At 35.2% G+C, this 135,513-nt stretch overlaps 6 protein-coding genes, 1 non-coding gene and 3 pseudogenes across 9 annotated transcripts; 6 read left to right on the forward strand and 4 right to left on the reverse strand.

Moving 5' to 3' along the window:
- Positions 1 to 6,177: 6,177 nt before the first annotated feature.
- On the forward strand, positions 6,178 to 9,876 carry LOC113762589. The gene is made up of 7 exons (XM_027306103.1): positions 6,178 to 6,332; positions 7,093 to 7,187; positions 8,202 to 8,281; positions 8,361 to 8,416; positions 8,561 to 8,673; positions 9,201 to 9,259; positions 9,438 to 9,876. Exons 1-7 carry the CDS (start codon positions 6,215 to 6,217, stop codon positions 9,727 to 9,729), a joined length of 813 nt encoding a protein of 270 aa, XP_027161904.1. The 5' UTR covers positions 6,178 to 6,214; the 3' UTR covers positions 9,730 to 9,876.
- Positions 9,877 to 10,675: 799 nt separating this feature from the next.
- LOC113761444 (amidase 1) lies at positions 10,676 to 17,308 on the forward strand. Of its 2 annotated transcripts, XM_027304431.1 has the most exons (10): positions 10,684 to 10,732; positions 10,767 to 10,951; positions 11,532 to 11,684; positions 13,661 to 13,785; positions 13,879 to 14,004; positions 14,812 to 14,994; positions 15,631 to 15,772; positions 15,864 to 16,032; positions 16,775 to 16,909; positions 17,065 to 17,308. In XM_027304431.1, the coding sequence occupies exons 2-10, from the start codon at positions 10,839 to 10,841 to the stop codon at positions 17,209 to 17,211; spliced, it is 1,293 nt and encodes a 430-aa protein (XP_027160232.1). In that variant the 5' UTR covers positions 10,684 to 10,732; positions 10,767 to 10,838; the 3' UTR covers positions 17,212 to 17,308. The 2 variants fall into 2 exon arrangements, with proteins under 2 accessions (XP_027160231.1, XP_027160232.1); XM_027304430.1 differs by having other exon boundaries at positions 10,676 to 10,951.
- Positions 17,309 to 19,902: 2,594 nt separating this feature from the next.
- Positions 19,903 to 25,123, forward strand: LOC113761750 (mevalonate kinase). The gene is made up of 5 exons (XM_027304863.1): positions 19,903 to 20,193; positions 21,562 to 21,805; positions 21,897 to 22,150; positions 22,892 to 23,305; positions 24,796 to 25,123. The coding sequence occupies exons 1-5, from the start codon at positions 20,061 to 20,063 to the stop codon at positions 24,912 to 24,914; spliced, it is 1,164 nt and encodes a 387-aa protein (XP_027160664.1). The 5' UTR covers positions 19,903 to 20,060; the 3' UTR covers positions 24,915 to 25,123.
- Positions 25,124 to 25,618: 495 nt separating this feature from the next.
- LOC113763321 lies at positions 25,619 to 27,524 on the reverse strand (annotated as a pseudogene).
- A 1,396-nt stretch (positions 27,525 to 28,920) lies between these two features.
- Positions 28,921 to 30,044, forward strand: LOC113760217 (uncharacterized GPI-anchored protein At3g06035-like). The gene is made up of 2 exons (XM_027302781.1): positions 28,921 to 29,002; positions 29,554 to 30,044. The coding sequence occupies exons 1-2, from the start codon at positions 28,921 to 28,923 to the stop codon at positions 30,042 to 30,044; spliced, it is 573 nt and encodes a 190-aa protein (XP_027158582.1).
- Positions 30,045 to 33,448: 3,404 nt separating this feature from the next.
- LOC113762345 lies at positions 33,449 to 42,119 on the forward strand. Of its 2 annotated transcripts, XM_027305745.1 has the most exons (9): positions 33,449 to 34,707; positions 35,083 to 35,427; positions 35,790 to 36,137; positions 36,384 to 36,878; positions 37,027 to 37,092; positions 39,417 to 39,581; positions 40,476 to 40,692; positions 40,866 to 41,210; positions 41,490 to 42,119. In XM_027305745.1, the coding sequence occupies exons 1-9, from the start codon at positions 33,532 to 33,534 to the stop codon at positions 41,603 to 41,605; spliced, it is 3,273 nt and encodes a 1,090-aa protein (XP_027161546.1). In that variant the 5' UTR covers positions 33,449 to 33,531; the 3' UTR covers positions 41,606 to 42,119. The 2 variants fall into 2 exon arrangements, with proteins under 2 accessions (XP_027161546.1, XP_027161547.1); XM_027305746.1 differs by lacking the exon at positions 41,490 to 42,119 and having other exon boundaries at positions 40,903 to 41,055.
- Positions 42,120 to 53,365: 11,246 nt separating this feature from the next.
- Positions 53,366 to 53,884, reverse strand: LOC113760219 (nuclear transcription factor Y subunit C-9-like). The gene has a single exon (XM_027302782.1). It carries the CDS (start codon positions 53,882 to 53,884, stop codon positions 53,366 to 53,368), a length of 519 nt encoding a protein of 172 aa, XP_027158583.1.
- A 9,707-nt stretch (positions 53,885 to 63,591) lies between these two features.
- LOC113760220 lies at positions 63,592 to 65,197 on the reverse strand (annotated as a pseudogene).
- A 15,857-nt stretch (positions 65,198 to 81,054) lies between these two features.
- LOC113760222 lies at positions 81,055 to 86,228 on the forward strand (annotated as a pseudogene).
- A 24,963-nt stretch (positions 86,229 to 111,191) lies between these two features.
- Positions 111,192 to 111,298, reverse strand: LOC113764325. The gene has a single exon (XR_003467596.1). It is a non-coding gene; the product is annotated as a small nucleolar RNA R71 (small nucleolar RNA).
- Positions 111,299 to 135,513: the final 24,215 nt, after the last annotated feature.

Consider the following 135,513-nt stretch of genomic DNA (forward strand, 5'->3'; position numbering starts at 1 on the left):
GCCGCATATATATTTAATCGTGTACCAACTAAATCAGTTACTTCTACTCCATATGAGTTTTAGACAAAGCGAAAGCTGGATCTAAGCAAATTGCGACCATGGGGGTCAGCAACATATGTTCATGATCCAAATCATATGTATGAAAAATTGGGTCCTAGAGGCAAGAAATGTATCTTTATAAGATACTCCAAACATTTAAAAGGGTATGTGTTCATCGATGAACGTGTGGATGGAAGTGTAACTGAAATAGAATCAAGAGATGCCAAATTCTTGAAAAATGAATTTCGAACTAGAGGTGAAATTGACAAGGATCTTAGTTTATATGAAATGAAAGATCCTGATAATGTCAGCACACCAAGTAATTCTAATATGAGACATAAGGAGATTCCTTATTCTCTTGAATCGAGTGGGAGTAACATTCTATTAAATGAATCAACTCCACAGGAAATTCAACTACGTAGAAGCAATCGTAAGAGCACTTCTCGTCGTCGTTTTGAGATTGAAGGAGAAGCTTTTATGATTGCACCACATGATGAAAGAGAACCTAAAACTATTGAAGAAGCTCTTTCATCGATTGATAAAGTAGAATGGAAGAAAGTTATGGAAGAAGAAATAGAATCTATGAAATTAAATTATGTTTGACATCTAGTTGATATGCCTCCAGAACGTAAGGCTATTAGGAGCAAATGGGTTTTCAAAATAAAACGCAAGGCAGATGGATCTATTGATAAATTCAAGGCACGTTTGGTAGTTAAGGGATATACCTAACAAGAGGGTATTGATCATGAAGAAACTTTTTCACTTGTTGTAAGGTTTGCCTCAATTCGCTTTATCTTAGCTATTGTTACCCATTTGGATCTTGAGTTATACCAAATAGATATTAAAACTACTTTTCTCAATGGAGAATTGGATGAAGAAATCTATATGCAACAGCCTGTAGGTTTCATTACTAAAGATCAGGAGAGCAAAGTTTGCAAACTCTTTAAATCAATATATGGTCTTAAACAGTCATCTAGACAATGGTACTTAAAATTTCATCAAACCATAACTTCTTATGGGTTTACGATGAATGATGAAGATCATTGTGTCTATATAAAGCAGCTTGAAGATAACTTTGCAATATTGTCACTATATGTGGATGATATTCTATTGGCTGTAAACAACATAAATGTTATAGTTGCTATTAAACAGTGATTATCTTCCTATTTTGAAATGAAAGATATGGGCAAGACAGCATATATTCTTGGTGTGAAAATACTTAGAGATCGTTCGAAAAAAATTCTTGCCCTCTCATAGGAGCCTTGTGTTTTGAAAATTCTCGAACGATTTCATATGCAGAATTGCAAACCTGTTGATACACTTGTAATGAAAGGTAATTCCCCTAGTAAAGAAATGTGTCCTAAGACTCCAGAAGAAATTAAAAATATGGAAAGAGTTCCATATGCTAGTGCTATAGGAAGTTTAATATATGTCATGATGTGTACTCATCCTGACATCTGCTATGCGGTTGGAATAGCAAGTCGATATCAGTCAAATCCTAAACCAACTCATTGGCAAGCAATAAAAAAGATATTGAGATATCTTAAAGGTACTTCCAATTATGTTTTGTGCTATCAAGGTGGTAATCTACATTTGGTAGGTTACACTGATGCAGATTGGAGTGAGGATCTAGATGAACGGAAGTCTACGTCAGGATACGTATTCTTGCTAAATAATGGCGCCATATCTTGGAGGTGCAAGAAACAAACATGCATAGCCTTATCTACCATGGAAACTGAGTTCGTTGTATGTGCTGCAGCTGTACAAGAGGCTATTTGGGTAAAGAGGTTTTTACAAAATTTATAGATTGGTGTCAATTCCTCTATGCCTATTGTGATCAATTGTGATAATCAAGCAGCCATTGACTATACTAGAGATCCCAAATATCATGGTAAAACGAAACATATAGAAACTAAATATCATTTTGTCAGAGATATTATCGCGTATAAGAAAATAATCTTGCAACATATATCTACGCATAAGATGGTTGCAGATCCTCTTACCAAGCCGATTCCTAGAGATGTCTTCTTGTATCATGTTAAGGCTCTGGGTTTGCGTAGATTATGACAAGATGTTGTATGATTTTTTGAACTGGTAATGTAAATATTTCATATCTATTATGAAATAGATGTGTTATTTGTTATTTACATTTGTTAGCACTGATATTGAATATGTCTCCAAGCATTGATCGACTTTCTCATATGAGTGGCCACCTCAGACGCTATGGAAGTGAGTTGAGATGAGACTAAACTACACTATTTGATTAGCTGACAACTTCATGTCGCTTATGACTGTATAACAGAAATGTCGCCTTGACCAAAGTCAAAATTCATATAGTGATATATTTGAAAAGTAAAGACATATGCTCTGTTTATAAAGAGTTACCCACCATAACATGTGATTCATACCACATGTGCTATGACGACCATAGAAGGAAAGTGAGTGAGTTTTCATTTGGAAAATCTCTGCCTCCTCACTTGTATGAGTTCCTTCAATTGTGCCATATCTGACTTTCAACAATGTTATAAGGTGATAAATAAATGTTTGCTATTCTAGCATGTTCCTTATGGTTATGATTGATTTAACCTTCCGGGCATGACTGGGAAAGCCATTTGTGTGTTACCAAGTGACATATGTGTAATAGGAAGACCGATTTGGTTACACCTTTCACATGTATTCACTGGTTGACCAATTGTATTTACTATTTGAGATGTAATACAATTGTGAATGCATTGTGAAAGATGGATATCAAGTATGACCTTTAAGAGATTGGGTCTACTATGATGGTGTGGTAAAATGAGTTTGGGGCACAACAAAATAATGTATTCTTGTACTTTCTTTCGGGTTGAAGCCGCTATGTCCTCTCTAACAGGTGCATAGATTTTTGACTCCCAAAGTACAGGTATGCTCGTAGGTCGCACGACCCACTTTCCTGTATGAAGGTTGTAGTGATTTTGGAAGTAGAGTTTGAGGAGATTTTAGATGGATTTATCCCATTATGTGCGAGTGGAAGAATGTGAGAGAAATGGGTGGGCGCCCATGATGGGTTGTCGGACCCGGTTTCTACTTGAAAGTAAAAACAAAACAAAAGGGAAGGAAAAGGGGAGAACAGGTACACCTGTTCCACCGCCCCACCGTCCCACTGTTTCAAGAAATAATAGAGACTGACAAATGTCTCTATAAGAACCGATAGAAAGAGCTAAAAGAACAGAAAGCTTTCTAGTCTTTCTTTCAGTTTTCTCCTCCTCTAAAAGAAGAACAAATACAGTCTAGGATTTGGGTGGTGGCAAGTGTGTGATTTTCACTGTGATTCACACCCGACTAAGAGCATGTGATTCAGCTGTAATATTGGCTCAGAAAAATCCACTGTGACCAAAGCTTCGGAGCGAGGTAACCCGAATTTGCTCGTTTTTTATTTTCAACAGAATCCATCTCTACATGGGCCAGGGATTTACAAATTTTAAGACGATGCTCAGCAACAATTGTCTGAAAGGCTTGTATAGAAAATAATTCAAATGGATTTGACAAAGGTGAAATGTTGATGAATGTTTGTAGGAACTTGCCAGAGGATTGGTGGTTTGAAGATGTTTCATCTCTTCGTATATATCAGTTTGTTGAAGTGGTTGCACCAATGAGAAGAAAAAAGATTGTATCTGAGTTTTTGAGATCTTGTGTAGGTCATTGGACAAGAAAGTGGCTTTCCAAAATCAAAGATGCAGATTGCACTATAAGGCAAAAATGTTCTGAAACCCAACTGCATAGAGTTACAGTTGAATATCTGATAAGGATATTAGCAGTGGAGGAAAATTCAGTGTCCTGCAATTTTCTTCTTCATCTAGTCAAGATTGGTCATATTTTGAAAATAAGCTCCGAATTATTGTGCCAACTTGAAAAAAGAGTAGCTTTAGTTTCGAAGAGCTACAAGGCAACCGATCTTCTAGGTAAGCACAGAACTACTCTTTTTGATGTCAATGTTGTGACTAAAGTTGTGGAAGTTTATTTTGCTGAAGTTTCCAGCAACTCGACATCAAATTTGACTGTCGTTAGAAGATGGGTGGATGAGTTTCTTGTGCTAGGGGCAAGAGATGTAAATCTTCTAGCAACAAGTTTCTAATTACTTATTGAAGTATTGCCAAATATGCTAGGTATGCAACTCTGCCTGATTTCTTATATTTAGGGAGAAAGGAAAAAGGAGTAGTTCTCTTGTCAAGTATGATAGGCATAAGATCCCTAGAAATGCATAGAAAGATGTCATGTCAAGTGAAATTGTTCACTTTTCACATTTCAATTAGTCTGTTCAAAATGCTTGCCCAAATTTTAGGCAAATCCAGAGGAATAGAGCAAGAATATATTCGATCCCTTATTCATTTTTTGCGAATGTTTGACTGACATGTTATTCAGGTTGAGATTTGCCTTAAACTTATATACAAGCATCTCCAAACCTGATAGAAGAAGAGAGAAGCAATATATGCAAAAGTCATTGACTACAATAAATAGTCACAAGAAGTGCGTAAACATGCCTTCAAGAACAATAGATTGCCAGTAAACATCGCGACACAACTCTTACTTCTTGAACAGGATGCTATGACAAGGTCTTTTACAGCTGCAGGATCAAATTACCAGAGAACCAAGTCGCAAGCAATAATGAAAGTGAGTAAAGCTTTAGGAAATGGATACACAAAATCTTTGCAGGAAATTGCAGTTATGAAATAGGATGTTGAGAGATTGAAATTTCAGCTAAGCAAATTGCAATTATGTAGGTCAAAGCTTCAAAAGAAAATCAAGACATGTATCATCTAGCCAAATATTGATATGGTGGAACAACTACACTTGGTTTCTAACTCGATTCTTTCAGATTGTAAAGTCTATATGTTTGATGGAGATCAGGAGCCTCAGGGCTTTTATGCATTTATCTGCTGCTACTATTTTTGCAATAATCAGATCGTACCTTTAATTCATGATGTTCATCGTAATTTGTCTTTCTCTGATTCCTGTGCTTTTGTTTAGGTTAGGAGAGTTCGTCATGGAGCAGCTGATAGGGTTGCTCAATTAGCTAGACCAATCATTGACTCTGTATTGTGGTGGATTGATCCACCAGTTGCTATATCCTCAGCCATCTTGGCTGAAAGTTTGGGTTAATGAAAAGCTTTGCTTTTATCCAAAACAAAAAAAAAATTTGTATTCTTGAGATATAATTTTGTACATCATGAATTACTTTTGCATATCCTCCAATTACTCCATCGTAATAGAGAAGAAGAAGATAACCAACAGCTAATTATTTTGATATACCAGACTCTGTTCGTGAGCTTATTTTTGCTGTCCCATTTTATCCTTCCCTGTTTCATCAATCTAATTATCCCTTTCTTCAACCTCTTTTCTAGCTAGTTGAACATAAAACTCCAAATTCAGAAGAATCTTGATGTCTTGTTCAAGTCCTACACAAATTTGTGCTAACAACTACATAGCTTCCAAGGGAATTGGAATAAATTTCTTTTATTTATCGTTAAGAAGAAAAAATTTTGTTAGTACATTTTGCTACTGATATGATGGCAAAAGGAGAATTGGTGCTGTGTTAGTACCATCACAGTTTGATCCTGCCATATTAGGCTTCATACAAAAATTCCCACATGAATTAGATTTCTTTTGTCTTTTACAATTTAAAGTTTAAAATTGGTGTCACTAAAGACTAGTCGATAATTCCAGATTCAAGACAATAGCCTTTGTCAGGGACTTATGCCCTCCCAACAGTTCAGATTGATAATTCCATATTCAAATCAATAGCCATTATCAGGAATTTTATGTCCGTCCGACAGATTAGGGTTCAAACTTGGCTGTCAAGTTTGGGAATAGGAAGGGATTAAGGGAAGGGGAAGAAAAAATATATAAAAAAAGATAATTCCATATTCAATTTTTCGTAATTTGGTCACAAAGAATTGTAGTTTCACAAAAGGAAATTCCAAATTGAGCATTGGGTAGATATTACTTGAACAAATACAAATTAGTAGTACCTTCTAGAAGCGTTATTCTTAAGCTGCCTCAAACCCCGCTTTCTCTCAACCGCTTCTCTTAAGTAAGTAGAACTGTAGAAGAGCCACCACGGCTTTAGTACAGATTGGTTTTCTTGATTGGCTATTTCTTCTTCCTCTGGGGAAAAAAGAAAAGAAATTAAAAAAAAATGGAGCACCATCAGAGCAAGAGCGATACACTTTCTCCCCATCCGAATCCAAACCCGAACCCGTGCCCCATCTGCCTCGGACCCGTCATCGATGAGTCGTATTTGGACCAATGTTTCCGTACGACTATCTCTCTTCCTGATTTACTTTTCTGTTCTTAGTAGGTTTTGAACAATAATTCCTTTCAAATAAAATCGCAAGAATTTGATTGAATTTAGTCGAGAAGTTTGAATATCGCAGTACTTGGAAACCCTAATTGGAGATGTAAATGGAGGATTTGTTTCAAAAAATTTGTGGGAAGCCCTCAAATCTATGTCAAAAGTTCATTTAAGTGCCTGAACTGTCAAATGGAGAATTTGTGGGAATATTGCAGTTCTTGAAACCCTAATTGGAGATGCAACGGAAAATTTGTTTCAAAATTTGTGGGAAGCCCTCAAATTTATATCAAAAGTTTGTTTAAGTGCTCTGAGCTATCAAATTCTTGAATCAATTTGTTTAACAAAGATATCACATTCTTGCTCCATTTCGCTTACAGTTTCCTTTATCTACTCTTCTGTATGTCCCACCAATTATTCCTCCCTAGTTTGATTGTTTAACTAGTTCTTTGGGGATTTTTTTGTTTGTCTGATGAAGGATAGAATGGATAACTAGAATCCAAAAGGTTGGATTTTTTGCTGAAATTAGGACCTTAATTTTTAAGAAATGCATTGGTTATGGAGAGATGAAATGCTGAATCATTCAAGGCATACTTAGTACTAGAATGTAAACAATATTTTAAGTCAGTGTATAAATATTTGAATCCCACAGCTACAGAAATTTGACTTGAATTACAATTTCTTGGAAAAACCATTTGGTCAGTAACTGAGCTGTTGCTTTACAGATAAATTTTGCTACAACTGCATTTTGCGTTGGACCAAAGTGGTAGCTTCAAATTACTCTGCACCACCTACTTCAGTAAAATGTCCTTTATGCAAGGTTTGGGTTTTTTGTTCTGACAGTTAGATTACTTTCGTTCGCTTGATTCCTTGGGAACTGCTCATGTTTCTGAACTCATGGTAAAGTTTGAATCTTTTGATCAAAAGGATGTGGTCTAATTAAATGACAACATCTACAAAGAGTTGCAATTATATGTGTCTCTGTTGGTTTTCCTGTCTTTTAATAAGATGGAAGGGGAGCCCGTATATGCTAGATATTGTTTGTTTATTTTCCAAAATTTCCTTTTTGCTTATGATATTAAGTGATATGAAATTTGTCACTTGGCTGATATTCACGCTAAACTTCTATCAGAAACGTAGGGAATTTGTCTAGAATTGTTTAAAAGTTGTTTAAAAAAAATGCTGAGTTGGTTTGCTTTATTTATGATTTTGGTGCAAATTGATCTTATGAAGTGAGTTTTAGGACTAATTGTTTTGCCTTCAGTAGCAAAAGTATAGGTGTTGTGGAGTGACCGCTTAACAGGATTTGTAGGACTATTTAAAGAGGCCAACCATGAGTATTAGCTTTTCCTTTATTGCAAACCAGTTAAGGTGAAGGGGATAAAATGAAAAAAAGAAAAGGTAAATCTGTTAGATTCTCTATGATTGAAACAGGGGTCATTTCTGAAGTAGTCGAATGAGTAGCAAAGGGAAAGAATGGTCATGAAATACAGGATTCCTACTTGCTTTACAAGTCCATTATCTGTGGCACCTTGCTTCTAGATTAGTCCGTGGAACCTAATTATATGTCATGGAGCCTCTACTTACAGTAAGAATTTTCCAAGAGTGCTGGTGCTTCTTTTCTGCAGAAAAGCTTTTGAAATAATCGCATATAATTCAACAACTCCAACCAAAAGATACTAGAAGAAAAAGGAAATTTGAAGGGACTAATGAATTCTTCAGTTATCCCTTAATTGGTGCATCTATTTTCCTCTTTGTTGTTTCTCTTCCTTTGGAGTAGTATTATTTTCTTTTTTTCAGTGAAGATCAACTTTCTAGTATCTCTGACATGCAGACTGAGAACTTTTCTATTATACACGGATGTGATGGAATTTCTTTCCAAAGGCATTTCATTGGTCAGGATTTTCATAAAAGGTATAATGGTTTTTCGTCAATTGTAGTTGTACAAGTCGCTGTAGGTTTTTGCTCATACTTTTGTTAATCAAATCCTCAGTGATTTCTTTACAAAAGCACACAAATACAGGCTACAGTCCTATTACTGTGAAACAGGTACCATGCTGCTTCTTTGTCATTTCATAAGCGTACTTAATTTTTTAGCCCTCTGTTGTATTTAGTAGGAACCATGTTTTCTTTCATTGCTTCGCGTGTTTCATGACCAAGTGTCCCTTTCTTTGTTTAATGCAAGATAAACAGGTACATTAATTGATATATTTAATCCAACCCGTTATTGGAAGTTGCAGAAGTATCTTCAGCCAAGTCATTGGCTCTATGACTGGATGAGAAGGGAAATTCAAGCTTTAACTCAGGTTGATTTTATCTTTCTCCCTTTTCATTTACTTGACGCATTCGCATTTGTAATCTTTAATTGCATAGAGGATCTCGATCTTTATGGGGAGCTGTTGGGCAAGACACAAGAAAAAGAATAAAAAACAAGAAAAATGTGATTGGTTTGGAAACTTTAGCTCTTGCTTGAAGTCCATGAACCACTGGGGGCCTGGGGCTGCACCTTAGCCTATCAACCTTTTTGGCAATGAAGCTCATAAAAAAACCTGTGAAACTTTCTAGATCTCTATTTCTGACACCATTTTACTTCTCTGCCAGCTCCCAGACTCTTTTGTTGATAGAAAAGTGTAAGCTTGTTAGTTGTTATCTGAATTCCATGTTTTCTGCCCAGACTGAGATGTGACAATCATTACCTTAGGAATAGAAACTACCTGCTGTACAAAATGGTCATTGTATACTTCAGTTCTGCGAAATGGAACTGACTCATCTCTTACACAAAGCTGTCTTTTAAGAGTTTACCAATATACTCCCTTTGTTATTTTGCATCCAGGAGGAGGATGTTGACATTGTTGTTCATCACATACTCGGTGTTATTGAATCCTGGAGAAGGTAATATGACTGTGTATGGTCGTGTTTATTGGAATAAATTGCAGCAATTTTAGGCAGCATGATTACAGTAGACGTTCCTCCTTTGCTTTATAGCACTATATTTTTGTCTTCGACATAGTTCAATTGATATTCCAATTATTTGGGGTAGTGAGCTCACTACAAACCCTCATGTTCACAGAAATGAGCAAACCAGTTCAAGAACATCACCCGAGGCAAAGCGAGAAAGATTTAGAATCCTAGTCTCTGAGGCAGCCAGATGCTTCCTAACAGGCAGAACAAATCAATTTGTGATTGAGTTGGAAATGTTTCTTGCCTCAGGATTGAATATTGATGCATATGATAAAGTCTATCTGAAGAATTTGGGTTGGAAAATTCCTGAAATAAGTGAGGATGAGGAAGAACCTCATGAACATGCCCCTGCAGTTCCAAACTTGTACTTGATTGATGAGGACTCTGATTATACAGAGTAGAATTTCTTCCTTGGCTTCCGATTAATTCGTTCTATTCCATCCTTCTGGTCTTGTAATATAATCTCTGACCTGTCTCTTTGTACCCAGTGGAACATCATCTATCCGGTAGTGGTAATTACCTCACTCCATCATTATGTGGATCCCTTCTCCTTCATCTTGTTTATGTTTATATTTTAGGCTCACACTTGGGTAGACCCGATCTTCAAAGATTCAATGGTCTAAATTGTGCTACACTATCTCACCAAATGGAGTGGCACAATCTGAACCATAAGTCTATGAAGATCAGGTCCACCCAAGTTTTGGCCCATATTTTGTACTTAACTGGGTGCTTAGCCTTCTTAGAAGAACAAAACCAAATCTTCTAGCTAAACAAAGCTACCCCAAATTCTCATTAAATTAACTTTGGTAGCAGTTGTTGTTATGAGTATTGTTTATACTATACAATTATTTGAAATGCAGTGTTTTTTTTTCCCTTTTTGGAAGAGAGAGAGAGATTAGTATTTTATGATTTTTTATTTTTGGTCTTGATATGTACTTTTTTCCATCAATCTAAAGTTCTGTTTGAAATCACGGTGACTTATAAAGAAATATTTCTGATATAAGTTCTTTTAACTAAAGTGCTTTTAAAGAAATATTGGACTCCTTAATTTACGAGAAATTAAATATAGAGACACCCATAGAAAATTAGTTGCCAAATGTCACTTTTAGCACCCAAAAGCGTGCAATCCCAAATGAAACTTCATTTCTAAAACTTTTTTTTTTTGTCAATTTATTTTATATCTACTTCTACTCTGTGTTAAGTAAGGAGAAGGGGTGGATCACAAGAGTCAATTGAAAAATCAGAGGGACTGGACCGCCAAAACTTCTAAGACCATGATCATACTTGTTTTTTATCCTATAGTTCCCTTTTTCTTCCTCCAGAAAAACATTAATTAGTGGCTGTAGTCGTCGGACACTGGTCGCACTATCGTTAATGTAGTGGTTAGAAATCAAATCATCAAAGGACGCTGTTGCCTCCGTTGCCTCCTTATCTCCAGGATACCGGCAGCGTTTAATTCCTGGGAAAAGAAGCACGCTATCACACTGCCAGACTAAGGAGTAAGAGGAGAATGGCAAAAGGCTCATCAGACAATGGAGCTTTCATGGACAAGTTCATCCTAAAATCAGGCTCTTCATCATCTCAACTCCCCTTGAGTGGCCTCACTTTTGCTGTCAAAGACATGTGAGTTGCCCCTTTTCTTTACTTCAATCATCATTTGTCAATATGGTCTTATCCAACATATGCTCTTATATACGAACCAAGTACTCAGTCTATCTCGTGGTGCTCAACATGTTTGTGTAGTTCCTTAGTCTTGTTTTAGATTATTGTATTTTGTTGTTTAGATAGTGCTGGCATTTGTGGGGGTCTCGCACAAGACTCAAGGGTGAATATGAAAGGAAAAACAGCGAAAAAGAATCGCAAATTATTGGAGTTTTAGCTGCCAGAAAAATAAAACTTTGCTTCTATCTCCCAATACTCCCAAGTGTTTTAGTGGTATTGAGTGAATAATTTTTAGTTCTTGATTTAAATTTGCCTTATTTTGGCCTTTTTACTGTTTTTATTGATTTACTTCATTATGAGAACACCGATAGCAGGGGTGAGTGAAGGCTTTAAAATGAGGCTTCTAGATTTTGTTTATCCTGCATATATGAAATTAGGTAGTCGTTTAGTATGTTGGGATTCCATTTAAATGTTTTCATTTCCTTTTGTTTAGGTTGTGGGATGTATAAATTGCATTGATAGGTCAAATTTTGATTGGCAGATTTGATGTTGATGGATATGTGACTGGATTTGGAAATCCTGATTGGGCACGGACTCATTCTGCTGCAACATCTACTGCACCTGCTGTTTTGGCTCTTTTAAAGGCTGGTGCCACTTGTGTTGGTAAAACTGTCATGGATGAAATGGCTTACAGGTAAGGAACTTCACGTTCTCATAATTTTGCTGTGAAGCTTCTTTTCTAATTTCTTTCAGCGGTGAAAGTTCATGTTACTTTTCTGGGCTTTCCAGTATTATTTGGCTAGATACTTGCTGGTATGCTCAACATTGTTTATTTAGTCTTCTGGAACCATTCTTGATAGCTTCTTTCATACTACTTATTATTAGCAAACTTTTCTTGTAATGGTTACATAATGATCTATCATAAAAGGGATGAGTTGTACTCCTCAGTAAAACAAAATGACTATTTTGACTGTTAAGTATCCAGCTAACTCTCTTGGCTTTTAGGATATTGACTTGGACACCAGATTCACATTCCTACATTCCTATTTGTGTCAAAAACTGTCAATTCAAGTGATGTTGGGTATACAAGTAGGGGAAATATTTTGGATGGGAAAAAAGATGGTGGTTGGCGTTCTATCAGCTGTATGTTCACTTCTTATCTCTAAGCCAACCTCTAATTTACCAGCCTTTCTGGTTAAAGTCAAAATAAATTCAAAGGGCTCTTTAGAGGAAATAGGGTTCATGCTGATAATGGGTATTTACACGAGGCTAGGTAACATCTATGGTAAGTTGACAGAACTGTATGCATTTCTTGCTATAGAATAATTTCTGTGTATGAAGTATATCAATAGCAAAGTGGAAACATTTGCAACGTCTAAAGAAATGGCAAAGTTTGGGCTTTATATGAATTTTCTCTTAAAGATTTATTAGAGAGTTTCCTCCTGGAGTCTACTTCGTCAATGGAATGATTTTGTCTTCACTTCCTTCATAAAATTATGCTCAACTCCTGCTTCAACGCCTGTTCCAATATACCCAACAATCAAGAAAGAGAAAATATCAATTTACAGTACTTAATAAGAAGAAAAAAATTATAAATTCTGTCTAGTTGCAAACCTAATGGAACAAATTTAAGTTCACAATGCACTTGGGTGTCTGAATTTTTCATTTAAAATTGTGTTGTGTTCTAGTCATTCTGATTAACCATCCATTGGTGCTGAAGTAAGACCCTCTGAAACTTGAAAGCTGTTAAAGAAGGAAGGTTTAATGATAAGTTCAATGAGTAATTGTTGCAAGCTTACAGATGGTAAAGCCTATTATGCAAATCTTTAAAAAGCTAATGCCTATCTGACCAAGTATTTGGGATCAAAGGTGACAGAAAACAAATTTAATGCTTGTTTTGCGAAAAATTGAATTGTCAATATCGTTATCCCAGCATCTCCCAGTATATCAGTTTATAGGTTGATCTCTGGAGATTCTTGAAACATCTCTCTCTTTTATGTAGGTTTACACAGTTCTCAAATTGGTACTTTCTTTATGCTGTTTGTGAACTAGACATGAAACTTGGTGTCAATTTCTCAAATCCAAGTTCAAGATTGCTGAATCCTGTCTTCAATTCTTTCACACCAGATAGACTCCTTCCATGTCAACATGATGTGTCCATATTCCCATTTTAGACTACTTCAAAATAGTTTTTAGCTTTCCATCTTCACTCACACAAATGTCAATTGAGCCCCACTAAGCTACCTTAGTGATTAATGAAGTGGCTTATGGTGTATTTGTACCTTTTCAAGCCCCTTGTTTTGAATTTGTATATATCAGATACTGTCCATCTAAAACTTCCATCTAAACTTGAGTCAATGTCAAACATGAACATTTGATGAAAATATTTCAACTCTAGGTTTCTTGCACCTCAATATATTGAAATAGATACAAGTCATCTTTGGTGACCTGTTTTTCTTTTATGAAATCTTATCCTTTCCTGGCCATATATGATTACTTTCTTTACCCTTAGTCCAAAATGCTAAAGAAGCATTCAAAAGTTAGTTCTTTTGCTAGCAACCTTAGAAATGCATTTAGGCTCATTTTCTCATTGTGCATCACACTGAAAGGTCTGGGGAATTCTCGTTAAATTTAGAAGATCCTTTAGCTGAAAGAATTGTCCTTTGGCAGCATAAATGGTGAAAATGTACATTATGGAACACCAACTAATACATGTGCTCCAGATCGGGTACCTGGAGGATCCTCTAGCGGATCTGCAGTTGCAGTTGGTGCAATGACAGTAGATTTTTCCTTAGGTGAGTTTCCAGAATTACAAGTATGCTAGTTGAATTCTCATAGCTAGTTGACTTTTTGTAAGCTAGTTGAATCAATTATTCCATCTAATACAGGTACCGACACTGGAGGAAGTGTAAGAGTTCCAGCTTCATATTGCGGAATTTTGGGTTTTCGGCCCTCCCATGGAATTGTTTCCACCAAGGGAGTAATTCCAATGGCACAGAGTTTCGATACAGTAGGTTAGCATAGAAGTACAATTTAGTATTGTGATGTACAGCATGTTAAAAGTTCTCTTTTTAAACCCAACTCGGGAAAATTAATTCTTTAATGTAATAGTGCCTAATATATTCCAGTGTGTGATGTCTTAATGGAAAAACTCATCACCTCCCAAAATGTAAGGCAAATTTGATGCACTGTTGTTCTGTGTACTATTATCAGAATCCCTTATTTCAAAGTCACTGATGATTGTAGCAAGTATGCAAGAGGAAAACTAACATGAGATTTGCTTAAATGCCACTTATGGACTGGTAATACTCTTCTAATTTGAATTCCAGTTAGAAGTCAACACCAACTAATTGAACATCTTTTGTAAGCTGTTTGCAATTAAATCTTTCAAGTCTGCTGAATCTATTTTTTCGTTTTGCTTTGAAACTGGTTAGCTGGATATCAAGAGGATTTCTTGATTGTCTTTGTTTCGCTGATTTGCAACTGTAAAATGCTATCTCTAGGTGATGCTGTAAGAACAAGAGAAAGTCCATTTGCCATGGGATAGAATGCTTACTGAATAACATTATAGGCTGTTGCAATGAGTGTAAAATCGGCTGTAAAGCCTTCTCTCTCACCCTCTCTGCTTCTGTCTGTGATGTTTCGTTGAGTATGAATGTGCTTTTTAAGTCACCCTAACTCTTCTTTCCCTTTCCCTACTCTTCCCAAAACTTTCTTTTTCTCAGATGCAGACATGTACACAGTCTCTTTGATATTCTTTTGGTCTGTGGTCATACAGATGTAAGTTCTTGACATTTGTTTTATTGAAAATGTTATTTCAGGATGGTTTGCTAGGGATCCTGTAATCTTGAAGCACGTTGGAAGAATTCTTTTAGAAGTGCATGATGCCAGCTCTGTAGCACCCAGTAGTATTGTTATTGCAGAGGATTGCTTCAAGCTCATGGATTCTCCAGGAGACCAATTAACCAGGGTTATCACACAGTCAGTGGAGAAGTCCTATGGCCGTAAGTGTGATCATGATGCTATTTGAATTCTTTTAAATTCCTACGTGAACTTAAAGACTACAAGGAAAACACATTTTACTTGTTAACCCATGAATTTGATTAGTTGTTGGGAACCGCACGCTCAAACACCACGCTTAATGTTGGAAATAGAAAATGAAAGGCAAAATAAGTTACACACCTTATTTTGTGGAGCGGTCAGATTTACATGCATCCTCATCTGAAGGGGCAGAAATATGCTAATGAAAAAGAGAGTACAAAAATCAGAAGCCTCTCAAACCTGTAAAGCTGAGTAACAATAAGCCACGATATTGACAATTTTCTCACAGCCAAAAGACTAAATCTCCTTTTTAAGAGACATTAAAAGAAATCTTAGTTTGTTTAGTTATTGGGGACAAGGATTTTCCATATAAAGTTTACTTCTTGCTGCTACTCCATCCTGAGATGGGACAACCAAGGATCCATAAACATGCTTGTCAACTACAATCTTATGTCATCTTTTGTCTCTCGTGAATCCAAGCCTATCACGTGCTACAGTCAATAAACTAGGAGAATAACAGAAGTCCGATGAATAGGACTTATGTTGAGCTAAAAAATATTTTTGTTAACAGGTGCTAGCACATCAAATGAATTTTGCAGGTCATTGCATAAAGTTTGCAAGTCTGGGAGATTATGTTGAGGAGAAAGTTCCAAATTTGAAGCATTTCTGGAGTACTGGAAACCAAGAATATAGTATAGCCTCCTTAGCAGCGCTTTCAAGTGCCATGCGGTTGCTTCAGAGGTGAAAATATACATATTCAGTCTATCTGGTAGTTCAATAAGCATGGTGTGACTTCTTATCTCCATTCCTGAACCCATTTTGGTTTAAGCAGATATGAATTCAAGAAAAATCATGGTGAATGGGTCACCACAGCCAAGCCTAATTTGGGTCCAGGTATATCAGAAAGAGTATGGGAAGCTGTTAGGACAATGGATGAACATATAGATGTCTGCCACAGTGTGAAGAGTGAACTAATTGCTGCACTTACTGCTTTCTTGGAGGTGGGGTCTCTCTCTCTCTCCCTCCCTCCCTCCCTCCTGTGTGAGGGTATTTTTGTGATCATTATAATACCTTGTCCAGACCTGTCTATGCATGTATAGAAGTTTATGTCACATACATTCAAAGGAAGAAAGGACAATGTAAGAACGTTATACTCTGGCAGCAGTAAACTTGCTGAATTTTTATAGGAACACAAAGGTTAAAGTTATCATGATCGATTACCATTGCCTATAAACCATTTTCATGGTGTGATAGGAGGCTATTACAGTGAATACACGTTTAGAATTTCACTCTTCAAGCTTTTCCCTTTCCCAGTTGTAAGCAACAGTTGATGGTGTATCAACATGTTCCTCCGTTTAAAGCTGCATGATTTATTTGATTCTTTGGAATGAAAGTTGAATGTGAGAATTTTCCTTAAAATGTTTTTATTTTTTTTTAAACACTTTCAAAGGACTATAACCTTCAGAATAGAAGGCCTTCATCCTTGTGGTCACGTACACGTACATATTTTAGGTCTTAAAATCATCTAGGTCTTTTTATAGCTTTTTATCTTCTGTAAGAGAGTAATCCTTCTTAAAAAAAAAAAAAATTGGCTATCCTTTTTCCAATTAAATTTGTTGATCATGGATTGGTGTTGGCTATCCTTTTTCCTATTAAACTTGAAATTGTAGAACAGATTTTAATAAGCTTGGTGTTTAACAGTTTCTGCCATTCTTAAGTGAATACTCTTTATACAAAATGTAGGATTTTGGCATCCTTGCACTCCCTACAGTAGCTGGACCTCCTCCAAAACTTCAACAGGAGGCAAGCTCACTAGAAATTTTTCGTGCCAAGGCTTTTAGTTTGTTATCTGTTGCAGGAGTTTCTGGATTTTGTCAGGTTCTCTCTCTCTCTCTCTCTCTCTCTCTACATAACCTTGTTGAATGCGGAGATACACCTTTTTTTTTTTGGCTTTAAGGAATGTGGAGATACTGACACATGCTTTCCCTGAAAGCTCTAATTTGGTTCTTTGCAAAAACTGCTTTCATCAACAGGTAAGTGTACCTCTAGGGATGTATGAAAATCTTCCTATTGCAGTTTCATTGTTGGCAAAGAAAGGTATGGATTGGTTATTACTAAACGTTGTGGAGACTATGTACACCACCCTTAAGGAGCAGTTTGAATTGCTGAATATTGACTAGCTGAGTTGTATTTCTCCCTAGATGCAGATTTTAAGTTTCACTATTGTTTCCCTAAACAGCTGAATACCAATTAATGGAGCCTTTTTTCCTGCTGATTCTTGCTGTCTCTTTTCACTCTTTGCCTTTACTTACTTTTTAAATTCTGTTGCATCCCATTTTCTATTTTGGCACTATCACCATGAACAAGGGGTAGAAGGAACAGTTATAATAAAGTTTAAGGACCAAGATGACCCAATTATTGAATTTGAAAAACTATACTCTTTGATGAATTGTAAACTTTAGAGCACATATTATAGATCATTTCCAACTCCATGTGCATCCCACAAAATAATTTTTAAAGTTTACACTATGATCAAAATGATTTACATTGTTAAATAAAATGATAATTTGTTAACCCCCTCAGAATGGTAAATTGGCGGCCATCCCTGCTCTTTTTACCTACCACATTTGTCTTTCTGCTTCTCATTTAGCTGATATAGCTGGGAAATGGTGGATCTGATTATCTTTGAAAAAGAGGACTTACCATTGCTAGAAATGGTGGATCTGATTGTAGTAATACGACTGTGTACTGTGTACATTCATGTTACTGATTTTCAACATATTTGTAAACATACTTAATTGTTTGCAAAAATGAGTTAATCATTTGAGTGGTCTACTGTTAAGGTACAAAAATTATTCAAATGAGCGAGTTTAGAGATTCAGGCACGTATGGAATGGAATCATATGAAATCTATTTTCTCGGATTTTTTGTAGAAGAATGCACCGTAACGATTTGACGTATATAAGGTAAAAAGATGACTAAAAAACGTGTTCACGAAAAATGTAAATTTTTTTTTTTTGGGAGAAAAAGGGCAATGTGAACAAGGTAGCCTATAACTATGTTATACACCTAATATGCACAGAATTAAACTCGTTAATTTTTCTACAAAAACATTTGTAAGATCCGAATCTTGAAGCAAATGGTTGGCGAAGGCCGCATGTAACTTTTTTTTTTTTTTTGACATGGTTTATCTTTTCTTGTTCATCCTTTTCGGGAAATCGCCTAAAGAGTCCTTCAAATATCTAGACTACATACTTTAGTCATCTGCTCTTGAAAATGATGCATTTTCAACCCTCATGCGAACAAAACCTTTTCCAAGATCCATAATAGATCAATATTTTGTTTGAAAGAAGGGATGTGGTCACCATGTAATGTTAATTTGACTAGCAAAAAAGATATCACTCCCTTGTGCATCCTAGCTAAATTCTAAAATGTGCCAAATCCCTTGGTATATATTAGTTTAAATTAATTCCTCAAGTTTTTTGGAAAAAAAAAAAAAAACTCGTGTGTATCGCAATTGGCCTTCATGTTTAATTTCTTCTCGAAATCTTTGACCCTGTGTTTCTCAATTTCCTCAACAAACTTAGTTTGTCTTTGTCGACCCATCGCAATCATCTTTAATAAGCTTACAGCCACTATTAGGTTTTAGGACTAAAACAGTGCATATCGTTTGCGTGTGGTAAAAAATTGCATTATGTTGAAAGCAAGGGCCTAAAAAATAATAAAAATGTGAGGGACTAGATCCACATATTGTAGCTTTCTTTTTCTTTTTTTTTAATGGTGGGGTTGGAGAGGTTTCACTAACGGTATGGCTGAAAAGCGAAACTTTTATGAACGCTGACTTTGACTACAGCTTGAAAAGTCTACCAACCCTATGAAATTGACATTCTCCCAACTTCTGTGGGGCGCGTGTGCAGCAAGTGACGAGTTGCAAAGCAAAAAGGCTGCTGAAGAGCAACTTTTTTCTTTTTAATTAGTGTAAGTTGGAGCAACTTGTTATTCTATGAATCATAATTCCTCAAATTATTTCTTTTTTTCGGGTAAAATTTCCAAAATTATTATTTTAGTTTACAATTTCATAGTATATTAAGGTGAACAAAAAAAAAATGAACATACTAGAAAATTTGATATGAGGATTTTTTCTTATCATATAAGATTATTCAAAGCCATCTAAAGTTTATGATGTTAATTTATATATATTCATGTCATTGTTTACGTAGAAGATTGAATGTGTTTAGTCATAGTTGTTGCTCTTTATAGGAAAACCGTTGAGCATATGTATTATCAAAAAAAAAAATTATTCATTGGTTTCAGTATTTTTTTCTGAATTTCTTTTTTTTTTTTGTGTAAGTGATAAGGTTCGAACACGGGATCTCTTACTTACGATTCTTTATTCCTAATTGGTTTTAGTATGAATGTATATTTGGTCAACATTTTTCTTTTTCAAATAACATTTTCTGGATTATGGTGTCCAAACTATATATATATATATAACAAATTATTACCTCTAGAAAAAATCAAATATTCAAGAAAATGACAAATGCAGTCAAGAGTTTTAACAAAATTTCCCAATGAGAGAGATAGCCACTTATATGTTTGATTAAAGGTTATTTAAATTTTTTACTTTTTGTATGATTCACTTCAGTGTATTTTGTAATCTGTTATATGTAAAATAATAAGTTGATTAATATACTAATGTATAAAGAATTGACAAAAAAAATTTTGATAAGAAAGCTTCCCTTTTTCAAATAATCTGTCCAAACCCGCTATCTTAAAGACGGCTCACGCGCCTGCAATCTGTGTTGACACAATAATGATATTAATTTAACCCAAAAAAAAAAAAAAACTCCGTCCTCCAAACAAAACCGGGAATCAATTTCTTGCATTGAATTTCTCCGGCATTCCCAGCCAAAATTCTCTGCTCTCAATAATGAGCATTAATTCATAATCATACATCCATATCCTACTGTATTTGAAAAACCCAACAAAATAACTAAAAAAATCCAATTGGATTTCGAAGAATAAAGAAATGGAAGCAAGAGCTAGAGCTCCAGGGAAAATCATACTGGCTGGAGAGCATGCTGTGGTCCACGGATCAACGGCCATGGCTGCCGCTATCGATCTCTACACTTATGTTTCCCTCCGCTTCCCCACCCCTTCTGGTATTCCCTTGTTTCTTTCTTGTTTTGTTTCAATGGGGGGCTTCTAATGATATTGAAATCTTGGAAGAGGTAATCTTGGTTAATGTTGCATTTGGCTTCTTGATTGGGATAATTAAGTGGTGATTAGTGCATGATATGAGGATTTGATTGGTCCTAATCTGTGTATTATGGTGTTGTATCCGTATGGAATAACATGATATTACCATGCAGTTGAGGTATAATTGCATAAGGTGTTTATAGGACAAAAAGAGCTAGCTTGTGCCAATATTTATGGATAAATTTATTGCCTAACCATGGTTTGATCAAATATTAAGGATCTTGGAGAGTTTGAGTCTCTGCTAATAATCAGGACTTGCGTTTTGTATTTTCCCCTTGACAAGTACAGTGGGTCTTTCTCTAGACAGGGTGGTCTGACACGAGCGCAATGATTCCTGTTTGACAAAAAAATTTGAAAAGATTTATTGGTTTATAGGAAAGTCCTTCAAAATCGTAATCTTGGGTTTATTCGAAAGCATTAGCAATTTTCGTACTGGGAGGAATTCATACAAAACCTTTAAGTGTTTGTTAGTCATTCCATGAGACGTCTCATGCTTCACAGTTTGAAATTGTTTGGTGGTTGTTTTAGTCAACTCTGTGTCATGCAAAATCTTACTTTGTTATTTGAGATTATTTATTGGCAATTTACTAGTGCAAGAAGACACTGCTGCGGTAAAATTTGTGCTTAGTTCTACAAATTCAATTAGCTTGCACTGAAAAGTGAATGAACTTCTGGTCCTAATTTCATTCATACTGTTTTTTTGGCAAATGTTGGAATGTTTCTGGATATTTGAATGATAAGAGGGTTACTAAGCTGGTCTCTTCTCTGGGGATATTCGAGTTTGATCCTTTAACCGTAATATTTTCGTCTGTTGAAATTTACTGATAAAGTGACTTTCACTACAGTCATTGCGTATAGATTAGAGATAGTGCTACTTGATTTAGAACAAACCAAATTCACCCCAGACATGTTTGTTCAGATGGCTAGGAAAAGCAAATATAGATCTGGATTAAGCCCTTCCATTTTTATTTTTTTTTAACTTTTATTTAGCTGAAACAGAATAATTTGCTTGGTCAACTTCGTTGATGTAGTATGTGGCTCGATTATGGGATTTAGCTTAAATTCCAGTATATTGAGGAGTCGTCCAATTCAATCCTCCAAAATCTTGTAATTTACAGCTGTAAAGGTTACCTAATATATCAACATCTGTGTGACCACTGCTGGATAAGCTGACTCTAATCATCTTCTCCTCTAATCAAGTTGTAGCATTTCTAGTTTGTTGCTTCGTGATGAAGTTATTCCTCTTTATTTTCTATGGTCTGTTTGTGTAGATAATGATGATACACTTAAACTCTACCTCAAGGATATGGACTTAGAATTTTCTTGGCTGGTTGGAAAAATCAAGGAAGCTATCCCAGAGTTGGGCAGTTTTAGTGCCTCTTCACCAACGTCATGCTCACTGGAAACTACAAAAGCAATTGCAGCCTTAGTTGATGAACAGAACATTCCAGAGGTGAAAATAGGGCTCGCTTCTGGTATTTCTGCATTTCTTTGGCTATACATCTCTATCCATGGGTATGTGGCATTTTTTCTGAGATGATAACATTTATGTTTTTTTAATTCTGAATCACCTGCAACGTCATGATTCCATTTTCTTTGGCATCAGTTGTAAACCAGCAAAGGCCACTGTCAATTCTGAGCTTCCTCTTGGATCAGGCTTGGGTTCGTCTGCTGCCTTTTGTGTTGCGCTTTCAGCTGCCCTGCTTGCCTTATCAGACTCTGCAAAGCTGGATTTTGGCCACCAAGGTTGGCAGATATTTGGTGATAGTGAGTTGGACTTGGTGAACAAATGGGCGTTTGAGGGTGAAAAAATTATCCATGGGAAGCCATCTGGGATTGATAATACAGTTAGCACATATGGTATGTCAAAATACAAAGTAAAGGCTGAACATTGACTGCTTTTGCTTCTTATTAAAAAAAAAAATCTGGAGAGACAGAGAGTGAACAGAGAGAACTTAATGATCTTTATCTCAATCGTCTTTAGTCTGAAGTAGAGGGTGCCCTTTGCCAGACAGAAAACATTACTGCTGGAAGTTTTTTTACAGTTTTAGGAGTAACAGTATTCGGAGGTTGAACTAGTAACTGGGGAATGATATGAATAGAAAGCTAGACAAACAACCTCAACAACACTAAACACAAAAACAAAAAAAAAAAATCTTATCCTGGTGATAAATGTTTGGCTGGCAAAATTGACCTTTCCTTTCCTTTCCTTAACTATAAAGAGTTAAAAATAATTCCATATCTTCTTTCAATTGGAGTAGTAATGTAAAATGGAATAATCACAATAGACTAACACATGTTGAGTCTGAACATCTTTCATGCTTTCACGGTTTAGATAACTGAGGTCCTTTAAGAGAGCAGTGGCTGATGTCAAATGAAATACAACATTGAACAATTATTAAATGATGGAAGCATATTCACTCCTTTGACAAATTCAGGAAAGTGAAATTGTTTTTACCATCTAATTTTTCATATCTGCTTTAGATTTTTTACACTTAAAATGTTGTTTTAGTCAACTGTATTCTGGCTTATTTTTGCACAATGTGGGAAGGGTCTCTCAGAATTTAGTTGTCCTTTGGACTGATAAATATTGTCAAACAGGTAACATGATCAAATTTAAGTCTGGCGAGTTGACACGCATCAAAACTAATATGCCACTAAAGATGTTGATAACTAACACAAAAGTAGGGAGAAACACAAAAGCATTGGTGGCAGGTGTTTCAGAACGGACAGCAAGGCATCCAACTGCTATGGCTGCTGTATTTAATGCTGTTGATTCCATCAGCAATGAAATGGCTACCATTATTCAATCTCCTGTTTCTGATGATCTTGCCATAACTGAGAAGGAAGAGAAATTAGAGGAATTAATGGAAATGAATCAGGGATTGCTTCAATGCATGGGTGTCAGTCATGCTTCAATAGAAACTGTGCTCCGAACAACGTTAAAGTTCAAACTGTCATCGAAGTTGACTGGAGCTGGTGGCGGCGGCTGTGTTTTGACACTGCTACCAACATGTATCCTTTGTATCTTCTATTTATAGTGCTTCCTATAACTCCTTAATTTCTTGCTTTTCGAAATTCTGTTTCCTTCTTGTGCTTGACTTAGCCGCATCTGCAGCATTCATTTATGCCTTTTTACCCTTTTTTTTTTAAATAATCCTCTTGTGCTGATTGTCCAGGAGTTAGGGTCATTTGTTGTCTATCAAAAACCAATTGGTGAATTAGAGTTCATGTATGTACAACATTATTATGAATAGTTTCCCAGTAAATTTTGGTTGTAGAATGACAAGAGAGCATATCATAACTGTTGTAGATTGCAGTTACAATACCAAAAGATCGTTTAAAGGAGAAGTCTTTTAAGCTGAAACTTCTACATTTGAATCCTTGATAAATGATTTACTATCTTAGTTGGCAGGTGTTCTGATAATTATGGTATCAAAGTGACAAATAATTAAATCTTAGTGCACTCTAATGGCACAGAGTCCTATTGGCATGGTACTGACTGGAATAAATTGACTTGAATTAGAAGTGGTAATTGTGGAGTTGGGGAGATCATTTGCTGTTAAAGCTCACATAGACTTGGGTATGAATGGAAAAGGACAGAAATTTTAAAAAGATCTAGGAGAGATGCTAAGGCATACATACCTAAGAACAAATGAATTCAAATTCAGGCCCATGAATAGAATGTGGAGTTTGATTCTTGAAGGAATTGGATCACATGGGAAACTTATGTCTTTCTGCCTATTTTACGGGGTGTAAAATTTAAGGCAAGATCACTCTGGAAGCAGAACTACTCTAAGGATGTAAAACTGTAAGAGAAAAGGTGAGACAGTGAGATAGTTTAGATGAGATGAAGATGTAGTGTCTTTCAGTTAAATATAGAGCTCACCTTAGAATGCAACTTTAAATTTAAAAAATAGGGGTTAGTAGTTTTGGGCTTGGTATGATAGCATGTGGTGTTTATTTTACATGTAGTGCACAGAAGGAACATTCGATAACTGGAAGGTATTCCTTTGATCCTAACAAAATAGCCAATCTCTTAGTATTTTAGTGTTTTCTTGAGCTTGAAAAGTACTTATACTTTAAATATCTTCCTCAACTTCAATGGTTTCTTTTCTGTGTATGTGTGTTTGCTAACTATGTTCATATGTTGGGTCTCACATATTTTGAGTAACTATATACATGGAAGAAACAATGTAGGGGAAAGGAGATTGCAGGGGCACCTGCAATTGCTTTGCTGTAGCCTGACTAAAACTGGTGAACATCTTCAAGGTCTCCAGATTTCTGTGACTTTCTGTCATGATTTACAGGAAACCCTTTAACTTCATTTGCTTTTGGGAAGTACTAACATCATTCTATGCGGTCGAGGAATAAATTTTGCATCCAGAAAACCTTCCTGAACTTGAACTTTTATGTCTTATTTATGTTCGAGAACTATATAGGTTGGTCATTGTCTGGGTTAAGATTTTTATCCTTTATGTTCTTTCCTTAACTACATTGTTCAGTATTGTCAGGAACAGTTGTTGACAAGGTAATTGCAGATTTAGAATCATGTGGGTTCCAGTGTTTGATTGCTGGAATAGGTGGGAAAGGCATGGAAGTTTCCTTCAGCGGTACTTCCTGATATTGTCTGCTGCAGCTGCCAATTGTAAGATCTATCTCTTTAGAATCATATAAGTTTGTTGAAGACATTTGTTTCTTCAAATTTTCCCATTGATCATTGTTGTATGTTCATTATTCTGTAACGGAAAGCTATTGTATCAAATAACAATCACATTGTTGAGAAAAAGATGTCTTTTCCTGGGTGACATTAGCCTCAATCTTCATTCTCAATCTGTTTTTCTGGTTTAAAAGTTTAGCATGCCTGTTTTACTTCAGGTTTCAGTTTTGAGGTATCATAACTGTATATAAAAAATTATTCTATGACTGTCGGTCGCACTTTTTTGATTTCCTCTCCTTCTGTTATACTGACCATACAAAAATCATATGTCAAATCTTGAATAAGCTAAATCATATATTCCATCTAAGCCAAATTGCACAAATGTAAGACTTAATCTCCATTCTCCACAGGAATGATTAATGGCACAAATTACTGTAGAACACAGGCAGCTTGTTGCCTAGGATTCTACATGTCGCAGGAAATTTGTCTTCAATTTCATCTGTCTACCATTTATTCATGTTTCTTCAGACTTAGCTGCATTCAATATTTACCACTGCACGATCAAATCCTCAAATGTGATCAGAAGATAAAAGTTCATTTAAAGCCGTATTTTTGCACAGAGTTTCTCCCAGATGCACATCTACAGAGCACGAACTATATCAATATACAAAGAGTCACTTGACACCATTCTTTTTCACCAAATGAATTCTTGAACACAAGGGTTTTTACATTTACACACATGCATTCACATTTCTTGATGCCAAGTGCAAAAGAAAACATCACGCAAGGGAACTTGAAAGAACATAAAAGAGGACTGATGGTTCCACTTCCTCTGGCCACACTGCTATAGACACTCAGCATGCCAAGACCACCACAAAAGCACCGATCAAGATCAAGCATTAACAATTGTCCCACCTGTGAAAAACCAATCAATTAAATCGTAGAACTCAATTAGAAAAGACAAAATGACAAAATTCTGATAACACCATCAATAGGTAAAGGAAAGAAGAAACTGCAGCCTGCATGATACGGTGATAAGGAGCATACCATTAGGATGGAGGACCTGGCCAGTGATGTAGGAGGAGCACTCATTACAGGCAAGGAAAACATAAGAGGGTGCAACTTCAATGGGCTGACCTGGCCTTTTCATTGGCACCTCACTCCCAAACTTTTGAACCTCCTCTTCGCTGAATGATGCAGGGATCAGCGGTGTCCATATTGGCCCCGGGGCTACACCGTTTACACGGATGCCTTTGCTGATTAACTGCAGCGCAAGTCCTCTGGTGAATGCAACAATTGCTCCTTTTGGTGGATGTGTAGTCAAGTAACTTAGCATTTCCCTTGTACGCATTGATTTATGTGCTATTGATAATGGCGCTTCCTTCTTTCATGTGCTTCAAAGCATGCCTGCAATTACATTATCACTAACTAATCAAATAAAAGCCAAAACAAAAATCACACATATGATGAAAGATTGATAGTTAAATCATCCCAGCGTGCATACCTGGTCATAAAGAAGTAAGCAAAGATGTTAGTCCTGAACACTCTTTCCAGTCTTTCTTCATCAATTTCCTCAACAGAGGCTGCTTTATACTGCTCTGCTGCATTGTTCACCAAAATATCGATCCTACCGTAATTATTTACCACTTCATCCACAACCCTTTTGCAATTTTCATCATATCCCAAATCTGCAGGAAGAGCCATTGGGTCTTTTGCATCAGGAGCTTTGGCTTTCATCAACATTCCTAGGGTGTCTGTTGCATCTTTGTCCTCAATGCCTTTCACATAGGTGAAAGCCACAGTTGCACCCTCTAGAGCAAAGCAGTGGGAGACTGCTCTCCCAATGCCCGAATCAGCCCCGGTAAGCAGTGCTATCTTGCCCTGGCAATTGAACATTGGTTAGAGTAATCAATTTCCAAGTATATAGTACCTTCTTAGAATAATTTGCCATAAAATTCATGAACTTCAAAATCAAGAAGCAATCCCATGCAGAATGAAAGTACTAATGCCCCTCAGTTGATGCTTTATTTTTCCGCCCCATAAAATGATCAATCACAGTTTGAAATGAAATATTCACTACAAACATCCGATCAAGAACTAAAGAAAAAGAAAGATGAGAAAACAGGCCTTCAAACTCTTATTAAATAAGGAGCTATTTGTGACAGTAGAATAGCAAATTGAATTGAGGTAGTGAAATTGTTTTTAGTGCGAAAGAAGTAAGTCTAAAAAATTTCATTCTCCAGAAATAAAAAAAAAAAATTAAATTCATGCAAAATTGGTGGAACGTACCTGAAGCTTGTTAGAGGGCTTATACTCATGGCAAGTAGCCTTAGGAGTTGGATCCATGACATGTTGTTTCCCAGGTTGTACATCCTGCTTCTGAGGTGGGAATTGCTGACCGCTAGAAGCCATAATTGATCTAACAAAAACGGTGCTTTTTCTGGTAAAACTGTGGTAGTAGGTTGAACTTGAACAAGAAACTGGAGAAAACTGACTTTTCAAAGAACTTTGGTAGCTGATCAATGAGGTGGTTGCTAACACTCTGGAAGAAACAAGAAAACGAAAGAACATGAAATTTAGAACTCTCTTTTTTTGGGATGTATATATGAAAATGTTGATATATATATATATATATATCCGAGGTGGTTTATATGAAGATTGAAGATTGAAGACAAAAAATGTGGAAGAGGTGGCGAGGCTTTGTAACGTGGCATGAGGCAGGAGTCTGCGTGTAATCTTAAGCCGTATGAACCGGACACATCAGTAGCAAGGGCGTCATGCATGCATGGGGCGTTGAGCTGAGATTTGTATGGAAAGTTGGAAACAATTTAGTTTGCATTATCAATACATTATTTGCATTGATAAATTTAGTTTGTTTGAATTGCACATTATTTGCATCTTATTTAATTTGTTTGTATTATTAATACATTTTTTTATTTTATATATATCATATCAAGAAAGTATTACAATTTTAAAAAATTATCTCAAATAATTTCTTATCCAAACACACCCGCAAATCATGCTAGAAACAAAATGAAGATTCAAGTCAAGAATTTTGAGTAGAATGTTCCAATATTTTAAAATGACCAGAAACTAATTATAGGGAAGACTAGTATGAGCATGTCATATGAGTATGAACAAAAGGAAAGTTAGAATGTGAAAGTGAAGTGAAGGAAAGTGAGATATAGGAAAATAAAAATCAATTTTTCATATACATTTAGTTATTAAAAAAATATTAATAACAATTAATAATAGCTATTGAAACTTTCGTGAGTAATTAATTTTTTCTTCAAAACCTTGTAAATTAGAAAATATAGGAAAATGCAAGAAAATTTTCAACAATTTATCAACCAAACATGCATGAAGAAGAAAATAACTAAGTTTTCTACACTTTTTCACACTTTTCCCTTGCAAACAAATAACACTATCCTAAACACTATTTTGAATTAGATTTTTGTTTTCTACTCTATATCCTAAAGGTACAAGATAAGTTTAAAATTGCCAAAAATTATATTAAACTCACTTCTTATTCTTATTTTTTTGCTTTAGTCCACCTAGTTGAACCCTTTGAATTTTAAAACTAGACACAGCAATCACCTTAGAGCCTTAAACTCGGTTGCTGTCCACTTTTTCCACGAAAGTGGGGTTTGTCTATAAGATAGCTATTAGCTACAAATCCTCTCACAGGGACAGGTGCCAATAAAGGCTATGCATGTATGCTACGTGTAAACATCATGCAACTGATATCCATTCTTCAGCAACCTACCGCAGCCTAATTTGATACCCCCTTACATGTACCAGGACAGCAGATTTCAATTTTCAAGTGCCCTTTCCTGCAAGATAAGTGTTGCAGCCAATTTACCGAAAAAGAGATAGAAAATAACTTAATATTTTTCTGCTAAATTAACACGGAAAATTTTCTGAAGTTCGATCTAGTTTATTAGTTCAAAGGGCTCTCCTAAACTTAGCAATGTTGTCTGTTAGAGTTGGACTTACTACTTTCTTGGTGACGCATCTCATTCTCTTGCTGTCGGTTCCAGTTCTTGGTGATGGTACAACTTCATCTCCATTATATGCTTGTCTATCTCTGATTTTTTCAGATGCACCCTTTATACTCACGCATGAGTGAATTAACGGAAGAAGTAGGAAAAATGAAGCTGAAGTTTGTGTTGATTTTGTAAATAGGAACATGAATCAATTGTGTGTTAATTGTTCTTTCATGAGACAATGAATTAATGTGAATTCCGTTATTTCCTATGTTTGAGGATGTCAATTATGCGAAATAAGTGCAATGGTTCAAATATTTTGGGAGAAAAGATGGCTCTAATTTTGTCAGATTAGTGGTTCTTCTTTCTTTCTTTGTTTTTCCTGTTTCTTTTTCTTGTTCCAATCTCTATTAGTATGACTTTAACTTCATTGCTTGAGCATGATTGTTTCAGGCTATACTGCGCTATACTAATCCCAGTATATAAATAGAACAAAAGGGTCATTTTATCTGGATCATATGAAATCGTTTCATGCTTTTAGCCCCCTTTGTTTTTGTTGCTTTTACGCTCAAATTTCAAGTATTTTTTTGTTCTTCATCTATTGCATTGACCTGCAGACGAAAGAGATTATCTCCTTCAAGGTCTCAACAGTTACAGGCGATCTCAAGGTGCTGCACCCCTTCAAATGCACGACAAAGCAGGGTGTCTAGCAGACAAAATCGCCGACGAGATACAGGACCGACCTTGCCCGCCAGGAGGCGTTCCAACAACAACTTCACCCGGAATTCGACCTCAGCTAACCAACTATCCTGCCCTCGTAAAGGAGTGCAACATTGACATCAACAGCACACTAGACGGTGTCATATTGCCCGTCTGCGTCCCCAAACGTGTTGCAACGCTCGTTCTCACAAACTACACGCAGTCGCCTTACTCGGCCTCTGTCAATAGCACCAAGTACACTGGAGTTGGCATTGGTTTAGAGGACGACTGGACCGTGCTAGTCCTGACTACTAACACTCCTGCAGGAAGCTTTGCTAGTGCAGCTTGTTTTACTTGTTTGTTTAGTTTGAGGCACCACGTTTTGGCTATGATTCTGGGATTGTTATGAAAATGTCTGTTCATGTAAATTGGCCGTATAAAAGTGTAAACCCGGGCGAGTATTATTACCATAAGATGGTGAATCATCATTTAAGGGAAGAAAACTTGGATGGCTGTCAAAGAGAGCTTTTCTTTTCATGTCGAAGATAACAATGATTGTGCATCAATTTGAGGAATACTGGCCAACTTGAGTTCTGCCAATTGGATTTACTAAGAAGCCACGCTTTGGAAGGAATTTTTGCACCCAAAAGTGGTTGCAAGTTTGGAATGCATGGTGTACTGTCATCAACTTGATGTTATCTCCTCTGACTTGACTTCTAAACCAAATGGGGTCGTATGTCCTTTTTAATTTGATTTTGTTGGATAAGTCGTATATTGTTGGGTACAGAATTCTAAGTATCTAAACCATTCAATACTCTACCTTCCTTCTTGAAATTGGTTGAACATGATTGCATGGAGAACATGATACATAGCTTCGTATACTTGAGGATAAAAAATTAATAATGTGCCCTTAATGGATTTATTACAATTTAGCATGCCCGAGCAAATGGCTTAATTCCCCATTTGTTCTTCAAAGTAGCCAAAATTTTCAACTAAGTTACTCAAACTAAAGAAGTTTCAATACATTATTTGATACATCTTGTGCCAATTTAGGCCTCCAACCAAGTCGATGAATGGAGTTTTTTTTTTTTGGGGCATTGATCTGATTGTTTACATCTCTCGTATTGTAAATGTGTACAAGAAGAAAAAGATATAAAAGGAAATTTGTTTTGTCCGCTGATGTTGCAATTAGGTTTATCAATTGGCCAAAGTAACCGACGGCCTGTGGTCAACCACCAAAGATTTCAAGTCTTCACCAAAGATTTCAAGTCTTGACAGAGTGGAAGGTTAAAAATTCAAATCTTACCTTCCATCAACGTACAATTACATGTGTTTTCAATTTCATCGATTTTTCTAAATTTCACTGTGCCTCTCCCCCCAAACAAAGATTTCAAGTCTTGACAGAGTGGAAGGTTAAAAATTCAAACCTTACCTTCCATCAACGTACAATTACATGTGTTTTCAGTTCCATCGATTTCTCTAAATTTCACTGTGCCTCTCCCCCCAAACAAGAACACATTCTCAAAGCTTGATTCTCATTTCTCAATGGACCTATTATTTGGTTAATTTAATTATCGGAACTTTGTATAGGTAACCATTTAAGTTGAACATCTATCAAATTAACAGAGAGAAGGAAAAGAGAGCAAATGGAGTAAACAAATTGCCAGATTGGTTCTGTCAGATAAGAAGCGCTTTAGAACAATACTTAGCCAAGGATTGTTAGGAACCAACATCATACAAATGATTATATGACTTCGACGAGTATACTTAAAAAATTTTTGAACGTGCTGCAGTGGAAATGTGGAATCCCACAAAACTAAAATCTAATTCAGAAACTTTACCACATTGTTCAGAAATTAAGCGTGGAGAAAGGCACTAGGAATTGCAAAGGCAATGATGAAAGTGGCTTAGGCCTTGCTTGGATTGCTTGTTTTCGTCGGAAAATATTGTCGTTTTCCGTGATCACATTTCCCTATCACCTTTTTCCCTCACATATATCAAATCGCTACAGTAATTTTTTCATAAAAAATGACGAAAAATGCAATCCAAACAAAACCATCCAACATGTATACTGATCAAGCTGTTAATCAAAAATTACAAGCATCTTAACATTCTAAACAAAGCCGTACTTGAGGAATTATGTTAGTGACCTTAAAGCTCAATTGTTGATAAATTTTCTTTTAAAAATTCTCAGAAAGAGGAGCATGTTCACATCGTTACAATTTTTTTTTGACTTGCTATCTCAAACAAAAAAAAAGAGGAAAAGGATCAAATAACTGTAATTTTGTATATATATCTACGAAATCTTGCTATTATAAAAAGAATGCAAAAATGGAACCATCACTAGCACTTTTTTTTTTTTAATCTAACATCTCGAGGTCATAGTTAGAAACCTGAAAAACTTAATCCAATCATTGATTTGTCATCAAAGTTAGCTAACATCCTAAAAACAAACTACCATCAAACTATTCTTATATATATATAAAAAAAAAAAAAACTATGCAGAAAATGCGAATAGGGAAAGAGTTTCAAAAATATCAAATTGTTTAAACATGCATGCTCCTATACATTTATGCTCTTTTGGACACCCTCATGCGATCAAATTGTGAGTGTAGGTTTTATGTGTACCACTCACAGTTCTCTTTTGGCAAGTAAGGGTTAACAAAATTCACAACATTATTATCCCTTAAGCGCTTCATATCTTGAATGGAATTAAACCTGAACAAATCATCAGTCATAAATTCACCTTATATAAAATTAACAGATTGGTTATTAATAAAATAGTATAGTTTCTTCTAGAAATAATGTTGAGTGCTATTCAATTAAGATCGAACAAATTTTTTTTTAAATATCATATCAAATTATGAGTTTTGTAGAAGATAATACAAAACATCTTATGGTTTTATACGATAATTGCTATAAAGCTAACGATCCACTAGAAGATTTTCTTAAGACATCAACTATAGATTTAAAACCACTAAAAAAATGGTTAATTCCCAATAGATCAAATAAAAGAAATCATCATAAAGAGAAAAATTCAATGTTTTTCCTAGTGAGTAAATAATGGATGTCTTGTTCTCAATTGATTATTTCACTCAGTTATATATTCTAATTTTGGATAATTTGTTTATCCCAAATCTATCAAATTTGTACTTTTAACTAAACAAACTGCTTAGCATAATCAAGTTTTGATTTAAATACATATACTCATATTCGTATTTTACCCGTCTTGTTGATCTAATTTCACTTTCCTAAAAATTTGAGTGCTTGTTTTCGATGATTTTGCAAAAGTTGGTTGTGGAGGGTGAATTTAGAGAACAATCACACCAGTTCAAATCTCAAACTACTCTTTGATAGTGGATTTTAACTATTTTAATATATACTATAAAATCTACAATCTAAAACCTATATGCAAAAGTAAACAAGAAAATCATAAAACTAAATATATCCAACCTAGATTTCAATGAATAATCATACATGAACAAGTCTTAATAGAGTGTGTTCGGATAAGAGGTTATTTGAAATATTTAATATTATTTAGAATAATTATTAATATTTCAAATATTATAACATTTTCATAATATGATACATGTGAGATAAAAAAATTAGTTGAAAAAATAAAAAAGTAATTAGAAAACATATTTACAATAGTATTATAAAAAATAAATAAATACCACTAAACATGCATTAGGAAATTAAATACTCCCACTAATTGCTTTTTGGAGCCGACACCCTATGGTTGGACCTGACCAACGTCAACAAAATTCGCACTAAAAAGAGCGCTTTCTTCTCAAACTAGTGCTAAAATTCCACAAGTGGAAAATCCGATCGATCGACCAAGAAACGAAATCAAAAGGACGGAAGTAGAAAAGGGTCTCCACACCAGTCCTTCGAAGATGGCGGAGGACGACGACGACGATAGCTTTGGAGACTTTACGTTTGCGACCTTCAACAATAATCCATCTACCAATCATCAACAATTGAACCAAATCAACGCCCCAAGATTCACAATGGCCACCACGACGACGTCCGCCACCTCTGCAGCCGCCAATGGCGACGACGATGATGAATGGGGTGATTTTGTTGAAAGCCCACTTGGATCTAATGCGTCCTCCATTAACACCCCGGCAGCAAAGCCTTTCGACCCTTTTAATTTCTTCGGGGCAAACCCCATTACTCAATCCCAGTCAGAATCTGGTGGGGTCCAATTGGAGGAGGAGAAGAAGGAGAGCCAGTGGGTGAAGCTGAAAGGGGCTATTCCACTGTCGATATTTGGTGATGTTGAAGAGGAAGAGAAGGAAGAAGAAGTGGAGGGATCTGGTGTGAGTGATCCGCATGGTACTAATGGTAAGGACTCGAAATTTGATCTGAAGAAGAATGATAATTTTAGTAATGGATTTAAGAGTAACGGTTATTTAGGTGGGTCGTTTGGTTATGATGTCATCGCAAGTTTGTATAATCAGAATTCGGATTTGAATTTGAGCAAGAAAGATTCGAGCTTGATGCTGAATGGTTTGAATTTGGAATCAGAATCACTGGCTAGGAAGAGTGATAATGATTCTTTTATGAATTTGAGTAGTCATAACGATAGTAAGAATCAAGAAATGAAGACTGAGGATGGGGTTAATGCTAGTTCTAACGGAGTACAATTGCGTTTGGATGCATTAGACCTGGATTTTGGTGGGTGGAATACTGGTTTTAATGGACTGGGTTCGAAGTCTAGCTTGGACTTGGATATTAAATATGATTTGAACGATAGAAATTTGGATGGTAAAGCTGAAAATGACAATGCTCAGTCTCGTTTAAATTATATTGACTTGGCTGTAAAAGATACTGAGAATCCACCTTTTAGCTGGTGGAATTCAAATTTGGATGGATTTAACTTGAATTCATCTGCTATGGAGTCAAGTTTGGAGGGATTGAGTTCAAATGTAAACGGGGTGGCGAATATGGGCTCTGATTTTAAGGGTGGACATGAAGAACTTGTTGGTGGTGAGGATGATGATGATGCTGATGGATGGGAGTTCAAGGATGCATACGCAGAATCAAAAGTTAAGATGGGGAATGAGAAGGTAAATCCTTGGACTTTGCTATTTTTTGGTCATCTATATTGTTTAGCGCATAAGCATCCTTGATTAATTCTTTTGAAATATATAAGGAGCCTGTGGCGTTAGTGTTGTCAGGATCCACAATTCACTAGTAGTTGGACAAGAGATTCTGTGTGATACCTTGGAACTGTCAAGTTCTGCAGTCCTTATGTTACATGACAAGTTACATCAGAAAGAGTGAAACTCTTAACTACAAAACTTGGATTTTAAATTGCTCTAAACTGAAAGCTAACTACTGTATGAAACATTGCCTAGGTTTTATGATGAAATATCCCTATTTGTTTGCTAACTGGCATATTTCATTGATTGATCTAAACCTGGGATTTCTTCTCTGTGAAGGCTAGATTAGAGGTGCAAGAAGTTTGGGAGGAAAACTCACACTCGTCTGGTAGTGGAAATGGCACTAACAGATCAATTGATTTGTTTACTATGTCAAATGGATCTCATGATATGTTGTCTACACCAAGTGGAGCTTCCAGTAAATCTAACGGCTTTGATATTGGATCGAATATCAAGTCGATTGCAGCCAAAGGTAATGCTTTAGCTCCAGATACATGCCTAAGAATTGATCAGAAAGGCCACGAGGCTGTGCTATACCCTCACCCAGTCGCTGAAACTGCTGAATCTGATGAGGATTTTGGGGATTTCACGGCTGCATTTGCTGGAGCTGGACTAATGCAAGAGGTCAGTTAACAGTTAACCTGTTTGTAGACTGTATTTATGGAAGCTATACTAGTGCTTGAGAGTTCATGTTTCACTCTGGGGAGAGTTAAACATGGATTATATTTCTTAGTCTAATTCAGTAATTACCACAAGTGATGCTGAGGTGGTTGATTTGATGGGATATCTCACTTTTTGACTAGTAAAGTAGCACCCAAAAAAAAAAAGAAAAAGTAAAGCAGATGTAGGTTAAAAAGTTGGTCTTTGAGCTTTATAAGACATTATTAGTTGGCTATGTTCAAATTAATTTACTCTATTCTGTATGGTTTCCCAGACTACTTATAATTGGTTTGTTGAGCTAACTTTGGATCTTTTTTTTCTGAAAGGCTGATTCTGAGGTGCGTGAGAGCTCTAGGATCAATGCATCCTCATCGGGTTTTACAAGTGGCTCAAATGGATCACTTGATTTCTTTTCTGCGTCTGATGGAACAGTTGACTTATTTGCGCCATCAAATCGAACTTTTGGTGACTTCAGTCAAGTTGGTGGTGGTTTTGATATAAAGCCTAGCATAATTGTTAAACATGAAGCATCTAAACTTGATGCATTCTCAAGAAGTGAACTCACAGATGGTGTAGACCTGCAGGACCATTCTACTGTAATTCAAAATGCTGTATCTGGTGAGCCAGTTAGCGAGTTCAGGTCAGCATTTGAAGAAAATGCACTTGTGAAACAGGTAATGAAGCTCAAGCAATCAAAGGTCTGCTTTAGGATGATATTTGAACAGGTGTATTTTCTTAGTGTTTGGTGTAGTGGGAGTTAGAGACTAGTAATTTTCCACACTGAACTTTAAATACGTGCAAATGATGGTAATGTCCATATTGGTAATTGATAATCTGATTAAAAAACTTACATAAGTGCGATATCTTCTGTAGCTTTCTGAAATTTGTTAGGTTTGAAATCAAATTTGTATGTCTTTTAGGAAAATGCCATTGAATTGGAGAATCATAAAGGTGCATTGCCCTTGTCCATATTTGGTGATGAAGAACTGGAAACTGATGGTTCCTTGAATGCTGATGATAGTTTCATGTTTCAATCTGCTTCTTCTAAGGGAAACAGCCATAGTACAAAATCAGCTATCTCTATCAATGATCTTATATCAAACTTATACAGCCAAGCTGGGCCAATTTCTTCTGTCAGCTCAATGCAAAACCCAGTTGTAAATGGGTTGCATCTGTCAGACTCTTTCTCTGGTTCTAATCTAGTACCTGCTGCTGAAGATGTTGATAACAGTTCTTGGGAATTTAAGGATGCTGTCTTTCAAAATGAAGCTAATAAGGGGACTTCTCTCTCTGAAAATGAAGATGTGCATCAGACAAGCTCAGGCAAACTAAAGCTACAAATTTTCATGGATTTCTATTCTAAATTACAAGACGAGTTATACTTGATAGCTAAAGGCCATCTTGCAAGCCTAAAGGTCTGTACCTGGAACTATCCCATCCTTGCAACCTGCATTAGACAGGGATATACATGCTTTATTGAGTTTTTATACATGTGTGGGAGGCACATTTTTCCTTTACGTTGTTTCTTTTCGTCTAACTAACTGAAGTTATGCTCTTTATTAGGAAACTCAAAATGATGTTAATTTTGGTGAAGATGCAGGCCTTGATGCTCTCATTGAGGAAATTCAGGTCATTGTTGTCATTTTTTTTCACTTTTAGTTGTTCTCAGAACCAGATGTTCATTCAGCATATTTCTCTCGCTTTATTTTTAGCATTCGAAGGGAAAATCTCCTTATTTGCACAAATGCAACTAGCATTATTTGACACCTAGCACCGTGTTGACAAAGAATATTTTCTGATTGCCTTCCAAAATACATGCATGCGGAGTAAAAAGTTGGCTATGATACTTCTTTATCTGGGACAATGTTTTTACTTGCACAGGGTCTATTTATTTGTAAAAATTACCTGGGTATGTCAAAATCAGTATTGGTTTTACTCCTGTTAAATCATCATCCTTAAGGTGACGAAAAACTATTCTATCTGCATGTTCCATTCCTCTGAACTTGGCGCATGCTAAGGAAATTCTATTCATTCAAACTATGACATTATTGTGACATAGACAAAAAGCGTAGTATGTTCTGTTTAGAATTTATTGGCTTGCAATTGGTTAGTGTGATGGTTTTGCTGATGTTAAAAAACATGGCAACATAAGAGAAAGCTTTACTGTTTTTTGTTGCTTTCCATTGCTCTGCTTAATTGCGAGTTATATTTGAAGCTTTTGTAAATTTATTGTCTTTTCCTAGGATTACCTATGCCTTTGTGTGTATGTATGGTTTAGTTGTTATTGGCATGTTTCTAGTTGTAATGGTGTCTGTTGAAAGCACTTTTCAGTTATTACATTAGAGAGAAATGTGCTGTAATCTATAATCTTTGTTCTTGATTCACTGCTATTCATTAGCCATCCTTCAGTTAGTGTTGAAGTTTTTTAGAACACTTCCCTCAGGATTGGGGAAAGAAGGATATCATATATAGACAGAAGCAGTGAAAGACAAGAAAAATCGTTTTCAATGTTTTGTGGGAGGTTAGCATTATCATGTATGTGCCAACCTTCCGTAACAAAATGCTGCCACTTAATCTTCCTTAGCCTCAGTAACCATAATGAATTAAGAACCTTTTGCTTATTTGAGCTCAAAACTCAATGTTCCTGTGGTTCTGTGAATGGTTTTTGAAGTAGTGTTAATGCAGAGTAGGGCTACAAACGAGCCGAGCCGAGTCGAGTTTTGGTCTAATCGAGCCGAGCCTTAACTTATTTTTATTGAACTCGAACTCGAGCTCGAGCTCGACGAGCTGACAATTTAAATCTCGAGCTCGAGCTCGAAAAAATAAAAAATAATTATTTTATTTTTTAAAAAATAAATAAAATAATATTTTTTCTTAATAAATAATAAAATATTAAGGATATATATGTAATTTTACTATTAAAATAAAAAAATATATACTATTAAAAAAAATAAAAAAAAATATTTTGAGCTTACGCGATCTAATGAGCTTAATATTTTGAGCTCGAGCTCGACTCGAGCGAGCTCGAGCTCGACTCGTTCGCAGCCCTAATGCAGAGAAAACAGCAAGTATCATATCAGATGCAGTTAGGAAAAAGGTTGAAGCTGCATTGGGAAGTGAAGTTTTAGTTATCTGTAGCTCTCCTCTCCTTTAGTTTTCCCTTACTTTAATGGTTGGAAAAATCACATCTTCTGGTTCCTCATAGGACTTAAATTTGGAAAGTCAGTCATACAACATGGGATGGTTTTGGAAGGCACAGAATACTTTAGTGAATCATCATATAGATTATATGTTAAGCAATAGTGGAAGATACCAATTTTAAAAGCTTTGGACAGTGAGGAAGCATTTTTCAGTTAGTTCGTGCTGAGATTTTCTTTTTTTTCTTTTCTTTTTTGAACAAAATGTAGAAGCAAGTTTGGACTAGAAAAAATAAAAAGGTCGAAGTTTGAGGTGTTTCCTATTGTTTGAATGCCCCAAGGTACTGTATTTTTCATGCAGTGTTATTTGAGGCAATCTCATATCAAGTAGTTCTTTCATACAGCTTGCTTTGTGATGATAGGTCAGTTTAATAGTATCAGCAACTTTATCTTGTGTATAGTTAAGGGCTGTTAGTTAACTTTCTGGAGCTTGTAGGCTTGTGATTGTTCAGTACTGGATTAATTGCATTTATACTTGTTAATTTCAGTGGTAAACGTCAGTATCAAGCTTAAGCTTATCCATTGTTTTTCATACCTTTGCTTTGTGTAGTGTGGTGCTTTTTGGGTCTCATCTTGGTCCTTATATTCACTTTCTTGAGGTGCAAATTATTAACACATGCAACTTACTATTTTTGTATTCAACTTGTGAGTAGAATTCATGTTAATAATTGCTATGTTCCTAATTTCTTGCTCTTTCTGTGTGATTGTTAACTAGTTATTTTTCAACTGAAGTATCATGCTTCTTTTATATTCTAGATGGCTTGTGACGAGCTTGGCCAAGCGAATGCTATTATTAAGGAAGAGCACTTGGGTAATAGTACACAAAGTCAGAGTAATCTCCATGATTTTCTTGAAGTTTTGCAAGAACCAGGGTTCTGTGTTCTGGAGACCGAATATGACTTGCAAAGAAGACTGTCATTGGTATGCATTCTCTTCCTGAATATCTGAAACATTCTTCAGACGTCTATGGCAAGTGTGTGCGTGTATTTTCTTGTTTTTCTTAAAATGGGAGTTGATGTACAATAGCTAGCTAACTTGACGAAAGCTGTGAAAGTTCACACTGCAGGATATTTTAAAGAAAGAAAGAATTCATGAGGTGGGGCCGTGTGGACTACATGCATTTTTTAGTTTTGTAAATGTATAAGTTGCTCAGATTTTTAACTCTATGAGTAAGAGTAAAATACTCCATTTTGAAAATGCGGAGATTATTTAGAATTGCTCCCAAAATGTGGTGCAGTATGAATTTAACTTGCATAATTAATATCTGGGGAAGATTCTAAGACTTAATGTTCATTCATTAGCAATATGCTGCAGAAAGTCTGTATACTTCCTAAGATTCTATGCGGTACATTCTGTCCAGTATGTCAGAATCATTATGAGAAAGGGCTAGAAGACATCAGAACAAGCAAAAGCGTTGTGTTTATCTTGCACGAAGTTTATGATTGCTAGTGTGTTACCTCAGCTATAGTGAGATGTGACAAAATTGCTTTAAGCAATTTCGAGCAAGTCATTATTGACGCCATATAGACATGACCTCACAATCATTTATGTGTTTTTTCGCTCTTTTGAGTATTTGTAAATTAGATGGTGCATGCATGCACAGTTTCTTTAGGCTGCCTGCGGAGCTCAAGTTGGACTGATCCTTCTTTTCTTTATATTGAATTACATATTGGGCATTCCTTCTGTTCTTGGGTGACTTGGTCAAATTTGTTAGCTTTGGAAAAAGAATAAAAAAAGGAGATTTACTTGTTGCTAGTAAGATCAACATTTTTTTTTGGACTTTTATTTATTATTTTGAAATATTTTGGTTTATAGGTAGAGAAGGATGCTAAATCAGCTATGGAACTTATAGGTCATGTGAAAACAATGCTGAAGATTCTGATGATGGGGTCATTGGATGAACAACATACTTATGTTTCTGTGTGGTCTAAGATGATTAACATTTGTGCTCAAGAGCTGCAACATGGTGCTCAGTTATGGAGGCAGTCATTGCAAAAGAATATTCAAAGCCAGATACTTGCTGAGCCTCAAGGTATTATATTGTTGTTACTTGCTATACCTGTTAGGTTATTATTGAAGCTGTTTGGTTATAACAGTTGCCAATGGTAGAATGTCCTATTTCTTTCTTGAATAAAATATGCATGCACATGTGATACTGTAGTCCTCCGTGCCATAATTTGATAGCATCATTGCTTATCATAACAGGTAAAACATTTGTTATCGCCCTTGGTGAGATTTACAGGGTTGCTGTATTACTTGGAGCTACAGCCAAGCTTTATAAGCCGTGGATATTGTCGACTCCTGTAGAATCATCAAGCATCTATTCACTCCTAGATCAATGTCATTCTTCATGGTCTGCTTCAGGCCTTGAAGAAGCCCTAGCAATTATATCAGATTCTACTCCTGCTAAAGGTCATGGTAGTCTTGCATCCTTGCTGGATTCAATCAAGTATCTTTGTGATCTTGATGCATTTGCTCTTCAGAATAAGTTTTTTATTCAACACGAATCCTTGTGTTGGCTATCACTTATGCCTCAAACAGTGGCTCCAGGTAAACAAATTTTGTCACAGTTTCTGCCATTTGACATTTGTAAGTGTTTGTAGAGTTAAAAAAAAAAAAAATTTTGACATTTGATCTCCACTAAATCCAATGGGATTTAGGGTTCAATTTTGGAAACATGGTCGTTTACATTGCATTTCCAGATTTCATGCAGCTGGCTAAGTTGTTGTTTGCAGTAGATAGATAGAACTTATTGCAGGTTATTACTATCAATTTTGTTCATTGTTCATTGATCTGACTGTGTTTTCTCTCTTGGATTGCGATAATTAGGAATGACAATGGTAGTTTGGAATGAAGAACAGTGTTTCCTCAAACTGGCAAATTTGTGGGCGAATCTAATAAGTTCTGATCGTCCAAAATTGCCGCCTTTGCTTGTCAACGGATGAGAACCTCAAAGTATATGATGGAAGCTCAGTTCCTTTCATTCACGAGGTGTTCACTGTCTCTCTCTTTTCCATCAAAAGTTTGATTTGGTTTAGGGAGATTTGCCCATTGACAGTAAAGAATTTGGTAAAAAGCGTAGTCGGATATTGAGTAAAATTTTTGTCATCCTGCACGCTTCCTTTAAATGGGATTTTGCGATGAGAAAGGCGCCAACAGGGAAAGTAGGGAAAAGAAGAAGCAGAAGAAGAAGAAAAAGAGAGAATATTGCATTCTTTTGTTCAATTTGTAGCCTGTAGTTTAGCTTTTATATGTGCTAGTACTGTATGCCTATTTTTTGATGTACAGGTCAAGTTTTGGGTGGAATAAGCCCAGATGCAGTTACAAAGGGCTTATAGAATACAAGATTTTGAGATGTAATTATTTTAATGGCATTTTTGTTTTGATTTGAATCATATATATATAGGGTTATTCTTTGTACTCGTGAGACTGGTACCCAAATGTGTTGATAATTCGTTATCTCTGGATCATGTCTTAAAGGTTATAGTATTATGAACCCCCTGTCTTTTGTTTAAATGTATATTATCAGCTTCTTTATCAATTTTTGTGAAAGTAAGAACTTAGACTAGAGTGAAGAATTAGATTTCGACACCTTCAACCAATATCATGATTGTGCTAATATACGCCATTGCAGACGGGAAAATTATGGTTACGACTGGAGTAACATTACATGACAATCGTTTAGGAGAAAGATGAACATAAGGCTTCTATTTCCATGAGTAAAATTTGAGAAAAAGCACCATCTAGATTAGATTAGAGCTAAATAGGCCCCATTGAAGATGGATCACGAGAAATCAAGGCTAAAGATGATGGTAATTTATACTATAAGCTGATGAACATATGTAAAGCTGAAAGCAATTATTAATGTATTTTCAAGAGACTTGCTCCTATGGAATTACGTACTTCTATTCTTATAAGGATGAAATGAAACGGATAAAAGGGTAAATTATCTAATTGGCCCTTTAACTCTTTGTCTAGGTAAAATTAAGCCCCTCATCTATTTTTTGATGACTTTAAGCCCTTGAACTTGTAAAAGTGGGAAACCGTGGCCCTTTTAGCCAGTTTCTCCGGTTTTGCAACCGGAGGACCAATTCACACGAATGCAAGTGTGCTTCTTCAAAGGGTATTTTTGTCCGCATATTCTAAACAAAAAGGGCACAACTCCTCCCTCCTTTCCATTTTCCGAACCCAACCCAACCCAACTGTTAGTCGAAACTTCACAGCAACAATGGAAGCAACAATGGAGTGGCAAGAGAAAATCTTTCCTACATTTTCCTTACCCATTTTCATCTTCCCTTAAGGATCTTTGCGGAGGGAGAAGAGCAAGAGAGAATCAGCATTGTCAGGTTTGGGTATCATCGAAATTGAAGCAACAAGGAGTGGCAAATCAGGCCGGAAAATCATCGACATTGAAGCAAGAGAGAAGTTTGAAAGGAAAAAAAAAGGGGAGAGAAGGTAAAAGCTTTGTGAAGGGAAGGAAAAAATGCGCAAATATCGCGGCCCTCTGCTTCCTACTTGTCGTTGTGGTAAAGTCACGAAGATGATTACTTCTTGGACTGATAGAAATCCAGGAAGAAGGTACGCCGTTTGCTCAGAAGAAGTTGGTGGCTGCGGGTATTGGAATTGGATTGACGACGAGATGTGCCGTCGTTCTATTGAGCTGATACCAGGCCTTCTAAGGAGGATCAATGCAACAGAAAAGCAAAAAGACGAATTTGAAACTGCAGCCGCGAGATCCGAGGCAAAAGCTGCCAAGTTGAAGGCAAAATTGAGAGAAACAGAGAAGCAGCTGCGGTGGCAAAAATGGTTGAATAAGTTCCTGTAAGGGTTTTTGTGGTAAGTTGGTTGGTTGCTGTAATAATGGTGCTTACAGAGAAAAAAATTGCAGGTGGAGTCTCTCTTGGGATGCTCCAAATTGGGAATAAATGTAATGGGATTATGTAAATTGAAGACGATACATGAAGGGCAGTGTGTAAGTGTAACATATTGCCATCGGTACTGCCAGTTTTGAGGACCATGGATGGAGCAAATGGATCTATAGTGTATGATGCAGATGGTTAGGGAGAAGTATATTGTATTGTTTAGCTTAAACAAGTCTTTGTTGTACCCACAGATTAGTGTAAAAGCGTGGTTGAACCCAATCAATGCTAACTGTAATTTTCGGCAAGTAATGTGATGAGAATTATTTATCCCAATTCGCATGTCATGGGCTTTGTTAGATGTATTTGATTTATCTAGTCAACAAAAACTGCTATACCAAACCATACAAATATAAGATAGTAACTGCATAACATTAGAATATAATTAGCAAAAGGAAATTACAATGATGTTTGCCTGTAAATACAGTCAACAATCACTTTCATAGGAAACAGACAAATACACAAAAAGCACAGTCAACAATCACTTTCATAGGAAACAGACAAATACACAAAAAGCAGTGACCTGTGTCCATATTGCTAGATACCAAGCACAGGCACATGCTTTGATTCCCCACAAAAGCCTATTCAAAAAAATATCATTTATAGTTTCAACATTCTAGTTACATTCATTTACAGTCAACAAAATCACACAAAAATATTTGCAGGTCCAGCAATACTTCAAGAACTTGTTCTAGATGGACCCTTTCCTCTTCCCCTTCCCCTGCCTCTTCCTCTTCCTTCACCTCTTCCCTTGCCAGTTTCCAACATTGAAAGGTGGATCTTTACCCAAATAAGCATAGTTGAGATTAATAAAACCTTTGTCTGCTTCTGTCAGTGGCCTTTTTGATGTACTTCTCTTGTGCCTATGAACTGGTGGTCTTGAGGTGGATTGCTGGGACTGAGGTTGATGTGTTGGTGGCTGCTGAGAAGGCTGGGACTGAGGTTGATGTGTTGGCTGCTGTTGAGAAGGCTGGGACTGAGGTTGATGTGTTGGTGGCTGTGTTGGTGGCTGCTGAGAAGGCTGGGACTGAGGTTGATGTGTTGGCTGCTGCTGAGTTTTTTGCTGATTTCTTTGTCCCTGATTCTTGCTTACCTACATATTAAAGAAAGCATTTCAGATCACAAAAAAAGGTCACAAACAGGCTGAAAGTTATAATGAAGTGCAAACGCACACGTTGTCTTTTTGTTGGTGCTTCGTGCTGCTGCTGATTACATGGTTGTCCAGTAGGTGGTGGTTGTTGAGAAGGTTGCTGTTCAGTAGATGACTTAGGAGGATTCTTGCAAGTTTTAGCATTATGTCCAATCCCTCCACACTTTCTACAGTGGATTACAACCCTCTTTCGCAACCTTTTGCCATGATCTTTTCCTTCTGTAACATCTCTCTTTCTAGCTTTCTTTAGCTTACCAGGTTGAGTGACACTTGCTGGTGGGTCCAACTCCAGCATGTTTGACTGTGGCCACTGAATATCTCCATTAATAGGCTGCAACACATTATCATAGATGGTAAAAAATACCTCCCTATGATAGCATTTAGCCAACATTTTGTAGGGATCCTTTTTAGCTCTATGTAGAGCAGCAATTGCATGGGAACATGGAATGCCACTCAAGGCCCACAAATTGCAGGTGCACTCATTTTTGTCAAGGTCAACAGCAAATTGGGCTCCCCGTGGCCCTTTTGCTTGATAACCTGAGCCAGAATTCCATGTTATTTCCCATTGTGCTGCACGTTTGACCCTTTCTTCCACAATTTCTCTAATGAGTGGTCCACCATCTAACTTGTATTTTTCCATTGCTGCCCTTCTCTTTTGGATCCTTTCCATCAGGTATTCCCTAATAGCCTCCATCATAGAAATAATAGGCTGGTCCCTAGCCTCTAAAATATGGGCATTAAATGATTCACACAGGTTATTAACCAACATATCACACTGTGTATGTTTGGAAAAAAAGGCCTTACACCAATGTCGAGGGTGTGGTCCCTTCTTCACCCATGCATGTGCTTCTTTGTCATAGGCTTCAAGGTCATCCAAGGCTTGGTTGAAATGTTCAACTGTTGTGGTGCTTGCTATATGCCACAATCGATCCTTTAAACCTAATCCTGGATGTTTCTTCTTGAAATTCCTATACATGTGTTGAACACAGTATCTGTGTTCAGAATTTGGTAGAACCTCTGCGAGTGCTCTGTCCAGTCCCTACAAAAAATATCACAACAGGTATAAGTTAGATATCCAAGCCAAGTGGTGAGTTTGAGGGCAACAAGTATGCTTTATTAAAAGTTCAGGGGCTTGTTTTTACCTACACTAAAAGTTAAGGGGCTTAAATTCTGCTATACAAAGTTAATGGGCTTATTTTTACCATAGAATAAAAGTTTTAGAGCTCTCATTAAGCTTTTACCTTCTGCTGGTCAGACATGAAAGTATAATGTCCCTGGTTCTGTATTTCCAGGTCGCCACTCAAGAGGGTTAGGAACCATCTCCATTGCTCCGTGGCCTCCTTTTCAACAGCTGCCCATGCAACTGGCCAAAAGCCATTGTTGGGATCCACTGCAATAGCTGTCAACAGCTGGCCTGGGTATCTACCTTTAATATGACATCCATCCAAACACAAAATAGGTCTGCACCCATCTTTAAAGCCTTTCTTCAGTGGGCCAAGGCAGCAGTACATCCTCATGAACCTTGGATTACATCCAGGTTCTCTAAATGGAGTGAACATAACCTCCATTGTACTGCCAGGATGAGTCCTTTTAATTTCTTCACAATATTGCCATATTTTCTTGTATTGTGACTCAACTGACCCCTTGATCTTCTCTATAGCTAGTATCTTGGCCTTAGCTGCAACATGCTTAGATACTTCTGCCTGGTAGTCTTCATGGACTGTTTGCCTTAACTCTCTTGTTGGCAGATTGTTATTTGATCTTATCCTCTCTACATACCTGTCAGACAGCCACTTGGCTGTAATATTCTTATTTTTCCATGCATGGCTGCATGTTTCATGGACATCATGCAGAGTCTTTACTACCAAGTCCTTTGTGCCCAGAGCCTTTTCTATTGAAGCAAATACAAACCATTTACATGGTTCCCTACACTTGGCCCTCACCCTGGTGGGCTCATTTTTACTGGTCCAAACAGGTTTACCCATCCTAATTCCATACTCAGTCACAGCAGATTTGAATTGTGCTCTTGACTCAAACTTCATCCCAATCTCGAATTTGGGATCCCTGAGGAATTTCTCTAGGACAAAGTCTTTGTATCTCCCTTTGAATTCATCATCTGATGAGTCATTGTCACTGCTCAGGTGATCAGGGATGTAATCTTGTTGGAGTGAATCTATATCCTCTGGTCCCTGGCTAGTTTGTTCTGCTGATCTGGTTCTCTTTCTCCTAACTTGTTTCATTCTCGCACCTTGCTGTTGTTTTTCCAGGTCAGTTTCTGTTTGCCTTCCACAAACATTCTCCTGTTCTGAACATTGCGTCTGGTCAGTTGTTTCATCTCTCTGCTGTTGCTGTGAAGTTTCACCACAGCCATCAGCATTCGAATTCAAAATGTGCAGCATAATCTCTTCACCACCATAGTCATTGGCACCACTAAATCTATCATTTTCTTCCTCTACTTGGGATTCAGATTCATCATCTATGTTTTCACCCTCTGCTTCATGTTCACCTTGCTGTTCACCACCATAGTCAGCTTCATGTTCACCCTCTGCTTCATGTTCACCTTCGTGTTCACCACCACCATAGTCAGCTTCATGTTCACCCTCTTCTGTCCCAACATTACTAGCTGCATGAGTGCTTTTTGCTGTTTTTTCACCCCCTACCTTTTCAACCGTATCTACACCTTCTACTGCCCTAACATTACTATCCTTTTGACTGTTTTTTGCTCTTTTTTCACCCCCTACATTCCCAACCATACAATCCCTTCTACTACTCTTCTCAGTACCTACATATCTAGTTATGCATTCTTCCTCATCTACTTCCTCTATGACAACTCCAGTTTTCTTTTTCCCCTTGTCTGGTGACTCTATTATTACAACATTTTTCAGTTCTTCAATTTCTGGGTCTGTCAGATGATGGCAATACACTTCCATCACCTTGAATTTATATGCCCAGTCACAGAATGTCCTAACATGGGTATCAGTAGACAATTCTCTCAAACCAGTCCTCATGTCTGCAACTGGTTCAAGGTAATAGTATAAAATGGTTGCATTACGATGACCAACTTTTCCAACCATTTTATTCAACTCATGGATTGACATACGTTCAGCATCACACATATCTATGTAGGCCACTTCTCCATTCTCATAACTGACATAATTTCCCCAATTTATTCTTCCCCCATGGTGTAATCTTATGCTAAATATTTTACATTCTGGATCTGCATATCAATATGAATATATTGTTTCAATACAAGTTGGGCTACAACAAATGCAGATAAATATACTATTCAAATTCAAATATAATTAATTAAAATTTCTTTTTCTTTTTCACATGCTTTTTAAAAAAGTAACCCTAATGTAATGCTTAAATCGAAGTTAAACAATAAAAAAGTTCCAACTTTTAATGAAATGCTAATTATTCGTAAATTCCTACACTTTTTGAACAACTAAACAACAAACTTAGGTGCCCACCACCATACCCCCACATCTAGGACCACTGGCACGCCACTTTCAGTAACCCCCACCACCAAAATTTTACTCTCTTCACCCATCTGACCACTAAATATGCTACCTATTTCACATTTAAAGGTTTTCGAACGAATATACATACCATAAGCGAGGACAGGATCAAAGTATTCATTTTTCGGCCTGATTTGCCACCCCTCCATTGTTGCTTCAATGTCGATGATACCCAAACCCGACAAGTAGGAATTAACTCTCTTGCTCTTCTCCCTCCGCAAAGATCCTCAAGAGAAGATGAAAATGGGTAAGGTTGTTGCTGTGAAGTTTCGACTAGCAGTTGGGTTGGGTTAGGAAAATGGAAGGAATGTGGAGGAGTTGTGCCATTTTTGTTTAGAATATGCAGACAAAAATGCCCTTTGAAGAAGCAGACTTGCATTCGTGTGAATTGGTCCTCCGGTTGCAAAACCGGAGAAACTGGATAAAAGGGCCACGATTTCCCACTTTTACAGGTTCAAGGGCTTAAAGTCATCAAAAAATAGATGAGGGGCTTAATTTTACCTGGACAAAGAGTTAAAGGGCCAATTAGATAATTTGCCCCGGATAAAATGAACCATTGTTCAAATATCTGTTGTTTGTGAAATTAGCATGCCACGATCCCTGCTTCATAGTATGACCATGGTTAGTCGTCGCAGAATCAGTAGTTGTTTCACATCGATTGAACGTGCAATGTATCAGAGTAAAATTGGAGATACGTATTTTTTTCATCGATCCAAAAATTATTAAAAATATAGAAAATCCTATAAACAATTCAGTGAATGAGAGAAATAAGTTAAATATATTTGTTTACCAAGTTGGATATGTCAACATTTTATTTTTTTTGCCCCTATTCGATTTTTTTTGTATTAATTAAAGAGTAGTTTTTTTTTTCATTTTTTTTTGTATCTAATCAGTAAAAATGGTTTCTCTAAAACTTATTTTAAGTCCCTAAAGTGATTTCAAAAACTTATTTCTTAAGTGAATTTTATTTTAAAAAAAAGAATAATTTGCTGTCTTCATAAGAATCGTAACACGACTAAAATAAAATAATATAGCATTCTTAGTAAATAGAGTGAAATCTTGGCCTAATGGTGTAAATTCGATGCTCATAAAACAGAGAGGACTCGTCTTCTTCAGAGTAGTAGAGGAAATGGCTCTTCCGGTGCTACAGCAGAAGTTTAGTCGGGACTCTTCTGGTAATTATAAAATTTTAAAAAAAAACTTGATTTTATCTTCAAAACACAAGGAAAACTCACCATTTTAACAAAAAAGAAAAAAGAAAAAAGAGAAGAAAATCCCAAAAGAAAGCTCCCACACACGTCATGTAACTAAAAAGGTATCGGATCGGCAAGCTCCGTTCCTGTTATGACTCGTCGGAGTCAAGTCTGCCAAAGTCGGATGACAAGAACCACGACGTTTCCGACACGATCACGGCTAAATGGATTAGGGGGTACATCACAAGCACATTTGTAAGGGAGGACTTGCATCGGCTCTTCCTGACTGATGTGAGAAGGTGTTGGTGATCGCCGACTTCAAGTGTCTTTCCGAACTTGATAAAAAGATCCTCACCGAGTCCAGGGATGCAAGAAAGATGAAAAGATTGATCGCATTCGTTGCAGTGATAGAGCCAATGCTTGGGATGCAGTTCTTCTTCACAAATCTCGCAGTAAAACTCATTTGGATGGTCTCTGAAAAGGGGATACGTCAAGGTAAGGCAATGTATTTCGCATCTGTGCATGACTACAGGGGTTGAGATGGCACAGTGGTAATGCAGAGAGAAATACGAACAGTCAATACAGCTGCACCTGAGGCCATATCTGTCTTCCCCACATGCATCACACAATTTAGTAGTACTATCTTTTTCCTTTCCTTTTTCTTAAAAGTGTTGATTATGGCTTTGATGAATAATGAAACGCGGTAGCTAGGACTGCACAGAGAAGATTAATGTGAAACTTAACAGGACTTACATTCAAACAAAAACGCGTTGCAGTTCATGACAAAGATCACAATAAAAGTAGTCGAACTGATTTTCCAGTTTTCCGGGTGAAGTTGGTGCTCTGAATGACTCTGGTGCTTCAATTCTGTTGGTAAGTTGGCACAACTCTAGTGCAGAAAGAAGCGGCACTCAGCAAAGTGTAATAGGGAGCGGAAGCAAATTATCCTCATAGTCATTAAACTTTTGGAAACGTCTAGTTTTGGCTACTGAACTATTAAAAGTTTGGTTGTAACTAGGCTATTTCGTGAAATTTAATCATTAATAATGCCCTTTTCTTTTGTCTCGTGAATCGTGCGAGCACTCGTTTTTGCCATATTTAATGATGAAATTTAAAGGAAGGACCTGAAATCTTCAGACACATCTGCCCACCATGCTGCTGGCTTCTCATAATGATCTTCAAGTGGCTTGTTCTTCCCTGTATTATTGGTGCTGTAATAAGAACATCAAATTTATGTTAAACATTGTAAATAAGTGAGACCATTCATGGATCATCATTCCATTTTCGAAACACTGGAAAGTATGCATGATTTCTTTTAAACAATAAACAGCACTGGACAGGAAGAAATAAAAATGAAAATGCATGAATATGTCAACTCTACCCTTCTACGCCTACGAGCTCAAGAAGATGCTTATGGCTAAAATGTGCTATTTTTGTCTCACTGTTTGTGGCTAAATCGTCAATTTTTTCGAGTGACATTTCTGAGGGACAAGAAAATTTTTAGGGCATGTAAATGAGGAAAGATAAAAGTAAAATTTCTAGGCAGGATTGTATGTGACATGTTGATGATTTTGGCTGGATGACTTGGGAATCGATCAGTTTTTGTAGCTACGATCAGCACAATTAACAATACCTTTCTTGAAGTGTGTGAGTTTTTGCTTCTTTTTTTTTCAAGATTCAAAAAAACTTCCTTGCTTCCTTTAATAATTTGCTTCATGTACTCTAAGATTTGTTGGCCACTGTGCTGTTATACTCCGACTTCAATATCTTAGCAAATGAGACAATTAATTGTTTTTGCTTCATACTATAATATTGGCCACATTAATATGGAAATGAGATAAATTGGTTCTCAATTTCCCTCTTTGCTTCGTCCATGTTTTTTTTCCTTCTCTTCTCTTCTTTTATTTTTCCAGCATTTTTTAGTTATTATCCTTCTTAAATTTTTTACTCTCCCGCTCCTCCCCACACCATCATTTACTATCATTTATATTTGGTGTGTACTAAAAATAAAGAAAATGAAAAATTGATATATTTAACAGATTTGTGAGATGTAAAAGAAAAGATATTCAGAACGATGATAACATCCAGCTTTATTTCATTTTGTATAAATGCCAAGTATAGAAGGAAGGCTACAAATGATTTCGTCTAAATTTTTTCAAAAGGACAAGCAATGAGTAAGACTAGGCATGTTAATTTATAGGGTTTGAGTTGTATCATTTTGATTCGGACCCAAACCATTAAATTTAATTAGATTTAAATTCAGACCCAAACCCTTACGTTTGAAAAAGTAAATCCAAACCCAGGCCTTTTATGGATTTGGACATCCAATGGATATCCGTTATATTATTCTAAATATACTAAACTAAAAATACATTAAAAATATATAGAGCTCAAAAATAATATAAATGCAATCCAATTTTTTTTTAAAAGAATTTCTACTAGGAAGTCTAGGACTAATTCAAATAATTTAATATATCATGTTAATACTATCAGATTGAGAATTTTATACAGAATAATACATAAACAAATTAATCTTTTCTTCTCCGTATTAATCTTAAGAAATACTTATCAGAATTGTTGCTGCGAATTCTGTCAATGCAGATCCTAGACTTCAAAAGTAAGATATTCGCATTCTCATAAAGGAAGGGGCTACGTGCAAGGTGCGGACTTGAAAATGAGAACAATTTTTTTCTTATGCATTCTGTCAATATTTCAGAAGTATTGCTAGTTATCTTACTGTTGTTTGTATTCCTTTTATTTCATGTTTTTAGTGTAGCTTTATTTGTTTGCCTTTGTGATAATCGAAATGCATTGACAGAATTATCCCTTTTTTTTGTTTAATTCAGAACATTACCATCATCTACATATTATCTGTACTGCGGTCCCATGCTCAATAAAAGCATGAGATGGTGAGACAAGAAACCATTTTTTCTCAACTTCTCGATTTCAGAAAAGAATTTAACATCCACCTTTATTCCTCATTATTTGTAATAAGTTTTGTATAGACATCAAAAAGGCTACAAACTCTTTTGTTTAAATGGTAAATCGAGTGGAGAAGCAATGCGTAGGGCATGCATTTTTTTGCCTAAGTTACCAAGAGGTGAAATCCTTGAGATCTCCAAAGTTTAGGAAGTTTTTAAATTGAACAAACATGTCTGCATGAATAATTTTTTATATACAATGTTAGCACTAAGTTCTTGGAACAAATTGAGGATTTCATAACGAATAATACATAATGAAATAATTTCTTCTAATTATTCATTCTAAGAAAATTATTGTTGGTTTTATAAAAAGGAAGAGAACACGTGCAATGCATGTATGCATTGCATAAATAGAGAATGATTTTGTGCTTTTGAATTTTGTCATTGCATATTCAAAAACTCAAAAGTAGGAGATTCTTTTACTTTTCAGAAATATACAGCCATTATCCTAAAGAAAGGTAATAAAATATGTGCAAACAATGTCAGAAAGAAGTTCATGATGTCATATTTTTAGACAGTGAATTAGCACTATTGGCCAAAAAAAAAAAAAGTCTGCATAAATTTTTCTTGAGGTTAGCCTCCAAAATGGTTGAATTCTTTATTCCAACATTTGTTGATAAGCACTGAACAGTTTCCACCAAAAAGCATTCCGATTCCAATTCCGATTCCACAGTTATAGTTGAACCGATAGGATGAACTGGGTCAAAGATGCAGTAGTTAAAATGTTTCAACTTTCACATGCATGCACTAATATAATGCATTATGGCATAAAAATATAGATTGATAAATATGTACATATATATTCCCAAGAAAATTGCGTGCGCTCCACGTTCAATTACATACAACAAAGAATTCCAGGAGGATTTGTTAATATAGCAGTGAATGATAAAAAAATCTATACTTTTCCACTGCATTTCTAGGCACTGATAGGGGTGCTTCATCTTTCATTGTGCTCTTGCAACTGCTGCAGCAAGCAATATCATTCTTTTGAATCGTCTTTCTTTTGGTTTCCTGAGCTTGATTCCAGGCTCCCAAACACAGGCCTTGGCAAAGACAATTGGTGCCTCAGCTGATACCATTGTTGCATCTTCAGCAGCCTTCATAATCTTCTTCATCCTTGCATAGGGAAGACTGTTATGACTCTTGATGCCAGCAAGCCTCTCAATCTCTTGGCGCTGGTTTGCCCAGAATGACTGAAGTTGTTGCTCCAATTCTGATTGCTGCTGCTGTTTTTCTCCAAGCTGAACTCCCTGCTGTTTGAGCACTAGCCTGGCCGGCCGGTTACCAACTGATGTCACCAATGATCCCTGACCAGGATTCCCATCATATAGATTTGGGGCATATGAAAGCTGAGGCATGCCACCAACAATGCCACTGAACTGGGGAACCAAATAGAATTTGTCCTTGGTTGATACAACGGAAGGATCTTTTAGAATGTCCTGGGTAACTTCCAACATTAGCATCTTCAAAATTTCGTTATCTCATCCCCATTCCTGCTCCTTCCTTGCCAACTGATGTCACCAGTTTCGTTCTTTTCAGTGCTGGAAAAAAAAGCCTAGAAAGTTACCTTGCCCAAGTCCCAACAACATCAAAGTTTACATAGGAGAAATGTATGACGAGAAAATTAATTTTAACTGGATTGGAAAAAAGAAAAAAGGGAAAAAAAGAAAAAGAATCCGGATTGGAAAAATTAATGAATCTTAATCCCTCAATTAGCACCAAGAAAGTTTTCCATCACGGAGCTTTCTTAGTTTTTCTTTTATTATTTATTTATTTAATAATTTTTAAGAGAGGATATGAACAGAGAGAAAGAACAGAAGCAAAAGACATAGAACACTAGTTTCTTCAGATTGCATGCATTAGTCAATCATGCCAGATTTTGTTTACGATCATGAACATTCCAAATATTACGTTTGCCATTAGCGCACATCTTTACACAGCTATCTAACTTCCAAATCCAAACAAGAAATCAATTCCTGATTTTCTAGAAGCACCATCTATTGATTGTAAAGTAAAACCCTCCCACAACAGAAATTCAGGCAGTGCCAGTGATTCTTTTTCATTTCAGCAACATAAATATAAATAAATGGAATTCTATAAAGGGCAAAATCTTAACAAACTGTTGTAAAAACTGAATAAGAAAAACTCAAGCAGCATGTCATTTTTACCATCTTTGTTTGCATTTCTGAGAAAAATTCCCATGATTCGTACAAGTATTAGGTAGATGAAAAAATTCTACGTATCTTAAACCAAAGCTTGTTTGCATTTCTGAAAATCAAAGCTTGATGAAATTAAGAACAACCATTATATAACAAGAATATTTGGTGCAAGAAATTAGATGATTGGATTGCTCAAAAAAAAAAAAAAAAAAGGGAAACCGATGGGAGATCAATTAAAAATGTCCCCATCCCAGTATAATCTCCCAATTTTGACACACTTTGCTTCAATAATAGACTACAGAACACACTTTGCCTGACCAATTACTAACTACCGAACACACTTTGCTTCAATAATAGACTTTAGAAGTTTATCACATGTAGCAGGTTTCAACTGAAAAATCACTTCATTCCTGAGGTTAATGCCTAGATGCTGTGCTCTTTTTCCACTGCTGGGATACCCCTAATGTAAATGTTAGCAGAGACAAGCACATGTATTTCCACAGAGGCTTTAAGAGTCTTATCTTCATATTTAGGCTGAAGTTTTAATCTGGAAGAGGAGCCAATCATTGGCTAGTTTAGTTCTTGACTGTTTTAATATTTTTGGGTGTATTAGATTTATGGATTTTTGTATAGTTTATCATTGTTGTAAGAATCATTAGCTATACTACAACTGAACTCACGGTTTCTGCTCAATCTTATATTTGATCTATGAAATATTTAATTATCTGTAGTTTTCCGAACCTTTTGTAGTTAACTTGTTCAGCATAAGCTACTGGTTTGTTGGTTTATTTATTGAATGAAACCAGTAAAAATTCATCTTATTCAGTGGAGAGTTGATCTTTAAAATATATGCATCAGAGCCAGGCTTTTAATTTTCTAAGTTTTGTGGATTCTTTATAGTTATGGCACTACTCAAACTAGTTTATCTCAATGGGTTAGTCTTCTAAATTTTCGTCCATTAAACACCAGCTCTAATTGTGATAACAACTTTCAAATCTCGAGGAAGTAAGATGCACGTTTCCTAAATAGATAAATGATAATCAAACAATGTCAAAATTTCATCTCCAGCCAAGGTTAAGTAAATATGATTAAAAAGACCTAATCTCAACCATAGATAATTATTCCATACATGTACTTCTTATCGAAATATGCATTGATCAAAGCAAGTGATTTGGAAGTGTAGTCTTTTCACACAAGTATTAACTGGTAATTCAGCTGTTTCAACTTCACATGCAGTATAGTACAGATGTATGATGGCACAGAAAAATAGATCGACAAATATGAGTAAGTGCGCTCCACGTGCTATCAAATCTTCCCCAAAAAAACAATGCAGAAGAATTTACTTAATATTGTAGTCAATGATAAAAAAGATCCATATCAGCAGTCCTATATTGCTGATAAATCGAGCAACAAGTTATTCTTAATTCTTCCGGGCTTCCGTTAAGTCTGAAAATCACTTGAGGATCAGAGATATTTATGGTAACTAAATTGACTTCGCCTCTTATCTGTTGAAATGATTCCCTCACTATCTTTTGAATAGCGAGATTTGGCGTTTTAGATTTCACTATATTCTCCTCGAGCAGTAATCTTCTAGTGAATTGGTAGCAAAGTTGATTTCGCTTCTAGTGAATTGGTAGTTAAGATGATTCCCTCACTATTTTTCTAATAGCTAGATTTGGCGCTTGGGATTTCACTATATTCTCCTTGAGCGGTAATCTTCTAGTGAATTGGTAGCAAAGTTGATTTCGCTTCCAGTGAATTGGCAGTTAAGATGATTCCCTCACTATCTTTCGAATAGCTAGATTTAGCGCTTTAGATTTCACTATATTCTCTTCGAGCGGAAATCTTCTAATGAATTGGCAGCTAAGTTGTTTTCGCTTCCAGTGAATTGGTAGCAAAGTTGATTTCGCTTAGTGAATTGGTAGCTAAGATGATTCCCTCACTATCTTTCGAATAGTTAGACTTGGCGAATTAGATTTCACCACATTCTCTTGGAGTGGATATCTTCTAGTGAATTGGTAACTAAGTTCACTTCGCTTCTTTTTCCCTTGTGATGATTCCCTCATTATCTTTCGAATAACTAGCTTTGGTGCATTAGATAGTAAAAACTTCACTAGCACTATTTCACTCTCTTCTAACTTAAAATTGTTGTACATTGAGTACAGTATATATATAGTTGAATTTGCTGGTAATCTTCTAGTGAATTGGTAACTAAATTGACTTCACTTCTTATCTCTTGGGATGATTCCCTCACTATTTCGAAGCTAGATTTGGTGTTTTAGATTTCACTATATTCTCCTGGAGTGGTAATCTTCTAGTGAATTGGTAGCTACATTGATTTTGCTTCTAGTGAATTGGCAGCAAAGTTGATTTTGCTTCTAGTGAATTGGTAACTAAGACGATTCCCTCACTATCTTTCGAATAGCTAGATTTGGCGCATTATATTTCACCATATTCTCTTGAAGCGGTAATCTTATAGTGAATTAGTAACTAAGTTAACTTCGCTTCTTATCCCTTGAGATGATTCCTTCACTATCTTTCGAATAACTAGATTTGGCGCATTAGATAGTAAAAACTTTAATAGCACTATTTCGCTTTCTTCTACATTAAAATTGTTGTATATTGAGGAGAGTACATATATATACATATACATTAATATATATATATGATTAATCTTTCCTACATTGACAGTATATACATTGTTAGCGTTAGATCAATGACAACTATGTAAAATTTGAACTTGAAATTCAACTTTTGTACACATGTCAGAATCAAACGGTGATAGTGTATACACTGTCAATGTATATAAATATATATGTATGATTAATCTTTCCTACATTGACAGTATATACATTGTTAGCGTTAGATCAATGACAACTATGTAAAATTTGAACTTGAAATTCAACTTTTGTACACATGTCAGAATCAAACGGTGATAGTGTATACACTGTCAATGTATATAAGATTTACTCATATATATATATATATAGTTGACTTCGCTGGTAATCTTCTAGAAAATTGGTAACTAAGTTGACTTCGCTTCTTATCCCTTGGGATGATTCCCTCACTATCCTTCGCATAGCTAGATTTGGTGCATTATATAATAAAAGCTTCACTAGCACTATTTCACTCTCTTCTACCTTAAAATTGTTGTATATTGAGGAGAGTGTATATATACATATATATATATATATATATATATAGAAATGTCACCATGATTTTTTTTAATCTAGTATTCTTTTTTATTAACACGGGCAATTGGCGTGCGGTCCTTCTGGAAATGTCATCAGTCATGCTTAAAATATTAATTCACCATGAAGATTTCTTTTTAATTTTATTTTTCTAGTTTTTCTTTTTTATTTGCATGCGACAAACTATCAGTTCTCACTCTTGCACTTTCTAGTTACATTTAAAATTTTATTTGCTCATTGAAACTACATAAGCTTTGTTTTCATCCTTCAAATTTGAGATTATTTATAAAGAGATTGCATCAGTCACAACTTAAATAGCTTTCTAAGGTGTCTCTTATCACAAGAGGGGGTGGAATGGCTTTCTAAGGTATTTTAAACATATACAATTAATTATGGCCTTCAATTTTTGTAATTTTCTATACCACCATCAAAAGATAAATATTTTCTCTCCCAGTCCCTCCTTACCTACTCGCTGGTGTCGCTTTCAAACTAGTTTTCAAGGGATTTAAAAAATATGGATTAATCTTTTCTACACTGACAGTGTATACACTATCAGCATTGGATAAATAACAACTATGAAAAATTTGAATTTGAAATTTAAATTTTGCACACATGTCATGAATCTAACGATGATAGTGTATACACTGTCAGTGTAGGAAATATTTACTCTTTAAATATATGTTATTACACATTCAGTGTTAACATCTAAACACGTCTGAAAAGCCATGGAATCCTTCTAGCTGCTTGAGTCTTTGAATAAGTTATTAAAATGTGTGGAACAAAAGCTTAGTTCAAAGCAATACCTGCGTTTTCTGTTTTTTTTTTTTTTTTTTTTTTTTTTTAATTCCAAAGCAATGTAGAACAATGCTGGTTTTCATATTTAAGCTCACCTTACGTAAATTACTTAGGGTTTTTCATATTTAAGTTCAGCTTATATAAATATTATTTGTTTAATTTACTACGGTTATAGGTCATGATCTAAATTCAATCGTAATTATAATCAATGAATTTATTTTGGCAATAACTACAATTATAAAAGAGTTAAAAATTGGATTTGGCTCATTAAGATGGTTTCAAGTGTTAAATTTTTTTTTTTTACTAGAGTAAAACTAATTTGGAAAGTATCCGAATCTAGGGGAATAATAAATGTGATTTTATATGTTCACATAGTAAATCTAGCATAATTTAGGTGTTCTAATGAATACCCCAAACACCAGTTAGAAAAATCCAATAAATTATAGGAGTACATTGAATTAAACACATTCGGACCACTGATTGTTCTCATATGACAAAGAGCTATGGTCAAAGGCATATCTACATATCCTTGTGATAGTAATTATCTTAAAAGATATTACAAGATTTCAACCTTAATTAGCATAATGCACTAATAAAGGTACTTGCAAATACAAAATTGGCTTGATTGTAGTTGTAATTGCTCTGGAAATGAATTTGCAATTCGAAAACTGCTAGATATCTTCACCAAAACAGAATTATGTGTGACAATTCGAACCCAAATCACGAATGTTTTCATAGCTAGCGTAGAAATCAAATTAAACAATCTTGATTTCATGATGAATCTGCTTTCGTTGGATAATTATCATATACAAGATCTACATAATTTGGTCCAAAAAAAAGGGTAAATCTAGCCCGAAAGATGTGGCTAAGACACCAAAAAAAAAAAAATCAACACAGTTTGGACAGCATCATGTGCGCATAAGAAAAATATATATGAATAAACACAATATTGCTAATTTATTTGTTTCCATTTTTTTTTTGCAATTTTAACCCATTTTACTAATTAGTTATTCAAGCATCCCTACACTCATTTTCATCAATGTGAAATTCATCTTGATACCCTCTGAAGTAATTTACCATCGCATGATTGTTTATACCTACGATTTAGTTTTGGAAAGGAAGATTCTTCAAGAATTTTGCACATATACTGCACAATTTTGTCTTTTTACTCTTCGTCCATTACTGTCCAGCACAAATTGTTTAAAGGACTTGGGAATACATCAAGGTTTATATATGTGAAAAATTTTTGACAATCATTTTGGTTATTTAGTCCCTCATCTACCCGAATATCACCTATCACCTATCCTAACGCCCATTAGAAAAAAGAAAAAATATATAAAAAAAAGTAGGCCAGAGTTTATGCCTAGTAAGATGCTTAAGTAAACTTCATCTAAGATTTATCGTGCTAAAAAGGGGTTTCATTGAAGTGTATTTTTTTAATTCATGTATTTATCCTACTTTTGTCTAACCTAGCTCTTTTCATTGTTTTTGTACAGGAAATTTTTTTTTTTTTTTTTTTTTTTTTTTGTATCTGATTGCAAATTAATACAGATTCGAACTTGTAAAGAAACTCAGTTCGCACTTAGTAAGTTAGACTGAGAATTTGCTAGCTGTATAGGAAAGAGTTATCAGAGATAGAAAGTGACAGAGATGTAAAGATTTCCCATAAGTTAGTTGTCATGTCATCAAGAAATTAAAGAGATGATCTCACCGCTTTACACTACTTACTTTCAATGCAACCCAGAAATGCTTGAAGAAACAATTAGTTTAATTTATAGCACTTCCATCGCAATAAGATGAACCGCCACCATTAGATTCTAAAAAGATTCTGTTCAAATACAGAATGAATGAATGAATGAAGTTTAATTAAGATGTTAAAAGGATGAAATTTCGGTGTGGCAAGCACATCTCGTTCCCTTCCAACCAATCATAAAACCAGTTAATTCAAGCTTTAAAGCTCTATTTGTCACCAAAAGAGTTTTAAAACTCTATTTGGGTGTAGGTCAAGAATCAAATCCCTTCGTTTGCATTTTAATATTCAAACTTTTCTGAAAATATTTTGTCAGTGAGTGCATAGCCATTCGTTTGGATCAATAGTAGTTTACAAGGTTCTCCTTAACTTGTTTAGATCCCCTCCCCTTAGTGTAGAGTAGGAATAGTTGTAGTATAAAATCTATTATGTCGAAAAAAAAACAAAACCAGTTAATTTCTGTGCCATATATGGTATTGACAAAACTTTACTGCGGCAAGCAAATGTTCATAAGCAACTTATGTAAGACGGGGTTTGAGCCTCGCATTTCCAAACATAGATTGAACGGGAATCCACCTCCTCCTTTTTCAGACTGACCATCATCAGAAGCACCAGTTGAATTTAATTTCATGACATATAAATCAGTTCATGAAAAGTAACCAGATTAATATATATACCATGCAGAATTGCAACATAGCAAGACGTGTAAGAGAAGTAATTAAAACATGGAAATTTGTACGTAGATTGTCTACAGATGTTCAAACAAAATTAAATACTCCATGTATACATCCACATATATATATATATATATATATATATATATATTATTCATCCCCAGGGGTTGAGAAGTGGTTAACAGAAAAATTAAAGACACGCATTAAACAAATATTATTAATCTCGTATTCCAGTGAATTAAACTTTAAGCATAACCCTTTTTCAAATGAATCTAACAGCTACCACCATAACTTTAAGCTAATTTCACCTTTCTTTTCATCTCTTGTTCCTCTATTAACATTGCCATTAATACCCAAAAAAAAAAAAAAAAAATCCATCCTTCTTTCATGCTCTTTTCTAAAGATATCATCCATGCATGGCTCTATTTACAGAATATATAGCAGATCTGAACTAATGCCTCGAATGATCATTCTCCACGCAAGAATCAGTTAAAAGATATTCCAAACCATCCCCAAGGGATTTATTTGTTCTGGTTTTGAAAACCGGACCGGACCGGCCATGGCACCGGTCCGGTTCACATTGTCTACCTAATTATTAATCATTATTTAAAAAGCAGGATAACAGATAATTGAAACGGGCGACAATAGACAAATATAATACAGTCACAAATAAATGTGCTCACTTGCTTCTTCCCCGACTTGATGATATCAAACAAATTCTTTTCTTTTCCTCTCGCACTGCAACTACCATTTTCTCGTTGCACCCACAAACTTCCTTCCAGAAGAAAGGGCACTGACAGTTTATCTTCAACTCTCCTCCTACACAACACAACTCCTTATTCCATTTGCTGTTGCTGCAAAACAACTATCACTATCTTCATAAATGAATTAATGACACATAACAGTTCATCGATCGCTGTCAAGTAATGATTGAACAACCCTGAAATTTAGACTGAATCACTGAAATTTAGTTGTGCCCAAATAAGTATAATACATAAACGAAAATCTAGTTTTTCTTGCTATATCATTTGTTATAGCGTTTAATTAAGTTGCCTTGGTAGTGTACAATAGATTTAATTAGCTGAAACATTTTTGAAGTTTTATGTTTATGAGGAAAATTATGCACACAATGCGCACATGTTAGCTTCATAAATATTCTAGGATTTGTACAATTGATCTTGGAGAATGAAAAAGCCTTTCTACTAAAATTCATATTAAATTAGTCAATTATATATATATATATATATATATGTTAGTTCTGCCATTAGTGTTCAACCAAATTCCACTAGTGGCTAAAAGAAACAAAATAAAAGAATATGATTTCATGTTTTTAATGTTACAAAAAAATCAAAGTAGACTTTCTTAGATGATTTATGAGAGTCATACAACTCTCCATGATTCTTTCACTAAACATCACAAGCTTCATAAATACAAAATCCATTTTTCTGATCTTATATATGGGTATAAATCCTTCAGTTTACATGCATAGATAGCATAATGCTTTTGGACAGCAGTAACAATAATCATCAGTCAGCAAGTAAATAGATATATGTGTTGGTATAGTACTAATTTCTCGATCTATTCACAATTATTATTTTTTATTGGACCGTTCTCTAGTGCAGAGAAAGATGTAAAAAAAAAAAAAATCCGAATTTTGCACACATAGTGCACGGCATTTGGCAATTTATTATTTGGTAATAGCTGATATAGATTTGAGGAGACAACTCGAAAAATTTAAACATTGATATAAGTTAGAAGAAGACACGAAAAGAAAAGTACTTAGAAAGTGGAAAGGTTCAGAAATAATGGTCCGGCAAATTGAAATTATATATATATATATATATATATATATATATGTATGTATGTATCCCCCATAACGAGACTATGAATTTATGAATCACAAAAGCAACAAAATTATGATGATGTGATTCTTATCTTGGAAATTGGAACAAGAATATTTTAACAAGCAAGTTTTCCCAATAACACTAATTTATCTCTACTAAACAAACTGTATTTTGCTCTAGACATGCAGGTAATAAAAAGCCTTTTAATTTAGATATAAAAGAATCTTAATTAAAGACAGCTCTTAGCATTATTGTTGTTGATTATACATTATTATTTTTAGTGAAATATGTAACCAATTAAATTGCTACATAGAACTACAAATAAATGACGTGGCCCATCTTGATTAGATCCCTTTTAGGGTGGTCATGACTCATGATAATCAAGATTGAAGATGATCGCCAGTAATCAATCATAATTTATAATCTGGTGGATAGTAATTAGAGGTTTCAAAATTGGTGACTGAGCGGATTTGGACGAGTCATAATTAGGTAATGATTATAAATAAGCCAAATTATTTATACCCATTTAGTAAATAGGAGAAATAATAACATTTTATTGTTATTATATTAATAAAAAATTTAAAATTTTTGGCTTAACACTCAAAAAAATTGAGTTAAATGTACAATTATTTTTAAATGTGCATAAATGGGTGATACGAGTCAATCCACTATTCATCAATTAAATGGATTTAATTAAATTGTTTACATATCCTAGTTTATTACATAGAAATCTACTTATTAGTGGGTGGACTTACACTCGTCAATACAAACCATTTGTGCTAATAGTAATAAAACATAACTAATAATCCCCACTTCACAGTATGACACAAACGGCTGGTTCTGGAGGCACATCACAAGCACATTTGTAACAGAGGAAAAACTTACATTTTCCACATTCAAAGCCTTTTCCTCCGCTCAATTTTGTGCTGCAACGGTTACACGAAGACCCGTTTCGACATTCCCTGACTGATGTAAGAGGGTGTTGGTGACCGCTGACCTGAAGGGTTTTGCCAAACTTCATAAAACGATCCTTCCGAAGTCGAGGGATGCAATAAAGATGAAAGGATTGATCGCATTCCTTGCAATGATAGAGCCAATGTTTGGGATTGATTTCTTCTCCACAAATCTCACAGTAGAACTCATCTGGATGGTCACCAAAAGGGGGATACATCAAGGTAAGGCAATGCTTATCCCATCTGTGTGCGACGGTATGGGGCATGATTGCACATTGATAATGCAAGGACAACTTGAAACAGTCGTCACAACTGTAACGGATGAGGCCAGAAATCTTTTTCTCAGATGCATCGCCAAAAAACTTGTTCCCACATGCATCACACAAAGGGTTCCATTGGTGCTATATTTCGATTGAGGACATGTTGATCATGAATTTGATGAGTAATAGTCCTTGGCAGGAAAGCACAATGGAGATCGATTCGGTAGTTGCAGAGCTCACATTCAAAGAAGAATCCGTTGCAGTTCAGGAAACAAAAATTACAATAAAAGTAGCCATACTTGTTTTCCAATTTTCTCAGCGAAAGTTGGTGTTCTGGATGATCGTGGTGTGCTTTCATTTTTGCTGGTATGTTGGCGCAATTTAGATGCAGCAAGAAGTTGCACTGAGAACAAGTGTAATAAGGAGTAGAAATTGGTTCAATGCATGCGTCACATAACATTTCTTCTTCATTCTTGTCCTTGTCAACCTCTGCCACTGAAAGAATCAATTGATGCTCGTGACTGAAATGATTGATCTGGTTGGTTAGTTGTATTTCAACGTCGCCCATTTTCTCGAGGAAAGGTCTAATCAAATCTGCTGACATATCCGTCCACGGTAGGGGCTTGAAATCAAGACCATGATCTGGTTGATTGCCGGCACTGAGACAAAAAACAAATTAATGTCAAGCATTGATGATTAGTTAGACAATTTATGAATCGATCATCATCCGTTCCTGAAATGCTAGAGAACATGTGGGATGATATGTAAATAAACATTAAGTGCAGGGCAGGAAAAAGAAAAGTGAATATACGAATTATTACGAAGAAGAAGATCCCTTGGCTCCTGCTGGTTTGGTGCCATCCTGCACGCATCCTACATGGACGAAGTGTTTACAACTGTAGCACTGATAAAACCATCTTGACGGGTTTAGTGGCCGACGGCAAACATCACAGTTAAAGTGGTTGAGACGCAAATCAAATGGGAGATGATAAGCCAAGGAAAGCGGGTGCTCATGATCATCCCGTTTCTTGGTTGTTGGCAAAAATGCACAACTTCGATGAATCCAATAGGGGCAGATGTTGCATGAAAATGACCAATCTTCCTTCTTTTCGTCACAACCATCGCAACTAAAAGTAGCTGGCCTTTGCATTGACGTCAAGAAATGATGATGGCTGTCGTGCTTCAGTCTACGTTTCTGCAGAACAAGATGAGCACATTCGACACAGAGGTCAAATTTACAGAAAGAACAATTGAAGGTGAAACTTTCCATGAATTTGCCGCAAGAAGAGCAAAAGCATTTGGTGTAAGGTGGTTTTGCCAAGAGGGTAAAGGGATGTTCAGCGTGTATTGGATGTTTAATCTCACGGGGCAAATTTGCACAGCTTTTGTGGAGAAAGATAGTTTGACACTCATTGCTGCTGCATTCGTAGCACCTTGGTTCTGAGATAAGTTGTTCACAGCCATAGCATTTGCTGTCTCTTGGAACGTTTTGTGCGCTCACCAGAACTAGTGGATGCTCATGGCTAAAATGTTTGATAATCTCCCTTTTTCCCCCAAACTCCTCAATTTTTACTAGCGACATTTCTGTTGGATTAGGAAACTTTTTAGGCTATGTAGAAGAGAAAAAAAGAAAGGAAATTTTCAGGGAACGGTTGTATGTAATGTTGATGACTTTAGTTGGATGGCTAGAGAATCCATTATATAGTTTCTATAGGTAAGGCGCCTTGAGAATTTATTAGCCTTCATAGCTAAGATTAGCACAATGAACACTACCATTATCTTTAGGATTAATGAACACTACCATTATATTTGGGATTAATCTTTTATACACCTATATATATACTGACAGACGTTAAATTTGTATAATAATAAATACCTACTCAAGAAAAATACAAATTTTATATATAACAGTGAGTAGGGTCGAATCTACAGAGATTGGAGAAAATTTGTTTCTTCTAGAGTCCAAAGTAATGGGCGGTTTTTATAAAAATGAGAATAATTAAACAACCCAAATAAAAAGACCTCACTAATAATTTATTAAAAATGAAACAATAATAAATAAACTCTAGCCAAGAAATAATTTCAGAGATGATTCACTCAATTGATTATTCATGCAATAATAATTTCATTTACTTACTGATAAATAAGTTATAACTGTCAAACAAGCGATGACAATCAACTTTTCCTTGTTGTATTGGTGATTAAGGTATGACCATTAGTCACTGCCCTAATCAACTAAGTACAAGTTAGAGTTCAATTTTTCAATTGCCTTAAGAATTAAAAAATCTCTATTCTAACCAAATAACACGCTACGAAGGTTATTTTGAATTAGTCCATATATTCCCCTGACATAAATCTAATCATGCCAGTTATCACTATTTTAAAGCAATTAAATAATTATGGATTTAACTGCTCTAATTGGCTTTAGATTATTAGATTAATTTAAATTCCGGGCCTTGGATATTCAATCAATATAACAACCATGTGAAATAAAATCAGAGAATATATAAATACCAGTAAATAAAAGAAATAAATATAATTAATTCGATTTCACAATTTCATATGAACCAAATCCTCCATTGTTCCTTAATTAGAAAAGAAAATTTAGCCGCTTGTTATTTAGAATAATCCAAGCAATTTTATCGACAATAATTGCATGAACATTGGACAATAGAAAAGCGAAAAAAAAAGAAAAGAAAAGAAAAGACGAAGAGAGAGCTCGATCCTTTGCTTGACGCGTGACTAATCAAATTCGGGCCAGAGTTCTCCTGCGGACGTACTAATCACATCTTTATATAGTCAGCCGTAACTTTTCTCATTTCCTTCCTAAATTATCGCTATTCAAGAAATAAAGTATGGTCCTAAGTGGAAAAGTAAGCTGCCAAACATAATATCCATTGTTTCCTAATCAAATAGTATAACTGATAAAGATGACTTCTAAATCTTCCACCAAAGTCTGCTCAGAGTCCAATTCGAACTAGGAAACCTTCGCACGTAGTAAAATCTTGAGTCTCTGACTCTCTGGGACTTGACACTGACAGTAGGATTTGAACGCGGCCACGAGGAAGTGGCCAAAAATTTTCATTAAATTACTTTTTACTCCTGTTCTTGCCATACTCTTACAATCAGCACTAATTATCAAATATGAATAGAGTCTACCAATCAGTACAATATTTGGTCAAAATTCAAGTGAAAAATATTCACAAAATTACTAACAAAATGCACCCTATCATATACATCATCAGTATTGCATACATGATAACTTATATAAATCTAAATTTTGTTCATGTGTTATACATTCAACCATGATAATATATATATAGTCTCTTATTTTTATGTGGGAGTTTCTTTTCTTCCTTTAATCTTTTGCTTGGTACCGAAGAAAAATGATAGAGTATTATTTGAAATATTATTTGGAATAATTACTTTAACACTTTTTGTAATGTGATATATATGAAATAAAAAGATGAATTGAAAAATGTGTTTATGATACAAGCAAAATATTATTTGAAAAAAAAGAGGTATTCAAACAAAGCCAAGGTTCTTTACTTACTCTCGTCAGTTGCTTCACCATTTGTTAATGAAAAAGTTCCTTACTTACTCTAGTCAGTTGCTTCACCGATGCTTTGTCCTTTCATTTTTTAAACAAGTTATTATCATTTATGTTTTACATACCATGGTCCCATGATCAATAGAATCATGAGATGTGTAAGAAAGAAATCTTTTTCCTCAACTTCTCAAATTTGTAAAAGAATTTACTTGCATATTTCTTCATTTATTTTAAAAAGTTTTTTTTCATGTTTTTGGGGTAAAATCCTGGATCTGTCTACATAGAAGAAGGGTTCATTGTTTTTGTTCAAATTGTATCACAAAAGCAAAAGCAATGAGTTGGACGTTCTTCCCTACGGTACCAAGAGGAAATTGTTAAGACCCATGACTCTTTAACAACTTTTAAATTGAAAAATAAGTCTTTTCTAAACATTAAGATATCATGTTAGAACTAAATTGATGGAACAAAGTACACAGAATATTACGCTATCTTCTCTTATTCCATTTACTTAATTGGTATTAGCCGATATCCATATGTTTGTCTGAAACGTCTCTAAAATGATAATAAAACTTGAATCTTCTTAGCTATTTACTGAAATCCCACAACAGCATACTTTAACCTGTCTAACTGCAGAAGTTCCAGTCCATCAACCACATACTACTACGATAAAATTATAAAACTTACCCAAAAAAAAAAACTCAATTAAAGAAACGTTCGATAGGTCCACAAAATGTTGAATAGCTCTCAACTTTCATGAAGTCCCTGAAACAGCTTTGTTGGATGAAGAAGAAGATGAAGAGAAGAGGAATTTGGTGCTGCCCCCAATTTCCAGTCTTTAACATGAGGGTAATCCGTGAACTTTAGCTGGTGATTTTTTTTTCTTCCCATTCCCCCTTTCAGAGAATGGTGGATTTTTGCTATCTGTACAAACAGGATAAAAATTTTCTTGTAACTATAGCATCGTCTCTTTAGCGGTAAAAAGTACTTAAAATTTGCTTTGTTCTTTGCTGTATTTAGTCTTGAACTCTACTGAGACTTTGAAAGGAAACTGATGTATCTGAACTGAAAGATTGGTAAAACTGATGCATCTAAACTTCTTGGGCTTAGTTTCAAAATCTGAAGTGAAGATACCTGTACTGAATTAGGTTGAATCTGCAAAAATAACAATTTATCCCCACTAGAGTATGCATGTATTCAATCTTGAACTTCCGATACACAAGTATTTAATATTTACAAGTAATGATTTTTATCAGCTTTCACATTCACAAATATTAAAAATCCATGACACAAAAAATAAATTGATAAAATTCATATATATACCAGGATGAAAGTTCCGTGGGCTTCATGTGTTGTCACATTTACTAGAGGACTTGCTCAAGTACATTAATCACCACGATGCCAAACTTCTCAAGGTTGCAATACATTAAAATTAAGTTACCCTAATTCCAAAACCATGTTTCATGCCCTCAAGAAATGCCCTTGATTGTCAGCCACCATTAGTCACCTTTCTGTTTAGATATTACAAGCAAGGAAAACTACTCATTCAGAAATGGAGATGTATGATGAAAAAATAGATCACTGGATGAGTAATAAAAGGATCAATGATCCTGGGTTAAGTTGCAGGAATTTGTCAAAAATATTATTGAATATCAACCATTATGCAAGACCGATCCATTTGTTATGTTATATAGCAGCCCATGGGTGTCAAATTTTTACAGTCACAATAAGCAATTCAGTCGTGTTGGCACCTTAATTTGGACGCACCTGTTTTGTTCTACTATTTAAATCGTACGACTATTACCTCTACCAAGAATGATGAAATTTGGTCATAAGGTGGAAAACATGCAATTTGATTGCATTTACAAAGAATCATAACTCATATCTAGCGTTTATCAACCAAAACATCCTCAAAAAAAGACAACTTCTTATACTAATCACAATAAGCAATTCAAACCATGTTGGGGTTCTTTGGGGGTATCTAATTTTTTTAAGTTCATACTAACAGAATAATGTAATCATGTTCCTAGTTGTTTTTCCCGTTTTTCATTTTTAATTTAATCTTGAGCTTCGGATAGTGAGATTTTGAAAGGAAAGGATTACTTGCATCAGGAATTTAGAAAACCCTTTTTTCTTTTCTTCAACTAGAGTATGCATATATGTTTCAGCAATTTTTGCTCTTCTGATATATATTTACTCCTTGACCTTAGTTTTATTATCTGAAGAGAAGATGTTTTTACTGCATTTGGTTGAATTTGCAGGCAAAAATGATAATCTATCCCCATTGGAGTCTGCATGTATTTAATCTTGGTTCTTTTCTGTATGTAATCTTGAATTCCAGATACACAAGTATTTACAGGTAATTCAAGAGCTTTCACATTTACAAATATAAAACAAAAAAATAAATTGATTAACAATCATATACATACCATGAAAAGAAGTCCTTGAATTCACGTGTCATCACATTTGGTAAAAGAGTTGTTCAAATAAATTAATCACCAAGATGCAAACTCAAGGTCCCTAATTCCAAAATCAAGTTTCATGTTCTCAAGAAATGGCCTTGATTTTCAGCCCCCATTTGGCCATCTTTGTATTCAGATCTTAAAAGTGAAAGAAGTTAACAGTACCATTGATAGGAATTTGCACAATATATATATATATATATATATATATATATATATTCTTGGTTGCTAGGACTTTCTGCCTTATTCAATGTGATGGTTGATATATGGTTTCTTCTAGTAATAAACTGATAGCAGTTCTCCAATCATTAGCCACCATATTTTGTTGACTACTACAAATCTGGATGCGTACTCACTAAAATTTTATTTATACTGTCACTATTTTCAATTAGACATGTCAATTAGTAGGGTTTGAGTTGGATCCTTTGATTTATATTTAGACTCATTATATTTAATGACACTCAAATCCAGATCGGATCTGAAAAAGTAAATCTAGATCTAAATCCTTATTGGTTTGAGTATCCAATGGACATTCATGAATATTTTTCTAAACATACAATAAAGAGCTAAAGTAAAAATATTTTAAAAATATATAGAGTTCAAAAATAAATATTTTAAAAAGGTTGATATACATGAAGTTAGTCAAGATTTTTAAGAATCTGGCCTAAATAATGCTTGGTCAATAAGTTTTAATAGAAATTCTTTCAAGGTTAATTAACCTATAACCTATAACCTTTCAAAATCAATTTCTATTCCATAAGGGAACTCTACTTCTAAAAAAAAAAAAAAAAGTTTAAAGGTTGGTACTATGTAGAAGGCCTCAATAACGCTTAGAATTACATTTATGTTTAGAAATAGATTGAAGTCATTAATATTACTAATAAGGGCATTTTAGGAAAGAAAAACTAAATCACCAAATCATATTAATGCTGTAGACATCAAATTTTTATCAATTTTTAATATTTTCTTGAATTTTTTCTATTTAATAAGTTATTTATTTTCTTGCATTCTAATGTGCATTTTTCTCATTTTTATAAATTTCTTTTGGAAAAGAAAAAAAACACAAAAAAAATCAAGAAATAAAAAATCATCCTACTCATTTTGTTTCACCAAATGCACTATTAACTCATTTTTACACCATGTTTCCATTCACCTTTCTTTTCATTTGGTAAAGACCATCACTTTTCACTTTTGGACAAACAACTCTCCACTTTCATCCTCCCAACCTCACTTTTCTCTCTCGGCACTTGCACGCTTGCACTAGACACCATCAGACGCAAGAAGGGAAGAAAAAAGGGAACAAGAAGACACTCTCTCGGCCTCTCTATCCCTCTCGGCTCTCTCTCGACTTTTTGACCTCAAAAAAAGACAACAACTCAACCAATAGAATGAATTTTTCCCTCAACCTCTCGGCTCTATCCCTCCCTTTTCTCAATTCACACAACATATCCTCCTACAAAATTAAACACAAGAGAAGGCAAGCAATTGGGGTGTGAGGTGCTGGAATTCCTTCAAAATTTGACCGAAGAAGCTCTTACTTGAGTTGAGGTATTTTTCCAGTTTTATTAACCATGTCAAACCCATATTTTATCGTTTAATTTTCTGGCTTTTGCTGTCTTTTATTGTTGTTGTGTTGTTCAAAATTTGGGAAATGGCTTGAGCTAGATTAAGGAAAAGGAAATAATTTTTGTATATGCATGCTAGGTGTTTGAAAAAATGCCTAAATAAAAAATGAATTAAAGTACCTATTATTGTGCATATTTTTTGTTAAAATAAATGATTACAGCTAGTACAAAGCCTGCAAAGTGCAAATGCTTGGTTATCCAAAATTTTGGAGTTTTTGAGCCTTAAAAACATTAGAATAATTTTCTTCATTTTTGGGGCTGTTTTGACTTAATGCGTCATTTTGTTGTTGTTTACTTGTCAAACTAAGATTATAGTTGTAATGTAGAAGTTATAAGGAGGGTTTTGGCATAAATTTTATGATTTTTAGTGGTGATTATAGTGTTTTTAAAAAATAAAAAACTGGCCTTTTTTTGGCATTTTGGCCACTTTCAAGCCATTTTTTGTAAAATTTAACTTCAAGAACGGATTCTACGCGAAAAATCGAGTGAGGGAGTGTAATTTGGTGAAATTTTGTGACCGGAAAAATTTCACCGGCGTCCGGCGGCCGGGGCTGCATCTGGCCGGACAAGAAGAAGAAGAAACGGAAGGGAATGAGAAGAAAAAGAAGAAGAAAAGAAAGAAGAATTGGGCTTTTTGTTGTTTCTGGTGGGCTTATGTTTTTTCCGGTTGGGCTTAAGGTTGGATTTTGAAGCGAAGCCCAACGTTTTATTGTAGATAATCTTGTTTAAATTTTCATGGACTTATTTGTTCTATTTTTGGTAGACTAGCCTGTGTTTCCTTTTGGGTTATAGAGGGTTTGGCCCAGGCTGAATAAACCAAAAAAAAGAAAGAAGAAGCCCAGATCAGATATTTTTTCTTGCCCAAATCAGAAAAACGAAATTTTCACTTTAGCCCCTGACTTTCGATTAATTTCACTATGCCCCAGGATATTTTGAATTTCTTTCATCTAGGTCCTTAAATTAATTGCATTTAGGTCCTTGAATTTTATCTTTTATTTAATTTTGACCCCTAAACTTTAGAAAAATTATATTTTTAACCCCAAAAGTTTTTCAATCTTTGAATTCTGTCCCTAGTGAATTTTGACTCTCTCTATTATAATTGTTTCTTTTCTTTAATAGCTAATTATATTACCTTTGAATATATTTAACTTGTAATTTTTAAATGTTCTTAAATTCCTTTATGTTTGACATATTAATGTGAATTTAGTATTTTTAAAGACAAAGAAAAGAAAAAATAGATTATCATACATACCTTTCCCTTTCGTGTAGAATAAAAAGAAAAGATTCGAAAGATAAAAAAGATAAATAAATTCATTTATTTCCTTCTACACTCCTTGCGTTTATTCTATATATTTACTTAGATATTTAAATATAGATATATAGATACTTAGATCTATACTAAGAATTAAAAATTGAATTAAATTAATAATAAAATATAAATTTTAAATTCATAAGAATTCAAATTCTTAATTATAATTATTATAATATATCTTTATTTATAAATAATAATAACAGGTACAAATAATAAACCGAGGCACCCATTCTAGGCTAATTTCTCAGAATATACCCAAAAAAAAAGTCGGTCAAATGTATGTCTGCTACTTGCAGCGCCTACAAATTTTTTTTTTTTAAAAAGTTAGCCGCTATCGTGCTGATTGTAGGGGTGAGCATCGAATTCGAATTCGGTAATTCGGTAGCTTGAAATCGGTAATTTTCGGTAAATGGCTATGGAAATATTCGACCTAATTCGCATTCGAATTAGAGACTACCGAATTCGAATTCAACCCGAATTCAATTCGGTAAACCAAAAAAATACCGAATTACCGAATTCCAGAAAACTGCTTCTTCGGCCCATTTTTCATCAGCAAATAGCAATGCTATTGAACTGAGCCACAACTTACAAATTGTTCGAATGTAACTGATCACAAATCACTCCAGAAATTCGAAATCAAAACAACACACAATTCACATTGATCATTAAAATTCAGAAATCATAAACAAATCCACAAACAAATTACACTGATCCACAAACAAATCACAAATGACAAACAAATCTAGACATCACAAATCAGAAATCACAAGTCCAGAAATCACACTGTTGCCCTGGTGCTACAAATCAGAAATTCCACTGATCCACAATCATAAATCAATCTAGAAATCATAATGAAACAAAAATAAAAGTCTAAATTAACTTGTCCAAAAATCACAATCCACAATCCACAATCTAGAAAGCCACAAACTGCAATCCACAATCCAGAAACTGCAATCCAGAAACTGCAACTTCAGCCACAAGAAGAGTTGCAATACAGAAACTCCAATCCACAATCCAGAATCCAGAAACTGCAATCCACAATCCAGAGTCCAGAAAGCCACAAGAAGAGTTGCAATACAGAAAGCCAATTACGCTGAAACTGCAACTTGCAACAAGAGTTGGTTCAACCCTCAAAATGCAAACTTCAGCATTTGTGACCTCTCAAAGGTCAATTATAGTTGGTTCAGCTCCAGTCTTCAGCAACTCTGCAAGAACAAATAAAATTCATGAAGTATCATAAAGGCAATTATTAGAAAGAAAGAAATACTTCAAATTCTGCAATAAAAATTTTGATAGCTTACCAGATTCGAAGGCTTCAAGCTCTTCCAGATTTTCTTCTACATTTAATTCTGTCTTGGAGGACCGAAGCCAATCTTGAGTACATATTAAACCTTGCACAATTCTAGGAGTCAAAGAACTCCTAAATGTATCAAGAACACGACCTCCGGTACTAAAAGCAGATTCGGAGGCCACGGTAGAAATTGGGACTGCTAACACATCACGAGCAACTTTGGAAAGGATTGGGAATCTAAGGCTATTGGCCTTCCACCATAACAAGATATCAAATCTCTCATCATCTTCCTCACAATCCTCATTCAAATACTTCTCTAATTCAGATTTTGCATCCCTACCCCCAAGTTCCATTTTTCTCTTCTTAAACTCCAACTTGTACCTATCAGTGATTGTTTTAGAGGCATTCCCATGTCCATGAAATGTAATTTTACTCGTTGGAGAATCACTTGAAAGTGAAGAAGCATGAGAGGTAGGTGTGTTGAGCATCTTGTATTCATTAAACAGCTCAAACATTGCATCTTTTGCAAGGCCAGCTATTGTTGTACCATCGGACTCACCATACATTTGACAAACCACAAATTCAAGGTATTCAAGTTTAGTTCGAGGATCAAGAATGGAGGAAATAAAAATCAGCATATTCATCTTTTCAATCTTTCCCCAATACTTATCATATTTCTCCTTCATTGATCTTGCCATTGAACTCAATTCATCATTATCACTTGCTGTCATTTCAATTAAAATGCCATGAATGTGACTAATATCAGTGAAAAAATTATTTGAAGTCACATATTTGGAACCAGAAACCTTCACAGTTAGCTGATAAAAGTTTTCCAAAAAAATCACCAAGAATCTAGCGTTTGTCCAATCAGATTTTGTTGGCAGATTTTCTAACTCTTGAAGCATATAAGGATCCTGCTCCTCAAACCTCTCAAAAGCTCGCTCAAACCTTTGAGCTGTGTCTAGCATTAGATATGTAGAATTCCACCTAGTAGGTACATCTAAACAGAGCAATCTTTTGCATTCAATTTTTTTCAATTTCAACACACTCCTTGAATTTTTTCAATCTAGAAGGTGACTGTCTAACATATCTAACTGCTGCCCTGATACAATCAACTGATTCCCCAAGTTTTTTGATGCCATCATTAACAATTAGATTCACTATGTGAGCTACACACCTCACATGAGTCCATTTCCCCCCTAACACAGCTTTTCCCCAATTTTGAAGCTTTCCTCGTAAATACTGGACAGCTACATCATTGGAACTTGCATTGTCAACTGTGACAGTTAGGATATCATCAACTCCCCATTCTAGTAGACACTTTTCTATGGCCTTACCAACTTCAGTTCCCTTGTGACTAGCAATAGGACAGAAATTTAGGATCTTTTTGTTCAGTTTCCAATCATTATCTATGAAATGGGCAGTGAGGCACATATAGTTTATCCTTTGAATGGATGTCCAAGAATCTGTGGTTAAACAAATTCTGCCACTGTTATTCTTCAAGAGTTGTTTCAACTTAGTTTTTTCATCTAAATACAGCTGATAGCAATCTCTAGAAATAGTCCATCTCGAAGGAATTTTAAATGATGGACAAGCAGTCCGCATCATATATTGAAAGCCTCTACCCTCTACATGTTTAAATGGCAACTCATCAACAATTACCATATAAGCTAAGCTTTTTCTAATGGCTTCCGCATCAAATTTTCAACTTATGAGTGCCCCTTTAACCTCTCCCGCTAAGGTTTCAGTTTCACCCAAACACAAAGTAGCCTGGCCAGTGTGCTTATTTTTAGGATTTAGAGGACATTTAGCTACATGAGTATTAAGGGGAGTCGTACCATGACTTTTGGGATCCGCAGCTATGTCCTTGTCACAGTACTTGCAAATTGCATGACGAACTCCATTCACATGCTTTACATGAAAATGATCCCAAGCTTTGGACCTCTTCTTGTACTCTCCTCTTTTCTTGGCAAAACCAGATTCTTCGCAGCTTTGTGTAGTAGGACTAGGAGGAAGAGTTCCAGATGATCCTTCTTGTTCCAGCTCATTGCAACTTGGATTACTCTCACCATCAGTAGTAGACATAGCTTCAGTGTGCCAGCACTTGAAACCTTTGACCAGAACAAGGACACAGTACAAAGATTTCACAAGTCAGAAAAGGTATATAATACTTTTTTCTCACTGACCTCAGTAGGTCTAATTTCATATCCAATCCAAGATATTTTGAGAAAATTTGCTCATAGCTTCTAAAGAATAATACGACCCTGAAATCTATTATTCACATATTCAAAGTGGAAAAGTAGGAATAATCTCTAAAAGTATACTAATCCATCAAAATTTATGTGTTCATCTCAAATCTATTAGATAAATATGTAATACTACATGATTCTGAACCATCATTGGTTTCATGCATCAGATGAGTTCAGTAAGCTAAAACCAGAACAAAGTTTTAGACATTAATCAACATACTCAACCAGAACTGCACAACGACCATAGCTCAGAACTACTTTGTGAAATTGCAACTTCCAGACAAGTTTTTTTTTCCGAAGCATATTACATTACATCTGATTATGAGAGAAGAATCACCATTGAAAGAGGGGAAAAATCTAATTTTACAGTGGGACTATAAAGAGCATCAAAATTGGCAGAGACCTATTTGGGGCCTTACTGTCGAATCCATAGATAGACTGCATACAATCAGAATAATTTGATAGAACAAAAGATAAAACAGCCAGGAAAAAGCCATAAAAAATCAGTTCAATAGAACAAAAGGAACAGCCAGGAAGAATAATTTGATACAAAGGTAAATTTACACGCAGAATTCATTTGTTAGTTTCCATTTTAATAGAGGAAAAAATAGCAAAATGGACAAAACAGGCCGAGCCCCAAAAGAAATGTGTGAGAAAGAGAGAGAGGAAGAGGAGACAAACCCTAAATCTTGGAACGAATGCTAAGGAGACTGGAGACTGGAGACTGGAGGAGGCTGGAGGAGTGAGTATGGAGACTGGAGAGAACCGGCTGGAGGAGGCTTCTGTAGTTGGGGAGAGGAAAGGAGAATCTGTCAAACTGAGAAAGTATCTTCAGTTGAGGAGAGAAGAAACTCAGAAACAGGCAAACAGCTTGGCTTAGACTTCAGTGGGCGACGGCGCAAAGGAACGAGAGGAAGAGGAGAGCAGAAATAGTGAAATTAGAACGAATGCTAATTTAGGGTACTGAAAGTCTGAAATTGGAACATCCGACAAAAGCTTGAGGTATAATATTATTCGGAATTTCGAATTTGAAAACGGTAATATTTTACCGTTTTACCGAATTAAATTCGAATTCGGTAAATCCGAATTCAAAAACCCCAAAACCAAATTCGACCCTAATTCGATTCTTACTAATTCGATACCACCGATTTACCGACCTAATTACCGAATTACCGAATTCGAATTACCAAATTGAAATCGATTTCGGTCGGTAATTCGGTAATTACCGTAATTGCTCACCCCTAGCTGATTGTGCACGGTAGCGACTAAAAACTGTGGACTGTGTCGGCCGCTACCGTGCACAGTCAGCATGGTAGCGGCTAACTTTTAAAAAATAAAAATTGGGGAAAGAAAAAACGCAATAAAAGAGATTCCTTCTTACGGCGCCCTTGCCTTTTAATTGATAAGGGGAAGCCCTCCCCCCTCCTCTTTAAAGCTGCCTCGCAAGAGCACGGTAGCGGCTGACTTTTAAAAAATAAAAATTGGGGAAAGAAAAAAATGCAATAAAAGAGATTCCTTCTTACGGCGTCCTTGCCTTTTAATTGATTAGGGGAAGCCCTCCCCCCTCCTCTTTAAAGCTGCCTCGCAAGAGACCCATTCCCTCAAAGGAGATTTGTTGCCTTTTAGTAAAAGTAGTTCAAAAAAAGGATTCACAAGTCAAAAAAGTAAAGAAGCAGGAGGCGTAGCGGCAAAAAAAAAGGGCAAGCAGGAAAGCTTGTCTTTACTATGAGTGCACAACCCTCCCTACCCCCAAGCATCTTAAACATCCTGGTTTCGGGAACCTCTTTTTCTTAAATATAACGAAGGAGTAGCCCTGCTCTCTATAGATTGGGACTCTCGGTGAATAGATGCAAGGAGATAGACTGACCATCAACCCTTTGAGAAATATGCCTCTACTTTACACTTGCCATAATATCTTATTGGGAGGGCTATCGGCATTAGGCGGGCGAAAAAAAAATTTATAGGATGGGCACACATTCACGCATATGTGGGCATTCCATGTATATGCTGATAATGCAGTTGAATATAAGTTATAAACTGCGTGATTTTGTGGCTTATTTTCATGCAATACGAAGTTCATTTTGCAAGTTTTCATCAAAAAATGATTAATTTTTGTTTTTCAAATAGACAACAAAACCAATGCTAGTTTTTGTTTGGTTTTATCTCTAAATTAGTAAACCATTATCAAATTACTCTTTTTTTTTCTTTCTTTTATTTTGGATATACTTAACCTAACCAATATATATATTTTTAAAAAGACTCTCACTTAGGGATTAGTTTCTTAGAATATAGCCAGAAAAAAAAGGTCAACTGTGCACAGCTCTGATATAACTCCCGTGTAAAACTATATTTAAGTTAGTATGATTTTTGTCTATAGCATGCTATGGATCAATTTGTTAAAAGAAAATTTATAAAAGCATGTTTTAAGAGTTAAATTATTAAAAAGTAACATTTTAAAAGTTAAATATCTTACATTAGTAAGTATGTTTTATTGAATATAATTTACAAACATTTATTTTTTCACAAAAATTATATTTTTTGTGAACATTTGTCTTAATCATCTGTTTATTTTAGGGTAAAATACAAGAAACCCCCTTATGGTTTCGCGAAAAGATACCTTACCCCCTATCATTTAGAAACATCCACATAAATACCATAAACTTCATAACTAAAGTGAAAATTGACCTGTAATCGGATATGCAATCTAGCAACGATGGGTATTCACAATATCCTTCAAAAGAGGGGAAAAAAAAGCCATACTTTTTTCCATTGACCAAGGGGATGTTAGGGTGAGATGACTGGTCTTGAAGTCATGCCTCAAGTCAGAGGATATGGAAACTATAGATTTTATAAGCCCACAACCAATAAGCCCTGCAACTACGCCATTATCTTTTCCAGCCAAGGCGGCAAGCACAAAGAGGGCTTCCTTCCTATAATTGTATGCCATGTTCATGTCAGTTAGACCAGCACCATAAGCATTGCAGAAACTTAGTGATGGAGCAAGCAAGTAGGCAACGAGAACGAAGTGCCACTTCATCTGGGCATGGCCATGGTTCCACTTGGAACTGGGAACCAGACCGGAACCGGACCAGAGCCGGAACCAGAACCGTAGTAGAACCTTGGATAAAGGTTCCGGTTCTGGTTCTCTAAAAAATAGAACCAGAACCAGAACCGCCGGTTCCAGAACCGTTAAAAAAATTAATATAAAAAATAATAAAAGTAGAGACATCATGATGACCTTGGTCATCATGATGCCACCACAATCCTGCCTTTTGACCAAGCTCTCAACGGATCCAAGAGGAAAAAATTGCAAAGAAGGGCTAGGAAGAAAAAGCTTGCATCCGAAGAGAAAAAGGGAGCTTCTTCAATTTTTGCTTTCGGGGGCTCCTGACTTGCACAGAGGTCCTCGGGCTCTCAACGGAAGAAAGAAACAAAGCAAAGGATAGAAAAAAAACAAGAAAGGTTCAGGAATCGGAACCAGAACCATAAGGAATCGAAATCAAAACTATGCGGTTCTGGTTCTACCTCTTTGAAGAACCAGAACCGCCGGTTCTGGAACCAGAACCAGAACCATCTTATATGGTGCGGTTTTGGTTCTACATCTTTGAAGAACCAGAACCAACGGTGGCCATGCCTAACTTCAGCTGTGGAAACATTTTTGGAATTACAGCAATGGATATTATGGAGAACAAGACATATCCAACACATGCTACCATAAAGAAATGCTCTCTCTCATGAAGACTTCGTTTCGTTGAAGATCGTCAAGTGGCTGAGTTCTGCTGTCTGAGGTTTCTGTAACCAAATAGACATAATTTAGCAAAATGTCTAGAAAAATGTTACTGATGAAATCATTTTTGGTTGAAATACTCTTGGTCTAAGAGAGGGGCAGCATTATGCAATTTGAAGCCCTTGTGCAAGTTACTTACTTGATTTACGAGCCTTCTTCAATGCAGCATGTAGACTTGGTCCAGTGAAGAAGAGCGACTTGAGAAAATTGTACAATCCGTCCCCAAGAATAAGAGCAATAGAAATAAAGACTTGCAGCCATGCAAAAGAGAAAAATGGAAAAAATGTTGGTGTAGTTTATAAATGAAATCAATATTGAGATTTGTTATGAATTTGAAGCTGAACAATAACAATGAATCCGGCTTCGGATTATGTGGATCAAGCCGGATTCATCAAGTGGATTGAGTCTAGAATGTCCAAGATTTTTGTACTAAGGATCCATCCGCGGATCCTGGCGATGTTGAGAAACTTTGACATGAAATCAAAAAAGGTTTGAGACTGAAGGCAAAAGGCATTCAGAAGGAGCTTCTTCCCTTAATGAAAAAAAAGTAAAAAATAGTTATTTACCAACCTTGTAACCATTTAGACTCTTCATACTGCTTTCTGATAACGTTTTGGGGACCCTCGGCATCAACATGCTGAGTAGAGATTCCATTCAAGAAAGTCCTCATCAACAAATTATAATATTTTTTTCTACATTCAAACACTGATCAAAACCATTTCCTCAAAACTACTATGGCTGCCTCAACAATGTATCTTTCATCACCTTCGTTCGCAGGAAAAGCCGTAAAAATCGCCCCATCAACATCAAAGTGACTTGGTGAAGGAAGAGTTACCATGAGAAAAACTGTAGTAAAACCAAAACCATTATCAGGTAGTCCATGGTATGGTCCAGACAAAGTTCTATACTTAGGCCTCTTATCCAGCTCACTGCCGTCTTACCTTACCGGAGAATTCCCTGGTGATTACGAGTGGGATACAGCCGGCCTCTCAGCTAATCCCGAGACATTTGCCAAGAACCGTGAGCTAGAAGTTATTCATTCAAGATGGGCTATGCTTGGAACACTTGATTGTGTTTTTCCTGAGCTTTTATCAAGAAATGGTGTCAAGTTTAGAGAAGCAGTTTGGTTCAAAGCTGGTTCACAAATTTTCAGTGAAGGTGGGCTTGATTATTTAGTTAACCCAAGCTTAATTCATGAACAGAGTGTTTTAGCCATCTGGGTTTCACAAGTTGTCTTAATGGGGGCTGCGGAGGGCTATAGATTGCCGGAGGACCGCCCGCTTGGGGAGGTGACTGATCCTTTTTATCCTGGAGGGAGCTTTGGTCCTCTTGGATTGGTAGATGATCCTGAGGCTTTTGCTGAGCTTAAAGTCAAGGAAATCAAGAATGGTAGGTTTGTAGACATCAAATTTTTGTCACATTTTAATATTTTCTTGATTGTTTTTTATTTAATGAGTTATTTATTTTTTTGCATTTTAATATGCATTTTTCTCATTTTTGCAGATTTGTTTTGAAAAAAAAAGGAAGAAGAAGAAAATAAAAAGAAAAAAATTGATTTTTGTAAAAATAAAAAAAAATAAAAAGAAAGTGGAGGTCATAATGATGCCACCACAATCATGCCTTTTAACCGAAGCAGCAACGGAACAAATAAGAAGAGAGGCTCTAATTTTGCAGTTAAGTCCCTAGCTCATCTCTCTCGCCCCTGACTCTCTCAATTCTCTCTGGTTGGAGCTCCCAACGAAAAAGACAGATAAAAGAGGGCAGAAGAAAAATTGCTCCAGAGGTCCTCGGGCTCAAGGGGCAGAAGAAAAGAAAAAATAAAGGCCTCACTCTCTCTCTCTCTGGTTGGGGACGGCAGAAAAAAAAAATGCAGAGGAAAGCAAAAGAAAAACACTCCTCACTCTCTCCCTCCCTAGGATTTGGGCAGCGAAAAGAAACAGAAAAGAAGAAAAAATTTGTGGAGGAAGTCCCTGGCTCCTATCTCTCGGACTGCACACTCCCTCAATACATTCTCTCCCTCTCTTAGCTTCCAGACGGCCAGAAGAAAACGCAGGAGAAGAAGAAAAAAAGGCTCCCTCCTATTTTCTCAAAAATTCAACACACTAGCACAACAAAAAAGGAGGCAACAATTGGACAATTGGAGCTAGAAATTACATCAAAACTTCAGCCAAGAGAATACAAACTTCATTGAGGTATTTCTTTTCCCTTTTTCCAGCTTTTTTTTTTTTTTTTATAATTAACTAGATTGAATGTATGTGTGGTTGCTTGCTCGTTGTTTTATTTTGCTGGTTTTGTTGTTGTTGTATGGATAAAAAATTTGGGAATGTCATAATCTAGATTAATGGACAGAGACGTAATTTTTGTGTATGTATGTTAATTGCTTTTAAAAAAATACCCAAAAAAATGAAGAGTTGAATTAAATTGGATGATTCTGCTAATTTTGGTCATGTTGGATTGTAGAAATCACAAGTAGTATCTTGGTATGAATTTTACTATTTTTAGTGGTGATTGTAATGTGTTTAAAAATAAAAATTGTGACTATAATTTGGCAATTTCGGCATTTTTGATTCATTTTTTTTGTAAAAACTAAGTTCGGAAATGAAATCTACGCAAAAAATCGAGTAGGGGTGTGTATTTTGATAATTTTTTGTGACCGGAAAAATCGCCGGCGATCGGCGACTAGTGGTGGTCTGTCACCGTTGGCAGCCATAAAGAAGCTTAGGAAGTTGTAGGAAGAAGAATGAAGAAGAAAGCTTCTATTCTGATTTGCACGAGTTTTTTTTTAAATTTCGTTTTGGTCCTTCAACTTTTGCATAATTTCACTATTGCCCGAAAACTTTTACAGTCGAACCATTTCTGCCCCTATTGAGATCTAATCCTCTTTTTCATATTTCAAATCCATTTTTGAGCAAATAATTTCTGGGATTTAGAGTATAATCAGTCTTTAATAAATTTTAGAAGATTTTTATATTGTTGGATTTAGTAAAAATAGTTGGAGGGTTGGATTGAAGTTTGTTTGGTTGGATTTTGGCTTGCTTTTCTGGGTTTGTAGCTTGGACTTGGAGGTCCAAAGCCTGTCCTTTTGGTTGAGCTTGATTGCTGAAAAATATTGGCTGGCCTGCTAGTTTTCTTTGAACTTTACTTGGACTGAATTGATTTTAACCCGAAGAAGAAATAAAGAATGGCCCAGTGGCCCAATTCCTTAAGCGATCTGGTGACGAATTTGCAGAACAGTTCTTGTACTTTTGGATAATTGTTATATAGCCCTAAATACTTTAGATTTCTTTCAATTAAGTCCTTAATGTAATTGCAAATAAGTTCCTAAATTTTATTTTGCTTTAATTTTGACCATGAATTTTGTGATAACTATAATTTGACCCCAAAATTTTATTAATTTTTGCAATTAGGTCCCTAATAGATTTGATTGCTTAAATAGAAGTTGTTTTTCTTCTTTAATTATTGATTACACTTCATTTAAGTGCTTCAATTGATTGATTTCATATTTATTTCCATTTGTTATGATTTATTTGTTAATTAAATTGGTGCCTTGATGATTTTTATTAATTTTAGAGTTAAATAGGTAAAATCAAACCCAATTAGTTACTACTTCAAGAGAGGTATCTTCTTGTTTTATTTTAAATTCTCTTATGTGCTCTTATGTGTTTATGTGTGAATTTGCATGTTTTGAGTGATTTTCTTTTAGTTATTTGGTTTTATTCGTTTTAAGTTTCATATATTTAATTTAATTTTGATGATTATTTGGGAGACAATTAAATGCCAAATTGTAATAGTGAGGTTATTACTTTATTTCATTTCTTCCCCCTTTAGATTGTAGTTCGGGTTCCAAATGTAATAGTTAGGTCTTTATTCGTTTTTATTTGTTTATGTGTTTGCATGCTTATGTGTTATATGCTTTATCCGCTTTTCTTAAAATTTTTGCATCTAGATATTATGTCTACGTGTTACGTGCTATGTGCTCTTATGTGTTTATTTATTTTAATTTATGCCTCATTTGTTTTATTATGTGTTAGTAATGCATGACGTTATCACACTAGTCCAACGTTAGTTGTGATTTCTCCCTTCGCCCACTTGTTAGTCCAATCCTCCAACTATTTTTACTAAATCCAACAATATAAAAATCTTCTAAAATTTATTAAAGACTGATTATACTCTAGATCTCAGAAATTATTTGCTCAAAAATGGATTTGAAATATGAAAAAGAGGATTAGATCTCAATGGGGGTAGAAATGGTTCGACTGTAAAAGTTTTCGGGCAATAGTAAAATTATGCAAAAGTTAAAGGACTAAAACGAAATTTAAAAAAAAAACTCGTGCAAATCAGAATAGAAGCTTTCTTCTTCATTCTTCTTCCTGCAAACTTCCGAAGCTTCTTCATGGCTGCCAGCGATGACAGACCACCACTAGTTGCCGATCGCCGACGATTTTTTCGGTCACAAAAAATTATAAAAATACACACCCCTACTCAATTTTTTGCGTAAATTTCATTCCGAGCTTAGTTTTTACAAAAAATGAATAAAAAATGTCGAAATTGCCAAATTACAGCCACAATTTTAATTTTTAAACACACTACAATCACTACTAAAAATAGTAAAATTCATACCAAAATACTACTTGTGATTTCTACAATCCAACGTAACCAAAATTAGCAAAATAATCCAATTTAATTCAACTCTTCATTTTTTTGGCATTTTATTAAAACAAGTAACATACAGAATAATGCAATCCAACATGACCAAAATTAGCAGAATAATCCAATTTAATTCAACTCTTCATTTTTTTGGTATTTTTTTAAAAACAATTAACATACATACACAAAAATTACGTTCTGTCTATTAATCTATTTTATGTCATTTTTAAATTTTTTACCCATACAACAACAACAAAACCAGCAAAATAAAACGACGAGCAAGCAACCACACATACATTCAATCTAGTTAATTAAAAAAAAAGCTGAAAAAAGGGAAAAGAAATATCTCAATGAAGTTTGTATTCTCTTGGCTGAAGTTTCGATGTAATTTCCAACTCCAATTGTCCAGTTGTTGCCTCCCTTTTTGTTGTGCAAGTGTGTTGAATTTTTGAGAAAATAGGAGGGAGCCTTTTTTCTTCTTCTCCTGCGTTTTCTTCTGGCCATCTGGAAGCTGAGAGAGGGAGAGAATGAATTGAGGGAGTTTGGAGTCCGAGAGAGAGGAGCCAGGGACTTCCTCCGTAAATTTTTTCTTCTTTTCTGTTTCTTTTCGCTGCCCAAATCCGAGGGAGGGAGAGAGTGAGGAGTGTTTTTCTTTTGCTTTCCTCTGTATTTTTTTCTCTGCGTCGCCAACTGGAGAGGGAGAGAGTGAGGCCTTTATTTTTTCTCTTCTTCTGCCCCTTAAGCCCGAGGACCTCTGGAGCAATTTTTCTTCTGTCCTCTTTTATCTGTCTTTTTAGTTGAGAGCTGCAGCCAGAGAGAATTGAGAGAGTCAGGGCCGAGAAAGATGAGCAGGGACTTAATTGCAAAATTGGAGCATCTCTCCTTATTTGTTCCGTTGCTGCTTCGGTCAAAAGGCATGATTGTGGTGGCATCATGATGACCAAAATCATTATGATGTCTCCACTTTTTTTTTTTTTACAAAAATCAATTTTTTTTCTTTTTATTTTCTTCTTCTTCCTTTCTTTTTCAAAACAAACTTGCAAAAATGAGAAAAATGCACATTAAAATGCAAGAAAATAAATAACTCATTAAATTGAAAATAATCAAGAAAATATTAAAATGTGACAAAAATTTGATGTCTACAAGGTCGGCTATGTTTTCCATGTTTGGTTTCTTTGTTCAGGCTATTGTAATTGGAAAAGGACCTTTGGAAAGCATAGCTGATCACTTTGCTGATCCAGTGAAAGTGGTTGAAAGTTGATACCTACAATATAAAGTTAGACGAGGGTATTCGACCTGTTGCCGGTAACTTAGCTGGTTTAGAAGGTAATTTTTACTTTAGTTATGAAATTTACGGTGTTTATGTGGAGGTTTTTAAACAATAGGGGGTAAGGTGTCTTTTCGCGAAACCACAAAGGAGTTCCTTGCTCTCTTCAGCTATCAAATTGATAAAAAATAATTCATAAATATTGTAAATGGGCTGTTTATTTATAAAATCTTATAAATAACATTTATAAGTATTATAAATAATACGAGTCCATATCTTCATGTTTGCGATAGGAGCATATTTTTGTTTATAACTATTCAACCGATATTAAATTTGGAATAACAAGTGACGTAATAAAAAATTTGTACCCAGCATTTAATGTTTAGGAACGCAAGGAGATAGGTAAGATTTTGTAATTTTGCATTTAAGGTTCAGAATTTAAGCAACTAGGGTTTAGGAAAAAAATGAAATTAAACGTATATGAAATTTAAATTTAAGTAAAGTACCATTCAAATAATAACTACCTAACATGTACAACCATTAACATAATCAATGTTTAGGGTGCATGTTGCCCTTGCTCTTGTCCTTATCTTTATCCTTACCATCATCATGCGGCGTTGTGGAAGGGCAACAAAATCTCTTTGGTCGTTGTCTTTGACGCTCACCAAGAATGACACCAGGATGATTCGAATAATCACGGGACGGCATATCATTCATGGAAGCACTATCAGGGTCAACGTCAGCCGTCGGAGACGAATCGAAAGTATTGCTGGTTCCATAATCATTCGTGGAACGAAAGGTGACAAAATCGCCTGTTGATACATGATCAGATGCATAATTTGGTTGGCCGGTAGATGGAAAGACCGATGGCTATCCAAAACTGTAATAATCAGGAAGTTCGAACGATGAAAAAGTACCTCCCGTTCCACTAAGAAAACTGAATATGGGGTGCAAGTTCGCAGCGAAAGAAGAGTCTGCTGTCATGTTACCTCCATACTCATATAGAGGTAACTGTGATGAAAATGCAAATCGTGCATCAAATCCATGAATGTCTGTAATTGGCGTCGTGGTGTAGCAAATGGAGGAAATTGTTGCGACGGTATTCCTTGTGCACCAATGGTCATCGACACCGGCGATGGCATAAACATGTCTCCAGATGCATGAAAGTGTGCAGCCATCTCTGCATTCACACCCGACACAGGTAAAGATTCGAATGGGGTGAATTGCCGAATCGAAAGTGTGTGCGGATGATGAGTATTCATTCCCGTGATATGAACGTTAGGTTCAGCAACGGTTGACTCATCGTATAAATCATGTTTCTAATGTATACCACGACTAGCCGATGGTCCTATTTGAGATGGAACGCGTCGCACGGGTGTCTGAAATAGGACATTTGATGCCGAAGGGTGCCTAGAATCGAATGGATCGGACTGTCCTACAATCATACAATCAAAACGTCGGAGGTATTGCATTGAACTATATGAACCATCCATGATGGTCAACAGACATGGATGACTGTTCACCGATATCATAAATATTGATAGCGTCCTGTGTCTGTTGACCAACCATATGCACCATCCATGATGGTTAACAGACGTGGATATGACTGTTCACCGATATCATAAATATTGATAGCGTCCTGTATCTGCTGACCAATACGCTGCATAGCACCCATCTGTAATAACAAAAAGATCGACTAGTTGTTAGGAATAATTGTTTAACGCACAGGAAAAATACGTTTAAAATGATAGAAGTCTCAAGTAAATGCATACCAAATACTCAAATTGTCCAGAGACTTCCTGAAACATTTGGTCCATCTGCGGATCCTGGTGGATAGGGTTCGAAATATATAGAACAGTGTGCTCGTGATACTATTTCAGGTAATCATTTGATGGCTTGAATGTATTGGCAAGTTGACCTGTGACCTCCGCATTAGCGCGAGCATTCCAATATTCTATCCACCCCCTATGAAATTAGGCCCAATTCCTTCCAGAATAACCAGATAGATCGAGTTGATGAACCCCGTTCTGATTTGTGTTAACGGGTTTGGAAACATTTTAAATTAGTCCAAACTGACGCATGACACGATCTGGACAGTAAAACTCAATAATGTGTCAAAATACGAGGGAAATTTTAGTCCGTCAAATACACTCGCCGTGTCTGCAGTATCGTGGTAGTATGGCCAATATTTTATCATTGTACGGCATGCATATGAATTGTCATAACGAAAAAGCAATTATTTATTTTCAAAAAGAATGGGATATATTAGCCAATAGTAACATAAACTATAACATATAAAATACCTCATCCATGAGTAGCAATGCAATATGCTTGCGATAATAGCTGCTGTGTTTACCGTGCAAATCAACCCGTATACGTTCAGCTGCCCATCTGCCACCTATCAGAAATTCACCTGTCTCATGCGATGGAACCATCTCCGGTTGGATGCTAGGAATTCGTTCCCATACCCATATTTGGAGTAATAGGTAAGGGCCGCCTGTGGTAGCAGTAGAACCACGCGAACCGTGACACATGCGTGAGTATAAATGGGCTAAAGTCACTGACCAAATGTACTCCTCCATCGCATCCAAATTTCGAACATAATCTAACCAATTCAGACTAACAAGATACCCGCATGAATCTGTAAATAGTAGCCACCCAATTAAATCAATATGTACATGTGAGCATACTGCCAAACTAGTTTATCGGGAGCATCTGGCGATACTGGAACAGTCAATCGCCTGTACATAGAATACATCTTTAGGTGGCCATGATTTAGCATCGCATTTTTCGGTCAAAATTCTAAAATCTCGTTCAACAACTGTTTGCGCTCCTACAGAGTTTGCCTAATGTGATTCAATGTAACGGGATGTCCGTCCACTCGTAGACCCCATTACACCTCTACATTTTGCAAAGTTATCGTTGACTCGCCCATAATAAGAAGATGAAAGATGCGTCTCCTGTCTCCAGCGCTCAACGAGGGCTGTGACGAGTTCATGATTCACAGTAAGATATCCAGCCATTCGAACACCACGAAATCCTACACAGTTAGCACGGTAGGGGACAGCCAGTCAAAAAATAAAAAGTGCCAGGTGCCTAACATGTGAGTGTCAGGCACCTGACAAAGGCCATGTGATTGTCATAGCCATCGTACGCAAATAATTGGGTAAAAACTACCACTACCGTGTCTAATCAGCATGGTAGAGGTGAGATTTTTTCAAAAAATTCTAGCCGTTCAGATGAATAGCTAGATTTGATTGAATTCGCTATAAAATGGCGGATTATGCCCAGTTTTCGCTGCTCACTCTTATTTCTTTTTCTCCGATCTACTCTCCTTATTTCTCTCACTCTCAAATTTGCTTTGGCAGTTGCACCTTGTTGCTAGATTCACGAGTGGCACATTATATTGATCACGCAGGATTTCGTGGTGTTCGAGTGGCTAGATATCTTACTGTAGATCATGGACTCGTCACAGCCCTCGTTAAGTGTTGGAAACAGGAGACGCACACTTTTCATCTTCCTGTTATGGGCGAGTCGACGATAACTTTGCAAGATGTAGAGGTGTTATGGGGTCTACGGGTAGACGAACGTCTCGTTACATTGAATCACATTATACGAACTCTGCAGGAGTGCAAACACTTGGTGAATGAGGTTTTAGAATTTTGACCGGAAGATGCGATGCTAAATCATAGCCCCCTAAAGGTGTCTTCTATGTACAGGTGGTTGACTGTTCCAGTACCGCCAGATGCTCTCGATTAATTGGTTCGGCAGTATACTCGCATGTACATATTGATTTTATTGAGTGGGTTACTATTTACAGATTCATGCGGGAATCTTGTTAGTCTGAACTGGTTAGATTATGTTCGAGATTTGAATGCGATAGAAGAGTACATTTGGGGGTCAGCGACTCTAGCCTGTTTATACTACGCATGTGTCACGGTTCGCGTGCTTCTACTGCTACCACAAGCGACCCTTACCTATTACTCCAAATATGGGAATGAGAATGAATTCCTAACAACCAACCGGAGATGTTTCCAGTGCATGAAACCGGTGAATTTTCGATAGGTGGTAGATGGGCAGCTGAACTTGTAGGGGTTGATTCGCCAGGTAAGCGCAGCAGCTACTATCGCGAGCATATTGTATTGCTACGCATGGATGAGGTATTTTATATATTATAGTTTCGGTTACTATTTGCCAATATACGCCATTCTTTTCGAAAATAAATAATTAATTTTTCGTTATTACAGTTCATACGGATGCCGTACAGTGATGAAAGGTTGGCCGCACTACCACGATACTGCAAACACGGCGAGCGCATTTGGCGGACTAAAGTTTCCCTCGTGTTTTAGCACATTATTGAGTTTCACTGTACAGATTGTGTTGTGCGTTAGTTTGGATTAGTTCAAAATGTTCCCAAACTCGTTGCCACAAATCAGAACGGGATTCATCAGCTCAATCTGTGTGGCTATCTTGGAAGAAATTGGGCCCAATTTTATAGGGAATGGATAGAATATTGGAATGCTCGCGCTAATACGGAGGTCACAGGTCAGCTTGCTAATACATTAAGGCCATCAAATGATTATCTCAAATGGTATCACGAGCACACTGTTCTATATATTTCGAATCCTATCCACTACGATCCGCAGATGAACCAAATGATTCAGGGAGTTTCCGGACAATTTGAGTATTTGGTATGCATTTACTTGACACTTCTATCATTTTAAACATATTTTTTCTGTGTTAAATAATTATTCCTAACAACTAGTCGATCTTTTTGTTGTTATAGATGGGTGCTATGCAGCGTATTGGTCAGCAGACACAGGACGCTATCAATATTTATGATATCGGTGAACAGTTATATCCACGTCTGTTTGACCATCATGGATGGTGCATATGGTTCGATGCAATACCTCCGACGTTTTGATCGTATGATTGTAGGACAGTTCGATCCATTCGATTCTGGGCACCCTTCGGCATCAAATGTCCCATTTCAGACACTCGTGAGACGCGTTCCATCTCAAACAGGATCATCGTCTAGTCGTGGTAGACTTTCGAGACATGATTTACATGATGAGTCAACCGTTGCTGAACCTAACGTTCATATCATGGGGATAGATACTTATCATTCACTCACGCCTCCGATTCAACAATTCGCCCAATTCGAATTTTCACCTGTGTTGGGTGTGAATGCAGGGATGGCTGCACACTTTCATGCATCTGGGGATATGTTTATGTCATCGCCAGCGTCGATGACTATTGGTGCACAAGGTACACCGTTGCGACAATTTTCTCCATTTGCTGCACCACCGACGCCAGTTGCAGACATTCATGGATTTGATGCATGATTTGCATCTTTATCGCAGTTACTTCTATATGAGTATGGAGGTAACATGACGGCAGACTCTTCTTCCACTGCGGCCTTGCACCCCATATTCAGTTTTCTTTGTGGAACGGAGGTACTTTTTCTTCGGTCGAACTTCCTGATTATTACAGTCTCGGACAGCCATCGGTCTTCCCATCTACCGGCCAATCAAATTATGCATCTGGTCATATATTAACAGGAGATTTTGTCACCTTTCGTTCCACAAATGATTATGGAACTAGCGATACTTCTGATTCGTCTCCGACGGCTGACGTTGACCCTGATAGTGCTTCCAGGGATGATACGCCGCCTCGTGATTATCCGAATCATTCTGGTGTCGTTGTTGGTGAGCGTCAAAGACGACGACCGAAGAGATTTTGCTGTCATTTCACAACGCCGCATGATGATGGTAAGGGTAAGGGTAAGGGTAAGAGTAAGGGCAACATGCGCTATAAACATTGACTTTGTTAATGGTTGTACGTGTTAAATAGTTATTATTTGAATGGTACTTTCCTTAAATTTAAATTTTATCTATGTTTAATTTCATTTTTTTCTTAAATCCTAATTACTTAAACCCTGAACCTTAAATGCAAAATTGCAAAATCTTGCCTATCTCTTTGCGCTCCTAAACATTAAATGTCGGACACAAATTTTTTATTATGTCATTTGTTATTCCAAATTTAATATCAGTTGAATAGCTATAAACACAAATATGCTCCTACTGCAAACATGAAGATATGGACTTGTATTATTTATAATACTTATAAATATTATTTTTAAGATTTTTATAAATAAATTGTTCATTTACAATATTTATGAAGTGTTTTTTATCAGTTTGGTAGTTGAAGAGAAAAACAAAAAAAAAATTCTAAAACGCTAATCAAGGCAGATTTCTATTTTACTGTTTTAGTTAGAATTTTAAAGCGAAATCAAGACAGATTTCTTATTTTACATCCATTGATATCTAATATAATAATAAATGACATTCCTTTCGCTTTGTACCAAACAAAAATAAAGTTAAAAATCGCAATACCGTATTATTTTTTTAGTAAAATTTAAACCTCCTATCTGTTGATTTTAAACCTTCAAAATCCTCTTCTATCTAGTGCTCAATCAAAAGGGGATATTCTATAACAATGTAATGGACATAAAATAAATAGATGATTAAAACAAATGTTCACAAAAAATATAATTTTTGTGAAAAAATAAATATTTGTAAACTATATTCAATAAAACATGCTTACTAATGTAAGATATTTAACTTTTAAAATGTTACTTTTTAATAATTTAACTCTTAAAATATGTTTTTATAAATTTTCTTTTAACAAATTAATCCATAGCATGCTATAGATTAAAATCATAATAACGTAGATATAGTTTTACACAGGGCTTATGTCAGAGCTGTGCACGGTTGACCTTTTTTTTCGGCTATATTCTAAGAAACTAACCCCTAAGTGAGAGTCTTTTTAAAAATATATATATTGGTTAGTTTAAGTATATCCAAAATAAAAGAAAGGAAAAAAAGAGCAATTTAATAATGGTTTACTAATTTAGAGATAAAATCAAACAAAAACTAGCATTGATTTTGTTGTCTATTAAAAAAAACAAAAATTAATCGTTTTTTAGTGGATACTTGAAAAATGAACTTTATATTGCATGAAAGAACCACAAAATCACGCAGTCTATAACTTATATTCAACTGCATTATCGGCAAATACATGGAGTGGCTACATATGCTTGAATGTGTGCCCATCCTATAAACTTTTTTTTTCGCTCGCCTAATGCCCATAGCCCTCCCAATAAGATATTATGGCAAGTGTAAAGTAAAGGCATATTTCTCAAAGGGTTGATGGTCAGTCTATCTCGTTGCATCTATTCACCAAGAGTCCCAATCAATGGAGAGCGGGGCTACTCATTCGTTATATTTAAGAAAAAGATGTTCCCGAAACCAGGATGTTGAAGATGCTTCGGGGTAGGGAGGGTTGTGCACTCATAGTAAAGACAAGCTTTCCTGCTTGCCCTTTTCTTTTTGCCGCTACGCCTCCTGCTTCTTTACTTTTTTTAACTTCACGAATCCTTTTTTAAAACTACTTTTACTAAAAGGCAATGAATCTCCTTTGAGGGAATGGGTCTCTTGCGAGACAACTTTAAAGAGGAGGGAAGAGGGCTTCCCTTAATCAATTAAAAGGCAAGGGCATCGTAAGAATGAATCTCTTTTATTGCGTTTTTTCTTCCTCCAATTTTTTTTTAAAAGTCAGCCGCTACGGCTACCATGCTGCAGCCGACACAGTCCACAATTGTCAGTCACTATCGTGCATAGTCAGCACGGTAGCGACTGACACTTTTTGTAATTGTCGGCCGCTACCGTGTTGCTGACTTTTTTTAAAAAAAAAAAATTTGCAGGAGCTGCAGGTAGCAGCGATTAAAAAAATTTATTTTCTATCGTGCCCAGTCAGCACGACAGGTATAATTTTGTATATACCCGTTGTCAGACATACATTTGATCGACTTTTTTTTTGGGTATATTCCGAGAAATTAGCCAAGAATGGGTGCCTCGATTTATTATTTGTACCTGTTATTATTATTTATAAATAAAGATATCTTATAATAATCATAATTAAGAATTTGAATTCTTATGAATTTAAAATTTATATTTTATTATTTATTTAATTCAATTTTAAATTCATAGTACAGATCTAAGTATCTATATATCTATATGTGTTAATCATATCATTTAGAATTGCATTTCAGTTAAGAAATTGTAAAATAAATTAGTTCATTTGCTTGTTCATATTAGGAAAGTTATTCTTTGAACATGGATATGGGTGATTATAACTCTTTAGTTTAAATTCCCTATCGATCCCTGTATAAGAAAATTATGTCACGAGTTTTTGCCTCCCGTACCCATTATGCTACATTCCTTTTCCTTTGATCACATATACCTATGTATATAATTTAATTTTTCTTTTTTTCTTTTAATTTCATCATTCGCATACTTGTGACCCTTTCAAGAAATTATTTTGGCCTTCGCAATTAATGCGATTTAAAATCACATCTTTTGTAAATATTTTTTTTCATCACGAAAAATGGGGCTCGACAGATGCATTTAATATATACACACACACACATACAAATATAATAAGTCCGTGCACATCACATGTTTTCAGATATTTTATTTTGGTGATAAGTCACAATTTCATCATTTATTTTGTAATTAATTCCCTCCTATTATATTACCAAATTTGCATTAATTGACGAATTCTACTCACTTTTAAAAATTTGTATTAATTGTAGGGAGTTGGGATAAAATTTGATAAAAAGGCACAAACAAGGCGCAAGCAAGAGAATTTGAGTAGCAGTCAACAAGATGGAGACTAATTCAATTTGATTTCCTTATCTATTGGAGAATATGCGTCAGACTTGAAGAAAAAGGAGAACACTTTCTTTTTCTGTTCTTTTGGTAGTTTCCAAAGAGGAAGGAAGTCAACAAAAACTAGAACTCTTTTTCCTTTGTTTTTACTTGGTAACCGTAAAGGAGTAAAAAAAAAAAGACAATCAGCAATAGAAATTAGATAGGAAAGATTGGGCAGACATTCTTGACTACTTTTGGAGCTTTTGACATTTTCGTCTCTTTCATTGTACTTTCAATTATTCATTCGGTTTTGATCATCTCAATCTAGAGACAATTTACGCAACAACTAGTTTTACAATTTTGCGTGATTTTTTCTCAATAGAAATGAACTAAATCTCTTTTTCTAGTCAAGGAACAACAGAGACTTTGGTTCATCTAAAAATTGTGAGATCGAATTAATTTTATTTATTTCTTTTATTTACTGGTATTTGTATATTCTCTGTTGATGGTGTTTATGGTTGTTTCGTTAATTGAATATCCTGGACCCGGACATTGAATTAATTTAGCAACCTAGTGTCAATTGCAGCGTTAAATCCATAATTGTTTAATTGCTCTAAAATAGTGACAATTTGTGTCAAGGGAATACGCAGACTAATCTAAAATAACCCTGATAGTGTGTTATTTGGTTAGAATAAGACTCCTCTAATACGTAAGACAATTGGAAAATTCAATCTTACGGGCGTACCTAAAATTATTTCTCAATTAGAGTAGTGATTGACGGGCGTACCTCAGTCATCGACACAGTAAGGAGGAGTTGACTGCCATCGCTTGTTTGACAGTTATAACCTATTTATTAGTTAATAATTTGAATTATCTCTGCATCGATGATCAATTAGTTGAACCATTGCTGAAGTTACTTCTTGACTAGAGCTGTCCAATACTATTTGAGTCTCTATAGTTTGCTATTTAATTTTTATTTAATTACAATATTCGATTAGCATAGCTTATTGTTAATTTCCATAAAATTCCCCCATAACTTGAACTTTAGTAGAAACGAATTACTCTCAATTCCTGTGGATTCGACCCTACTTGCCCTATATACAAATTAACAAGTTCTCGTGAATAAATTCTGGTATATCGGATTTAGTAAACGTTTCGGAGCCAAGGTGAATCTAATAACCCATTGCACATCCAAAATCCCTGCTCCAATACTAGAATTGACCTGAAACTGCTTTTGTTGGCAACTAAGATTATCATTTTTATTATTGTACAGGTTCGACAACTTGTCAATTTTTTTCGCCACTGCCAGGGACTGGCGTTAGTTAATTTGTTTCTCTTTTTAAGTTCATTTTCGTCTTAATTTTCTGGTGTCTTTTTTAGTTTATGCCTCGTTCCTCTAATACAGGTAAATTAATTTTTGACCCCGAAATAGAGAAGACTGCGCGTAGAATGAGAAAAAAAACCAAACAGCTCAGAGAAGAGTAATCTAGTACTGCATCTCAGAGACCTTATCCAGAAGTTGAATCAACAAGTTTGTTTGGTGATACTTCGAGTGACCCGGATCGAGAAGAAATTACTATGGCTAATGCACGAATATTAAGGGAGTTGGCTACTCTTAATTTAAATCAGCAACCCTTATGCATTACTTTTTCGAATTTAAATGATAACACCCCATTTGAGTAAAAATTTGGCCTAATTCATCTTTTACGATCTTTTCATGGTTTACCAGGTGAGGAGCCGCATAAGCACTTGCAAGAATTTGATGTTATCTGCAACAGTATGAAGCCTCCGAAAAATACGGAGGAATGGATAAAAATTAGGACATTTCCCTTCTCTATTAAGGACTCGGCAAAAAACTGGTTGTACGACATACCTCAAGGTAGTATCACTACTTGGGAGCAGGTGAAGAAAAAATTATTGAAAAAATATTTTCCTGCGTCTTGAGCTGCGAGTCTGAGAAAGGAGATATACGGTATCAGGCAACACCCAAGAGAGTCGCTCTATGATTATTGGGAGATTCAAGGAGTTATGCGTCAAATGTTCTCAATACCAAATAAGTGAGTAATTGCTCATCCAGTACTTTTACAAGGGGCTACTTTTCAGAGACAAGAGCATAATTGATGCTACAAGTGATGGGGCGTTGCTGAACAAGACTCCTCGAGAAGCATGTGAGTTGATCGAAGGGATGGCCGAGAACTCACAGCAATTCGATACAAGAGAGGATGTCCCGATACGCAAAGTGAATGAGGTAGAAACATCTGCTATCCAATAACAGTTGACTGAGTTAACATCCTTTGTTAGGCAATTGGCTGTGAAAAATGCACCACAAGTCAAGGTGTGTGGGATTTGTACTGCCATGGGTCATTCTATAGAGATGTGCCCTATGATTCAAGAAGAGAGTGCGGAACAAGTAAACATGGTTAGTCACGCGCCCGCGCCAAGAAAGTCATATGACCCGTACTCGAACACGTACAATTCAGGCTGGAGAGATCAACTTAACTTTAGCTATGAAGGAAATAGGCAATCAAACTTTGCACCGACTAGGCAGCAAGGATATCAACAGCAGTACCAATCTCGCCTGCCACTACCTTCTCTAAACTCAGGCCCATCTTTAGAAGAAATGATGAAACAATTAATTGTTAGTCAACAAAAGACGGAATCTGACTTACAAAATATAAGGAATCAAATGGGTTAGATGCAAGTAATGCAGAGTCAGATGAGTCAGATGGCAATAGCAATCAACCGCTTGGAATCCCAAGTTCATGAAAAGTTGTTGTCTCAACCTGAACTGAACCCAAAGAACGTAAGTGCAATAACCTTAAGGAGCGAGAAGAAAATTCAGGGACCCGAACTCGCGACTCCAAAGGACAAGGATGAAAAAAAATTGAGAAAAAACTTGAGGAGGAGGAGGATAAGGGCAGCAAAAAGTCAGTAGTTCTCCCTGACCCAATCATTGAGATTAGAACTAACTTACCGTTTTTTTCGAGCAGATTAGAGAAACCAAAGAAGCAAGTTAAGGAAAAGGAGATTCTAAAGGTGTTTCGAAACGTGACAATCAATATCCCTTTGTTGGACACAATCAGACAAGTATCGAAATATGCTAAATTCTTGAAAAATTTGTGCATCAACAAGAAGAAGTTGAGGGGGGATGAGCAGATTGTGGTAGGTGAGAACGTTTCAACAATTTTACAAAAGAAACTACTGCCCAAATGTGAGGATCCAGGTATATTTACTATCACTATAAGATTGGACATTCTAACATAAAAAATGTCATACTAGATTTAGGCGCTTCTATCAATGTGATGCTTAAATTAATTTATGATTTTCTAAATTTAGGACTTTTGAAAGAAACGAGAATAATAATTCAATTGGTTGATCGTGCATTTACTTATTCGGATGGGGTAATTGATGATATTTTAGTGCAAGTAGATGGATTAATTTTTTCTTTTGATTTTTATGTGCTTTATATGGATGACAGAAGTGCTTCAAATCTATCACATATTATATTAGGAAAGCCCTTCTTGAGTACTATCCAAACTAAGAATAATGTCAGTAAGGGTACTCTTACAATGAAATTTGATGGAGAAGTAGTCTACTTTAACATTTTTTATACAATAAAATATTCTGTTAACTCTCATTCTGTGTTTGCCATTCATGCTGCTAATTCCTCTATGCAAGAATTTTCGGAGTTCAATTATAAGGGTAAATTCAAAGGTGCTGCGAACCAGTATCATGGGATGAAAACACTTTATAAGGTGAAAATGAGTAGAAAATTAAAGAACATGGTTGAACTCAATGACTATTTGGATCTCGGAGGAATGTCACTGAATGCAAGAAAATCTGAATTACATCCAGATTGAGGAGTGGTGTTTAATGTCTAGTCAAAGACGTTAAAGAAAGACACTTATTGGGAGGCAACTCAATTTCTTTCAATTGTTTGCTCATTTTTATTTGATAGTTTCAATATGTTTTCATAGAATTTTTTCAGATTTTTGGTTTAATTTTTCTTTTCTAATGATTAGTAGGTGTTTCCTTGACATGACGCGTACGCGTCAACAGGGCGTGTGATATTGTATCTCCTAGGTGCTTCATCAGAAGGGTTTTCACCCTCATGACGTGCCCGCGTCGGGTTGCCTGGAGAGCTCTTCCTTCAATCCTGGAGCGGATTGACCGACATAACGCGCCAACGTCAACAGGGCGCATGGTAATATGCAATTCCATAAGTCATCATCAGAAGGGTTTCCACTCTCATGATTTGCCCGCTTCAACAAGGCGCGTGATAACTTTCAAATCTTAACTTCTTCGTTAGAAGGGTTCTTGCCTTCTTGACGTGCCCACGTCAAGTTCAAGGGAAAGGTATGTATTTTTTAAATATATATATATTAAACTTTTTTCATTTCACCTTAAAATTTAATTCTTAAATTTCAAATTTTAAAATTTGAATTCAAATTTTTTATTAAAAAAAAATTGAAACTTTTTTTCTTCTTTCTTTCTCTCTCTTTTCTTCCTTTCATTCTCCCCTGTTTTTCCCCTCCTTCTCTTTCGGCCGAAACCCAATGCACGCCAATGCGCGTTGCCCATCTCTTGCGCGCCACAACACTACCGCCGCACATTACGCCATCACCGTCGCCGACTTGCGTCGCTACTTCTCACTGACGTGCGCCGCCACCCTCAAAACCCCTGCTGTCAACTGCCTTTGCCAAACGATGCTTCTGCTCCCACCAGTCATCTCGCCGACCGCACGCCGTTAGCCAAGCATCGCCAGCCGCGGCTGCTCCGCGATTCCCACCTATCCCATAGCTAGTCGAGAACCTCCACCATGTCTTCGGGGAAGTTTCATTGTCCTCTTTGCTTTATTTGCTCCATTACCTCTATTGAGAATAATGTTGGATTTAGGTGTGGGGAGGAAAGATGTGGTACAGCTAGTATTTTTTTCAAATGTTTTTCCTTTATTTCTTGTTGTTTGTTCTATTTTTCTTTTATTTTCTTTTCCTTTTATTTGTAATCAGCAGTTCTGTGACTACCAAAGATTAATGATGGTTGTCGGCTCTAGTTCTGCTATTGTCAAGTTTTAGTAATAAAAGTGTATCAAATTAAGTCGGTTGAGTTCAAAAATATCTCTTTAATGAATATCGATGATTTTGTGACTCTTATAATTTCTGGTTAACTTTTCTAGACATAAGGAAGAACTGCTTGAGATTTTCATGTGAATTGGTCCAATTATTAACTTTAGTTCTCCATGTTTGAAGAAATGAGGTTAACTGCTGTTATTTTATGTGATATTTTGAGTTATTTTGTTGCCTGACTGTGAATAAAAGTTGGTTGTACTCTGTTAGTTATTACTGCTGAGTAATCGGGGATCTTCACCAAAAGTGTCGATTTTTGCGTCAAAAAATAGTAATTTCTATGAGTACGTGGTCGTGTAACGATAGGAGCTGAATAATCGGGCTCGTTCATCTGACAAATATTGGAGTTCGCGTCAAAATACTCTAATGACTAGAGACTAAGCCTATTATTACTCCAAAAGAAAAAAGAAGAAGAAGAAAGATCATAAAAACAAAAAGAAGTGTGAAGGTTGTGTCAATATGTGATTAAAGTCAGCTTGCCGATTTATGGATTTAATGTTGAGATTTTGGTTAATAGTTGGACCATTTGCTGATAAATGTTGATCGACCATTCCTTTTTCTTAGAATAGTTGCTATAAATTGGAGAAATCCGCGGTTTAGAAGCTAACCGATGTGATGTTTCTTGGATCTTGACCATTGATGCTTGATAGGTGTTTCTCTTGGTATCTTGACAATAAGGTAGATGGAGTAATAGCATTGTCTGGAATCAGTGTTTGTTTGTTGTTCTCATGCTTGAGGACAAATATGGCTTAGGTGTGGGAAAAATTGATAAGTCGCAATTTTGTCATTTATTTTGTAATTAATTTTCTCCTATTATATTACCAAATTTGCATTAATTGGCAGATTCTACTTACTTTTAAAAATTTGTATTGATTGCAAGGAGTTGGGATAAAATATGTTAAAAAGGCAAAACAAGGGAATTTGAGTAGCAGTCAACAAGATGGAGACTAATTCAATTTGGTTTCCTTATCTATTGGACAATATGTGTCAGACTTGGAGAAAAAAGAGGACACTTCCTTTTTCTGTTCTTTTGGTAGTTTCCAAAGAGGAAGGAAGTCAACAAAAATTAGGACTCTTTTTTCTTTGTTTTTACTTGGTAACCGTAGAGGAGTAAAAAAAAAAAAACAATCAGCAATAGAAATTAGATAGGAAAGATTGGGCAGACATTCTTGACTATTTTTGGAGCTTTTGACTTTTTCGTCTCTTTCATTGTACTTTCATTTATTCATTTGGTTTTGATCATCTCAATCTAGAGACGATGTACGCAACAACTAGTTTTACAATTTTGCGTGAATTTTTCTCAACAGAGATGAACTAAATCTCTTTTTCTAGTCAAGGAGCAACGGAGACTTTGGTTCATCTAAAAATTGTGAGATCGAATTAATTTTTTTTTTCTCTTATTTACTGGTATTTGCATATTCTCTATTGATGGTGTTTATGGTTGTTTCGTTAATTGAATATCCTGGAACTGAACATTGAATTAATTTAGTAATTTAGTGTCAATTGCAGCGTTAAATCCATAATTGTTTAATTGTTCTAAAATAGTGACAACTGACATGATTAGGATTGTGTCAGGGGAATACGCAGGCTAATCTAAAATAACCCTGGTAGTGTGTTATTGGTTAGAATAAGGCTCCTCTAATACGTAAGGCAATTGGAAAATTCAATCTTACGGGCGTACCTAAGATTATTTCTCAATTAGAGTAGTGATTGACGGGCGTACCTCAGTCATCGACACAGTAAGGAGGAGTTGACTGTCATCGCTTGTTTGGCAGTTATAACCTATTTATTAGTTAATAATTGGAATTATCTCTGCATCGATGATCAATTAGTTGAACCATTGCTGAAGTTACTTCTTGACTAGAGCTGTCCAATACTATTTGAGTCTGCTATTTAATTTTTTTTAATTACAATATTCGATTAGCATAGCTTATTGTTAATTTCCATAAAATTCCCCCATAACTTGAACTTTAGTAGAAACGAATTACTCCCAATTCCTGTGGATTTGACCCTACTTGTCCTATATACAAATTAACAAGTTCTCGTGAATAAATTCTGGTATATCGGATTTAGTAAACGTTTCGGAGTCAGTGTGAATCTAGTAACTCATTGCACATCCAGAGTCTTTACTCCAATACTAGAATTGACACGAAACTGCTTTTGTTGGCAACTAGGATTATCATTTTTATTATTGTATAGGCTCAATAACCTATTATTTGGGGACTGAACAGATGCTTCAACGATACAATAACCAGATCAACCTGCAAATTCATGTTACAATAACCATTCATAAAGTTACACGGAAGGTAGCATATGGCCAATTTCCACTTTACCAATGTCAAAGATCTGTTTTCCACTAGCACAAAAAACAATGAAGCAATAAAAAAAGACTTCTCTTTCCTTCTACGAGAGATAAGGAAAACACTTCCGGAAATTTATCAGGCCTAGAAATAAGAAATGCTCATCAGGATGAGGCATTCTGAACTTTGATACAACAACCTCTAAAATACCGATTGCCCTGAAGGAAAAAGAGCATAATCTTGGGTCTACAGGTCCAGGAAAATTGAAAGACACTGAAAGGTCTAGGAGGGCAAAGCTGCTGCACTTTCATTTCAAAAACCTTAGAAGAATTCTTCATGAATTGAGACTCAATAATCACTCTCTCTATGTGAGTTGTATGTTGCATTTCAACTTACTCTAGCTGCCCCTAACACAAAAACGATAGGCACTTCCATAGACATCTATGTCAACAAAACATAGAGGAGGTCCAACAGTAGCTTCATTGGTAGTACCAGATAAAGTAACCAATGGTTTAAATAGTGGAGACTCCATAAACAGTATGTCCGAATTTTCCTTCCACCATGGGAACAAAAACTTCTCAACTCAACTGGAGAATATGCGTATGCTGTCTAACTTACTCAGGTCCCAGGTAAGGTAGGAGTACTCCTCTTAGTGCTACCCTGGTAATGTCCTGGCAAACCTTGTGCTGGTAATGCCAACTACTTGTTAGCACATAAATCATGCAGTAAAAGTAAGGGAAAAAAAGTCATTGCAAATCAGGCAAGAAGCAAGAAGGTTGCTGGTAAAACTACAATATATTCCCACTAGACTCTGCATGTATTTGATCTTTGTTCTTTGCTCTATGTAACCTTGAACTCCTAATATACAAGTATTTACATGTAATTGGAGTAACCCATATGAGAGTAAGGGAAAAAAATAAGCAATTACAGGTAACTCAATTGTATCAGCTTTCACATTCACAAATGCAAATGAATTATGACACACAAGAACAAATTGATTAACGTTGACATATATATATATTTATTAGGTGAAGAGAAATCCGTGCGCTTCATGTGTCATCACAACTAGTAAAAGAGGTGCTCAAGTATATTAAACAAGAAGATGAAAACTCAAGGTGTCAATATTTCAAAAGCTACCCCTAATTCCAAAATCAAGTTTCATGTCCTCAAGGAATGCCCATCACATTTTGCTACCTTTGTGTTTAGATCTAAGAAACGAAACAATTAACAATTCCATTGACACAAATTTGCACCAAAAGAGAAATCTCAGTTTCTAGAACCCTTCCCTAATGCTATGCGATAGTAAATATATGGTTTCGTCTTTCTTCTTTCTCGTAGATCTTTAAAAGGATCACAAGGTTGATGCTTGTGGTTGTGCTTGATTCTATTTAGGTAATAAAATGATACTATTTCTCCAATCGTTAGCCATCGTATTTTGTTGAACACTAAAATTCTTAAGTATGTAAATTAAAATTTTATGTATATTGTCTCGTGATTCTATTCTTTCTTCTAGTCGGCTTGTTCTCAGCGTTTGATATTCAATCAAAAACCTGCCATCTGCAATGGGGCAAACAATGGTTGCAGTGTACCAAGAACCATGGTATCCTTGTTCATCACTTTTGACCTCCACCGCCAACCATGGTATCGTTGTTCATCACTTTTGACTTCCACTACCATCCCCTTGCTGAACTTCTGCTCCTCAGTGCTTCCACTACATTTTACCCTGAGTTTCAAGTCTCCAGACTTTATCTCCATCTTAGCTGAACTTCTCTGCAAATCAAGCATCTACTACCAAAAAATGAGAAGGATAGTGAAATGAACAATGCTTATCTAGAGAAGTATAATATTATCTTCACATGATGCAGCGCAAGAAATGGAATAGGTTTTCTTGGAGAAAACAAGAACATGAGCAGATAAGGAAAAAATGATAAGAATAATACATTGGGAGCTGCAACCCATTTGTCCTTAATCCAATCTGATGAAGCCTCGATTGAGCGTGTTCAAAATCAATTTCCTCATTTGTAATCCCGAAAAAAACCTTGTACTTAAAGCCATCATTGACTTCGGATATATGAACCACCCACCAACAAGAGCAGAGTATGCATGTGTTTAATTCGTCTTTGCTCTTTGCTGTATCTTGTCTTGCACTCCTGATACAAAAGTATTTTAGTTGTATTTGTGTTCACATTCACAAATATGAATAAATTAGGTAAAATCGTTCAAAACGTCCCTCACATTTTACAAAATGACTTTTTCATCCCTCACTTTTAAAAGTGTACTTTTACGTCCCTTATAAATTCACATTAGTCAAATTTGATCTCTATCTAGATTTTTGACTAATTTTTTATCGAAATCCGCCACGTACCTTGCACGTGATCATTTTTTAAGGAAAAAATTATCAAATTAAAATTTACATAATCCGATCCATAGATCCTCATATTTTCACAAAATGAATTTTCTTGTCCCTCACATTCACAAAATGATTGTTTTGTCCCTCACATTTCACAAAATGAATTTTTTCATTCTTCATATTCTACAAAATAAATTTTTCATCCCTCATTAATCACGTGTACGAATAACTTTTTTTTAAACTCATGTATATATCTATTTAATTTCAACCGAATAATATGAATAATATGTAATATATCTCTATTTGATTTTACTTGACCATACTATTCAGGTGAAATTAAATAGATATATACAGGAATTTAAAACAATCATTAGTTTTTCACTCATGTTCATTTCATTTTACTTGAAAATTGAAAATAAAGAAGATATTTAATTTTAAACATTATCAAGTATTTATATCGAATTACATTTGGACAGAAAAAATAAACAAAGGAAAAATAAGACAAAAAGAAGTAAGTGATTGATACTTTCAAATTTTAAAACAATCACAAGATAAGAAATTCAACTATTGGTCTTAAAGGTGGCGAGTAAGAACTTCAGATTTAAACTGCAATTTGTTAACATGACTATAGAATTCGAATTAAGACCTATTAATTAGATGGTCTCATTACACAACTCAATAAATGAATTATTACCAAAAAAGAAAAGTTACAAATATTGAATAGATTCACATGGTAAAATCAAATAAATAAATATATATATATATATATATGGATTTAAAACAAAATTGTTAGATTTAAACCCATATATATCTATTGAATAGCATGTATACAATTACAATTAGTCTGTTTAGGTGAAATCAAATATAGATATAATACATGCTATTCATACTGTTCAGGTGAAATCAAATAGATATACAAATGGATTTAAGAAGAAAATTATTTGTATACATGGCCAATGAGGGATGAAAAAATTTATTTTGTGAAATGTGAGAGATTAAAAATTTTATTTTGTAAAATGTGAGGGACGAAACAATTCATTTTGTGAAATTTAAGGGACTATAGATCGGATTATGTAAATTTTAATTTGACAATGTTGCCCCCAAAAAATGATCACATGCAAAGTATGTGATGAATTCTGACAGAAAACTAGTTGGAAACCAAATTATGGACCAAATTTGATTAATGTGAATTTATAAAGGACGTAAAAATATACTTTCAAAAGTGAGGGACGAAAAAAGTTATTTGACAAAATATAAGGGATGTTTTGAATGATTTTTCCAATAAATTATGACACAAAAGTAGACCGATAAAAATTCATATATATATATATATATATATATATATATATATATATATCACCAGCACCACAATGCCAGACTCAAGGTGGCAATATACACATTATACGTTATCCCTAATTCCAAATCAAGTTTCATGTCCTCAATATGATCAGCCCAACTATAGTTACCTTCGTAGTTAGATCTGCAAAAGAAAGAAAATACAATAGCATTGATAAGAATTTGCACCAAAAAAGAAAGTCTCGACTGCTTTGGTTGTTGGTAATAGTAATGCGGAGAACCAGAAGATTTCCCTAAAGGCATTACATTTCTAGGCACTGATAGAGGTGCTTCATCCTTCATTATGTCAACCAAAAAGTCAAAGACATCAGTTCTTGCAATTGCTGCAGCAATGTTCTTTTGGTTTCCTCAGCGTGATTCCAAGCACGCAAAGTCAGTTCCAAGATGAACAGCCACATGCCTTGGCAAAGAAAATTGGTTCCTCAGCTGGTATCATTTTTACATCTTCATCAGCTTCATGATCTTCTTGATCCTTGCTTAGGGAAGACCATGATTCTTGAAAAACAAATTTCTTGAATGACAACAAATCAATGCATTTTTTTTTTGTATATACAATTCATTCTCATAAATCTACATTGATGGCAGAAGATACATCAAATTAATATGCGATAGAAACAACAAATTTGCAACTTTAATAGATACAATAGACCTAAAAAAATTGAGACAGATCTTAAAATTAAAAAAAAAAGATAGCAAATTTCTTGAAAAACAACATAGCAATGCATTTTGTGCCAGCTATTGTCAAGTTTTGAATTCTTTCACTTGTTTCTAAAGAAATTCTTGTTGAAGATTTTCAAAAATGAGAACTTGGCATGGATTATTGAGAATCCCAAGCCAATTTCTATGGAAAATGAGCCGGATGCACTCTAGAGAGTTGTGAAAAATTGATTGAAACATGTCAAACTTGATCCGCAGATGAATCCATTAATAACTGTCAAAATATTTCAAATTTCTATTCTGGCAGCTTTTCATATTTTGGTGGTTAATTAATCTCCAAATGGTGTCTAAATCACTAAAGAATGTATGAACACTTGCATTAGTGTTAAAGAATCTTTTGACCAATACAATTTAAAGAAAAGTTACAAATTAGTTGGACAAAAGTTGCAATACTTGATCACTTTACAATCTCTCTTCTATAAAAGGTCAAGTAGAAAGTGGTTTATTGTAGAAAATCACTTTCTTACTATCTAGAATTCTCTACCAAAAAAAAAAAAAACACACCATAGTTAAGTTTGCGTTTGTCTCACTTGGTACAAAAAGTAGAAGGCAAACACATTTCAAATTATCCTAAAGGATATTTATCCAAGTTCTTTTATACACAAATTCTAGACAAATAAAATTTAAAGGAGAGTGATTTAGAATCACGATTTGAAGCCATCTTTTTATCTTAAACTTTGTTTTTGTTCAGCTATTTTATTTTTAATATCCCTGACAATTCCATTGATAATCTATGTTTTCAGAACCGGACCGGGTATCGACTCGGTCGAGCTCAGGGGTCAGGGGTCAATGGGTTCAATCGGGTTCGATCGGGGTTGAATCGGATGACATCATAAATAAAAATTATTTAAAAATTAAAATATTATATGTAAAATACCTAATAACATATTAATATTAATAAAGGTGTATTCATATATATTTGATGTTTCAAATATATTTAACAAGAAAAAACAAAGAAATTAGAACAATTAAGTAGCAATTTATATTATTTAATGAGTATTAACAAGTTTAGAATTAAAATTATAGACTTAATTGAAAAATAACACCAAACTTTAAGACAACATTTATAAAGTATGAAATATTTGAGGTATATTAACAATTTTTAACAACCTAGGGGTCAAATTATAATATTAAAAATATTTTGACCTTTCAAAAAAAAAGTAAAAAAAAAAAAGATTCTTTCATCATGGCTCAAAATCTCAGAATATGTTTCCCTCCCGTTATCTCAGGACAAAAGTCAAAAAAGGCTGCTCACGAAAATAATGGTGATGACAAGCCCAGTTCTTATTTTCCGGTCAAACCGGGTCAAACCCGGTTTTTGACCATGATTGATCGAATTTTTAATCTTCCGGTTTTTAAAGCTAACTCGGACCGGACAAGTGACCGGTTCCCGGTTCGACTGGTCGGACCAGCCGGTCCGATCCGAGTTTGAATACAGAGTTGATAATAAAAGAGCCCCTCAGAAACTTATTCTAAAATTTCCCAACAAACTTTCATGTTCACTAGCTGTTTTCACCAGAAAAAACCTTTATACCACCCAATTTATACTCTTTTTCTTTTCTTTTCTATTTTTTTAAGATTACTAGATAGAGTCCTGCTTAACAAGCTATCTAAGGCCACTCCATAGATAAAAACCTAAAGAAAATATTTTCATTCTGAATTTCATAGTGGCCCAAAATTTTTTGGCTTCTAGATCAATTTGGTATGGGAGTCCAAATTCCAGAATCAGGTGTCTTGCACGGGTACTAGAATCTGGTGTTTATGTATACGTTTCGTGCTTTCCTTCAATTGTTAAAGATTGATTGTAGAAAAATAAATGTGCATTCGTTTCAATGGTGAAAACATCCAATTTTAATTTTTTTTTTCAACAAATTTGATTGCAATAAAAATTCGAAGCTCATATTTTGGGTGCTACAACCCATTTGTCCTTGGTCCAATCTTGATCAGGCCCCAATTGGACGTGTTCAAAATCAATAAAATGGTACTATTTCTCCAATCGTTAGCCATCATATTTTGTTGAATACTACAATTCTTAATTATAAGTGAATATTTCACATATATTTCATATGATTTTGCACGAGTTTTTGTTATATTTTTAGAGGATCATAGCCATATTGAAGCTCTTTTTGGTGCAAATTGCTTTGAGTGTTGTTTAGTAATCGAAACTTGTAAAATGAGTAGATTAATGCATAGACATGTGATATTTTATAGGTTATTGGTGCATGAAACACTTACATAAGATAAAGAAGAGGGAAAGTGCTAGTTGGAGGACAACGTACAAGTGAAACAAGGAACGAAAGAGGAAAGAATTTGAAGCTGGAAATAGGGGAGAGATCCGAACCCAAATCCATTCTCATCCCCTGTGATCCGAGGCCAGGCGATCTGCTCTTAGATCGCTTTGAAGAAAGCCTCGGATACTACATGAAGAACGTGTGAAGAAAATGCAGAGGGAACGGATCCGAGCTCGGATCACTTTTTCACCCCTCAGATCCAGGCCTCGGATCTTCCTCTCTCCTCTGCAATTTACAGAACAACTTGTGCTCATTTCACAATTACTTTTTGACTCATATTTCACACAAAATTTCGGCTGAAAGCTGACGACCTCTTGTACACTTGAAGAAGCAATATGCGAAGATTTCAATAAAGGGCAAATTTGGAAAGAAAAGGAGAAAAAGACATTATTGGAGAGAGAGAAAAGAGACCTTTTTGTGAAGAAAAAGGGAACTTTTGTAGGGGAATTTTTGGAGCAGCTTAGTTAGGTTTTCTCTCCATATTTTCTCTCTAGCTAGGACTTTTTGTGAAGAACAATTGGAGACTTCATTGTACACCATTTTGTTGAAGAAATTGAAGATCATTGGGAGTTTCTTCATTATTTTGGCTAAACTTTCCTTTTCTATCTTTAACTTGTGATTCATGATGTGTTTATGCAATGAAACTATGTGTTTTTTTATTATATCTTATATGAGTAACTAAATTTCTAGATTTAGAGAGTAGATAAAACTTATGACTACTTGATATGAAGTGGATATGATTTACACTTGTTACATCTTGTATTAACTTGTTTACTTGTGCATGCTTATCATTCTGTTATTGCTTGATCACCAATAGCAAGTTCTTAGTTGTTATTATTCAATGAAAGTTGGTAATAATAATGAAACAACAAGAGTAGAGCTTGACGTGTAGACTCATGAGAATAAAAGTACACTTAAGTAGATTAACTTGCATTTCATAAAGGAAACAAGAGTAGATCAAGTTATTCATCATGAGAATAGGGAAAACTAGAATACATCTAGGCCATTTCATCATGAGAATGAGATTTGGTAATATTGGAAATGAATACCTAGTTAAACAAGGGTTGTAATAAGATGTAAATCTATTCATTTGTATTGTTTATGCCATAAGTGGAATCTACATCCCTAAACTCAAGTATTTAGTGAATTTCCTCTATTTGTTATCTTGCAATTGTCTAGTTAAGATTTGTAGGTAGTAGTAATTATAGATTCTCTTGCTTAAATTGATTGTAGTCTAAATAATAGAGTAAGTGAGGACCTAGTACTTGAAATATTGCTCTCTGTGGGATCGACCCGATATTTGCCCAAAACTATTAATTTGACATGTATACTTGCAGTCCAAACGGGTAAAATTCAGAATTAAACTTGTACTTATATAAAAAATCCATCAAGTTTTTGGCGCCGTTACCGGGAAGCGGCAATATTAGAACCTAACAAGTTTTATCGATTTAGATCTTTATATTAGTTTAGTTGATATTAGTGTAGTGAAAAGTCTTGTTAATATTTTGGATTGGATTTTTATTTATTTTTGTAATATAATTACTACATTGTCTCTATTTTTCAATTTTGTAGTGTATGCATCGAGCTTTACGTGTAGTAGCACTTTTTGATTCGAAAATTGAAAGGACACTAAGAAGACAAAGAAGGCATACACCACAAGAAGAAGGAGTGCAACATATAGAGGGAATCACTATAGAGCTATCGTTTGAAGAAAAGATGGCGGAAAACGAAGCAAATAGGCGAGCTCTTAGAGATTTTGCTCTATCGGGGACATAAGGATCCCAAACAAGTATAGCACGGCCGATGGTAAATACTAACAATTTTGAAATTAAACCATCATTAATTCAAATGGTTCAACAATCTCAATTTGGAGGTAATGCCGTAGAGGATCCAAATGCACACTTAGTCACATTTTTGGAGATATGTGATACAATTAAAATGAATGGAGTTAGTGACGATACTATAAGGCTAAGGTTATTCCCATTTTCATTGAGAGATAATGCTAAAATTTGGCTACACTCTTATGCCCCCAACACTTTCATCACATGAGATGATTTATCATGAGTATTTTTGAATAAGTACTTTCCACCGGACAAGACGGCTAAACTTAGAATGGATATCACTAGTTTTATCCAACAAGAGGGTGAATCATTATATGAGACATGAGAAAGATTTAGAGATTTGTTTCGAAAATGTTCACATCATGGACTTCCCGATTGGCTAATCGCACAAACTTTCTATAATGGTTTATCTTTTTCTACTAAAATGACTATTGATGCAGTCGCAGGTGGAGCTTTAATGGGTAAATCACCCCAAGAAATCCAAAATTTGATAGAAGAAATGGCTGCAAACAATTAACAATAGGCCAATGAGAGAGGTAATCCGAGGCGCCACGCAGATATGATTGAAATGGACACTCTCAACATGTGACTAATGTCTTGTTGTTCATCTAATGCACATATGACTTGTTGTTCTATATGTGGAGGTGAACATGATACTAATGATTGTGTTGATTTTGAGCAGGTACAATTTGTCAGTAACTACAATCGAAATGCTCAAAATAACCCCTACTCAAACACTTACAATCCGGGGTGGAGAAATCATCCAAATTTTGGGTGGAGAGATCAAGGCAACGCTCAAAAGGATGACCAACCCACCGGGATTCCAACCAAGGTAACAACAGGTAAATACTAAATCAGATTGGAAGATAGCGGTGGAGAAGTTAGCCAAGGGCATATCGGAAAGATTCGAACGAGTTGAGGGGCGACTGGACCAATTGGCTGGGATGTATAAAAATTTGGAGGTTCAAATTGCCAATGCAATCAATAACAGAAACCCTGGCAAATTTTCGAGTAAAATCGAAGTGAATCCGAGAGAGCATGTCAATACTATCACTCTTAGAAGTGGTAAAATGGTTGAGAGACCTGACTCTAGTAATTCAAGTGGTGAAAAAGATAAGGAACAAGCATACGAAGGAGTAAAAGAAAGTCAAAATGATCATATTGTTATTGATATTGATGTACCTCCTCCTCATTTAAATTCTAATGTGATTCTTTTCCTCACAGGTTTAAAAAAGATGGAAAAGATCGGGAGTTTGAAAAGTTTCTCAAAATTTTTAAACAATTGCACATTAACATTCCTTTCATTGATGCTATTACACAGATTCCCTCTTACGTGCGTTTCTTGAAAGATATCATGTCAAGAAAGAGGAAAATTGTAGATAACGAAATGATAGCGTTAACGGAAGAGTGTAGTGCATTGATTAAGAACAAACTCTCTCCTAAATTAAAAGATCCGGGAAGTTTTTCTATTCCTTGCACTACTGGTCAATTGCATTTTTCTAATACTTTATGTGATTTAGGTGCAAGTGTGTCACTTATACCCTTATAGGTTACTCGGAGGTTGCCATTTGAAGAGTTGAAAGCTACCAATATCACATTGCAGTTGGTGGATCGATCAATTACACATCCAATTGGTACTTTGGAAAATGTGCTCATAAGGGTAAGACAATCTATTATACCTGTGGATTTTGTTGTCTTAGATATTGAGGAAAATGTGAGAATACCAATTATTCTAGGACGACTGTTTTTAGCCACCGCACGAACTATAATTGATGTAGAAAAAAGTAAGCTTATATTACGGGTTAATGGTGAGAAATTAGAATTCAATTTGGTTAATAAAGAAGGGGGTATAGAGCCAATTGCTCTTGTTTCTAATATGCCATACGATGAAAAAGTTAACCAAGGAATGAATGCAGAAGTTAAATCTATAAATTTTCTTGGTACTAACTCTCATGGTGTAGGAGCAAGTGAGGTGAAAATAAGGACGGAAGTTGGCTTGATAAAGTTGCCATTCCATGAAGAAAGTGGTGAAAAGTTGATCCAACTCGAAAAAGGCAAGCAAATTTCATTCCAAGATGAAGTCGAGCCTTTATATGACAAGTGTAATACTCCTTCTTGGCATTTGAAGAATTTAGACTGTGGAAATCAACGCATGGCTCACCACATGATAAATTGGCTCGGGAGTTTCGACCCGTGGGGAGAAAATCGCTCCCTAATGTTCTAAAATGAGCCAAATCTTTTGAGTCAAGCTAATGACTATAAACAATAGCGCTAGTTAGGAGGCAACCCAACGATTTTTTTAGTTTTAATTTGTCTTTAATGTGTTTTTCATTAGTTGGTGTGAGTTTTAATGTTTCATTGGTTTTGTAGGGTTCGCCAAATCCGAAGGATCGCTTTTAAGGTTCACAAGGAATGCTAAAGTCGGAAAAAGGGAAGCTTAATTTTGGATTTTGTCTTAAGTGCCTAAATTTCTCGTTCATATCTTAAATTATGCACTTTCATGATTTTCAAGTGAGTTTCGGTGATAACATGTTTATATACACTCGTTAACTCATTTGATGTGCATTTCATACCAAAAAGTACAATTTTAGTATTAAAGTGCAAAAATAATCAAAGAATCTCAATCCTCGATTTGCAATTTAGAGGTGTTTGATGTGTTTTGGAAGGTTGGATTGAGTGTTTGGGATATATTACACTTGCGTGTGGTGGTGAAATTGTGAAAAAAATTCATCCCAAGTGTAATTCAGAAATAGTAGGAAAAAGTTGTCAGAATTGGAAAAAAATTACAATTTTTGCAATTGTTACAAAAATAGACCAATCCGAGCTCGGATCCGAGAAAACTGTCTAGGATCCGAGGGCTCGTCTGTTCTTCTGGCGACCCGGATCCAAGCCCAACTGATCCGAGGGCTGATCAAAACCGATATGAGCTCGGATCGGTTCGGGGTTAAAGCAGAAACGGGGTCTCAATTCCGCATTTTTTTAGTTTTTCTTCTTCTTCTTCACCGAAATGCTAACCCATCTCCTTCAATCTTCACTTGCATCCATTAATCTTCCAATTTTTCACTATAAAAACATCCCCAAACCTCTTGTGATCATTAACCCTCAACAAATTCGCATCAAACATCATCAAAAAGGGGTTTTAATCTTCACAAAGGGAATTAGGGTCGAATTGAAAATCTTCAGTTTGGGGTCAAATTTGGGCTTGTTTTTCCCGACATTTGGCATCATTAGCATCTTCTAGCATCACTCTACACCCTCGAGGTAACATTTCTCAACTTTCTTTGATATTTTACAATTCCCAATTTTCATTTTTATAGTTTTTTTGACATATTTTGGGAAATGCATAGTTGTTGAAATTTCTTATTGTATTTGTGCTACATTATGCTCAGAAATGTTATTAAACTTATTTTGATGCTTAGTAATGAGATATTTGTGGGTTTGGTGAAATTTTTCCTATTTTCTCTCATTTATTGGGTTAATGCACATTGTCACTTTTTGCTTGTAATTTCTTGCTCTCTTTGGATACTTTGGGCTTGTTTTAGGGAGTTAGAGATTTTTGTGCCAATTAGATGATAACATGTGACAATTTGGCCAAATTGGTATGAATTTCTTGGATTAAATTGCGAGGAAGTTGTGAATTGTTAAAATTGAGGATGCTATATGAATGTGCATTTAGATGTCGATTTAAGGTGATTTTAGAAGTTCTACTTCATGACACATCATTTTTGCAAGTTCATTATGCTTCGAGATTGTATACTATTCGTTAATATCATTTTAATTCTCAAGTTATAATCTTACATGGGCATTTTGATTGGAGTAGTGATTGGATTCTCATATATGCCATGTGATGAGATTTTGGATATGTAAATGCATTATAAATGTTGGGATTGTGTTTAAAAACTTGTCATGTGGGAAATTTTCTTGAATTTGGTGTTTGTTGGCAGGGAGTTTCGACTACTTATAGGGGAAACTCTGCTGAAATTTTTCAAATTCTTTTCCTTCATTTCGTTAGGGCCAATTTGTTTCAATCATGTTATCAATGTCTATCAGATCCTTTTGTTTAAAATGTGAACTAATTTTTACATTGATATAGGCACGATGGTTCGAACGAAAAGGGCTATCATTCGCACTCCTTCGCCTTCCTCGAGTGATGAACATACACCTTCATTGGCTAAAGAATCTTCTTCGCCTGAGTCGCCTCTTCACTCACGACGCAAGAGAGCATCCACAAGTCGAGAGGAGTCACCTCCGGGCTATGATACCACACAGTTCATATCGCTAGAAAATCAACAGTGGTATGTGGCCGGGTTAGCCAAGGAGATCATCATTGAGAAGCATTTGGTGCCTGAGGTGGACGATCATTACAAGGTGTCCACGGCATTTGGTCGACTCGGATGGGCGAACATTCTAAAGTTGCCGCGGCATTACTACTCGAACTTGGTGCAGAAATTTTATGCCAATGTGGAGGGTAAACAAGGACATAGTGGCAGTCAGATTATCTCTTGGGTTCGAGGCAAGGGGGTGGTCATCAATAAGGAGACAATTGCTAGGTATATCAAGTTCAAGGATGAGGGAGTAGATGTGAAGCTGACCAAGAAATTTAAGGCGCGTGACCCTTGGCAAATAAAAGAAGCGATAGCACGACTTAAGGGCCAATATAGAGATAGAGGAAGTTCGAAAAAGAAGATTGCATATGCCGATTCCTTTGAGATTCGGTATCATCTCATCTTTTATTTATTTGCGCATAATGTGCTGCCTAAGAAGAGTGGCAAACGCCAGCTGCTCAATAGCGATATATATTTCTTGGATAAAATGATGCATAGCGTGGGACGGCAACTGACTGGCATCCCTTTGGCCAGTATCATTATCAGCTACATGCGGACCACTGCTCGCATGAGGGCTGGCGAGACCTGCTTTGGCTTCCCTCGCCTTCTTTCCTTTCTAGTTGAGAAGCTCGAGGTTCCCCTTGGTGCCGAGAGAGCCCTTATCAGCAAAGCCGTTGATGAAGTCAATGCTCCATTGCTCAAGTCTTTGGGCATTCCAACGGACTTTGGAGCTTTATTGGTTTGAGACATTGCCATTGGTGAAGTTTCGACCTCCACTCAGCCTCCATCTCATCCTCGGCCTGAGCCAAGTGTTCAGGAACCTGGAGTGGACCGCGCCGGGCCATCTACCTCCACTCCGGTACCATGTCCACTGCCTCCCCCTAGGTCTAAGTGGCAAGAAGTGCTTAATGCCATATGCTGTATGGAGACGAGGGTAATGGAATGGATTGACCAACATGAGCACCACATGACGGAGTGGTTAGAGAGGCACAATCGGCGTCTTCGGGCATTGGAGAACCACTTCCAAATTCACCGTTCGCCTACTCCGAATCCCATTCCCGACAAAGGTCAAACTGCCACAAGCCCTGCGCCAAGAGGTGAAGATGAGGCACGAGATCCGACAGAAAAGCAACCTTGAAGATGTTTCAGAGATTAGGGGCTCTACGGCCTAGTATTCATTTTCGTTGTTTTGCTATGTTTCATTCTAGTTGTTTTGACTCTTAGAAGTCTTAAATACTTTTGTTAACATTATGCTCCTTTGGCACCGTACCCCCTGTTGTAGTTTGCGGCGATTTTGGATGTTCGTGATATTCATGAAGTCAACTGGATCAACATTTTATTATAGGGGAGTACTAGTTTCTTTTCCCTCCCTTCACATTGAGGATAATGTGAATTTTAAGTGTGAAGTAGGGGTTTCTATGTTTTGATTATTTTGTGGCTTATAGTGCATGTTTTTACTTGGTTGTGGTTGTTAAATGTTGTAATTGATTGTGAGAATTTTTGTGATGTGAAATACTTGTTGAAATGTGGGTTGCTGGCAGAGAGTTTCGACTATTTATAGGGGAAACTCTGTCGAAATACTTGTTGAAATATTTGGAGTTGATTGTGGGAATTTTTGTGATGTGAAATACTTGTTAAAATGTGGGTTGTTGGCAGGGAGTTTCGACTACTTATAGGGGAAACTCTGCCGAAATTTTTTCAATTTTTTTTTCAAAATTGCACTATGGCCTAAGAAATCGTGATGGATTGTCAAATTTCCTTATTGGTTGAACAAATTCAAATATGTTTTTGAAGAATTTATTTCTTTCATGACTTGTAATTAGTATTATATGATTATGATAAGTGTATTTTAGAAAGTATACTTAATAAAGTGGGGACAATTATGCCTTTATTTCTATCTTTAATGAGATCTCCCCTTTCACTTTGATTTACAAATAGGCGATTAATATAGTCTATTGGTAATGTTTTTCCATTTCCATGACAAAAGAGGGTTATATATATATATATATATAGATATAAAAGAGCAATAAATTTGCACTGACGACTTAAGTATTGAGTAACCGGGAATCTTCATCTAAAAATATCGATTTTCGCGTAAAAAGGTATTTGGATTAAAAAGGTGTGTGAACTTGATGTGTAAGTGCGGAGTAACCGGGGGTTTTCGCTTAAAAGTGTCGACATTCGCGTAAAAAGGCATTTGTAATATTCAAGTGTTGGTATTTAGTATGTATTTATGATACCCTCATGTAGTAAAATTTTGAAAAAAAAATTGATATAAAGGAAAGTATTACCTTGTGACTATATGAGTTGGTTATTTGTGAAGACAAGTTAAGGTGAGAGAATGATTTGAATGTGGTTAAATTTATGTATAATTATTTCCCCTTTATGGAGTATTATGAGTATTGAGTGCATTTTAAAGAATTGCATCGTGATTAATAGTCGAGTTGTGAGAAGTGAATTTGAGAAAACATATTTCCTATTGGGCACTTGAATTATTGCTCGAGTGGTTTATTGTATTGCCTGAGGACAAGCAGCGATTCAAGTGTGGGGGAGTTTGATAAGTGAATATTTCACATATATTTCGTACAGTTTTGCATGAGCTTTTGTCATATTTTTAGAGGATCATAGCCATATTTAAGCTCTTTTTGGTGCAAATTGCCTCAAGTGTTGTTTAGTGATCGGAACTTACAAAATGAGTAGATTAATGCATAAACATGTGATATTTTGTAGGTTATTGGTGCATGAAACACTTACATAAGATAAAAAAGAGGCAAAGTGCTAGTTGGAGGACAACGTACAAGTGAAACAAGGAGCGATAGAGGAAAGAATTTGTAGCTGGAAACAGGGGAGAGGGATCCGAGCCCGGATCCATTCTCATCCCCTGTGATCCGAGCCCTCGTCTGATCTTCTGGAGAAGGGGATTCGAGGCCATTTGTTCGAAATTTTCTCCATTTGTTATCTTGCAATTGTCTAGTTAAGATTTGTAGGTAGTAGTAATTATAGATTCTCTTGCTTAAATTGATTGTACTCTAAATAATAGAGTAAGTGAGGATCTAGTACTTGAAACATCGCTCTCTTTGGGATCGATCCGATATTTGCCCAAAACTACTAATTTGACCTGTATACTTGCAGTCCAAACAGGTAAAATTCGGAATTAAACTTGTACTTATATCAAAAACCTGTCACGTAAGTATATATATATATATATATATATATTAAAATTTTATGTATATTGTCTAGTGATTCTATTCTTTCTTCTAGTTGACTAGTTCTCAGCATTTGATATTCAATAAAAAAAAACCTGTCATCTACAATGGGGCAAACAATGGCTGCAGTGTACCAAGAACCATGGTATTCTTGTTCATCACTTTTGACCTCCACCATCATCCCCTTGTTGAACTTCTTCTCCTTTGTGTTTCCACTACATTTTACTCGGAGTTTCATGTCTCTAGACTTTATCTCCATCTTAACTGAACTCCTTTGCAAATCAAGCATCTGCTGCCAAAAAATGAGAAGGGCAGTGAAATGAACAATGCTCATCTAGAGAAGTATAATATTATCTTCACATGATGCAGCGTAAAAAATGAAAAAGATTTTCTTGAAGAAAACAAGATCATGAAGCAGATAAGGAAAAATGATCAGAATAATACTTTGGGAGCCGCAACCCATTTGTCCTTGGTCCAATCTTGATGAGGCCTCAATTGGACGTGTTCAAAATCAATTTTCTCATTTGTATTCCCGAAAAAAAAAACCCTTGTACTTGAAGCCATCATAGACTTCGGATATATGACCCACCCTCCAACCTTGCCCTATCTAATCCTCCATTTTCATATTTCTTATCTTGGTCCTTCTCCTGTGTATAGTCCAACCTGGTTTTGCTAAAACCCATCTTAGTTATGCTTAATTCCATCAAGAAAAGATTCTTGTTTTAAAAAAAGATTGTTTTATCAAAGAAGAATTTTTGGCTTTTAAGAAAAATGGCTACTTTTGTGGGTTTTGCATCTTTTTCTTCTTGGGTTCTTGAAGAGCATGGCAAAGAAGAAGGGGAAGGTCAACGACAAGAATAACATGTTTAGGTCTCTTGTGTCTCTTTTTCTTTGACAGATTATCTTTACAAAACTATGAGGATTCATCCTGTGCTTCTCAATATGAGATACAAGGCATTTAGACAGCTTTTTGTGCTTTTTTTTTTTTTAATTTTTGCCCTAGTATCATCTTGATGTGCCTAAAGGAAATAATTGGTGTTATCAATTTCACCAAGACTAATGAAATGTATAATATGGTGGTGAGACGTGTGAGAGGGGAATCAACTCAACTAGAAGCGAAAATGTTTGAAGAAGAAGTAGATGATTTTCAAAATTCCTGTTGAAGATTTTCAAAATTGAGAATTGGCCAAGGATTATTCAGGATCCCGAGCCCGATTCTATGGAAAGTGAATCAGATTTTCGAAACCTATCAAACTAGATCCGTGGACGAATCCATTAATATTTTGCCAGGTCAAGTAGAAAGTGGCTTATTGCAGAAAATTACTTTCCCACTATCTAGAATTCTCTACAAAAACAAACACCATAGTTCAAGTTTGTGTTTGTCCCACTTGGCACAAAAAGTAGAAGACAAACAAATTTCAAATTTTTCTAAAGGATATTTATCCAAGTTCTTTTGTACATAAATTCTGGACAAATAAAATCGAAAGGAAAGTAATTTAGAATCACAATTTGAAGCCATCTTTGTATCTTAAACTTTGTTTTTGTTTAGCCATATTCATCTGTAATTAGGGCTGCAAACGCATCGAGCCGCTCGCGTCAAACTTGACTCGAGCTCGAGTCGAGTTCGAGCTAGCTCGAGCTCAAAATATTAAGTTCGTTAGCTCACGAGTCGACTGGCGAGCTTGAGTGTATATATATATATATATATATATATATTATATTTTTTAAATTTTAATAGTAAATTTACATATATATTCTTAATATATTTATTATTTATTAAAAAAATATTTTTTATTTGATTTATTTTTTAAAAAATAAAATAATTATTTTTTATTTTTTGCGATCTCGAGCTCAAGCTCGATCTTAAAATTGTCAGCTCGTCGAGCTCGAGCTCGAGTTCGAGTTCAATGAAATTAAATCAAGGCTTGGTTCGATTAGACCAAAACTCGACTCGACTCGCCTCGCATGCAGCTCTATCTGTAATATCCCCAACAATTCCATTGATAATCAACGGGCCTTTCAAAAACTTATTCTAAAATTTCCTAACAAACTTTTATGTTCATTAGCTGTTTTCACCAGAAAAACCTTTATAGCATCCAATTTATACACTTTTCTAGTGTTACTTTTCTTTTTCTTTTCTTTTCTCTTTTTTTTTTTTGTTAAGATTACCAGATAGAGTCCTGCTTAAACAGTTATCTAAGGCCACTCCATAGATAAAAGCCTAAAGAAAATATTGACATTCTGAATTTCATGGTGGCCCAAAAATTTTTTGGCTTCTAGATCAATTTGGTGTGGAAAATCTTTTGGTACAAATACCAGAATCACGTGTCTTGCACGGGTTCTAGAATCCGGTGTTATGTATACGTTTTGTGCTTTCCTTCAATTGTTATTGATTGTAGAATATAAATGTGCTTTCGTTTCAACGAATTTGCAATGGTGAAAACATGCAATTTTAATTTTTTTTTCAACGAATTTGATTGCAAGAAAAAAGATTCAAAGCTGATATCTGTAAGTATGAATAAAAAAAAATTCAATAGTAATGATGTATCTACTATCAATATATAAAAAATTAATTGTTAAGTATATTAGATTCATAGATTATCCTAGATTTTTCACAATATTTGCTAACTTTTTCATTCATGGGGAATCCTTTCAGATTGCAATCACAGGTTTGAGGTATCGCAAGAAAGGCCCTTAATTAGGAGGAGGGATGAATTGGGTTTTAAGATGGGTTGCTTACCAAAAAAAATTTTCAAAAAAACAAAAAAAAAAAAGCCCTTAATTTCCACACGTATCTTTCCAATAATGAAAATTTCTTTTTCACTGCTATTTTAATCGTTCAAAAGTGATCTTAAACAAACAAGACTGAACTTGCAAGTTATGGAAAGAGCTATCATGGTCAATGATACATGCATATTTGTTTTTTTATCTCATTGATTCGTGAAAAAAAAAAGTTTTGCTAATATAAGTATGAAGTTAGGCTTTTTAGGAAGTTGAGTATGCTCTTCAGTTCCTTTCCTCGACAGAGATGTCTTCAGTAGTGGCGCAACCGCATGGTGTCAATGGTGGACAATTGTTTCCTCCTTTCTTCCCCCGCTCTCCTAACCTTCCAAAAATTAACAAATAAACTTAAAATTTTGAAAACTTTTTATGTTTTTTTTATGCTTACCCCTCCTCAATTATGAAAAATACATTTTTTGCTTAATATATATTGTTACACCACATTGTGAGAAATTTACATTTCCCTCACGTTACCACTCCAGATAATCAACTTTTTTTAAATATCTCTCATATGGTACAAAAGTTTTAAAGGTCAAATTTTATATTTATAAAATCCTCTAAATACTTCACACGCAATTTTTTGCCAGTATACAGGTCGAGATTGAATATAGGGTATTAAGGTTCGAATCCACAAGGAAAAATGTTAATTACTGGCACTACTAACACTCTTATATTATTTAGACAATCAACAAAATAAAGGAAACAAAACTAAGCTAAAAGCCTATTTGACAAACAAGTTTTTGACCAAGTTTGTCTGCTACAAGTTTTTTAACAACTTTAGTTACAATAATCTCAAAAAACTTCTCAAAATTTTTAAACTATACATTTCAAATTATTCAAAAATTTACACACTTCAAAAATTTTCTTATAAATTCTACAGTAAAATTTTAGACAAACACCAAAAAAAACTCATTTGTCAAACGGGGCATAAATTTTGTAAGAAAATAACAAATGAAAGCTCCTTATGTCATGGTATACCTCACCACTTATGCAAGTGTAATTTTTGGATCATTGAGTACTACTCTCTTGATTAGTTATGGCGTAACTTACTTATGCATTAGAAACTTACTCTCATAGTGAATCAACTATACTTATAACTAATTCATACCTACCCTCGTGGTTATGAAATTAGTTACACATTAATTACCTCTATGAAATTACATGAAATGAATCACTAAAACTACAAAGACGCACATCTACTCTCGTGAGTGTACTCCCTAGGTTTAGCACTTCTTGAACTAGTGTTAAATTTCAATTTTTATCGAAGAAACAACACCTTTAGATAATCACAATTAATGGTACCAAGTTAATCATGATTTGATAAGCAAAAGTGCTAAATAACTTGTTTAAAATAATATAATCAAATAACCAAATAAATATCACAAACAAAATATAGAATGTTCATGCATAACTTTAGGCGTAAACTTTAGTTAAACATAAAGAGAATGAAAGAAAAAATCATACTTGTATTATAATTAAACATAAATTTCAAATATAAGAGTTAAAGAGTTGAAGAGACGGAACCCCTTGTTACATGTGAGTAACATCTTCTCCATCTTCAAACCTCAATCATCATCCTTGTTTAGCATAATACAAGATAAAATAAAACTATACTAATCTACCTAAATTAATAAACTAAGAAAAACTAGTAAAGACTACATTTTGGTAGTGTCTCTAGCCTTCCAAAGTGGTCAAATATGCTCTCCAAGGCCCCTATATGTAGAGGATTACAATTCCAAGTAATCATCTTAAAGTTGGTGCTAGTTGACTCTTGGAATCATCAAAAGTTATTTCTCTAAATTTTCACACTCTTCTTTACAGCTACAGTCGAAATTTTGAGTTGTAGATGAGTTAGAAAAGTTGTGTGAATGTAGAACAAGTTGATGGGTAAGTTGCAGAAAATAAGAGAGAATACACGATCTCATGAATATGTGATCTGAGCTCGCGTATTCAGAGCTCACATTTTCACTTCTATAAATTTAGTACCACTTCAACTGATATTTTCTTGATGATGGAGGCTGAACTAGGTTATGAAAGTTGTCGGCCTATGAGTTAGCTTTCCAATGCATCTAGAATTATCCAATTTGAAGCTCTATAGACTGATAAATGACCAAAATACCCTTAACTGGTCACAACTCTGTTTCAGCTTTCGATAACAGAAATGACTGCTAGTATTTCAATATTTTGACTAGGAAAACTCATAAACTGGATTTTGATATTTTCATATAAAATGTAGAGCTAATCATCTCAATCCGATACTTATAACTCAAGATATAGCCGAAATACCAACAGGTATCGAAGCTGTCTAACTTCCTTTCTTTTATACTAAGTTGCATTTCATCTATTGAGTATTTGGTACTTCATATTATTTTTAAATTATTTCAAATCATCAACAATCATTCTTTTATCTTCTCAATTTACTCCAATTGATGATTGAATCTTTGAAACCTACAAAATATGAAGTTTTCGCTAGAAACAGAATACTGCAAAAAAAAACAATAAACTTGGTCTTGAACTCAGGCCCACCATGGTTGGAGGTGGTAAAAATGATCAACCAAAATGTAACAAAGAAAAGTTGTCTTTTGACATGCACCCATGTTTTCTTTTTTAATTAGGTAATTTTGTTATTTTTCACCTAGTACTTTTCCTATTACCGCACACGCACCTTGCACGCACATTCAACTATGAGAAACCCATAACTTTTTCTTTCTTTTTTTCTTTTTCAGTATCATATTGTTGCATAAGATTGGTCTTCTCATGATTCGGTCACATAATTTTCTATTTTTTCCTTTTATTTTTCATTTTCCAATATTATATTATTGCATATTATCATTCTCTTCATGATTGTCACACAATTTTAATTTTATTTTTCCATTCTGAATTGTTTGTAATGCATGTTCATGGATATTAGTTGCTATAACTCCTATCCCATAACCGAATTAAGATTCATGCGAAGAAGCACCAAAATCTTTTCAAATTTGAAGATTGAGCTTCAAAACTCCAATCAAGTATGAAACCGTTCAAGTGGTCGAATTCCTTCAAGGTAACCATCATTCTGAGGTGATTTCTTTTAAATTTCCTCTTTTCATGGTTTGGACATGGAGGTTATATTTATTTATGGGGTTATTTCTTATTGGCTTAATTCTTCCGTAAGGTCTTTTGTTTGTCTTCACCTAATGAAAAGAAATACTTCATCACTATTTTATGGATAACTATTGCTTCAAGAAAGTATAAATCGTTCTTTTTTTTTTTGAAGCTTTCTGTGGATTTTTTCTATGCATGCTACAACGTTGGACTTTAGATTGTCACATTGGATTATATGTTGTTGCATACACGTAATTTAAATTAAGGCCTGCAACTAGCTTGATAGATTATAAGGAAAAAGGAGAAACGAGGAGGAATTGAAAATTGAATCAGATGTTCACAATCATCTTCTTAATATCCCTACAAGTTAAATTGGATTTAGGTTTCTCATACTGCCTCCATTTGCAACCCCAATCCCTCTCCATAATGTATTAAAGAAGTAAATACCAGATTCAAGAACTATTTTTTTTAAACCTGATTAACAAACATACATAGAGTTATATAACATAATAAATTAGATAGAGTAAATCTTATATACATTTACAATCTATACACTATCACCATTAGATCTATAACATATATACAAAAGTTGAGTTGAATTTTAAATTCAAATTTTGTATAGTAATTATTCACTCTACACTATACTAACAGTATACACACTGTCAGTGTATGAAAGATTAATCCAATTAGATAATACATGTAAAAATTGTTGTGCGGCTCAACCATTAAGTAACCGAAGAAAATAAAATGCTAGAGCATGAAAATCATAATAGAAAGCTGAATAGAAAAGTTTGACCTTGCCTTTTTGGTCCTTTATTTATTACTTCTATGTTTTAATTTCCTTTTTTGTATGTACATATGTAATTATCTATTAGGGAAAAATGCACTTTTCATCCTCAAAGTTTGCGGAGTTGACCAATTTCATCCTCAAAGTTTAACCCCAAACACATTTCATCCTCAAAGTTCCGTAATTTTGACCAATTAAGGACAATTGACGGGAAATATCCAATTGACCGTTACAACCAACGGTTTTACCCAACAAAAAATGGGTAAAACCGAATGGAGCTAACTTTAAAGGAACAAATGCAACGGACGGACGAAAAGCTCCATTGTTGTCCTTTTTCCCTCTGCCTTTGAACCCCAAAATTTTTTTGCCAATCTTTGCAGCTTTAAACATTTCATCCTTAGAGCATCTGGCAGTGGAGCTTCCTGTGCTCTCATTTTTGCCTAAATGAGGAGCAGAAGTTCTGAAGTCTCCAGTGGTTCATCGACTCCATTCTGCAACTGTGGGTTAAGAACAAAAATGAGCACCTGTTGGCGCGGTGAGAATCCGGGAAGAAGATTCCTTGGTTGCTCTCTGTGGCCGGTAAGAAATATTTGTCTAAAAATGTTGGTCCTTCAATGTGTTAATTTAGCTAACTAATTTCTTTGAAATGTCATTATTGTTATAGCAGAGACCCGAGAGATGCAGGTACTTTGAATGGGTTGATGAGCCAATTTGTCCAAGAGGGAGAGTTCTCATTCCTGGTTTGCTGAAAAAGATTAACAAAATGGAAGAACAAGTTGAAAGAATGCGTAAGAGGGAGAAATTTTTTATTACGATAATTGTGCTTTTGGTGGTTTTGCTAGTACTGAGTTGGAGCAGTAAAGGCGAGGGAAAAGTAAAGGGAGGCAAGTTGCTGCTAACATTGGAGTGATTTTGCTAAAATTGCAGAAGAACATTTTGAAGCTGGCTGTGTTTGTTGTTGGAACGAGAGTTGCATTTTTCCCTATGAAGTAATATCCAATTGCAGGGTATAGAAAGGGACTTATTTTGTTTGTACAAAGGCTCCAAATGAACTCTGCAATTTATGTAAAATGTGGGATTTAGGAAGGGAAATGTATTTGGCAACAATGCAATTTATGAACTCTGCAATTTATTTTGTTTGTAAAGCTATGCGTTGAGTGTAAGAAAATGGTCCTTGTCAAAGTATTGTTCATATCATATATATAAAATGGCCATGAACTGATAAACCACATGTACTGATAATACAAACAGATGCAAATAAACCACGCTGGAAAACAAATGCAAATAAACCAAGCTGGCAACTAAGCTGATAAACCAAGATTGTCCCACATGTACTGATAAACCAAGTTGAAAAATAAATGCAAATAATACAAACAGATGAACATGAAAACAGCTGCCATATATGTATATCATAACTTCAATACAATTAAAGTGCATTCCAAATGAAATAAAGCAAACTACATGACTGTTGTTGAACATGGGTCCATAAATGAAATAAAGTCAGCTATCACATTACAGCCTGCACTTCCATCATTACTAGGCAAGGCAAAAGTTGAAACAACAAAAGTCATTCACTAATTACAAAAGCAGCAACTTGGCTTGAACAAAAGCAGCTTGGCTTGAAGAAAATTCAGCATGTTGTTTCTCCTATCACAGTAGTTTCTCCTTTCCTTTCGATCTAGATGAACTAGGAACACTTAAATCTGCCTTGGCAGCAGCAGCAACATGCATATGAACATCTCTAATTCTGAAGGGCATCTGTACTTGTTCTTTAGTTTGTGTTCTGGCTTCCTTGGTGCTATATTTCACTTGAGACCTTGACAGCCCAAACACTTCGTACATATCCTGGTCTACTTGATCTGGGGCAGAGGATGTTATCTCAATCTCAACCAGTGGCTCAGCATCCTGTTGATGTTCAGTGTTTGAATCATCATTACAAACTGCAACTGCAACTCTTCTTGTACGTCTATGTCTCTTCTGCACAAAACAATGAGGGAGCAAAAGTCAAATTGCATAAAGACAAAAAAATCAAAAGATGTAGCAGGTTTTTCTACCCTTTTATTTGAAGTGGCAGCAGCAGGCTTCTTGGTTTTCTTTGTTCCCTACAGTTTAAAAGGAAAACATGTCATTTATATACCAAATAGCAAAGATAGCTGTAACAAGTCATCAAAACAACTTACAACTTTTTTTCTATCTTGGCCAGCTGGATTGTTGGTAGAAGCAGCAACTTGGCTTGAACTAATATCAGTTTCTGCAACTGCAGGATCTTGAGCATCTTTGAGAAGCTTGCAGGATCTCATATTATGTCCCCTTTGATGACAGTATCTACACTTGTTAATCTGTCCCACTCTTGTCACCTTCTTCTTAGTTTTTTCCTTGGCTTGTTGAACCTCCTCTGCACTTCTCCTTCTCAGCTTCTTAGGCCTTCCAGGTGCTCTCCCATATAAGGGTGGCAAAGGACCTTCACCAACATCAGTAAGCCCCCATTCACTTTCTCCATTCATGTGACACACTGATCCTTCATAGCACTTCATATATGTCTCCACTGTATACCATTTTGAAACATATAGCAGAGGATCCTTTTTAGCCATCCACAATGCAGCAATGGCATGGGGACAGGGAATACCTGTTAGTTCCCATTTTCTGCAAGAGCATGTTTGTTCCTTGATGTTCACTGCATATTGGTCACCATATGGGCAACTGACTTCATAAAGATCATCATTTGACTTGAATGGAAAACAGCCAGGTGTTCTATTTATATTTTTCTGCATAATGTGAAGAATTCTGGGGCAGTAAGGATAAGTCTGCCACTTCTCTTTGGCCAGATCCCTATTTTTTTGCATTCTCTGCATCATGTACAACCGTATTGCTTCAAACATCTCAATTATTGGCTTCTCCCTAGCATCAAGAATTTTGCTGTTGAAGCACTCACAGATGTTATTCAATAACATAGCACATTTAGGATGAGTGCTAAAATAAGCTCTGCTCCATTGACTTGGTGGTTTGTCATCAAACCACTTGGCTGCCTCTATATCAATTTCAGCCATTGCTTCCATTCTGCTAATGAATTGGGCTGGAGTTGTTGCTTTGGCAACAGTCCATAATGCTCTCCTCAAACCTTCTCCTTTGAACCCAGCAGATGAAAAGTTATTGTGCAAGTGTTTCACACAAAATCTGTGGGCTGCATTTGGGAAAATCATATCACATGCTTCAATTAGACCTTTTTGTTTGTCACTCATTATTGTCCACTCATAATCCTTTTCAATCTTCAAATCTTCTTTCAATAGTTTGAAGAACCAGCACCATGAGTCCTTACTTTCACCCTCTGCTGCAGCATATGCTATTGGAAAAATGCCATTATTGGCATCAACTCCAACAGCTGCTAGCAAAACTCCTCCTACTGATCCTTTCAAAAAAGTACCATCTACTCCAATAAACTGCCTACATCCAATTAGGAAACCATGCTTCACTCCAGCAAAACAGATGTACAGCCTCTCAAATCTGCCTTTCCCTGTTTTTGAGTCTCTAAAACCATCAACAGTTTTCATTATAACAGTGCTACCAGGGTTGGATCTTAGAATTTCATGCATATAAACTCCTAATTTGCTGTACTGGTCTTTTTCACTGCCCTGAACAATTTTCATTGCTTTTCTCCTTGTCCTATATGTTTGATATTTTGTGAAGGAGCACCTATTTTCTTTCATTACTGTCTTCCTAAAATGCTCCAAATCTAATTTAGGATTACACCTAAACTCTTCACAGTACTTCTTAGCTACCCATCCAGAATGCACAAGAGGGTTATCATATGTAAAACCACATGTGTGATTATCTTCAAATGTTCTTATTTGAATAGTTCCATCCCCACTTAATTTTCTAGCATATATAACCCAATTACATTCACTATTTCTGCATCTAGCCCTCACCCTCACTCTATCTTGTTTCACAAACTTACAAGGCTTGCCTTGTTTCACACTATAATTATGTACAGCAGTCTTGAAAAGTTTCAGACTTGTAAAGGACATGTACAGCTCTAATTTTGGATTGTCAATATGCTTAGGATCAAAAGTACGAGACCTCAATTTAGACTCTTCATCATCAGACTCATGAATGCTTTCAAAATCAGATTCAGAATCAGGAACCTGTTCTGTTTCATCAGAATCAGGAACCTTATCTGTTTCATTCAAAGGATCAGGAACCACATTTTCTTTCCTGTGATTGTCTACTCCCAACCATTCAGCATTTTTGTCAACATTATCATGAAATATACCATCATCAGCATCATCGCCTATTTCATAATCTGAATCAATAGCTGGAAAAAAAGTCTCATCACTTGCGTTGGAATCATTATCACAATTATTAGCAGCACACCTTCCTTGCCCTTCATCCCTAATATTATTGTTACCATCACTATTTTGGAGTTCATTTTCTGTCTCATCTACCTCATACGGATCATAACCAAGTTGTTGCACTAGAATTTCATGAAAAGATACTTCAAGATATAAGTTAACTTCCTTAGTTGGCCCAACCTCCCCCTTAACATAACCATTCAACTCCCTACTGCTTTCTATCCTCCTAAAGGTGTTATTTTCCCAACCATAGTACACCTTATGACCATATACACCAGCACTCTCAGTTAATCTATCCACTTCGAAAACACTTAGACCTATACTCTCAACATAGTCAAAAACACACAAATCTCCACCTTCGTAATGGGGATCAGGAGTATATGAAATGAGACCTCCATGGTGACATCTTAATGTAATAAATGTGCTGCCCGTTTCTGGTTAAAGAAAATAATATAGATCAGACTCTTTAGGAAAAAAAAAAAGCTTCATCATTTCAGCACAACAAACTGTTGACCCACACAAAAACTACCAAACAAGGACCACTTGCACTTTTTCCATACACATGGTCAGATACACATGGCCGGCAAAATATACCAAGTGTTATTGTTTATTAATCACTCTCATCACAAATTTATAGTCAAGCGGCAACTATCATCAGACATAAGGGACCACATTCACACTATAATAATCAAACCAAGACAAATTTTTGGATTTATTTATACCTCATGCAAATGGCCAGATCTGGAAAAAAAATAGCCGTAAATTGTAGTGGGGAAAAAGTACAAACACAAGGGACCACATATCAGGTTTCCTTCTCCAAAAAAGCAGATATCTTTATGCAATGTAGTTGTTGATTTTGGGTATAAATACCGTAATTTGGAGGTGGACAAATGTGGAGCTCTTTCTTCCGCAATGCCATATTTTTCTTCACCTAAAATGTTCCACGGATGCCGTCTATGCCTTCCTACTTGCCAGCAGATGCTCGAAAAATGGATGAAACGATTGGCAAAAAAAATTTTTAGAGCTGAGAACGGAGAAGAAGAAGGAGAAGACAGGAGCTTTTTCCCTTTTGCTAGTTTGTGTTTTTTGTCCGTTAGAAAAAGTGGATCCATTCGGTTTGACCCGGTTATGTTGGGTATAAAGTTGGATCTGACGAATTGTGCTTCTCACGTGCAAAGTTCCGTCCCAATATTTGATTTGTCCTCCAATTCCCGTCAATTGTCCTTAATTGGTCAAAATTACGGAACTTTGAGGATGAAATGTGTTTGGGGTTAAACTTTGAGGATGAAATTGGTCAACCCCGCAAACTTTGAGGATGAAAAGTGCATTTTTCCCTTATCTATTATATTTCTTCGGGTTTTCCTACCAGTACCCAAACACACCTAAAATTTACCTAACCTACAATGTATATACACATACTACAATTATTACTCCCCCTTATATTTATATATTTTTTCTATTTAATCTTACCCACTTTTCCTAATTAATCTTATATTTCCAAAATTTGACACTTGAAATATATCTTAACTTGTTAGACAAACCCTATTTCTCAGGTTTAAAAAAAAAGTAATAAAATACCAACTTTGGATGTATCTTTTGGTATTCGTAACATCACAGAAAAGAAAAAAGCAAAATATGATTTTGACGGGTTTGAATTAAATTCAACCGTGTCTACGTTCTTTGTATAACTATCTTATGTACTTGGATATGCATCCACTGATATAGCAATATATATGCAACTTGTTTAATGTAATGTTATATAATGAGACATTTGTTTGGATTGAGATGATTTTAGATAAAAAATTTACTTCACAAATTTCAATCACCTTTTTATCTCACATACATCACATCACAAAAAGTCCTAAGGTAATTATCTAAAATAAATCATCCAAATAAACTCCTATCCAAACAAACCCAATGACGCTGATATTTTAAAATCTGGTTACAGCTTTAGTATATCACTATATCTTTTGGTCCCTACCCTAGGGCCAAGCAATGCACGTTTTGCTGTCCTCCATGCATAAATATGCCTTGCTCTTTTTAATCATTGTATTTATAAAAGTTTCTAATTGACTTGGCAGGAATTTATAAAAATATAAAAAGGTTGATATACGTGAAGTTAGTCAAAATTTTTAAGAATCTGGCCTAACTAATGCTTGGTCATTAAATTTTAACAGAAATTTTTTTCAAGTAAATTAACCTATATCCTATAACCTTTCCAAATCAATTTCTATTCCACAAGAGATTCTACTTCTTAAAAAAAAAAAGTTTAAAGGTTGGTAGTATGTAGAAGGCCTCAATAATACTTAGAATTACATTTATGATTAGAAATAGATTAAAGTAATTAATATTACTAACAAGGGCATTTTTGAAAAGAAAAACTAAATCACTAAATCACCAAATCATATTAGTACATTTAATATGGATACTCACACACACATACACTTGTTAGTGTAAAACATCTTTACACTAATAGTGTATAGTGTATACAATATTAATCTTACATATATATATATATAATAAGTTCGTGCACGTCACGTGTTTTCAGTTTTTTTTTTGGACTGAACAGATGCTTCAACGATACAATGACCAGATTAACGTGCAAATTCATGTTACAATAACCAGTCATAAAGTCACACCTTTGGCCAATTTTCGGATACCCTTGCCTACCATAGGCACCCCTTTGACCGTGCCTACCATAGGCACACGGTTCCGTTCGACACATGTCCGGAAGATTGTCAATGTAGACCATGCGAGGCAAAATGCACATGGAAAGTCCCACGTGCATGGAATCCATTCTACCCCTTCTTTTTTTTTTTTTTTTTGCCTTTCATTTGGACAAAATTTGGATTTCACTAAATCACTCCTTCCGGTAAAATTTATGATAAAGTTTTTGTTTCTTTAATTTATTTCAAGTATAAATGTTAGTATTATAATATTATTCATTATTTTTCTGACACAAAAATAAAAACGTTCATCATGCTGCCAAAACTTGAAAAATTTATACAACTTCATCACACAATTTTTATTCAATTTATAATTGTTGTTATTGCAAATGTTAAAACCTATGAATAATTGTTGTCCATGAATAAAACCTATTGCAAATGTTAAAACCATGGTATCCTTGTTCATCACTTTTGACCTCCACCATCATCCTCATGCTAAACTTCTTCTCCTCTGTGTCCTCACTACATTTTACCCTGAGTTTCAAGTCTCCAGACTTTATCTCCATCTTAACTGAACTCTTCTGCAAATCAAACATCTACTACCAAAAAATGAGAAGGGCGGTGAAATGAACAATGCCCATCTAGAGAAGTATAATATTATCTTCATATGATGCAGCGCAAGAAATGGAAAAGATTTCTTGGAGAAAACAAGAACATGAAGCAGATAAGGAAAATGATAAGAATAATACTTTGGGAGCTGCAACCCATTTGTCCTTGATCCAATCTTGATGAGACCTCAATTGGACTTGTTCAAAATCAATTTCCTCATTTGTATTCCCCCTAAAAACCTTGTACTTGAAACCATCATTGACTTCAGATATAATATGACCCACCCACCAACCTTGCACTATCTAATCTCTCTTTCTCTCCCTACATATATATATTTATATATATATAATAACTCACATACTTCGCACGTGAATATATTTTTAAAAAGTATAAAATCTTTAATATATTAAATTTTTGTGCAAAACTTTGATTATGGGCATAATATAAACTAAGAAACTATATAATGAACAAAATTAAGCAATTGGTAATTATACAAAACGTTTATTGTGTACAAAACAATTAAAAGTTTGTTGTACATTCTACAGTTATAAAAATTCTGAAAATGGAAGATTATCATATTTAAACTAAGTTTTTGGTATAATATTGACTAAGAAGCCATATAATAAACAAAATTAAGCAATTGCTAGTTGTAGAAAATGTTTATTATATCCAAAATAATTAAAAATTTATTGAACTCTGACGATGCAAGATTATCACATCTAAACTAAGGTATTGCATAATTCTGATAATGAGAAAAGGAAATGTTGTGTCAAACCTGTGAGTATAATAAAATTTGAGCAAAATACATACTAAAATATTATGATTTGGATATACCAAATTTTTATCAATTTTACTAGTTGTAAACCTTTTCTGTTATATTTTTATAATTATCAAAAAAAAATTTGAAGTTTTCTTAGTCAATATAACATAATATAGTGAATTTAATCATCAATTTAACCTTTTATTTTCTCATTAATTGTTTATGACCTTTTTATCTTCTTATTAATTGTGATTCTCTTCTAAACCAATATGTATATAAAATATAGTTAACTTTAATTATCACACATAAGAATATAATAATTGGAGATAATTTTAACACATACAGTAATTGGAGATAAAGAAAATGTTTGGTGAACATAGTTGTAAGTGAGCAATTTTTAATTTTAATTACCAACATTTACAAATTTTTATCAATTTTAGTAGTTTTAAACCTTTTCGGCTATATTTTTATAATTATCGATAATTTTTTTTTGAAGTTTTATTAGTTAATATGACATATAATAATGGCTAAATTTGTAATCTTTTTGAATTGTTTCATATTATTTTATAGTCAATTTGTAAGATTAATTGGTATAAATTGTCCATTTTATGTCACTAATTTGCACCTTAAGTTGATAAATGAATTAATTGTGATTTTGTCATTTTACTTTCAAAATCTCTTTGTTTTGATAGGTAAAATGATCAAGCTTAATTTGAAGCAAAATGAGCAAGGATTAGAAACTTGAGAAGTCACAATAATATTTAAGAGAAGTGGAGGAAGTCAAAGATGAAACTTGTTAAAAAAATAATAATAATAATAGAAACTCTCGAGGGTTACTTTGCGGATTCTGCCAGGGACTGTGGGCAGAAATTCATTTCGCAAAGAATCACAAGCTCTGCACAATCCCTGGGAGAATTCCTCGAGAGATTGGTCCGAAGGATTCATGGTGGCTGCAAGTTGCCAACTTGGATGACTTTTGTTTTTTTCTCCAATTTTGACAAAAAAAAGGAACAATTTGTACTAACTTTTGGTGAATTTAGGACCTTCTTTTGTTGACTCTTAACAAGGAAGAAACACATTATTGAGGAGAGAGATTAGTTCTTGACAAGAAGGAGAACTTTTTCTTCTTTTTCCTCTCTTGCTTAGCTTAGTATAGTTTATATTTCCTTTGAAGAATTTGAAGAACTCTTGATGTAACTATGTATTTTTTTAATAGCAATGAAGATAATGAAAATTGAAGATTTTGTTTCTTCACTTGAATAAGCATTTCTTTCCTTTACTCTCTATGTTGTTTTATTAATGTTTAGTTACATTGAAGATATGAGCTTTTTTGTCAACCTTACTATATCTAATTAAATTTTCTTGTTCTAAAAATAGATGAAACTATTTGTGCCTTGATTATGGATGAATAAAGTTGATTATTACTATATCTCGTACTTGTTAGTTCACTTATTCTTACTTTAACACTTTTGAATGCCTGATCACTATTTACAAGTCATGATAGTTATTGTTAATCAATGAGAATAGTTGGCAATAATGGAAATGGAATATGTGGAAACTAAGGAGTAGGCACACGAAAGAAGTGGTACACTTAGGTGGATGTTTTTGCATTTCTATATCTAAATTAAGTTTCCACTTTAGATTTCACCATGAGAGTAAGGAAACTATAGGTTGGCTAAGTTTGATTCATTGGCAAGAGCGAGTTCCGATAGCTTGAGTGAAATACATCCTTAATAAGACAAAAGTATCAGTGATAATTGACTAATTCATCCATAGTTAGGTACATTTAATTGATTCTATACCCTAGAACATTTGTATTTAGTTGAATTTCTTCAAGTAGTTAATTTTCTTTGCATTGTTTTAGCATTGTGGTTATTTTACTTAGTTAAAATTCTTGATTAGTTTAGATAATAGAGTAAGTGAAAAGTCTTAGTAGTTAAAAGTGGCATTCATGGGATCGATCCTAACTCCCTAGTACTACGAGTCGCGGCCTGTATACTTGCAATGAATGAGGGAATTA

The sequence above is a fragment of the Coffea eugenioides genome, chromosome 2 (assembly GCF_003713205.1).
Source record: "Coffea eugenioides isolate CCC68of chromosome 2, Ceug_1.0, whole genome shotgun sequence".
Taxonomy (NCBI): domain Eukaryota; kingdom Viridiplantae; phylum Streptophyta; class Magnoliopsida; order Gentianales; family Rubiaceae; genus Coffea; species Coffea eugenioides.

What these genes read in the sequence shown, in the direction of transcription:
- LOC113762345 (XM_027305745.1), top strand. Translation starts at nt 33,532, where the DNA reads ATGGCGGAGGACGACGACGACGATAGCTTTGGAGACTTTACGTTTGCG. An exon ending in CTCTCATTGAGGAAATTCAG is followed by an intron (nt 37,093 to 39,416) that starts GTCATTGTTGTC and finishes TTTATATTCTAG; the next exon opens with ATGGCTTGTGACGAGCTTGG. An exon ending in GCCTCAAACAGTGGCTCCAG is followed by an intron (nt 41,211 to 41,489) that starts GTAAACAAATTT and finishes TGCGATAATTAG; the next exon opens with GAATGACAATGGTAGTTTGG.
- LOC113760217 (XM_027302781.1), top strand. Translation starts at nt 28,921, where the DNA reads ATGTTGTCTGTTAGAGTTGGACTTACTACTTTCTTGGTGACGCATCTC. An exon ending in GGTTCCAGTTCTTGGTGATG is followed by an intron (nt 29,003 to 29,553) that starts GTACAACTTCAT and finishes ATTGACCTGCAG; the next exon opens with ACGAAAGAGATTATCTCCTT.
- LOC113761750 (XM_027304863.1), top strand. Translation starts at nt 20,061, where the DNA reads ATGGAAGCAAGAGCTAGAGCTCCAGGGAAAATCATACTGGCTGGAGAG. An exon ending in CCGCTTCCCCACCCCTTCTG is followed by an intron (nt 20,194 to 21,561) that starts GTATTCCCTTGT and finishes CTGTTTGTGTAG; the next exon opens with ATAATGATGATACACTTAAA. An exon ending in TAATACAGTTAGCACATATG is followed by an intron (nt 22,151 to 22,891) that starts GTATGTCAAAAT and finishes ATTGTCAAACAG; the next exon opens with GTAACATGATCAAATTTAAG.
- LOC113762589 (XM_027306103.1), top strand. Translation starts at nt 6,215, where the DNA reads ATGGAGCACCATCAGAGCAAGAGCGATACACTTTCTCCCCATCCGAAT. An exon ending in GTCCTATTACTGTGAAACAG is followed by an intron (nt 8,417 to 8,560) that starts GTACCATGCTGC and finishes CAAGATAAACAG; the next exon opens with GTACATTAATTGATATATTT. An exon ending in AAATTCAAGCTTTAACTCAG is followed by an intron (nt 8,674 to 9,200) that starts GTTGATTTTATC and finishes TTTTGCATCCAG; the next exon opens with GAGGAGGATGTTGACATTGT.
- LOC113761444 (XM_027304430.1), top strand. Translation starts at nt 10,839, where the DNA reads ATGGCAAAAGGCTCATCAGACAATGGAGCTTTCATGGACAAGTTCATC. An exon ending in GACAGTAGATTTTTCCTTAG is followed by an intron (nt 13,786 to 13,878) that starts GTGAGTTTCCAG and finishes CATCTAATACAG; the next exon opens with GTACCGACACTGGAGGAAGT. An exon ending in AGTGGAGAAGTCCTATGGCC is followed by an intron (nt 14,995 to 15,630) that starts GTAAGTGTGATC and finishes TGAATTTTGCAG; the next exon opens with GTCATTGCATAAAGTTTGCA.
- LOC113760219 (XM_027302782.1), bottom strand. Translation starts at nt 53,884, where the DNA reads ATGCTAATGTTGGAAGTTACCCAGGACATTCTAAAAGATCCTTCCGTT.